Below are 104,285 nucleotides of genomic sequence, written 5' to 3'. Positions count from 1 at the left end.
CAATACTGAGGATTGAACCCAGGGGCACTTAACCACTGAACTACATTCCTAGCCTTTTTTAAAATTTTACTTTGAGACAGGGTTCTGCTGAGTGGCCCAGACAGCCTGCAACCCTTCTGCCTCAGCCTCCTGAGTCACTGGAAGTATAGGTGTGTGCCACTGTGCCCAGCTCTAAAATATGTTACTAAAACTAAGTTCACCTGTTTCTTTTAGTTTTTGTTTTTTTTTTCACATGGCTACTAGAAAATTTAGACCACATTTGGGGCTTTCATTATATTCTGTTTTACTGTACTTCTGTAATCTTTTCAACTCCAGAAATCAATGGTGTTTTGCTTGACTGTTTCTAGGAGTCATGGCACAGTGATTGGCAGAGGATTGACAATTAGTAAGAGTTAATGAAAAGTCTTACTTTTCATCACAGACTTAATGAAAATAAATGGTTTACAAGGAATTGCAAGGAATGTTAAAAACCAATCTTGTTTCTCTGTTTGCCTGGAGCCCTGGACAACTCACAGCTAAGTTTAATGCTCTGTTGAGTTCCTGGGACTTCCCCACTGTGGCCCAGAAAATCAGCTCTGGAAATGTGGAAGAGGCAAATCAAGAGAATTCAGAGTTGTCGCTGAATCTAGTGAAATGACACTATCACAGTCCTTCTTCCCCATACACACACCTTTTTCATAAACTGAAGTCTGAGTGGCCCAGTGAATGAGTAGAGGTAAACTCAGTGAGTGTAACTACTTGGCCTTGTTCAATTTTCCTGAACAATCTGGCCATGTGGCCACTCAATCCACACAGTGATGGGATATGAATTTAAATCCTTGCCTTCCAACCATTCAGAACACCTTTCAGACTGAACAGTACTTTGGAGAAATTCTAAATTTTTTAATTTAACGAAATTTTACCAAGCATCTGCTTAGTATGGCAGAGTGTTTAAGGTCACAGGCTGTTAAGCTAGACAACCTGAGCTTACGTCCCTGATCTGCTTACTAGCTATCTGACCTCAGGCAAGTTATCTCTGTATCAGTTTCCTCATCTGTAAAATGAAATGAAAATAATAATAAGTCCCCATTATGGCATAGTTGTGAGATCAAATGAATTATACAGGCAAAGTGCTTAGCACATGGGGCATAGAAAGTGTTCAGTTAGCTATGATTATTACTTGGAACAAGTGTCTGTGCCAGGTCCTGGGGTCACTGATGAATCTGACTGAGCTCTTGGCCTCCCAGAAACTCAAATCTGGAGTTGAGGATACAGATAAATAAATATGATAAGCATCTTGAGTGTCACGGTAGGGATAATTGGGCATTGAGGGAGCATCTAGGAGGGTAGGGGTAGGAAAAGATGTCACAATGCTCTAATCCTTGAGCTGAGGTTCACAAGAGATACATATGTACCAGACCACGGGACACATCAGTCAGAGTGAATGGGCTAAAGCCTTTGGAACAAAGAACACCTTGAATTATGAAAAAAATTTTCTTTTCTGATTCAAAATAACGAAATGTTTTCATTAAAGAAAGATTAAAAAAGAAGGCAAAAAAGGAAAATAAAAATGACCCTTCACTGGTTAATGAAAACTTTGGGAGCACAAGGTCTTTCCTTAGGATCAATATTCCCTGTAAGGAATAGATGTGCCCCTGTGATAACACATACTTGAGACACCATAATACACATGTGCACCGAAGGATGCTGGCGCCATGCTAGGAAAGTGGCGAGGAGAGACAGCTCAGTGGAGGTGGGGAAGTAGGGAAATTCGCAGTCATCTCAATCTGTTTCACATTCCAGTGCTGCTACTTACAAGCTTTGTGAGCTCAGGCAAGTCATTTAACTTCCACAAGCCTCAGGTTCTTCACCTGAAAAGCAGAGAAATTATCATCACTCTCACCGAATTTCTGTGATTGGATGAAATGATATCTGTAAAGTTCTTGATACAGTACCCAGCACACAGAAAGTATTTGTTAGATGGCGTAGATTATCATTACTGTTAAAGCAAACAAACACCCAGGCATTTAGGTTTACATTAATCTTCAACGATTTTGGTTAGGACGAGTCTCTTTCAGCAAAGCCAACGTGTGGCTCACATCTCTGCTCTTTGCAGACAACCAAAACACCACTGCCTTTCATTTTTAAGCACACAGACACTCACTATTTTACTACCACACAGCAGTTCCTCACTGAGTACATAGCCTATAGCTCAGATCCTTAAAAAAACTTGTGCTTACATTCTCCCTTTAAGAATTTGAAGGATTCAGTGTTCTTTTGTATCTTTCAAGTTATGTAGATGTATATTTTTGAGTGTGGGAGGTTCTGGGGATGGAACCCAGGGCCTACTACATGGTAAGCAAATGTTCTACCACTGAGTTGCATCTCCAACCCAAGTTATGTAGAACTTTAACATAGTTAGAACTTTTCACCACGAGTTAAATAAACTTGCAAAAACTATAGTTTCCAGCATTATCTTAATGTCAACACTTGAAAATAAAGCAGTTAGTCACTATTTTTAGATGTCCCTGATCCATAGGGAACATAAATACCACAGACATTTGATACAATTATCCACTTAAAAATAAGCAAATTAAGTTTTCCCTGAACAATTACACATGTTGCGTTGTTATATTTTCTCCTCTAACTTATATTTCCATCCCACATAACACTGAGAATATCTTTGTGCACCCTGGAAAATCCAGAATTCCCAGTGGAGTTGATCCATGACCTCTTCCCCAGCCACTCCTCTTGCCCTTGTTGTCTGAGCTAACTCAGGTTTAGTCTAACTGGGTAATTTTCCAGAAAGACCCAGCTGGGTATTTTCCCAGCCTAGTGACCCGATGAAATTTAGTTCCTTTCCATTCCCTTTATTTACTCATCAAGAAGTTTATGTACCAGGGTCCCAACATGTAGGGACAAAAAAACACTTTTAGAAGATTGCTATTTATATAAGTAACAATTTCACATATTAATAGATACAACTACTGAGAGTTTATAATGTACCAGGAACTGTGCTAAATGCTTTTTATACATTATGGCTCCATAATCCTTACAATGCAGTTAAACCTGTTATCATACTATTAATGCATTTTGCCAACAAAAGGATTCTGTCCTGAGATCAAAAACCTACTTCACTAAATCAAATTCCTAACATACAGGAATTTAAAGGGAAAGGTAACATCACTTTCTAAACATAATTGATAACTTTCCATGAGCCAGAAGCCGCACATGGAGAAGTTAAGAGATACTTAAGGCATCTTAATTGTATTGATACCTGTTGTGAAAGTGATGGATCAAGACTGTGATTGGGGCGGGGAGTCGGGGAGATGGTAAATAGAAACCAGGAAATGACCTAAATTCCTTCTATCAAGTGCTTTTTTATTTTCATGGTGACCCTTGGGGATTGAACCCGGGACCTTGGCACACGGTAGGCAAGTGTTTTATCACGAGCTATATCTCCGGCCCGCTATTGGATGCCTTTACATAACTAAAATGATAGTTGGTAAGTAGAATAAATGACTTGGGACCAAAAATTGTTACAGATAGCAAGTCCAGTACAGTTCCATGGATGAAAACAGGATGTCGCTGAAGAGCCGGAGGGAAGCTTGGAAGAGAAACCACTAGGGGGCGGCAGAGCACCGTGGAGGAGGGTCCACCGCCGGTGCCCTGGGCGTTCCAGAGCAGCCCTGAACCTTCTTCATTCAATAGCCTTATTGGGGTACCCTTCCGCCTACCTTGTCTGACGCAGACCCAGCTTCTCATGCAGTGGAAGGGAGGCAGGTCGCCTGGAGGCAGGTTATGGTCCAATGCTGTCCAGTATGTAACTTCATACATAAGACACATATGTAATTTCAAGTTTTGAGGTAACCACTGAGAGAAAGAGATGAAAAAGGAACAGGTGAGCGAAGCATGGTGGCACATTCCTGTAAATCCCAGTGCTTTGGAAAGCTGAGGCAGGAGGATTGCAAGTTCGAGGGGGCCTAGGCAAATTAATAAGACCTTGTCAGGAAGGAAGGAAGGGAGGGAGGGAAAGAGGAAGGGAAAGGTGTCTTTTCCCCCCCCAGTACTGGGATTGAACCAGTGGCTGAGCTACATTCCTGGCCCTTATCATTTTTTATTTCTAGACAGGGTCTCCCTAAATTGCTTGAATTTGAATCCGTCTTCCTCAGCCTCTGGAGTAGCTGGGATTACAGGTCTGGCTAATAATATTTTTTTCTTAATCACATAAATCCAAAATGTACTTCAACATGTAATTAACATAAAACTTATTCACATGTCTTACCTTTTTATAAAATGTTGTCTTTGAAATCCACTGTGTATTTTCTATTTACAGTCATTCTCAAACTGGTCACATTTCAAGGGCTCACTAGGCACTGGTGGATATAGATAGTTAATTTTATTCAGGTAGGTGCCTGCTGCAGGACAAGGGGTTGCTGGAGCATCCCCAGGAGACAGTGAGGCCAAGGACTCCTCCTTGTAGCCTTGTCATCAAGCCCCTGCCACCCAACACCTGCCACAGATATTTAGGACGAATTGACAGCTTTCTCCTCATCCCTCAGGCCACCTTCTTGATGCACCAGTGTTGCTTTCTAAAATGCAGTTTAGCCTATGATGCCCCAGATTAGGACGTTTCCATGACTCCTCCAGCTTTCTTCCTTCAGTCTGAGACCAGAGATGTTCAGGCAAGATTCAGGAGGTTCAAGAGTTTAGACAGCTTATCTTCAAAAAAGAACAATGCTTGGGAAGGTACTACTGACAGGAACTGGATTCTTGATCCAGTTTTACATGGAAAAGGCAGATCTGAGAAGAGGCAAGAGAAAACTGTGGACTCATTAAGCCCGGTGGGTATCCCTATTGTGTGACCCTGAGCAACTTGCCTAAAACTTTCTCTCCCTCGGTTTCTTCATCTGTATAATAGGGAAAATAGTACTTGTCTAATGAGGTGGTTGTGAGATACTTACATAGAGCCAAATACATGTTAACTTTTAAAAAGCAACATTTGCATAATTGTATTTCAGCACTTTGAAATAATTATTGTTTGGCTATATACACCAACTACTGAGAACTCTTGGTGGTTATGCTGCCAGGGAGATGGGCTGGGCTTGCTCTGATCCAAACCCCTCTGTGGTGCTGGGACTGGGCCCTTCTGTCTCCTTTAGCCAAATGGAGCCCATCATTACCACTCTCTGCCAACTAAAAAACTTTAATAGAATAAAGGAAAAGATTATCAATTAAAAAAAAAAACTCTTTAAAAAAATTTAGTTGTTTGCTAACAAGTGACTACCACTTTTTGAGTACTTGTCAAGTGTCAAATGTTTTTCTACTTTGCTTTTTTAAAAACACGCTTTGAACACTTCATTCCCATAACAGCTTTATAAATTACATTCTCTGTTTTACTGAAGGGGAGGCAGGTCTTCAGCTAAGAAGGGGAAGAGGGAAGACTGAAATCCAAACGGTGTGACTCGAGTCTGAGTTTCACTCTGTGCCACCTCTCCAGGGTTCAGATTCCCAAATAAGTGATCTTCCACGGAAGAGCCAAGCATCTGAGATGGCATGTGAGGGGTTCTTCACCACCTTCTTGAAGCATACCTTTCCATTCTTGGTCCCATACCGGTTTCCGCTCTGCACAAACCTATTCTCCTTTCCTGAGTTGGTTTTCTGGTTTCTGTCTTTGTGGATGTTGGTCCCTCTTCCTTAATGACCCTTTCCTACTTCTCATCAGCAAAATCTGTTCCTTCAACCCTTAAGTCTCACCTGCAAGGCTCTCACCTCTGCAAAACCCTTTCAGACCCATGCCCCCACCTGACCTATCCTGTGCTCTGGGCCTGTGTTCACAGGCACTGGTCACATGACATCACCGTGAGTTACACTGGAATCTAGTTCCTCATACCAGGTTGTCAGCTTCCTGCAGAGTAAAGAGGACCAGGGTCAGGCCAAAGCCAGAGCCTCATAAACCAAGGCTTGTTTTCTGGCTCTATCATCTACTCTGTGGGTGTCTTATTAGACAAAGGGCTTAATTCACTGTGCCTCAAATGTGTCAGGAGTGTTTTGATAATATGTGTACATTCCTGACACATAGTAAATGTTTCAAAAGTGGTGGTTTCTTATTATCAAAGATAATGACTATGTTCTATTTTCCTCTGAATTAAAACAAACAGGTAGTTTCTTTACAATCATTAATATAATATGACAATCAGTAAATTGATATGGAAAGAAATTTGGTAATAACCTTAAATATTTTAAATATGTCAACATTTTGACTCGGAAATTCCACTAGGAAATTATCATACAAATACATTCCCATATGTGAGAAATATATATGCACAAGAACATTCACTGTAGAAAAAGACCGGAGGCCACCAGAATTTCCAATGCTAGGGCACTGTTTAAACAAACTGTAGTATGTTTATTGAATGGAACACTGTGAAATCGTGAACAAGAATGAAGTGGCTCTGTGTAGATTGGGATAAACCACTTTTTAAGATTAAGTTTTTTTAAAGAGCAAAATACAGAATGGTGTTGACCGTGCCAGGTGCAGTGGTACATGCCTGTGACCCAGCAACATGGGAGGCTGAAATGGGAGGATCACAAGTTCAAGGCCAGGCTACACAGTTTAGGAGAGAGAGACCCTACCTCCAAGTGAAAATTTAAAAGGCTAGGGATGCAACTCAGGGGTAGAGTTCCCCAGGTTCACTATATATATATATATATATATATATATACACACACACACACACACATTTTATATATGTGTGTGTGTGTGTATGTGTGTGTGTGTGCACGTGTGTGCGTAAAAGTTGGAAAGGTGATACATTTAAGTTCTTGCACATGCATTGATATCTCTGGCTGGAACCCCTTGAAATGGCTGTCAGACACAGTCTCCGTATAGAGAGTTTGCAGGGACTGGGCTTCAGACCCATGGGAGAGACAAACTTTTCTTTTTTGTTTTGTTTTTTCCAGTACTGAGAGTTGAAACTAGGGCCTTGTGCATGCTAGGCAAGCTACATCCCCAGTCCTTCTTATTGTATTTTGAGATGGGGGTCGTCCAATTAAAATCTTAATTAGAAATTTAAGATCATTTTTATTATTATGCATTATACATAAACTTTTTTTTTTTTTTTTTTTTTTTTTTTTTTTTGGTACCAGGGATTGAACTCAGGGGCACTGGACACTGAGCCACATCCCAGCCCTATTTTGTATTTTATTTAGAGACAGGGTCTCACTGAGTTGCTTAGCACCTCACTTTGCGGAGGCTGACTTTGAACTCAAGATCCTCCTGCCTCAGTCTCCCTAGCTGCTGGGATTACAGGTGTGTTTCACCCAGCTAAACATAAAACTTTAATTAATTTAAAAATAAAAGAGGGCCAATCATAGTGCAGCACATACCTATAATTCCAGTAGCTCAGAAGACTGAAATAAAAGAATCTTGAGTTCAAAGCTAGCCTCAGCAGTTTAGTGATGTCCTAAATGAAAAATAAAAAGGACTAGGGATGTGGTTTAGTGGTAAAGTGCCCTTGGGTTCAATCCTCAGTACAAAAAATAATATTTTAAAAATAATAAAAATAGGGCAGTGGTAGAGCACTTGCCTAGCATGTGCAAGGCCCTGGGTTTGATCCCCAACACTGCAAAAAACTTTAAAAATGAAAATAAAAATGAACACCTGAAGCTATTCAGTATCCCCCGCAATAAAGGTAATGCAAATTAAATTATACTTTTCAACTATCAGATTGGCCAGAATTTTAAATCTGGTGTCACCAGGCATGGCAGCACAGATCTGTAATCCCAGCAATTTGGGAAGCTAGGGCAGAAAAATTACAAATTTAAGGCCAGCCTTTGCAACTTCTCAAGACCCTGTCTCAAAAAATATAAAAATTAAAAAAAGGACCGAGGATGTGACTTCAGTGATAGAACACCCTTAGATTCAATCCCCAGTACCACAGGGCTGGCTGGGGATGGGGGTGGAGTTGGGACTAAAGCCTGGTGCCAAGTACTGGTTCATTCCGGTTCTGTCATACCTCTTGGTGGTGGAGAGAAGTGGTCCAGCTAATTATAAACCACTAGGCAGTATCTAGTAGAATGTACTTGCTCCCTGTGACTGGGTAACCCCATTTTCCAGTGTCAGTTCAAAGCTGAAGGCAGAGCTGTGTCCCTGCCATGCTTAGCATCAGCCCTGCAGTGGCAGTTACCTCTGCGTGGGAGCAGTAACCAGGCTGCAGGTGCTGGAGGACTGGCTTGCGTGTGTCATTTCCAAGTTTGTTTTCTTTCTTTCTTTTCTCTTTTTTTAAACTGAGAGAATATATTCGTGCATTACTTCTGTAATTAAAGGTCTAGAAGTTTAGAAATATGAACCAGGTGTGTGGTTCATCCCTGTACCTCAAGAGGCTGAGGCAGGAGGATCTCTAGTTCAAGGTCAAGTTGGGCAGCTTACTGAGACCCTGTCTCAAAATAAAATAATAAGGGCTGGGGATATAGCTTAGTGGTAGAGCACTTGCTTAACATAGCACTGGGTTTAATCTCCAGTGCTAAAAAAATAAAAAATAAAAATGTGTGTGTGCATGTATGTGTATGCATGTACATACACACACATATATATTGACCTGAATAATTCTCTGATTTTCCCTTATCCTTCATTGTTAGTCTGTTGGTTGACTTTTGGTTCCATGTTTCTGGGTATATCTGTTGATATTTGAGTAAAAAAAAAATGTATATATATATATATGTGTGTGTGTGTGTGTATATATATATATATATATATTACATATTATCTATGTAAACATTTTGCAAACATGGTTCTCAGGAAATATGAGGGAAGAGAAAAAGATAAATGAGAGAGAAAAATAGTCCTATTGCCTAAGTTCACTACCTTGACATTTTAGTCATTTTTCCTCCCTTGTCATTTTCTTAAAATTTTTAAAAATTTCAGTTGCAGATGGACACAGTACCTTTATTTATTTGTTATGTGGTGCTGGGGCTGGAACTCAGTGCCTCAGGCATTCGAGGCAAGCGCTCTACCTCAGCTCCAGCTCCAGCCCCTCCATTGTCATTTTTAATGCATGGCTTACCCCTGTGCGGTGTTCAGAAAGTACATAAAGTTTTGTAAGCTCTTTTCCCCATCAACTTCCTAACTTGGCATTGACTAACATCTGTGACAAGTAGTGCAAGTCTCCCTGTCCACCTCTCAGTTGCTTGCGGGTGGGAAGCAGGTGGGGCAGTTGTGGGGAGATGATGCAGGAGAGCTCTGTGCTCTGGCTACACACCAGGGCAGAGTTACTCAGCCTTGGCACTGTTAACATTTTGATCAGGATCATTCTTATAGTTGCGGTTAGCTTTGGGCGAAAGTCCCAGAAATGGGATTGCTAGGTCAAGCAGTATGTGCACTTACACTTTTGTTTTACTTATTGTTTTTTCCTGTTTCTGACTAGCTTGCAAACTACATGGCAGCAGGAATTTTTAAACTTTTATGCATTGCTCTATACCCAGTTCTTCAAACAAGACTTGGCACAGAGTAGTTGCTCAGTAAATACATGTCGAATGAATGAATGAGCCTCTTCCTGGAAGCCTGGAGATGTGCTCCTAACAACCATTCCAAACTTGGTCTCCTTGCCAATCTCAGGGCTGCAGATCTTTAAAGGCAGCAGATAGTCACTGTCTGGTCTCATTGCCTCTTCCAGAAGTCTAGATTTATTTATTTATTTATTTATTTATTTATTTTGCAGATTCAGGGGTGTGGTTCTAAGTCCTGGTTATTCTCTTCCTCTGTTTCCTTTTTTTTTTTTTTTTTTTACCCTGGAAGGCATTGAAAAATACTTCTACTAAGCAGCATACATCATTTCCCCTCTAAATTCCCTTCCTTGACTATAGTTTCCTCTTACAGTCACCAAATACTTGAAGATTTATCAGGTGGCAGAGAAAGGGAGATCATTTTCAGATCAGAAATTCATTCATGAAGTGGTAATTTTGTGCCAGGCCCCCCGCTGACAATGAGATGAGAGACATGACGGAAACTTCCTGCACAGGAAGACAGCACCCATGAACGGTTTCCTTGAGGGCACGGTCTTCTCATCTTGGAGTCCCATATTCTTAGAGCAGTATGTGGCATATTCAAGAGATTCACCTGTCCTCTCGTTGCCTCGCCACCAAAAAGAAAAAGTTAGCTGGTTAATATTTAAGCCCCTTAGGCATGCGTAGTGTAATAAAAGGGTTGACCTGGATAATTACCCTTCATTGTTAGTTGGTTGGTTGACTTTTGGTTTCATGTTTCTGGGTGTATCTGTTGATATTTGTCTGAGTCAACTATTTAACTGCAGGAAACTTGGCCACTCTGATTACAGGCATTCCTCTCTCAGTCCCTCGGTGATACCCAATCACTCCAGATTCCTTGGGAGTGGAGAGGGAGAAAAAGGAACTCACATTTGGAACCAGTCTGATCTGGGTTCAACTAGCCCCACAACGTAGTAGCTTCGAAGTCAGCTCAGGCTAAAGTTCCCTTCTTGTATTCTAACCCTGCCTGCCCTCCCCTCTCACCCCCATTACCAGCCACCCCAATAAAGAGAAGGATGGGGTTAAAGTCCAAAGCCCATGACTTCAGGATTGAGCAGGAGGGAGAGCTTCCACGATGGCAGTCTGTGGGTCCAAGGTTAGGCCTCTACTTCTTCATCCATTGTGTTCTGTAACAAAACCTGTGATTCGTGGCCATAGATTATTTCCGAGGATCTTTTGTGGCTGTAGCTCTAAACACCTTCTAACTCCTAATCTAAACTTCCTGGACTTTCTGAGAGGTTCAGATATAAATTAGAGCACTGTTTGAGTGTCTTTAATCCTATCTGGCACTCAAGTATCCATAGCATGTGTAACCAGGAGAGCTCTTAATAAACTTAGACAAACAAAACAGTACAGAGGATTTATAGACCTTGGACTGCTGCCTCAGTGTTTATGTTGGAACAGGGGAACCCATATTTCTATATTGACTGGACCACCAAAGAAAGGACCTTTAAGACCAAATAAACAAGAGGTTCTTTTAATTCTAAAAACCTGAAAACACCTGTAATCCCAGCAATTCAGGAAGCTGAGGCAGGAGGATTATGAGTTCAAAGCCTGCCTCAGCAATTTAGTGAGGTCCTAAGCAACTCAGTGAGACCCTATCTCTAAATAAAATACAAAGAAGGGCTGGGGATGTGGCTCAGAGTTCAGCGCCCCTGGGTTCAATCCCTGGTTTAAAAAAAAAAAAGAAAGAAACTGAAGATTTGGCTGCCATAGTGGTACATGCATGTAATCCTGGCAATTCAGGAGGCTGAGGCAGGAGGATCTCAAGTTTGAGGCCAGTCTCAGCAACTTAGTGTAGACCCTGTGTCAAAATAAAATAAAAAGGACTGGGTATGTAGCTCAGTGGTAAAGTGGCCCTTGTTCAATCTTCAGTACCACAAAAGAAGAAAGAAAAAAGAGAGAGAGGGAAGGAGGGAGGAAAAGAGGGAAGGAAGGAAGGAAACTGAAGATTTAAGAAAGATTTAAGGAGCCTGAACTTGAGGACCTTTCAATGGTCATTTCAGGAGACTAGGGATTTAACCATCAAACAGGAAAAAAACAGTATCTCCAGATTTTGGATGACAACTGGACCAATAGAGAAGGAAATACAATTCCAAGTCCCTAAACTGGTACTGTCCAAATGGAGTGTTCCGTGCAGTTGGGGAGATATTGAGAGGCTTATAGCCAGGCGTGCTTATGCCTATGATTTCAGTGACTTGGGAGACTGAGGCAGGAGGATCAAAAGTTCAAAGACAGCCTCAAGAATTTAGTGAGGCCCTAAGCAACTTAGTGAGACCCTGTTTCAAAATTAAAAAAAAAAAAAAAAAAAAGGACTGGGGATGTGGCTCAGTGATTAAGAGCCCCTGGTTTAATCCCTAGTGTACCAAAAATAAATAAATAAAGAGACATGTTAATGCAATTCATAGACTTTGTTGAATCTGGATTTCAGCAAACCAACTGTTAAAAAAAAAAAAGAGGAAAACACATATGTGCACGTGCACACAACAAAGCATTTTGGGAATTTTGGAAACTGATTAGATATCTGAAATTGACCATATCTTGATAACTACTGAAACTGAGTGATGGGTACTAGGAGTTCATTTTTCTATTTTTTCTACTTCTGGATATGTTTAAGTTTTTCCATAATAAAGTAAAATAAAACCAGAAAATAAAAACATGAAATATTTCAAATACTCATATCAAATATTTCTCTTTCCTTACATGTCATCAATTACTTAAATCTCACCACATTTTCATATTTGAATCACAATTTTTGGTATAGTTTCATGCTTTTCCTGGAGTTTCTTAGCATCTTCCCCATTTTTGAGAAAAATATCTATTTTCTTTACTTTATGACTAACAGAGTCTATCTTCTTAATTGTACTATCTGTTAACTGAAACTTTTTATCTTAAAGACACTGTTAAGGGAGGCTTCTGTTTCTTTGTTCTAATTTAAATCCAATCATCTACGCAAACAGTTCTCACTGCAGAGTTTCTTTTCTTTTTGATATTATTTGTCTTTTAAAATTTCTTTTCAATGTACGTCGGATTAGTTTTGTTGTTGATTGGTAACTATGGGTTTTAGGTCAGACTCCCCAGAAGCAGAACCTGAGGTAGTGTGTTAGTCCATTTCCTGTTATAACAATATACCTGAGGTTGGATACTTTCTAAAGAAAAGAGGTTTATTTAACACACATTTCTGAAGGTTCAAGGGCATACTATTGGCATCAGCTTGGCTCTGGTTAGGACCACATGGCAGACGGCATCACAACGGTGAGATGTAGTTCAGGGTTAAGAACCCTGGGATCAATCCCCAGTACTCCCCACACACCCCCACACACCCAAAGGAAAGAAACTGAGGTACATACATACTAATCAGATTGTGGTACAAGCCAGAACAGCTCAAAGCAGAAAAGGATAAAACAGGAATTTTTGCTTTCGTTTTCTTGTCCCCTGCCACCTCCACTCTCCAGATGGGGGATTGAAACCAGAGGCATTCTACCACTGAGTTACATCCCCAGTCCTTTTCGTTTTGTATGTTGAGACAAGGTCTTGCTAAGTGTCTCAGGTTGGCCTCAAACTTTCTATTCTCCTGCCTCAGTTTCCCACGTAGCTGGGATTACAGGTGCCACTTGGCCTGCAAAACAGGTTATCTTTAGCGAAGAGGTGAAAGGCAAGGTAGCATGGGGTGAAGAGGACTTTAAATTTTTCCTTACATTCTATATTAATCATCAATAAAAGTATTATTTTTATAAAAACAACTAAAATGTATATCGATGACAGAAACATGCTGGTTCTTTTTTTAAAATTATTTTTTACAGACTGCATTTTGATTCATTATACACAAATGGGGTACATCATTTTGTTTCAATGGTTGTACACAATGTAGATTCATACCATTCGTGTAATCATACATGTACATAGGGTAGTGATGTCTGTTTCATTCCACGATTTTTCATACCCCCCTCATTTCCTTCTACAAAATCTAAAGATCCTCCATTCTTCTCTCACTCCTCATCCTCCACCCCCATTATATATCATCCTCCACTTATCAGGGAAAACATTTGACGTTTGGTTTTTTGGGATTGGCTTATTTCACTCAGCATATTCTCCAATTCCATTCATTTATTTGCAAATGCCATAATATTATTCTTCTTTATGGCTGAATAATATTCCATTGTATGTATGTGTATATATATATATATATATCACATATATATATATATATATATATCACAGTTTCTTTATCCATTCATCTGTTGAAGGGCATCTAGGTTGGCTCCACAATCTAGCTATTGTGAATTGAGCTGCTGTAAACATTGATGTGGCTGCATTACTGTAGTATGCTGATTTTAAGTCCTTTGGGTATAAACCAAGGAGTGGATTACTGTGTCAAAAGGCGGGTTCATTCCAAATTTTCTGAGGATTCTCCACACTGCTTTCCAGAGTAGCTGTATCAATTTGCAACTTCACCAGCAATGTAACAGTGTGTCTTTTTCCCTACATCCACACCAACATCTATTATTGTTCGTGTTCTTGATAATAGCCTTTCTAATTGGAGTACGATGAAATCTTAGGGTTGCTTTAATTTGCATTTCTCTAATTAGTAGAGAGGTTGAACACTTTTTCATATATTTATTAATCTCCTGTGTGTCTTCTTCTGTAAATTGTCCAGTTCCTTGGCCCATTTATTGATTGGGTTCTTTGTATTTTTGGTGTAAAGTTCAAGGATACAATCAATAATGTGAAAAGAGAGCCTATGGGGTGGGAGAAAATCTTTTCCACACGCACTTCAGATATAGCACTTATCTCCAAAATTTATAAAGAACTTACAAAACTTTACACATGCTGGTTCTTGATAGAATGTGCAGGGTGGGCGGGGATCAGAACCAGTTACTATAGATTGTGTGCAGGAAGGAGGGCCTTGGGTAGGGGGTTCCCAGAGGCCACACCCTTTCCTCTGTTTCAGCGTTCTCATTGATCCAAGCAGTTTGCCTAGCACTTGCCAAACTTCAGACCCTATTTTAGACTGAAGCTATAGAGGGAGCCACCTTTGCTCTTGACCTTTAAACCAATTGGTACAAAAATATTGCAAAAATATTGCAGTTCATCCACACTTCCCTTTCCAATGAAGAAGTTGGGGGTTCCCAAAAAACATGGTGACCAACCATCCAGGCTTGCTCAGGGTTGTTCAAATTTTAAAATTCAAGTTCCTACATTTCAGGAAACCCCTATGTGCTGGGCAAACCTGTGTAGTTGATCAGTTCACCCTTGCAATTGACACTTCTGAGAGGGCAATTCCCAGTCCAGTCTCTCATTGCTCATTCACCTTGCTTCTGCTAGCTTGTGGATGTCACCTCTCAAGTATGATCTGCTTTCTGGATTTGAGAGAGACTACAATATTGAGGGAGGGGTGCAGCTTAGGGAGCTGGTAATGTTGATTTCTGGGTGACTAAGAGGAAAGGAAGAGAGAACACCAAGAAAAGGAACTAGAGAGGTAGGATCCGGTGAGGTAGGGTAGGAAGGTTTCTCAGCCCCTGATGTTTGGCCCTGGGAGGGCCAGATTGTTATGCCCACTCCATTCCTTAAAATGCATTTATTCAATGAACATTTGTTGAGAACCTAGTATGTACTAGGCCCTGACTATTGTTACATTACACTCTTTTACAAGTTCAGCCCTCTTGTAGACTCTTGGAATACATCAGGGAACCAGGCAGATACAGAGCCTACAGACCAGAAGGGGATGTTGACAAATGATTAATTTAATTGCTATTCCATGAATCTATTTGTCTAGCTTTACATTTACTACCATTTTGTCTTCATGATTGTACCTTGATAATAAGTTTTGAAATCTTTCAATTTTATTCTTTTTTCTCTAAGATGGATTTGGTTATTTCTATACCAATTTTCTATATAAATGTCCACAAAAAAATTATATTGGATTTATAGATCCATATTGGGAAAATGACCGTTTACTATTAAGTTTCCCAAACTATGAATTTAGATTTTTTTTTTTAATTTTACTCAGCTGCATCCTCAGTTATTTTTTTCTTTTTTCATTTGAGACAGGGTCTTGTTAAGTTTGCACCATGTCTGGCACAAGGCACTCAGGATTACAATGTACATTCTTAATTTATTACAGTCTATGTAGAATAAAATATATGAGCCTGAAATAATATAATTCCATTTGTTCCCTGCTTTTGATGCTACTATTGTCAGACATTTGCCTTTACATGTATTAAAAACCCTACAATAAAATATTATTTTAAACTTAAAAGTGAAGGGGGAGCCAGGCATAGGGACACACACCTGTAATCTCAGCAACCTAGGAGACTGAGGCAGGAGGATTACAAGCTGGAGTCCATCCTCAACAACTTAGCAAGTAAAAAGTCTCAAAGTAAAAAGTAAAAAGAACTGTGAATGTAGCTCAGTTGTAAAGTACTCCCACTATGGGGTGACGGAGTTGAGGGGGAAAAGTCTTATATTTGTCTATATATTTGTTATTTCTGGTGCTCTTCATTCCCCTCTGAAGAGCAAACTTTCTACCTGATGTCATTTTCCTTTAGACTGAATAACTTCATTTAACATTTGTAATATGCCAGTCTGCTAGTGACAAATGCTTTCTGCTTTCATTTTCTGAAAATACCTTTATTTCAGAGGATCGATGAGTTTGTTTGGTTCTGCTTTTAGTACTTTAAATATGGTACTCCCTTGTCTTTGGGCCTCCATGGTTTCCAGGTTTTCTCCCTTCTTTCTCTTTTCTTTCCTTCCTTTCTTTCTCTTTCTCTCTTTCTTTCCTGGTACTACACAGTGAACCCCGGAATACTCTACCACTGAGCGACATCCCCAGCCCTTCTACTTTTTTTTTATTTTGAGACAGTATCTTGCTAAATTGCCTCGGCTGGTCACCAGCTTGGGATCCTAATTCCTCAGCCTCTCAAGTCATTGGGGTTACAGGCATGCACCCCCACCCAGCTCCTCCGTGATTTCTGATGAGAAATCAACCCTCATTTGTATTGTTTCTCTGTAGGCAATCTATTTGTAATGTACCCCCCTCCCGGCCCCTGTGTCAACTTTTAAGATTTTCTCTTTATCTTTGGTTTTTGGTAGTTTGATAATGATGTGTTTTGGTGTTGCTTTCTTTGTATTTATCCTGCTTGGATTTTGTTGAACCACTTAGGTTTATAAGGTGAGGTTTTTCATCAAATTTATGAAATTCCTAATCATTATTTATTCAAATATTTTTCTGTCCCATTGCCACTTTTTTTTCTAAAACTGAAATTACATGAGTTTTGTCCCACAACTCATTTTCTTCATTCTTTAAATTGAATAATTTAGATCTATCTTCAAGATCCCTCTTTCTTCTGCAGCCACCAATTTGATAGTAAGCCCAATCAGTGAATTTTTCATTTCATATATTGTATTCTGTATACTAAATTTTCTATTTTGTTCTTTTTTGAATTTTTTTCCCCAATTCTGTGTTGAAATTCATCTGTCTGTTCACTCATTATGAATGTATTTTCCTTTAAACCCTCAAACGTATTTATAGCTGTGGGTTTAAATTTCTTGTCTAACAATTTCAACATCTGGGTTATCTTGGAGTCCATTTCCATTGACTACTTTTTTGCATGATCTGTTTTTTTTATAGTAAATTTTATTTTCCTTTTTTTTTTCATAATAATGCTTACTGAGGTGGGGAAGGAGTGGAGAAAGGAAAGATAATAGGATGAGACAAACATCATTTCCCTATGTATGCGTATGAATACGCGAATGGTGTGACTACTTTGGGTACAACCAGAGAAACGATAGTTGTACTCCATTTGTGTACAATGAATAAAAATTAAAATAATAATAATAATGCTTATTTTGCATTTTCATTACAGATGATATGCTGTGGTGACTCTGGATTTTTGTCATTTTTGTAGAGTGTTGGCTTTTGTTACAATAGGCGGTTGAACTACTGGCTGGTTATCTTGAACTTTTGGAGTTTTGATTTTATCCTTTGTTAGGAAAGATATATTTCAATCTTAATTACATTTTTTATTACTAATAGTTCAGAAAAGTTTCAGCTTTAAAAATCTGCAATTGTTAGTATCATATAAGTTGTTAAGACTGTCAAATTTGGAATAAATCTTTAATAATTTTCTTTTATATATGAGCTGTAAGATTTCAGATGTATCTATTATATATGCTAACTAATCTTAAATACTCTTTTATTCTTAAACTGGTTCGTCATTGAGGACCTCACTGTAGTGTCCTGTTATGAGTTTTATATCATCTTCACGATGTTAGTATTTTATGTCAAATCAGGAAAACATTAAAAATCTTTTCAATGGGGACTGGAGTTCTTAGACAACAAACCTAAAATAGCCCGTGCCATGTTGGTCAGGCACACTGTCTCTGAACCTGCTTCCTCAGAATGTGACCCCTATCTTCCTTTCCAGTCCTTCCCTGACACCCTCTGTGCTCTGGCTGCAGGTCCATCTGAGTTCCTCCTAAGTGTCACGCTCTTTCTTTCCTTCCTGACTTTACAGCGGTTGTGCATTTTCTCCCTGGAATGCAGTTATTGTTCTTCTTCTGAACTGCTGGCACCACCTCTAACTGCTCTTGCCCTCTGCATCCACTGCAGCCCATGTCCAATTCATTCCTCGAGTAACAGTTAGAGTGATCCTCTCAAACACAGTCTGAACATGTCACCTCTCTGCTTAAATTCTTTAAAGTCTCTTCATTGGTATTTGGATGATGACCAAACTCTTTACATGACCCTCCAGGCTTAGCATGGTCTGATTCCTGCCTATTTCACTAGCTTTATTAGGAGACACTTAGGAGCTAGAAGTCTAGGATTGGATTAAAACGGATTGAGGTGGCAAGGGATGAGTCAAGGATGACAGATTTCTGGTGGGCCTGAGTTAGGGAAGGGCCTTGGTTTCTTAAGTTCTAACATCTCAAAGGAGGGCATCAGTCCGCTGCAAATCTTTTCATGAATGGCATGTTGAAAATTCATCATTGACTCATCTGCCCACTCACTTCAGTTTGACATTCACCTACCTGGCCAGCTAAGCAGAAGCTTTAGGTCTGAGCACTGGTTCTACCTATCATTTGCTATGTCCTTGACTTCGACACTTCCCCTGTTAGAGTTATATTTTCTCATCCATAAAGCAGGAAGCATACTTCCTTTCTCATTTTTTAAAATAAGAAATTAGTAGTAATAGTAGTTAGTGGTAGTAGTACCGGGGATTGAACCCAAAGGTGCTTAACCACTGAGCCACATCCTCAGCCCTTTTTGTTTTTTATTTTGAGATAGGGTCTCACTAGGTTGCTTATAGTCTCCTTAAGTTGCTGAGGCTGGTTTTGAACCTGTGATCCTCCTGCCTCAGTTTCCCAAGCTGCTGGGATTACAGGTGTATGTCATTGTACCTGGCTAATATAAGAAATTATTGCAATTGGTAAATTTCAGGTATGTGACGGCTGGGGCATAGCTGGAGATGACCATCTCCTCTGAGCCTCATTAGTAGAAGTCACTTGCCTTTTAGGAAAATCACTCTGGTGTTCAGACAGAGGATGCACTACAAGTCGTTTGGGATAGGAAGGACAGAACTCTCTAGTTCTCTCAACCATGACTTCCCTTGGAGAAATTCATGGAGGGCTGGCCTGCATGGAATGTGGAATAGACTCTGCCCCAAACCTCTGAGTCAGCTTGGATCCTCCACTATCCACAGCTAGTCCATCAACAGGTACTGGTGACTCTGCCCCCAAATACACCTGGGAACACTTTACTGGCTTTGTTTCTGCGGCAGCCACCCTGGTCCAAACCACCATTGTGGCTACTATACTAATGAGATGCCAGCCTCTGCTTTTCCCTAGTGCCAAGTCATCCTCATCCAACAAGGCCAGTGTGACCTTAAAAAAATGGTAAAGTGGATGCTATTGTTCATTTGCCTAAACCCTCTCCCTGAACTGACTGCCCCAAGGTCCTCACCCCTGACCTCAATCCCTGTATGATCTGACCCTTCCTGCCTCACCTGGGCCACTCCTCCTCCACATATCAAAACCAGACACACGGACCTGGTTCCTGCAATTCTGTGGTTGCTGATCTGTCTGCCTAGGCAACTGTCCTGGGGCATGCCCCTCACATTACTGTTTCTGGTCTGTAGGTCTCAGCCCAAAGGTCACCTCCTTGGAAGGCCTTTTCTGTGTACACGTGTCCCTATCACTCTCCTTCATTACTGAATTATTCCTTTCCAATAGGTATAACCCCTTGAAATTGAATTGTTGACACATAGTTCTCCTCATCCTTACTACTTCTGCATTTTTATTAATTTTGATTATAGAAAGAATGCATAAATATGTTTTCCACATATCCTGACAAGTAAAGCAAAGTTTCCTCTTAATGCCTTTTCCCCCATCCTAGATTCCTCCCTGGAACGAATGCTGTTTGCCCTGTTTTCCACTGACTTATAAATTTCTAGAACCATGAATTGCACATTCAATAAACAGCTATCGAATAAACAGTAAATTAAGGGTCAGAGTCTGGCTCTATTCTCTGCTAGCTTTCCTTTGGGGAGAGCTAGAGGAAGGGAGGTCAGAGGTCAAGGTCAAAAGGAAGCAATGAATGTAGGCAAACTACTTAGTGTCTGAGTATCAGTTTATTCATTTATAAAGAAAGGGAAAAGAGCATTAATCTCAAAGAACTGGGAGCATCGAGTTGCACCAGGCTCGCCACACCCCCTCATGAGGTTTCCAGGCTTGTGAGGATGTACTTGACATCCTGCATGTTGACTCCACAGTCTACCAGTCTGTTCAGTGTCCCTAAATGCTAGAACCACACTTTCCAAACTGGGCTGGAAAGAGCTATGTGGGTGTGGGGGCCAACCTGAAACCATCTGGTGCCTCTTTCTGGACTGTTTGTTTTACTTGGAAGTAATTAAAAACATTATTTGTTATAGTAAAATAAATACAAATATTTATTGAGTAGAATGAAGAATTTTCCTGAATTTTAAAATTCAGGTGCTGTGGACATCAGCGTGGAGTGTACCATGGGAGATTGTCGGGTTTGGTAGAACCCATTCAATAAGTGGGAAAGCTGTGATGTGGGGAATGGCAGGACCAGGCCCTGTCCATCCTGGTTAGGGGCCTTTTTAGCTCACAAAGTGAGTCTCCTGTCATCAAGGAGGACTTTAGTTTGCTCCTTTACTTGACCCCCTGTAGAACAGCAAGTGGCTTCCTCTCCTCCTCTGGGGGTGAGGGTGGAACCCAGAGGTTAAGAAGGTATAGAATCAGGTTCTGGGTCTTAATCCATTTTCTCCTGGATCCTAATATTGCCCAGACATAGACCACCCTGCCTGCCCATCAGCCTCCACTCCCCCACATCTGGACATAATTATAGTAATTACACTGGGATATCATTATGAACTCTAAACAGTATAAACAGTATATTCTACATAAACAGCATAGGTAACTGCTTTTGAGCATAATTACAGGAGATGTTTCCAGACCCACAATTGCATCTTAGGAAAAGATAGCTTCTCTTCTTTCCATTAATACTCCAATATTAGGAACCTATCAGGCAAATTAGTCAAATCCCAGCAGTGAGGGAGGAGAAAGACCTCCCACCCTCCCACTACCTGCACAGCAAGAAGGGACCTCTGCCAAAGCAGAGTTCCTCAAAGATCTCTGCTAGGAGTCAAAAGAAAATGGATTAAGGCCCAGAACCCCACCTGCTCCTTCTCTTCTAGACTCCATGCTCGCTCCCACTGGGGAAGGAAAGGAAGCTCTCTGCTGTTCCTGCAGGGGTCAGGGATCTTGAGAGGAGTCAAGATTTTCAGAGACACCATGAAACCTGCAGAGAGGGGTGGGCCAACCTCTGCTGGCAGCTGCTGTATGCCAGTACCCAGCTGAGACCCACAGACTAAAGCGAGTCCTTTTCACCTATCAACAAGTCGGCTGGTATCACTTTACAGGGTCGGAAATCGGTTCTGAGAGGGCTGGTATCCAGGATCCCGGTAGCAGCGGCAGGCCGTGGAGCTGGGCCTTGGCACTTCCCGTGATGCAACCCAGCCAAGTCACACTCACAGGCCCGCAGCAGGCCACCTCTTTGCCCCCTTGCTTATCATCTCCTCACAGCTTCCTCTTTCTGGCTGCCACCGACTGCCCCTGCTGGCCTCCGGTACCCCTCCACCCTCACCAATTCCCTAGCGTCAGCGCAGTCTGCTGCCCCTCCACCTCCTCTTCCTGTCCCTGTTGGGTGGTTAAGTGTTATCTCTCCAGAAGAGCGTGGGTGGAGATGGGGAGGGTGGAGCGTGGGGCGAAGGCCTTGCGAGGCATCCGGAGACTCCCACCGTCCCAGCGCAAGGGTGCCGCCCGGAGTTCGGGAGCTCGGCCTCGAGTCCCGGTCCTTCGGTTTCCACCCGCCGGTACACACAAAGGCTGCCCCGGCGTGCACGGGAGAGCGCGCTCGCATCCACGACTGTGCGCACACACGCACAACTGCACAAAGACGTGCACATCCTTCCATCCACACAAATACACTCCTAACAGGCCCGCGCGCACAGGCGTGCACCCGCACCTGCACACTAGCGTGCACATACGCGTATTCTCTCCCCGCTCTCTGACAGAGGGGCACGCACTCCGGTAGACCACCAAACAGCGAGCTCTTGGTCTAGAGGCTTCCCATCGGCTGCCCAGGCTCTGCCGGGAGGCGCGCGCACACGCAGACACGCACACAGAGACAGGCACACGCGCGCACACCCCGCACGGCTCCACGCCCCTGGCCGCTGCCCGGGAGCTGTGCAGCGCGGCGGGCGGCGGGCGGCGGGCGGCGGGCGGCGGGCGGCGGGCGGCGGGCGGGGACCCGGGGCGGGGGCGGCGGCGGCGGCCGGGAGAGAGAAGGAGGCGGAGCGGGGAGCCCGGAGCGGGCTGGCCCATGCTCCTCCTGCCGGCCGGGGATTTTCCAGACTGGGCGCTGACGCCGCGGACCTCCCTGCGGCCACCGCGGACCATGGGCGACAAAGGGACTCGGTGAGTGCGGGCGGCCGCCTGGCCGGGAGCGCGTGGGGGCGAGCTGGGCGAGAGCACAGGCGGAGGCTCCAGTCTGCCTTCGCAGTCAACGGCGGACTTGGTGCCCGGCTCTCTACCGCAGGTCTCCTATGTGGTTGCTGGCAGGAGCCGGGGCGGGGGTACGGAGAGGCCAAAGACAGGGCCACCCCATCTGGCATGTGGCTTTCAACTGAGACACACACACACATTCACTAACACCCAGCACTGGCTGGCAGACGCAGCCACTCTTGGGGCAGGCTGACACACAAAACACATGCTCATATGGACACACAGTCACACTCATGATAGCACACACACTGACAACCACTGCCACACGCTCTTCACATATGGTGACAGGATGGCACACACTTGCCTGCCGACACATTCCTACTGACAGCCCTGTTGGCATACATAGGTCACACTGCAACACACACCAACGCTAACACACCCTTATGATGGCACACATGTGTGGGTGCACACTGATGCACACACACACTGTCACTTGGACTCTGAGACATTCTGGCTGGCATGCACAAGTTGTCACCCTCACATGACACTGACATGACAGGAGGCTGGCATACGTCTCACCATCACAGTGGAAGGCCAGTGCTGACCCCACAGAGGCACATCCAATAATGTCTGCATGGACTGGCACCTAACAGAAAGGAGCTGCCAGACCTGGGGCTGCTGACACCCTCATACCAGTTTCCAGATGATAGACATGGAAACACACACATCACATGGGGTGGAGGCACCCCCCTGGATCCTGGGAAAGCAGGTTCCATCTGCTCTAGTTCCTTTCCCTGTGACCTCCTGAGGCTCCCCTGGGGGAGGGGATGCTGGTGAGGGGCTATTTCAAGAATGGAGAGAGGGGTCCCCGTGGTCTGAGCAGAAAGCTATAGACTGCCTCTGAAATGGGAAACTGGGACAAAAGAGGCAGCCCCTGGGGTCAGCCCTTGAAGGAAACAAGCCCTGGTCAGGCACTCGACTTGGCTGCCTTCCTATGCTGTCACCCTCCTCACCCCTGGAAGTCCTTCAGGCAGCTTCTCCTGGGCTCCTGTGCTCACCCCTTCTGCACCTGCTCTTTTTTGTTGCTTTCTTTCTTTACCCTATTTTATCCTTGTGTCCCACTTCTCCCATCTCTCTCCCTCCCGGATGTTGCTTCCTACATTTATTTATTGAGCTCCTGCTGTGTACTAGGCATAGTGTGGGGAATCAAAAGATGTGCAAGACTCGTGCCTCCCTGGAGGAGTCAACAGACCAAAGAGAAACCACCCCCTCTGGTCATCACATTTTGAGGCCCCTGACCAAGTGATTTCTCACCCACTGCCAATTGAGACTCAAAGGTCCTTCAGAGATTATTCCCATTTTCTAGACTAGGAAACTGAGGCTCACAGGTAGACTCTTAATGTTGAGACACTACTTCCCAACCATTCTTTTCCAGGAGATTAATTTTCTTCTTCCTGTTTTCCCGAAGAGGAACCAGAGGGTTAAAGAGGTCACCTGACTTGTTTAAGGTCAAGAGGGGTCGGAGGCAGGACAGAGACCAGAGCCCACTTGGTTCCTGTCTCTGTGGCTCTCCCCTGGATACTGTTAAGTCCTTCAAGGGCCCCAAGTGTGTGGGTGGGGCAAGGTGCCCGGCTCTGTGCTGGAGGCCCAGCTTTGGGGAGACTGCGGAAGATCATGAGGTGTCTGCATTCACCTTGACAGTCCCCACTGCAGCCACTGGCCAACACTGCCCATCCAGGTCTCTGTCCTTAGCAGGAGGGTGTGTGACTCCCTTCTGGAATACATCAGCCTCCCTCAAGCCAAGACCCCCGGACCAGTGAGGTCAGGTTTCTTCCCTGGGGGCACAGCAGGCAGCCTGAGACTGTTCTTCTCCTTTGTTCTCCTGTGCTGCTTCGCAATCAGGGTGACTCAGCCCCTCTTGGGCCTCTCTCTGCTGCTCTGTGACTTGGGGAGAAGTGTCATTGCTCCCCTGCTGGCATGAGTTGTCAGCAGGATGAGGACACCATGAGCTACCAGGCACCTGTTAGAGACCCTGTCTCAGGGGTCAGGGCTTTTTCCTTGACTCCTCCTGCTGTGCCTCAGACTCACTAGTGGACCTTGGGGGTGTCGGGCAATTGCCTTTCTTTTCTGACCTTAGTTTTTCCATCTGTAAATGGGAACTATCAATATTGACATTTTCCATGGTTCTTCCTGTGGTTACTGAATTCACTGGGCATGGGAGGAGGCGCTGCCTATAACCTAGAGACAAGGTCTGACTAAACTACCCCCATGGTGGCCCTGCATGCCCCCTTCTGCCTCCCCTGAAGCCCCATGAGTCTCCCTTTCCAGACAGGTTCTGTAGAATTGGGAAGAGAAAGGCAAAATCACTAACAGGCTGTGCCCTGTCTTGTTCTGAAGCCACGAGATTCTACTTTATTAATTGAAAGAGGAAATTGCAAATATCCAATACTCTAAGCATCGAGAGTCACGTAATCTATCTGTCCATCTGGGGGTTCAGAGATGAGAGTCCACTCTTTTCTATCCCTAAAGGATTTAGCGTAAAGCAGGTGATTATAATGCAGGGTGAAATGTTCTTTGAAAGGCCCAAGCAGAGCTCCTGGCCCAGTCCTGGGCAGGGGGCATGGCAAGGAAGATTTCCTGAGAAGGAGCTGGCATTGGAGTTCCTGAGTGTCATCTGGAAGGATAAGGAGGCCATGGTGGTAGGACTGGAGACATCTTGCCTGACGGAGGGTGCAGAATGTGCAGAGGCTTAGAGGCCTTGGGAGTGGGCTGAGGATGAAGGGTGACCAGTCATCGTCAGCCTGGGAACGGCAAGTTAAGGAGACAGAATTTTTCTCCTGAAGCCTGTGGTGACTCAGAGAAGAGAGTGAAGCAGGAGTTGGGGGCTGGGCTGGAGCTAATTTTCCTTTCAAAGAGGTGCCCCGGCAGTGGCCAGGAGTATAGATGGAAGGAGTAGACCTGGAGGCAGGGAGGCCCATAGAGGGTTCCCTGAGAACTAAGGCTTTGAACTCAGAACTACAGCTCTAGAGAGGATGGATCTGAGAAATAAGAATATGAATAAGGAAGTAGAGTCTGTTGGACTTGCTGGTTTGTTGGACCTTCTTACTGAGAGTCTGGTATGTGTTAAAATTATGTGAATCATCTCACTTGATTCTCCCCATTATCTAGAAATGTAGGGATTGTGGCTCCCATTATTAAGATAAGGAAACAGTCTAGGAGAGAATAAATAATGTGTCTGCTGCCATTTAACCAGCAAGCATCTGAACCAAGGCCTGCCCATAAAGCCCTTTTGGCTACTCTCTAGTTCCACTTATAGGGAGGGGACCTTGTTTGGCTCATAGTTGGCCTCCCCAGCAGTGCCTACCCTCAAGCACCCCTTCTGGGCCTTACTGTTCCTACTAATTTCTAAAGATAAGATGATGGATCAAATTTAGACAACAGGAGGGACTTCCTGAGATTCAATGGGGTGGAATAGAATTTCCTTTCCTGTTGATGTTTATGAACTCTTCTGTTTTCTAGGAGAGGAGGGTGGTTGTGATGGGAACATGTAATCACCAACTCTCCGTGAACCTTGGCTGTCATTTCTCTTGGTGGTTAAGCCCTGCGTGACCTATCTTGGCTGGGACATGGGGAAGTCCTGTGGCTTTGGCCAGAACTGCTCCTGGGGCTGCTGGGCATGGTAGTGGTGAACCCGGCCCAGTGTCTCTGAATCCAGGCTGACCTCTGGGTTTCCAATGTCTCCAGCAGCTCTCTTCCTTCCATGTCGGGGCCTCCTCACCTGAGGCTGAAGCTCCTCTTTGGCATGGGTACAGGGGTCCTGAGTCCTGGGCTGCCACCTCCAGGTCTTTTGGTACTTCAAGCTGTGGCAAAGGAAGAACACGGTACTGGGAGTCAGAACACCCCAAGTGGTTCTTGGCCCTTGCCAGGCCATCCTCTACAGCTGCCAGAGTGGCGGAGCTGGCGGTGGGGCTGAGACCTGCGGGGTGGTGCAGGTGCAGCAGTGTGGCAGAGGGGCAGGGCCACTGGCTACCGGCTGGAAGTGAGGAAGGTGTAGGGAGGCCTCTGCATAGAGGGTCTGGACCTCAGGCCAAGGACTCAGTGGGAAGCAGGGATTTGAAAGTCTTGAATGTAGAGACACGGTTGTTGCCTCGGGGCGTGTGGATAACTGTAGTGGGGAGTAGGGTATGGAGAGGATGCGTGGGGTCAGTGGGGCCATGGAGAGCACCGGCGCCCCCATGTGTCAGGAAACAGGACTGCTGGGTCCTGGAGCCAAAGAGACAGGGAAGGACCCATAGAGGTGGGGCTGCAGCAAGATCCCATGCTTAGTGAGAAGGCGTAGAAGGTGACCTGGGATTTTGATGTAGGGGTGAGGTACGGTTGGGCCACAGGGGCAGAGGGAAAAACGGTGGACCTGCTGTTCTACATGCCTCATGAGTTGGGTTGAGAGAGGAAGCAGTGAACGTGGGGGCCTGGGTGGCCCTGTCCACCAGGCTCCTCTGCCTGTGTCCAGAGGCAGAAGACCACTGCCCTGCACTGTCCTTTCAGGCCCAGGCTGAGGGGCGGAAGGAACTTTGGTGGAGTGCAAGCCGGCCTCTAGGGAGACATGTACTGTGCTGGCTCTTAAAGGAAGGGACTCTGATCAGGCTGGGGCCTTGGGAAGGATTCCTGGGGCAGGTGACCCTGAGATGGGCACTGGAGCATGAGGAAGGCTTGGGCAGGAGCAGGGTGTTCTGGACAGAAGAGCCTCTGCCAAGGTGCAGACACTGATCAGGTGTGAGTGAGGTGCCAGGCTGCAGACGAGGTGGCAGCGCTGGCCCGCAGGCCTTGGGTGCTGGAACAGACAGGGGTCATGGCACTTTCTTCTTCCTTCACGCCCCATGGGTCTTCATCTCCAGCCCCCCACCCCTTTTTTTAATCTAGATACAAATGAGTTGCTTAGGGCCTTGCTAGGTTGCCGAGGCTGGCTTTGAACTCTGATCCTCCTGCCTCAGCCTCCCCAGCCACTGGGATTTCAGGCCTGTGCCACCACACCCGGCAGTGTCTCCTTTTGGTTCAGGGCTGTCTACAAACTGGATAATAGACCAACAAACAGGGTCTGGTTGGCAGGAAATGTCTAGCAGAGGCTTGTTGAACTGGAACAAACTCTTTTTTTTTTTTTTTTTTGTGTGTGTGTATGGTGCTGGGGATTGAACCCAGGGCCTTAGTGTTTGCGAGGCAAGCATTCTGCCAACTGAGCTACATCCCCAGCCCTGGAACAAACTCTTTCATCCCTTCTTGCCAGGGGCTCTGTAAGTGCTGAAGTGACATCTTTCCCACTGGGGCATCCTCAGTGTGAAAGGGATGCCTCCCACATTAGACTGGGCGCTCCAGGGAGGTGGGTCGTGCTTCTTCCATCAGACTGGAGTTTCTGAAGGGAGGCTGTCTCCCCATCGGACAGAGGACTCCTGAGAGTGGGACCTAGTCTCCTGGGATTGGAATAGGTGTCAGCCTAAGTGGTTTCCAGGCACCCTCCCCCATGTGCAGGATGGATCCTGTCCCAGAGGTGGCTTGAGTTCTAGCAGGGGGTGGAGGATGGGGTGGGGGTAGCAGGACAGGGTGGCTGCTTTGAGAGGGGAACAAAGGACTCTCTTGTCCCAGCCCCCTCTCTCCCTCCCTCCCTCCCTGAGGGGCCCTTGCTGGGTCATCTCTCTGGAGACCAGCTCCTCCTTCCTGGGACTGGCCCCATCTTTAGTCCTACTTCTGAGGAACTGCTTGTTCCTGCCCAGGAGACCTGATGCCAGACAAGGCCCCCCAGTGGCCTTAGGGACTATACCTCATGGGTCCCTGGAACTCTGTGTGACTGAGGTCACCACAGTGATGGAACAGCTTTCCCTCTGCCTAGGGCTGGGCCATGCCTGGCTGAGACCACCATGGAGCTTGGGTCTCCTGCATGAGAAGGACTTGATCATTGAATTAAAGAGCCCTCAACAAGGGGGGTGCTGTGACTTGTGTCAGGCCAGCAGGAGGCAGGACTCTTTCACTGTCTGAACCATTCAGGGACTGGATGAGGCAAGACATCCCTTTCATGCTGGCCCTGGGCCTCAGGACCCACAGTCAGTCCTCTTGGTTCTTTTGCAGCTTTGCCCCTCCCCCTGGCTGTCAGTGGGCATGGAGTTTTGGCAAAGAGCCAAAGGAGAGGTGGGGAGTAGGTGGCTGGAGGGTCCCGATGTTTGCTGTACTGCTTACTCATTGCTGTGTGACTTTGGGCATGCTGCTCACTCACTCTGGGCCGTAGTGTCTCTACAGAAGTCAAATCGGACAGCATGTGTGAGGCCCTTCTCTTGTGTTCTGCCATTGGGTTAGGGGATGACCTGTCTTCCAGGGGCCAAAGATGGGGGATTGACAGTTGAGTCCTCTGCTGCAGACCAGTGGGACTGAAACTGGCAGGGAGCCAGGTCCTGGGTGGGGTTGGTGGTGGGTGCTGAGGGCCAGGAATGAGTCACCTTCTGCTTGAAAGGGTTGTGCTCTCTTTCATGGGATCACGTCCTGTTTCAGCTGCTGCCTCCACCTCTCAGGTCCTATCTCCTGCCTCCTCCAGGGACACCAAAGCATCTGTACTAACTGGCAAGTCCTCAAAAGCCGCTCCCTTCTTGTGGACCCTTCCCTTTTTTCCCTTCAAGGTTCTGCTGAGGTTCTCCCCCCGCCCCAACCTTCTGTGAGTCTCCAGGTTGCTCTGGGGCCCTCAGTGATCTGATTACCATAGATTAGACAGCTGATTAGCTTAGAGGTTAGGTTCTGTGAAGAACCAGATTTCCTGGTTTCAAATCTCAGCTCTGACAGTCACCAACTGGGTGACTTCAGCCAATTTTTTAACCCTTTCTCTGCTGTAACTCCCTCATCTATAAACCAGGGGAAGAGGTTGTCTTGAGGATTAAATGAGTTAATTGGGTATAGCTCAGAGAGTCCCTGGTGCAAGATTGGTGCTATGGGAGTATTGACTCTTGGACGGCCTCTGCCTGGGTCTGCTTGCCTCACCAGGCTGAGCTCCCCCAGGAAGGGGACCCTGGCTGGTTCCCATGGCACACCCCCATACTGGGGACTGACCCAGGAGTGCTTTGATACTGAGCTTCATCCCCAGGTCTTTTTATTTTTTATTTTGAGACAGGATTTCACTAAATTGCCCAGGCTAGTCTTGGACTTGGAATCCTCCTGCCTCAGCCTCCTGAGTAGCTGGGATTATAGGCGTGCCCCACCATGCCTAACTTGGCTAATTCATTTTTTGAGGTCCCCAGGGCCTCAAAGGATCCAGAAAACTCAGCATTGTCCTATATTATTGTTGGTCCTTGGTACCCAGTGGGTGACTATCACTGGAGAAGATCTCGCTCCAGAATAGGGTCTCGAGGAGTTCCCAGAGAGCTGGGTTGGGGGTGGGGACTCAGGACAAATGGGATCTTTGACATATGTGATGGAGAAGTATTTCAGCACATGTCAATAGAGGCACAGAAGCTTATTTAGGAAAACAAAGCATACACATTCATGGGAGAATGTGAGCCATCTCAAGAGTGAGAGCTGCATTTTTAGGGTTCCTGGCTTTTCTTCTAAAAGAAAGTTAAGGAGGGGGTGTGTATGGGAAGGTTTGTGGGGAGGACATCAGTCCGATTAGCTGAAGATGGTTTATGGTGGCCTGGTCATTCTCAGGATCCTTAGGCTGATCAATAAATAATGCTCGCAAGTCTCCTAAATTATAGGTATCTCTCTTAAAGTAATTATCATAAGTGGGTAAATTTATGATAACTTTAAGATTTACAGATTTACCAGAAATCTGGGAGTGACAAGCCTGGAAGAGAGATGGGCTTGGGGAATAACAGGCCTGGAAAGGTATGCAGAATCTCAGATTAAAATTATATTTCCTTGTCCTTCCTTTATGTCTCCTTTCTACCTATTTCTTCTATCTTACCTTGACTTGACCCCATATAACCCCCTTCCCAGGCTTCAAGCCTTTGAGCACATGTGCCACCTCCTCCAGGAAGCCCTTACTGGTCTCCAAGGGCTTTTTTGTGGCCCTTTTACATCTTCTCTCCTGCACACACTTGTCCCTAAGTCCCTCATTGGATCCTGATTATTTGCACACTTGTGATGTCCTTATATGAGGTCAAGAATTCTTGAAGGGCACCCAGCCCAGGTCTGCTTGTCCCTTGCTCCTGTGTAGGCCTGGCCTGGCCCTGAGCTCCATAAATATTTGTTCAGACAAGGAAGCAGGATATAAGTGTTTCACTGGGAGAAGATATACTTGCGGGGTGGGCAGTGTGGTTAGTGGGAATGATGGGACATTGTTATTGGTTTCAAAATATTGCAGAGAAGCCCAGAGACACAGGATTTAGATTAGTCTTTTTAGCTCAGAGGGCAGAGGTCATAGATGACTGACTTTCGCTTACTGGGAGAAAGTGTTTTCTGACAACCAGAGCTTCCTGGCAGGAGGATTTGTGGCTCCTTCCGGCCTCTGGGCTTTTGCTCCTCCTGTTCCCCCATATCCAATGCTTTCCTAGCATCTCCTTGCATGTTCAAATCCTCCTTCCCATTAGACCCTCAGAATGGAGACATGTTCTCCTGGTCCCCCAGGGTGGGCTCCATTCACAACCCATCCTAGGACATTTACTGAGCCTTTTCTGGCTCTGGGCAATAGCATGGGAGAGTTGGGAGTCCCCTCTTTAGGATGGAATCTGGGTCTGGCTATAGTATACCCAGTGTGGTTTGACCTGGCCTGAGCAAGGGACCATGGCTTCCGCCTACCTGCCTGTGATCAAGGAGCTCTTTATGCAGCTGGAGAGCCCTCCCTTGGCGGGCAGAGCCCAGTGCTCCCCATCGACTGCCCCCTGGGCAAGTGCTCAGAACCCACCTCATTACTGGGGACAGAATTCTGGGCACCGGATCCAGAACGCTGTGGTTATAATCAGCTAATTAAACCACCCAAGGATTGCTTCTTGGCCCAGAGGAGTGGAGGGAAGGGGGAGACTGGAAGAAGTGTGAGGGAGAGCTCGGAGCTGGCCTACCGGGCAGAGCTGGGCAATGGAAGGGAAGTGAGGAGAGGCTGGGAAACAGGAGGACCGATGTAGAGAGTGTGCCAGATGGGGAGAGGATCCAGGTGACATGGGAGCCAGGGACCCCACTTGTCACTAATACCAGGGCAAGCTGCTTCTCCTCTTTGGGCCTCAGTTTCTCTATATGTAAGCAGGAAGTAGAAGAAGCCTCAGCCTGGAAGGTCTCTAAGAGCTCTCCTCATTCAGTGAGGAGGGGAGAGGCCTAAACTGCAGGCTGTCCTGCAAAGATGCCAGGGCCTCTGGCGGCCCTGCCTCTGGGAGGGCAGAGGGTGGTGGCAGTTGTATGAGGGCGGGGCTTCTCCCACCTGAGCTCAGCTGCTGTAGGTTGATCCTAAGGAAAGACTTGCTGGGGGCCTGCAGCCTCCCCAGGCAGGTCCTGCCTTTAGGCCCTGGTCCTACCCATATCCCTGTCCTGTAGTAGGGACCGTCCTGTGGTTCCCAAACTAGTGTTCTGGGGAGGGACTGTTTAAAGCTTGGGCTCCCTCCCTAGGGCTCAGCAGTGTGTCTTCCATCTGCAGGAATTTCCCAAACAGCATCCCCAGTGTATGTAGGGGAGGAACTTCACTGCCAGAGACAGAGTCCCCAAGTTTGGAGTTTGGGCAGACTGGGCTTTGCTGTCCAGCTGTAGCTCCATGACCGTGGCCAAGGGTCTTAGACTCTCTGGGCCTCAGTTTTCTCACTTGGGAAATGGATATAATAATGCCGCCCACCTTACAGGATTGCTGTGGGCAGAGGGGTAAGGGCATGTAGAAAGTCCTTGTTATCTAAGACTGGGAGCAGGCCTCAGCTTTTGTCTTCTCTTCCCTCCCTTCCCCCCAGCCTGTCCAGGACAGCTCACAGCTGGGTGCACAGGAGAGGGGGCTGCGCCAGGCCAGAGGACAGGCTCACACGATGGCAGGAAAGGGAAGTGAGATTGCCCATGGCCAGCGCTGGCAGAGTGGTGTAGTGCTGGGGCCTCTCCTCTTGGCCCCTCACCCAGAGCAGGTTCCCTAGGAGGAAGCGGGGACAGACTGAGGATCAGAAAGCTGGAAGCGGTCATGGAGGGGGGCCTTTGGCATCCCAACCCCAGGGTCTGTCTCCCTGGGGGCTCTCCCTGGGTGCAGAGCCCAGAGGCTGGTTTTCTGCCAGGGAAGCCAGCAGGCCACTGTTTCACACACTCAAGAAACAACACCCCTTCCTGGTTCCCAGCCCCTAGCAGGAGGTGCCTGCTGCAGAGGACTGCGGAGTCTGGGGGAGAGGCGGCAGAGGAGGGGAAGGAGGCCACCCCCCTCCCCCAGCCTCTCCTGCCACTGAGCAAGCGCTGGGCTCTGACTTGCAGGGGCCTCCCGACTCCCAGGAAGCTGGTTACATAAGTCAGCATGGCTCCCTGCTCCCTTCCTCCATTGCTCCCCAGAGGGGCCACACAGGAGGCAGGCACTGTTGAGCTCAGAATCTCCAGGCCCAGTGGCTCACAGCGACTGTCTGGGTGCCAGTGGTGGTCCTGCTGCCCACCCTTTGAGGAGGGAGGGAGGGAGCCGAGTGTGCTGCCTCAGCGTAGGCCACTGGGGTTGGCTGCACTCTCCTCCCACACTCCCGGGAGTTGAGCTGCAAAGGGGAGAAGCCTCATTAGAGGAAACACAGTCCTGAGATAATTTGCCTACAAACTGCCCCCAGAGAGGAGCTGGCCTCTCGCAGCCTGAGGGACAAATAACCAGCATTTTTCAGTTTGTTCTATTGATTCTACAAACATTTCTCCAGTTCTGACTGGGTACGGGGCGGGCCCAGATTTCTGCAACAGACTTGTCCCTGAAGTGGGCCCACTATAGTGGCATATGTCTCCTGGCGGGAAAGCAACTTAAGGATCAGTCCTGCCTGTCTCCCACTGAGACTAGGCCCTTTTCCTGAGGGTCCTCTGAGTTTTCTCTAGGGTCCCAGCCTTCCGGGGGACCATCATGACCTGGAATATTCCTCCCTGGGGCCTCGGGGCCAAGAGTTCTCCAGGTTGGTTTATATTCTTTCAATTAGGCCACCTCTCCAAGGACATTCCTGTGAACAAAGGTTTCTCTGAGTATCTGCCATATCCCAGGCCCTGCGCTGGACACTTGAAATACTGAAATAGGAAGAGGACACAGATGAGTCTTGGCCCAAGTGCTCTGGTGTTCTGGAGGAGAGGAAGTAGAGGATCCCAACAGGCTGTCAGGAGAGGGGTAAGGGAGATGAGTTTGTACCCAGGACAAAGCAACCCAGAGTTAAGGACCAGAGGCAGCTCTTCGGTAGGGCAGGCTTTGGAAGGTGCATTTGATGGGTGCCAGAGGTGAGGCTTGTCTTGAAGGCATCTCTGTGATGCCTGACTTCCTCAGAGACTGGAGAGCCCATGTGCCAGGCACTGTGTCAGGCCCTGGCTTCCTTGCTGTTGGTAAGGAGTGTCTTGGAATGCAGACTGCTTGAAGACAAAAAAATATCAAGAGTGAAAAGTGAAAGTTCTCAGTGGCTTCACAGACTTCTATTTGTGTGTGTGCATGTGTGTATGGTGCGTGGAATTGAACCTGGGGGCCCTCTATCACTGAGCTCCACCCCGGCCTCTCCCTCCCTCCCTCCCTCCCTCCCTCCCTTCCTTCCTTCCTTCCTTCCTCTCTTTCTTTCTTCTTTGAGGCAAGATCTCACTCAGTTTCTCAAGCTGTCCTCAAACTTGAGATCCTCTTGCCTCAGTGTCCCAAGTCATGGGATTACAGGTGTGTGCCCTTCAGGTCCATCAGGAGTCACCCTGATAAAGCCCATCATTGGAAACCAGAACTGCTTGGGGTCCACCCTGTGGAGGGCAGGGAGAATAAGCTCCAGCTGAGCAAACTGAGCAGTGGGTCGATGGCTGTTCCCAGGGGAGCCAATGAACATGAAATGGTCGGAGAACCGAGTTTTAGGAGAAACAGTTCCAGTTTGGGGCCATGGGCTGATCTCTACAGCTTGGAGGGCTGGCTTTGGAGACATTGAGCACCATGGGGGGGAGGGGTGGGGTTCTCACCTCCCCTATTAGTTTTTCAACCTCTGGGGAGAATGTTTCCCCCCTTTCTCTTCAGTATATATATATTTTTTCAGTACAGGGGATTGAACCCAGAGACACTTATCCACTGAGCCATGTCCCCAGCCCTCTTTAGTATCTATGCTAACGAAAGTGCCCAGCACATTAGCAGGCTCATCAAATAGGTGGATGGGTTTTTCTAGCTCCAGTGAAGTGTAAGAAACCTGGAGACATTTAAAAACTCAGCAAAGAGATTTTTTTTTTTTCAAAACAGATTTTTAAAATATCCCAAAATGACAAAGAGGATGACATGTCATAATCAAGTGGTTAATGTGCACATTGTCATTCCTCACATGTCGAGTGCTGCTTTTTCCACGGCAGCCATTCAGTAGGCAAGCTTGATATAACCAGCCATCTCGGATGTTCACCATCTTGCAGAGTAAACGTTAGCGTAGACAGAACTTTCAGAAGACCACGATGAGGCTGCAGATTGAGTCCTGGCCAGGACACAGATAGGGCTTCTTCCAGCTTCAGCGTCCATTTGAGTATAGAACTGGGAGAGGGTGCTCTGGGCTCTATCCCTCCGAAGAGAAACCCACTCCCTCCAGCGGCCCTAGCTCTAAACTGAATGGTGATGGAAGCACATCTTCTCCCTGTTGCACTGCCCTTGGCTCAGGTCAGCCTCTGACCTGGATTGTCGCAGTGGTCTTCTCCCACCCCCTTGCCCAGTCTAAACTCTTATTCTGAAATTCACACCTGACCACGTCCTTCCTGCTTAAAGACCGATCAGTTACTCCCCATCCCCTACAGGAGAGTCCACATTTGTTAGGTGGCATCGGAGGCCCTGCAGCATCTGTTCCTAACTTCCTTCCCAATTCTCTTTATCACACAGCCAACGTTGTGGCTGCACCCACTTCTCTGCATATTTCTCAGCAGTCATTGTACTTTCCACACTTTTGTGCCTTTGTTCAAGTGAGTCTCTTTGCCTGGAATGTTCTTCCACCTCTGGTGAAATCTTCCTTACATTTTAAGTTTGAATTTAAAGACGTCTCAAGCAGTTCAGGAACCTGCGCTCTGGGCTCCAGGCAGGGGTCCTTCCCCCGACCCCATGTTCCCTCCAAGGTCAAATGCTTGGCCCTCTTCCATGCGCCCCCAGCACCTTGCAGGCTTCCCTGATGCCACTTTGTACTGTTGGTTGCTGACCTGTCACTTTCCTTCCATCCTGATGATAGGGTTTGGCACAGTGTGGGGGCCAGAATTAGGGGGCGGAGGGAGTGAATCTGGGAGGATTTTTCTAGAGGAAGCGAGCCCTGAACTACTGACCCAAAGGAGAAGCACTCTTTCCCTCTTCTCACTTCCTCCCTGGTCCTGCTGCTGAAAGAAAACAGAGAAAACTGACTTTAAAAAGGGAAATGTGTATATTTTAAATTGAGGGGGTGGGCTCCCCGAGCCTGGAGATGATTAAATAAGGCATAGCACCCCACTCCGTGTCCTCCTTCCTTCATGCACTTCCTGAACACCTAGGACACAAAGATGTGGGCTGCAAAAATGAATTGTGTAAAGCGTGTCTGAATGTGTTCATATCTCCTTAGTGTCCATGCTAGAACTGGCTCTTTCTTTTATCTGTCTTGCTGGATGTGAGTTCAGGTCCTGGCATGTCACTTGTAGCTCTGTGACTCCTGGCAGGTCATGTTACCTTTCTGAGCCTTAGTTTCATATGCATATCATAGAGGTGATGATACTCTAGGGATTGAACCCAGGGGCACTTTACCACTGAGCTACACCCAGTCTTTATTTTTTATATTGGGACAGGATCTCATTGAGTTTTTTGGGGGGTCTCGCTAAGTTGCTGAGGTTGGCCTCCAATCTTCCTACTTCAACCTCCTGAGTCACTAGGATTACAGGTGTGTCACCACACTAACTCTTAAAAGCTTCTTGAGGGCAGCGACCATGTCCAGTTCATCATTGTGTCCTCAGTTCTAGCCCCAGACTAGGCACACAGGACATTAGGATGATCAACCATTCGGGTCTACCTGGGACTGCCCCTGTCCTGCATTTTAGAAAGCCCCTCAGCTCAGTCCTGGACAAATTGGGACTGGGGGTCACCCTATGGTACATTTTGCATAAAGGTCTGTGGAATCGGTATATGGATGAATTAATCATTAGTGCAAGACAGAGGTGGACTTGAACAAACAAGAGCAAGTACTGGGTGCTGGCTTGTGGGGTGGAGGGAGACTTGTGATAGAGGAGATGGCAGAAATGTCTGGAAGACCCAGGAGGTGGACATTGGGAAATGGAAGTACTTGGCAGGGTGTGGGGAAGACCAAGGCCCTACTTGAGTCTGTAAGCCTGCTGCTGAAACAGGTTTAAGACTTCCAAGGCCCAATGCTCCATAGACATGCGGAGCAGGCAGTGGTTGATTTCCACTTTTCCAGGAACACCTGTAATGAGCCCCCAGCTGCTCCGCTACCTCAGTAGCTTAAGGCTTCAGCAGGTCTGTCCAGTGCCTCTTTTGAATTGTCCCCTTTGGGCTGAGAGAATCCTGGGTTGGAAAAGGAGAGCAGGAGTATAGGCCCAGGCTCAGAAACCAAGTAAGGCCTCAGTTCCCTACCTGTCCCACAGGGATACAGCCTTCCCCCTGGGATTCTGTGAGATGTCACATGTGGAAAGCCCCTTGGTCTGTTTAATAACAGCAAGTTATTTGTTCTCTCTCTCTCTCTCTCTCTCTCTCTTTCTCTCTCTGTCTCTCCGGGGGTACCAGGGATTGAACTCAGGGACACTAGACCACTGAGCCACATCCCCAGCCCTATTTGACAGGGTCTCACTGAGTTGCTTAGCACCTTACCATTGCTGAGGCTGGTTTTGAACTCTTGATCCTCCTGTCTCAGCCTCCCCAAGTCCCTGGGATTATAGATGTGCACCATTGCGCCTGGCTCGTTCTCTCCTTTTATAAAATGGGGACAATAAAACTTGCCCTGCTTACCTGCCAGGGCTGTGATGTGGGCCACCTGGGATGTGGGATGTGGGAACACTTGCTAAAATGTGTCACACCCTACAAATATTTGGGGATGGGGTTCTTAGCAGGACTGCTCCTGCCAGCCAGGGTTCCAGGCACGGGAACAATTGGCGGGGAGGGTGGCTGCTGACCCTGTCAGCCCAGGTGTGGAAGGATCGTCTTGGGGAGGTGCTCCAGGATCACAAAGAAATCCAGTGGTGCTGCCCATCTGAGAAGCAGACCCTGCGGGCAGGTCCTGTATTCATCTGAGCTCAGCTACTTCTGAAGCCTTGGCAAGAGACAGACTGAACCACTGCAGGGAGGGTGGAGTAGCAGCGGGACCCAGTGACAAGAAGAAGGAATGTCCTCTGTCCTGGAGCCTCATCTGTCTGTTGGGCTGGGGGCAGGGCCTTTGTGAAGGCGGGTTGTGCTCAGATCGCCTCTGGGCCCTTCCTCCAGCCCCGAGGCAGACTCGCCGAGGCCACTGCACCTTCAGCTTCAGGCCCTTCACGTTCTGGGGCCCTCCAGAGGCCTGGTCATGCATCCTCTCGCTCAGGGGTCTCGTGAAATATGCAAAAGGAAGACCTTTTCGAATTCTTTTAATTTTCGGAAGTGGGCTTTGAGCCCACCTGCGGGGCTCTGCCCCTGCTCCGGCAGGGACCAGGCAGTCCTCAGTGCCGGTGCCTCGTGTGCTCCATGTCCTCTGGGTGCTCTGACCCAACATGGGAGACCTGGTCCTGGGCGGGAGCCCTCCCTGCTGAGGCAAGACCTGAAAGGCACCAGGGAGCCAGTTCTGGGCCAGACCCAGCTCGCAGCACCTGCTTCTGTGCAAATGAGAGCTGGAAAGGGCTCGCTGGCCCCACTCTTCCTCATCTGCAAAATGGAAATAATCCTACCTGGGAAGGCTGAACCGATGAACCACAGGTGAAGCAGCCACATGCGGCCCCGGCTTATCTTGGGAGTTCAGTTGCTGGTGGAGCTGGATAGAGATGGCTCAGGATGCTGGGATGGGATCTCTCCTGCTGTCTGTAAACTTCACCTACTCTGTGCCATGCTGGTGGGGGGGACTGGGGCAGGGGAGTGGGTGGTGTCAGACGCACTAAGAGGGTGAAAGTATCTGTAAGCTGTGGGGTACAGCTGGCCTGGGAAGGGTCTGTTGGAACCGCAATGGGACCTTCTGTGGGGGTGGGTAGACATCTGGACAGGCCTTCCCTGCTCCTGGGTCTGGTTGAATGAAGAGTCTGATTGGTTTTGTGCCTGAGAGAAGCTTCCCAGGCAAGCTGAGCTGCTTTCCTCAGAAAGGGAACCAGGCCAGCGGGATGTGCTGCATCCTCTGCTATCATCAGGGAAGGGTACTTTGGTGGCAGGGTTGGTTTGCCTCTTATCCTTCCCCAAAGTGCCCTCTTGAGGGAGGGGAGGGAGGTGAAGACTGGGGTGGGGGGAGTGAGGAAGGAATATGGGCCTGGGTATCAGGTTAATTTTCAAATCCTACTTACACCGCTTGTCATATCTGTTATTTTGTTTTGTTCTGTTTTGTTTTGGTACTAGGGATTGAATCCAGGGTACTTAACCACTGAGCTACATCCCTAGCCCTTTTTTAAAAAAATTATTTAGTCATGGATGAAGACATACCTTTATTTTATTTATTTTTATGTGGCGCTGAGGGCCAAACCCAGTGCCTCACTCATGCTACCACTGAACCACAGTCACAGCCCCCCACCCCTTTTTATTTTTCATTTTGAGACAGGGTCTCACTAAGTTGTTGGGACCTCACTACGTTACTGAGGCTGGCCTTGAACTTGTGATCCTCCTGCTTCAGCCTTCTGAGTTGGTGGGATTACAGGTGAATCACCATATCTGGCTGCTTGTCATGTCTGTGACTGTAAGGCAGTTACATTATCTTTCTGAACCTCAGTTTTATCATCGTTAAAATGGGATCCTAATATCTTCTCCCCACCCCCATAGGGTTGTGGTACAACTTAAATGAGATAATGTAGAGCTTACACAGTGCCTGGCACACAGCAGATGCTCAATAAATGCTGATTGTGCCTCTCACATGCTTCATGACTTTGATCAACCTCTGTCTCGCAGTCTGCCCATCTGTCTGTGCCCTGCCTTGGCTGTGGGCTCTCTGGGGTAAGGGCTGGGTTTTGTTCATCCATCAGGACTTTCTCCAGCTGAGAACAGCGCCTCTGAGACAACTGGGATTGGTTGGCAAGAAGCCAAACTGATCCGGAGAAAGGAGCATTCAGTTTCAGCCAGAGGCTTGCTTACCACATACTTTCTGTGTGCTCCTGCCAGAGGACTACTGTGTGGACTTCCCTGCAGCGCTCCAGTGGCCACTGTGATGGCAACTTTGCTCTTCTCAGAGCCCTTAGCTGCCCCTGTAGTCAAATTATTGTTTGGTGAGCAACTGGCCTCTGCCTCTCTGCACTGGCATGCAAGTGCCTCGGGCGCTGTGTTGCCAGGTTCCAGCGCCTGGCTCCTGAGGCACGCAGACATGCGTGCAGAACACATGGCCATCTCTGGCTTTTCCTTCTCTGAAGTCAGGCCTGTTCTCCCTTCCAGCCCAGCCATTTTCTGCTGGGGCAAGTCCCCTGCCTCTTTCAGCTTCACTCCCCTTGTGTTTGGAACAGGGGAAAAAGCAGAACCAGATGAAATCAAATGTTCAGCTGGGCCTGGAACTAGTAACACTGTAATGTCAGCTGCTGTTTTTCCAAATGTATTCCAAGGGTCCCTCTGGTTTTGACCTTCCCTGATCTCTCTGCCTTAGGCTGGGAGGAGACGGGAGAACATTCCATTCCTAGCAGACCCTCTCTTCTGGCCTCACAATGGAGTCGGGGCTCTGTGCAAATTGTTTATGTTTCCCGGCAGAGTTTATTACCCAGCCTGGCCTTCTGCAATTAATTACTGAACCAAGCAAATAACTTGTCCCTGGGAGGCTGGGCTTGGCATAAACATTTACATACAGCTGGGGGCCAGCCCAGAGGCTGGGCTCTCCCAGTAGATTTTGGAACAGAGGGAGAGAGGATTAGGGTGGAGCAGGGCAGGACAGCTTTCCTTCCACTGGGACTCCTCCTCAGCCTCTCCAGGGGCTGTGCTTTATGCTTTCTCTTTCAATCTTTGCAGTTACACAAAAGAGAGTCCTTGTTTGCAGTTGAGGACTGGAGGCTCAGTGAGTTAATGCACCTTCTCCAGGGCTGCACAGCTGGCAGGGTGGCAGGATCTGAGGCTTCATGTGACAGCTCTCTAGGTGAGTGGCCTAGAAGAAAGAGACTAGGATTTGGGAAATGGAGAGAGATTCTTCTTTCTTTCTTTTATTCAACACTTATTTGTCAGGCTCCTGGCACATGGGAAGAGGATCTAAGGAGGCAGTGGTGACAAGTTGTGATCATTTGTCCCTACACAGAATGCCAGAAACTCACCCAAGATGGTCCCATCAGCAGTCAGAGGTGGCCCGTGAGGGTCTCCAGTGGTCATAGCCACTTCATCTTGTACAAGGGGATGACTTGCACCTTCAACAGAAGGGGCTCCGAAGTCAACGCATTCCTCCTTCTCAGGACCTAGAACTCTACACAGATCCAGTATCCAGAATGCTTGGGACCAATTTCAAAACGAAAAAGTGTTTCCAATTTCAGATTTTGGAATTTTGGCATATCCATAAACAGAAACCTTGTGGCTAGGACCCAAGTCAAACCAGGAAATGCACTTATATTTCCTATATGCCTCATATACATAGCCTGAAACCAGTTTTATACAATATTTTAAAAATTAAAAAAAATTTTTAGTCGTCAATGGATATTTATTTATTTATTTATTTATATGTGGAGGTGAGCATCGAACCCAGTGCCTCACACATGCTAGGCAAGTGCTCTACCACTGAGCCCCAGCCCAGCCCGTTTTATACAATATTTTTAGTGTACCTCCATTTTGACTATAACCCATCACATGAGGCCAGATGAAGAATTTTCCACTTGTGGCATCATGTTGATGCTCAAAAAGTTTTGGATATTGGAGCTGGATGTAGGGGCACATGCCTGTGATCCCAACAGCTTGAGAGGCTGAGGCAGGAGAACTGTAAGTTCAAGGCCAACCTCAGTAATTTATCAAGGCCCCAAACAACTTAGAGAGACCCTGTTTCAAAATTTTAAAATATTAAAAAGGGTTGGGGTTGTAGCTTAGTGGTAGAGCACTTGCCCAGCACATGCGAGGCCCTGGGCTCAATCCTCAGCACCACATTAAAAAAATAAATGATATAAAGGTATTGTACCCATCTACAACCAAAAGATATTTACAAGGGAGTGGGGCTGGGGATGTAGCTCAGTGGTTAAGCACCCCAGGTTCAATTCCCAGTACCAAAAAAAAAAAAAATTTTTTTGGATATTGGACCATTTTGAATTTTAGATTTTTAGATTAGGGGTGCTTAGCCTATGTCTGTAAGCTCTGCTTTTGGGAAGAGATGGCTCAGAGGCTTGGTTCAAGTTTTCACAGCAGGAAGGGATAGTGGGAACTCCTGCAAAATGCTTTTTCTGGTGCACTTATGATTAAGAGGCAAAGTCACTGATAGGCACTAACCGCTCATTAGCCAAACCACTCCCATGTCCCTCCTCCTTCAGAACCCTGAGTTCTGTTTTCTGACATCTTCCAGCCCAGCCATTCCTGCTCAACAGTCTTGCCCTGCCAGTCTCTGGAGCCCTCTGTTGGAGGGCCATCTTCCCTCTTTGCAGAGAGGAAAACTTGAGACCCACCAAGAAAAGGAGCTGGGCACTGTTGCCTGTACCCACCGTTGACAGGGTGGGCCTGGATCCTGGAACCTTTGGCTGGGCAGGAGCACCTCCCAGAGGATGGGACCACAGCCCTGCACCTCTTTGGCTTCAGGCTTTGGCGGAGCCTGGGGTTCAGCTTGAGACATCACACCATGCTGTCAGTGCCCTGTCCAGAGCCTGGCATGTGACAACTGAGGCCCAGAAAAGATGCGACACACGGGATGAGATAATGCTGGTAGGAGGCCACATAGGAAAGGATACTGTAGTTTGGGAGGCAGGAGCTTTTGGTCCAAGTTACCACCTAAACCACAAATGAACCCAGGATTGTCTTCTGGAGACGGAACAGAACAACAGTTCTCACAGGTTTGGGGTGAGGAGGGATAGGGAGCATTTGGTTATTCACTAGTAGCCAAAATGTGGGAACAAGTGACCTAAATGTCCATTACAGATCTACAGATGAACAAATTTGTGGTATATCAGTGCCACAAAATATTATTCAGCAGTTAAAAAAAAAAAAAAAAAAAAAAAAAGAAAAGAAATGAACTGCTGACTCAGCTATAAAGTGGAGGGACCACAAAAACACGAGGCTAAGCAAGAAGCCAGACACAAAAGGCCACACATTTGGGGCTGGGGCTGGGGCTCAGTGGTAGAGAGCTTGCCTAGCATGTGTGAGACACTGGGTTCGATTCTCAGCACCACATATAAATAAGTAAATAAAATAAAGGTCTGTCAACAATTAATAAAAATTATTTTTAAAAAAGGTCACACATTATATGGAACAACTTATCTCAGCAACTCATGCTGAGGCAGGAGGATTGCAAGTTCAAGGCCAACCTCAGTAACTTAGCAAGGTCCTAAGAAACTTAGTGAGACCCTGTCTCAAAAATAAAAATAAAAATAAAAAGGGTTGGAGATGTGACTCAGTGATTAAGTCCCTCTGGGTTCAGTCCCTGGTGCCAATAAAAGATATATGAAACATTTGTGTGAAATATCTAGAATAGATAAATCCATAAAGTCTGAAAGCAGACATTGGTGGTCACTAGGGGTAAGGGTCAGGGGAGAATGGGGAGAAATGGGTAGGGAATATTCCTTCAGAGGGATATTTGGAAATGTGTTGGAACTAGATAGAGGAAGTAATTCACCAACATTGTGAAGGTATTAAATGTTGCTGAAATTTTTTTTACTTTAAATGGTTAATTAATTATATGTTATGTGAACTTCAATAAATCTTCTCCTTTTGTGTGTACATGTGTGTTCTTGTTGTGTTGTGGATTGAACCCAGGGCCTCAGGAATGCTAGGCAAGCACTCTTCCACTGAGCTGCATCCCTAGCCTCAACAAATTACTTTCTAAAATTAGTAACAATAATAATAATAATGGCAGCATCTGTCAGAAGGTACAGTTGAGATGGGACATGAGTGTCACTGTTGGAGAAAGGCTGATGTGGGCATGGAGAGACTGTAGCAGGCTAAAGGTGGTAGTTTGGCAGAGAGGTTAAGACCTAGATTCTTGTATTAGTCTGTTTTCTGTTACTGTCACATAATACCTGAGGCTAGATACTTTATGAAGAAAAAAAAGGTTTATTTAGTTCACAGTTCTGGAGGTTTAAAGGGATGACACTAGCATGGTCTAGGCTCTGGTGATGGTGTTGTGGTAGAAATGTGTGAGTGAGATCACATGGTAAGACAGGAAGCCAGAAAGCAATTCAGGGGTCAGGCTTGCATTATTTGTTTGTTTATTTCAGTGCTAGGCATTGAACCAGGATCATGGCTACTGGGCAAGTGCTTTACCTCTGAGTTACATTCCCAGCCCATTTTATTTTCTTTTAAGACAAAGTCTCGCTACATCATTGAGGCTGGCCTTAAACTTGTAATCCTCTTGCCTCAGCCTCCTGAGTTGCTGTGATCACAGGCATAGGCCACTGTGTCTGGCCAGGCTTGCTTTTTCATGACAATTTACTCTTTCAAGAACAGTTAAGATCCTATGAGAACTACCTTAATCCTTCCTGTCCGAGGGCATAACCTCCTCCTCCTCCTCCTCTTCCTCCTCCTCCCCATTCTTTTCTTCTTTTTCTTTTTTCTTTTTGCTGGGAAATGCCTCAAGACTGCCTCGTGCGCCTTGTACCTGTGAGCATGGGCTCTCACTGAGCTACAGCGCCAGCCAACCCTGCCTCCTAAACGTCCCATTGCTTCTCACCAGCACCACACTGGGGACCAGATTTCCAGTACATGAAACTGCGGGGGTCACACTCAAACCATAGCCACGCCATAGCAGTTCTAGCAAAAGATGCAAGGGTTCAAAGCTAGATGGCCGTGGGCAACTTCTTTATCCTCTCTTTGTTTTAGTTTCCCCATCTATAAAATGGGAATAATGAGAGTTTTTATTATGGGATTTTTACCATGGGAATGGTAAGACTTTCACAAGGATTAAACAAGTTAATATTTGTAAAGTGTTTGGCACAAAGTGGGAACTGCACATTATCTACTTTATTATCAGTCATTCACATTTTGGTTTATTTGTTCATTTACTGAGCCAGGCCCTGGCGGGCTTCTGGGGACACAGCTGCAGGCGTGACTCAGTGCCGCTCGCAGGAGCTCCTACATCCTGGTAGAGGAGTCAGCCCGGCCACACTCGCCCCCTCACCACACCTGTGACTTCAGCTGTTAATGAAAATGACCGTCATTCCCGCCTTCCAGAGCTGTGGGGCCGGCCTCCCCAGGTGCACAGGCTCCTTTATGGCCTTTGATGTACTGGGCTTGGGCTGGTTCCCTAGGCTTGAGGAGACCTGAGACAGAGTCCTGGGCCCTGTTTTCTCTTCCTGTCACAGGGGAGGACAGGCTGGCTGGGCTCGGAGTTCCTTCTCAGTGTTTGCTGACCCCAGGCCTTGGAGTGGCGCGGGCCTGCCTTGGGCCTTTGCTGTGGGTGTGTGGGTAGACGGGATCAGAACACGGAGCCCTGGCGCTTGAGGTCCAGAAGGGCTCTTGGAGGTCCCAGAGGCAGAGAGGTGCCCAAGGGTGCTCTGGGAGATAACAGCAAGACTGGTGGGGAATGCGCTTTGGTGGCCTTAGTCCATAGCTGTCCTCAGCATGGGCTGTGGGGTTCACTAACCTATTTGGGGGCTGGGTCTGTGCTTTCATGCTGGTTGAGATTTAATTCGTGAGACGTGTTCTGCCCTTTGGGGCCTGGCATTCCAGGCAGCCAGGAGAGGAATTATGGTGTGTGTATTGGGGGGGAGCGGTCCTGCCTGAGCCTTTGAGGACTGAGCTTCTACCTTCATTGGGAGAGGCCATCCCTTGTTGTCCCCACCCCACAAACTCCCCTCCTGCAGTCATTTTGTCTCAGAGTGTGACCTCAGCTGTCCTGGAAAAAAAAAAAAATCTGTGTCTGGCTGCTGCCCCTCCCCCTCTGCCAACATGTTTATGGTTGTGTGTTTGCCCCTGGCCCACAGCGGTCCTCAGCATCACCCCAGCACCATCGTGACCCCCCAAAGTGACACCCATCACACACAGTCACCTCTGGCCACGAGTTCCCTCCTGTTCACTTCCAGCAAAGGCTTCCTCCGATCTTGTGCTAACACCCCCCACCCAGCACTGCCAAGTCTCTCCTCCGCATCTCCCCTTCCTCCCTCGCCCACCTCACTCTCCAAGCACCTGCTGCCTCGTGTCCCCCTACTGGTCCCAGAGACTGTCCTTGGCAGGGGGATTCAGAAGAGTCATCCTAGGGGGGAGCTTGCTCTCTCTGCTCCTAAAAACAGCTACATCATGAGAGAGAACACAGCAATTGAAACCTTCCAGAGCTCCTCCTCTGTGGTCTCAGGAGGGGACAAAATGGGCAAAGGTGCTGCAGAAAGGGAAGGGTCCCGAGGAGGCAGGTGGCCAGAGTCGCACTGGGTGAAAACCTCTGGCTTCTCAGGTCCTCTCTTCTCCCCATCCTCTGCCTTCCCTTCCCTCACCCAGACCCCAGGCCTCGAGGGCTCAGTCCCACAGTCAGGGAGGGCTTCTGTGGGTCGGATGTTCATTTATTCATCCCTTTGTTCACTCTTGGGCCTGGCTCCTTGGTACCAGGTCCTGTTCTGAGCTCGGGACACACAGTGAGACCAGACCTCCTTTCCATCTGGGGGCTGATAAGGAAAGCTGCTGTGGATTTAGGACACAAGACAGTCAAAGGACCATTCATTCAGTCCCTCAGCAAATGCTCGCTGAGCGCCTGCTGCGTGCTGGACCCTGATCAGGCATTGGGGCTCCAGGCCAGCAGTGAGCAAAGCAGCGGGCCCTCCTCCTGGAGCTAGTGTCTGGTCTCCTGTGGGTGGACACAGCCCCAGTGCTGAAGGCGTGTGGCGAAGAACTCACATGGATCTTCCAGTAGTTACTTAACCACAGCAGCAACAGAAACCTTTCCCAGTTGGACAGAGGAGAGGGTAGCAATCATCCATAATCTCATCATTTAGAAAGAACATTTAAAACAATTTGTAGTGTTTGTTCTTGCTGTGTGTGTGTTTGTGTGTATGCACCTGAGTTTCAAGCACAATTGTGTGCGTGTGTGTTTTGCAGTGCTGAGGAATGAAGCCAGGGGCGCTCTACCATTAGTTACATCCCCCGCCCTTTCTATTTTTTATTTTGAGACAGGGTCTTGCTAAGTTGCTGGATGCTGGTCTCAAACTTGCAATCCTCCTGCCTCCGTCCCACAAGTCCCTGGGATTGTAAGAAGCAAACCACAGCACCCAGCTCCAGCCCTGTTTGCCCTGCTCAAACTCAGTAGTGATTAAACTCTTTATAAGATTTTTTAATATATATATTTTTAGTTGTTGATAGACCTTTATTTATTTATTTACTTATATGCGGTGCTGAGGATCCAACCCTGTGCCTCACACATGCTAGGCAAGCGCTCTACCACTGAGCCCCAGCCTCAGCCCCCTCTTTATAAGATTTCGAATGCTGCTTTTCTTCTTCAGCATTTCCCATACCATTGACTCATAGCATCTATGCACACCACCCACCCTCACACGTATGTATGTGTGTGTGTATATATATTTTTAATCTTTATTTTTTGCAGTACTGGGGATTGAACCCAGGGTCTCATGCATTCTAGGCAAGTACTCTGCCACTGAGCTGCAACCCCAGCCCAGCAACCATATTCATTAATGCCTGCCTGTGGATGCTCCAGTGTCTTTTATCCTCCCCTTATTTAGCTTACATTATTTCCAGGTTCTTGTTACTGTACCTGATGCTGAAGTGATTCATCTTGCAGCTATTCAATTACTTCCTTAAGGTAGGACCCTGGAAGCAACAGGGGCCCTGGGCATGGCTTTTGCTCCCTGTTCAGCCCCCACTGCCCATCTTTCTGCTTCTTTCCTGCTCAGCAGCTTCCCCTTCTTACCTCTGGGAGGAGAGGAAGTGTCCTCTAAGTAAATCTCAGTGTAAATTGTTCTTTATCTTTTGCTATATAACCAATCACCCCAAAACTTAGTAGCTCAAAATGACAGCTTTCATTTCATTATTTATCACAGTTTCTGAGGGTCAGGAATTTGAAAAGAGCTCAGATGGGCCGTTCTGGCTCAGATCTCTCCTGTGGTTTCATATGGCACAGATATTAGAGCAACTAGGTGCTTGGAACACCTGTTGATGATATTTCTGGAATCAACCCCCACCCCACCCACACCATTGCTACCTCCCTAATCTGGACCATCTTTATCTATCACCTAGATGAATAATATTGGCTTAAACATACATCACTCCCTGTTGGCTTGATATTGTTCCAATTTCTTTACATACATGAAGGTGTCATCTAATCCTCATAATAATCCAAGGAGGTAGCTTCTGTTGTGATATTAATTTTACAGAAGAGAAAACTGAAGTCCTGAGAGGTTCCATAGCTAATAAGTGGCAGATCAGGATCTGAACCCAGAACAACCTTATTGAACCTGTTCCCTTTCCTACCTGGTTCTCCCATTTCCACTCGTCTCTCAGCCCTTCCATTCTCCATCCCGTGGCCAGAGTAAGCATGTTAAGGCAGGACCACATTGTGTCAATTTCAGGGTGAATCCTTGCCCATGTTGTATCAGGGTGACAAGTAAAATCCAGATGTCTGGCCAGGCCTCCTGGTGACGAGGCCTGTCCCTGCGGCCTGTTGGCCTCGCCTCATTTCTCTCACACCTTCAGGGAGTCCCACCTTTCCCCCCAGAGTCTCCCACCACAGGTTCTGTTCTGGTTTCCATGAAGCATACCCAGCCCTCGTCCCTTTCAGAGTTATTACTGCTTCTTCAACTCCTGGTTCAAATGTCCCTCCCTTGAGAAAGCTTTTCCTTCATCCTCAGCCACCATGCTGGGCTCTGGGATTCCTTTGCTTACTTCCCTAGGAGTCACTGTGTGCTTCTGTTTGCTGGATGTCAGTCTCACAGGGCTGCTGTTGTGCACACTTACAGGAGATGCACTGTGGCCTGTTTCCATTGTGGTCTGCACAGTGGCACCCCCTGGAGTTGTGCAATGCAGAGTCCTGCTGTCTTCCCAGCAGAAGGGACGCTTCACCTAGGCAGGTCCATCGCAGGAATCTGCCCTGGCCAGCATAGGTCTGGCAGCCAACAGTGTCTGATGCATGGATAAGTATTTGTTGGATATTATTGATAATGGAAGAGCTAACATGCATTACTAGGTGACAGACACTACAGTCAACCCTGAGAGCTGCCATCCCCATTTGACACTTGAGGACTCAGGCTGAGTGACAGGAAGGAGGTCCATTGATGGACGCCCTCTAGTGAGTGGAGATTTGAACCAGGGCAGACTGGTTCCCTAAGATAAGAAAGTGAAAGAAAGACTGCTAAATTCCAGCAGCTCTGAGCAACCGGGGTGAGGATTGTGAAGAACTGGACAGATGAAAGTCATCCCAATGTCTCACTTCTGCCACTGGGAGGCCTGTCATTTACCTTGTGCCTCCCCTGCCAGGAATGGAGGTAGGAAATCCCCCAGGCTACTAGCAAGGGAACCTGGAGAATCAGACAGGTCAAGGACCTCTGGGAACAGACTGAGGTCCCAGGAAGCCTCTCAGGCCCCAGTGCTGAGTGTACCCATGCGCACACACACACGAGCGTCCAGATGGTGGTGGGGATGGGGGCAAAGATGATGCCGCCCGCCTTTTGCTAAGTCCCACATCTCCTCCTGTCTTCTTGGCCCCATCGGCTGTCCTACCAGGGAAAGGCCTTCATGCCCATTTTGTGATGGACCCAGGGTGCAAGCCAGTTCTTGCTTGTCTGGGAGTCCACAGTGCCTCTGTGCCAGCGCTCCCTCCTTTGGGCTTCTTGGATTCCCAGAAGACTCTGAACTTTCCAAAGTTTAGGCCTCAACTCCCCCATCAGACCAGTTTTGCTCCACAATATTTTTTGAGTTTGTGCTAATCCTTGTGTTGGAGCCCAGTCCAGAGGACAGGTAGGGGGTTTAGGAAGTGTTGGGGGCCTGAGTGGGGCTTGAAGAGGAGTAGGAGTTACCAGGTGGAGCCCTCCTCCTTTCCTAGGGAGCCTTCAGCCCCTGGGGTACAGAGCTGGACAGCCTCCCAAACCTTCCCATCTCTGGCAGGGCTACCTAGCTCTGAAGCTTCCAGAGGCTCCAGCCCCAGGGCCACCATCCAGCCCCTGCCCCTGGGGCCCTGACTTCTTTCCCTCCTTCCTTCCTCACAGGTCTCAGTCTGCTGGGGATTCTGTTTTGGTTGGAAGGAGGTGGCGGAGGAGTTTGCGTGTCTGGCTCTTTCCTCCTCTCCTGTTCCTCCTCCCCTCCTCCCACTTGCCGCTCAAGATGTTTCCTCTGCCAGCCTGGCCCTACTCCAGCCCCGGCCCGCCTTGGGCAGGCAGCAGCTATCCTCTCTCTCGCCTGGGGCTTCTGTGGGCTGTGGCTTTCCAGAGCCGCCCTGGATGCCTTTGGCCCCAGTGGAGGGGTCTGTGGGGCAGATCCTCAGGGTGAGGGTGGATCGTCTCCTTTCTCTCTCCCCTGTGTAAAACCACATCTCCTCGGAGAGGAGCCTGCACGCCCACTCAGGGCTGCCTCCTGCTCTGGGTGGACTCCGGTTCATCCTTTCCCCCTTGGGGCCTCTCTTTCCTGGGGAGTGCTCAGCCCAGGGCACATAGCAGGCCTTGTGTTCATTTGGTAGTTTGGGGCTGCTGTGCCAAGCATCTTCACTTTGGCTCAGGTCAATGGGAGGCCTTTCCCCAGCCTCAGTGGTGGCCTGCAATGTAGAATTTGAGTACAAATCCCCAACTGAGGTCCCATCACCCCTGAGGACACTCACAGCCCCCTCTCTGAGTGCCCCTCCTGGCCGAGGTTCGCAGGATGAAGCAGACCTACACCCTGGCTGACAGAGCCCAGGCCCAGCCTCGTATCCTCAGAAGTTTGCACTGTGCCCAGCGCCAGAACAGACGCACCGTAAATATTGGTGGTCTGAAGGGCTGGAGGAGCAGCCAGGGAAGCAGAGTGGCCTGATGGAGAAGTGAGGGTAGAGAAGGCCGGAGGGAGCCCTTGCCAGAGGAGGTAGAGCTGAACGGGGTGTTGAGGGATGAGCAAGAGTTGGACAGTCTGAGTGTGGAGGGCATTCCATGTAGGCAGAGCAGCCTGTGCAAACTGAAGCAGCATGATGTGACCAGTGCTGAGGGTTTGTGTGAGGAAGTGGCCAAAGGGGAGCCTGGCAAGAAGGGCCTAGGTATGGGAGGAAACTCCAGGCTGGGGTGGGCACCAGTCTATTGGAGCGATGCCACTGATTAGCCCCCTGGCTGGTCCTAGGTCTCTGGGCTGAGTCCTGGACTTGGAGGGCAGGCAGGCAGTAGTGATCCTGGAGCTTGCTGGGGCCAGGGGTGTGCAGAGACTTCCTGAGGCTTTGGTTCTACTCTCCTGGGTGAACAGGTTTGGAATTAGGACCTGTTAGGGCCAGCTGTGGTTGAAACAGGCTTGTGCCAACATGTAAGGTAGAACCAGGTTCAATTCTGGTCTCCGTACTCATCTGGCTGTGACTGAGCAGATTATTGATTTCTTTGTGCCATCGTTGCCTCTGCAACAAGGGCAATAGAACTTCCCGGGCCAGAGTATTGGAAAAACTAAACAAGATAACCTGTGTAAAGCTTTCCTTTTTCCTCTCCCCTTCTCTCTACTCTTCTCCGTCTCTCTACTCTCCTTTCTCCTCAACACTCCTGGCTCTTTGGACTGAGGCCTAGGTACAATTTGAAGGACTCTGGGCATTCTCAGGCCTTACGGCCCAGCTCTCAGTGTCTCTGGGCCACACCATCAATGTCTCCTTTAGAAATTCAGCATCAAAAAGTGCAAATTCCCAGGCCCTTGCACAACTCCTAAGTAGGAGCTCTGTGATGGGGCCCAGCAAGCTGGGCTTTAACAGTCTTCCAGGTGATTCCCACCCCTGCCCATGTGTGAGACCCACTGCCTTAGGAGAACTATGCCCTTGAGCATCTCAGTGGGAGGAGCCTGGCATTGGCGGGGAGTCAGACACGAGGGCTCCCAGGGAGGGGGCTGGCCTCGTGGGAGGGAGCAAGACCTGTGCGTTTGCACAGGGTCCACACTTAGCAGGCCCCTTGGTTGGTTTAATGTTCTGCTGTGTCTGTCTTGACATCTGCATAAGGAGCCCTGCATTTTCATTTTGCACTGAACCCATAAGTTGGGTAACTGGTCCTGGGTGCTGGTCCCAGCTGGGTTCCCCATTAGTTGGGGTAAACTCAGGGAAGTCACTTTCCCTCTCTGAGTCTTCCTGTCTTTCTCTGTACAGGGGTGCCATAATCCCCACTCCTGGTGTAATTATGAGGATGAAGTGTGATGCCTGGTGTAGATCTCAGCCACATATCCAGACCTTGTGAAATTTTTTACTTTGAGATAAAGTCTCACTAAGTTGATGACACCGGACTTAAGCTGGCTGTCCTTCTACCTCAGTCTCTGAATCACTGAGATTATAGGCCATACTGACTTTTGGCTTTTTCTTAAGTGAAATGGAATTAATTGCCCCCTGTTTTTGGGCGATTGTGAGGTTCAAGCGAGATATTGCATGAAACTCAGTACAGCATCCCTGCCCAAAGGAGGTGCTCAGTGAATAGTCCATTTCTCTTGCCCCTGTTTCAGTTTGATGTGAGGAGTCCCATTTTGGATTAGGAGTTTCTCTACCACAGGCTTGCCCTCTCAGACCAGTGCTGAACCCCTCCCTTGTTTAATTGTTAGGAAGATGGTTGATAGTACCTCTCCTAGAGACGGCCACATCAGAGCAAGAACTTGGGGGCCCAAAAGCCTCCTCTCTGGGAGACCCCTGCCGGGGAGGGGGTCCAGCCTGGGAGCAAATTAAAGCCACTGGGTTATATCATCGAGCTGGGGTGTTGTCAGGAGTGGTGGTACACACATGTAATCCTGGCTACTCGGGAGGCTGAAGCAGGAGGATTGCAATTTCAAGGCCAGCCTGGGCAATTTAGAAAGACCGTCTCAGAATACAAATAAAGGGGCTGGGAGTATAACTCAGTGGTAGAATGCTCCTGGGTTCAAGCCCCACTACCAGAAAAAGAAAAGAAAAAGAGAGGCGGGTGTTATATTTTTCTCTGACTGGATTTTGAGTCTCTCTTTGGAGATTAACTATGAACTCTAGCCCTGTCCTGCAGGGCTTCAGAGGAGGTAGACGTGGTTACAATGTGCTTGTCATGCATGCAATACTTTTTTTTTAAGTACCAGGAATTGAACCCAGGAACACTTAATCACTGAGCTACATCCCCAACACCCCCTTTTTTTTTTAGTCATAGATGGACACAATACCTTTATTTTACTTATTTATTTTTATGTGGTGCTAAGGATCGAACCCAGTGCCTCACATATGCCAGGCAAGCACTCCACCACTGAGCCACATCCCCAGTACTTTTTTATATTTATTTGGAGACAGGGTCTCTCTAAGTTGCTTAGGGCCCGGCTAAATTGCTGAGGCTGGCTTTAAACTTGCGATCCTCCTGCCTCAACCTCCCGAGTCACTAGAATTTCAAGTGTGTGCCGCCACGCCCTGCTGCGACACTTTTCTTTTCTTTGATATGGGTTCTTGCTAAGTTGCCTAGGCTAGTTTTGAACTTGCTATGTTCCTGCCTCAGCCTCCCAAGAAGCCAGGATCACAGGGGAGTTCCACCAAGCCTGGCTGGGATTCCTCTTTATCCTGGCATGTGACTTAGTGCCTAAGCATCTGACTCATGATGAGGTGTCCATCTCACAGCAAGCTTGTTTAGCCTGGCAGGCACTCTTACGGCTCTTGCTGGACCTGTGTCCAGTTGAGCCCTGGCAGGGAGGCGCTTTCGCTTTAGGTATGTCGGTCAGGTGAGACACAGAGGAGGCGGTGCAAGGAACACGTGAAGCAAGAGAGCATTCTATTACTCACAGATCCCAGAGAGACGGCTGCAGGGCCAAGAGGGAGCCAGCTGGGATGTGCTCACTCCACCAGCAGGTGGGGAGTAAGAGACTGAACAAGGGATGAAAACCTATATTGGGGTCCAGGGTGTTGCCCAACAGGTGTCCTGAGGGGAAGGTTGCTTTTTTTTTTTTTTTTTTTTAAGTTGGGGGAGTATCCCAGGGATTGAACCCAGGGACACTTAACCACTGAGCCACATCCCCAGTCTTTTTTATTTTTTATTTTAAGAGTGGGTCTTGCAAAATTGTTTAGGGCCTCTAAGTTGCTGAGGCTGGCCTCAGACTTGCTGTCCTCCAGCTTCAGCCTCCTGGGCTGCTGGGATCACAGATGTACACTACTGTGCCAGGCTCCTGAGGGGAGCCCCAGGCGGTGAGTTTAGAGCAAGCAAGCACACGTTCCGCAGGCACCTGCTTTGGCCAAGAGTCACTGCAGCATATCTGCATAGTCCACACAGGGCCTGGGGTCCAGGGTTGAGGCAAGTAGGTTGTACCCAGCTGGCCCATGGGGAGTGGGCACCAGGAGGTGGTTTCGTAAGGCAGATACCAGGATTGTCATATTGAAGACTGGGACGGGGCAGAGAACTGCAGATATGTCGAGGGACTTCCCTGCTGGGAGTGAGCCCCCCAACCCAGCAGTGGGTGCTGGTGGAAATGGCATTAACTGGGAGGCAGGTGTGATTCTAGGCCCGGCTCTGTCAGTGACGAGTGGCTTTGTTTTATCATGGGCTTTGCTGCGCATCAGGCTCTGACTGTGCATTAAAGCAAAAAGGTGTGTTACGTTTCCCATTTAGAAATGAAGAACAGAGAGACTTGATCCTTGCCCGAAGTTGCCCAGTTAGTGAGCTGCAGACTCAAAGCCTTTTACCACCCCCTGAACTGACTTCCACAGTGACACACTGTGGGGCCAAGGGCAAGTCTTACCCTTCTGGAGGCTTCTGTGTTGCCATGCACAGCCTGGGGTGGGGGTCAGGGGGCTCCTCAGCTCCAGTATCCTAGGATCTGTGTTTCTGAAAGGGCCTGTCCTCTGAGACCTGGGTCCCCACACCTGCCCCACCTGCTGTTGACTTTACTGTGTAGGAAATAACCATCTTACTTGGACTCTCTTACCCTAGCATCCCAGGCTTCCTGCTGGGATTTAGGGCTGATCCCTAGCCCCTAAACCCATCCTTTCCATGGGAAGCAGGGGTGGCCAGGACCTGTGGTTTTTATACTCCGGGACTGAAGACCTGTGGGAGACCCCACAGTGGGAAAGAGTTTGGTGGCACCCTGTAGCTCCCTAAGTCAATGGGCCAGAGGGTATATGGAAGCGAGGATCATGTTGGGAAGGGAGGTCTGAGGAGTGGGCAGAGACCAGAAGATGAAGAGCTTGTGGGAAGTGGCTAAAAGCTCTTATTCAGAGGAGGAACTTGATCAGGTTTGCATTTAGAATGATTGAGAAAATACCTGTGACAGTAAAGGCAGCCTTAGCATTCAGTAGCCCTTAGTCCAGATTCTGAGGCCTGTTAACCAGGAGAACTTAGGCCAATCACAAGCTCCTGGGACTCATTTTCCTTACCAGTAATGCAACAGGAAAAGGAATTTCCCTTCCACTTTATCAAGATCAAAGAGAGGTGCTGAGAGATTTCATCTCATCTCAGTTAACCTTGTAAACGTGCAGTTATCCATGTCCATCTGCTTAGCCAGGACCCTCCTCTGTGTGATGGTCAGGACATGGGAGCGCTCAGGGCTCTGTCATAACAACCACCCCTTCATTGGCACAAAGATTTACTTCCTCAGTTCCCTGCCGTACTTCAACCTTGGCCCTGAGTAGCACATCCCACCTCCTCCTCAGACTCTTCCATGCCATCAAAACCCTAGCTGGGGCCTTGCAGCCTTAGAGGGTCCCAGTAAATTAGTATAGTGTGGAGGGGAGTGTACCTGAGGAAATCATGTCCCTACTCTGAGCTTCAGTTTTTGCATCTGCGAAAAGGGAACGAAATGCCTACTATGTTAGTTTCCTAATGTTCCTGTGACTAAGTGCCATCAATTTAGTAGCTGGAAACAACACAATTATATTCTCTTGTGTTCTGGAGGTCAGAAGTCCTAGAATGGGCCAGGAGGCCTGTGCTTCTTCTGGATTCTTACCAGGGAGAATCCCTTCCCTTGCCTTTGCTGACTTCAGGATGCCACCTGTACTCAGTGACTCCTGGCTCCATCTTCCAACTTCAAAGCCAGAGCATTACATCTTCCAATCTCTCTGAGTGCATCTGTCATCATGTCTTTTCTCTCTTGGACCCTCCTGTTTCCCTCTAATCAGGACCCTTGTGATTCCCTCAGGCCCACCCAGCTCATGCAGAATTCTCCCTGGGTGCCTCAAGATCTTTAACTCAGCCACTTCTGCAGAGTCCCCTCTACCATGTGAGGTAACAGAGTTGTGGTCTTAGCCTGGATAGGTTGTGGGCATCTCAGGCCCGTTATTCAGCCTTTCAAGTCTGCTGTGAGGAAATAGACTTGTCAAAGCTTTGCATGGTGCTGGGGACCGGCGGTCAGTCCCCGGTGTGCCTGCCTGCCTTCCTCTGTGTGGCCTGTCTCCCCACCTGTAAGATGATGCTTGCCCACTGCAGTAGTCAGAACCCACCTTTTTCAGAGGTGCAGTACAGAGAGGTGGGCTGTGCTCCCGGCATGCTGGGGCTCAGAGGAAGCACAGGACTGAGCCAGCCCCAGGACACCCACTCTCCTCCTCCCTGGGGCAGGTCTCCTCTCAGTTCCTGGCCCAAGCATTTCCCATCATTCCAGGGATGGCTGATGGGAAAGACTGAGCTCACTGCTCCCAGGGGAGGGCCAGGGTGGAGGAAGGAGAGTCTGGCGCAGCTGCAGCTTGGAGAGAAGGGGAGAGGAGACTCAGAGCAGGAAGGTCCAGGTTGTCAGCGCTCGGAGGAGCGGGAAGGGTGTGCTCTTCTTCGGCTCCTCGGCCTCCACAGTGCTCTTCTGCTCCGCTGCTGGCTTCTCTGTCACTGCTGGTCCGGACAGGTCCTGTTTCTATGTTGGAAATAATGTTCTGTGTCAGGGTCCAGCAGGGGCCAGAATGAGGAACTGTGGGGACAGGACTTCCCCTGCATGCTGTGAGCATCTGTATGTTGCTTTAGTGCTCTGTGACATTTGGTGAACTCTGCCATCCTTCAAATCCCAACTCAGGTTCTGCCGACTTTCTGTAACTTTCTCAGCTGCCGCTTGTCCATCCCCAGAAGATTGGAGTGGTTCCCTTCCCGAAGCCACTGTGACCCTCTTGACAGCCCTCTCCCTGGTGCCTTTGGTAGGCTAGTTACTGGTTTGCACATGTGTGTTCATAACGGACCCCTCTGCTTCCCAAGGCCACTGTGGTTGAGGCATAACAGGCAGCATGGTACGATGACCCCAGCTGGTCTACAAGGTCACCACATGGCAGTTCAGTCCTGAGCCTCCAGCAGTCCTCCATGACTAATTCACAAGAGACCGAGCTGAGCAAGAGACCAAATCATTTAGGCCCTTCACTTGCGGTGATGCAAATGTTCATGCTCACTGCCCAGGACCTCCTACAGATAATCAGGACACCAAGAGGGCCTGTTAGTCATGAGGTTTCCTGATGAGGGTGAAATCTGAGCCATGGAGAGTTGAAGGAGAGTCTGTCTAGGCCTTGAGAAGCTCATCTGCCATACTCCAAGCTCGCAGGAAGACAACGGGGCCCACAGAGACCATGGGGTGAGTGCTGGGAGGCAGTGTGGCATGGGGTATAGGCTCCTCCACTTCCTGGTCGAGCGTACTTACCCACCCGCCCTGGGCGATTACTTACCCACACCTTCAACCCTGCCGCCTCCAAAGGCCCTTGCAGCCTTGCTCGCATTGGTACTTCTGGTGGTTCTTTGTGCACTAAGCCTCCCACATATTGAACTTGGATTATGTGCCAGGGATATACACAGGTCAGCTCATTGACTACCCTCGACACCCTGGAGGCAGGCCGTGTCGTTCCACAGTCCAGGTGAGGACAGGTGAGGCGAGGTGCCATGTGAAACAGACAGAACCATTAAGTGCCGTGCTAGAGATCTTGACCCCGTTCCCAGTTGCTCTTCTCCACATCCTTTTCCATGTGTGCATCCTTTTCCCTGGGGTTTGGGATCAGATGACCTGAGTCTTCACGCCGGGGCAGCAGAGCTGGTTCTGGGGTTGTCATTCCAGACAGGTTGGCTGTTAAGAAGGGGTCGCCTGTTCCAATTGGCAGACTTCTCACAACCTCTGCTGGGGCAATAGAAGGAGCAGGTGCCAGGATTGTAGGTGGGCATGGGAGTGTCTGTTACCAAGTCCAGGGTGTGGCTTGGAGATGCCCCAGAACGCTCCTTCCCTGAACTCCCACTTCATGGGGCACAGCTGCTCTTGGCCGGCTTCTCTGCACCCCCATCATCTGCAGACCTGTGTAAATTTTTGGAAGTTTTGAAAATGCATTTCTTAAAAAAAAAATTCCATAATTCAGCCTTGTCCTACTAACAGGACTTTCTCTCTGTCCAGTACTCCTGGAGCAGATGGGCCAGCATCACCTCCTAGGAGTAGTATTACCTTCTAACCTAGACCACAGTGTGTCCAATCACAAGTGTGTTTTGTTTGGAACACACTTAGGATAAATTTCAAAGTATCTAATAGGGATCCAACCCAGGCCCTTGAGTATGCTAGGCAAGCGTTCTACCACTGAGCTGTATCCTAGTCATTTTTCTTCTTAATGTATCAAGCAGTTGGTTTGAACTACTGACATCTTTTATTTCCTGCCCTGTGACCTTGGGCAAATTATTTAACCTATCTGTGTCCATTTCCAGTTGGGGATAATAAGAGTATATTGAGTGGGCATATGTTGAATGGACTTAGTAAGATTACTTTATAGGATTCTTGTGAGTATTAAGTGGGTTAATATAATGTTTAGAATGGTGTCTGGCTTGTATTAAACACTTAAATATCTCTACTAGTAATAATAACAATAATAATTTCTTCATCTTTTTTTTCTTTTTATTTTTTTTACCCTTCCCAGTACTAGGGATTGAACTGGGGTGCTGTACCTCTGAGCCACATGCTCAGCTCTTTTTAAATTTTTATTTTGAGTCTCACTCAGTTGTTGAGGCTGGCCTTGAACTTATGATCCTCCTGCCTCAGCCTCCCAAGTCGTGAGGATTATAGGTGTGTACCACAGGGCTGAGCTAATAATAATTTCTGAATAAAAATATGCAATCAGATTTTTACTGAAGTTAATCAAGTTGGAATTCAGTACATGTGCATTCAGCTTCTGAGCTTGTTTGGACCTTGATCTTGGGATCTGATTTCATTTCTCTCTTTTTTTTTTTTTCCTCTCCCTTGCACTGGGAATTGAACCCAGGACCTTACACATGCTAGGTAAGTGCTCTACGCCTGAACTTCATCCACAGTCCTTGGAACCAGACCTCAAATGCTAGCTCAGCAACTTTCTGGCTCAACCCAGTGGCCCGGGCTCCTCCGTCTTGGTTTCTGCTTCTTGCTCCCAGTCCCCTGGGGCTGGGTGAGGCCGAGCTCATAAAAAGTGTCAGCAAAGCACTTTGTGGATCGATGCTAACTAATAGCAGCTCCCAGGAGCTGGTATGAGTAGGGAGGATGTTTGTGGAGATGCCTGGACCAATCTCAGAACAGCACCCAGGGAAGGCTAGTGTTGTCCTCAAAGCAGGATCTAGGAAGGGCCCTATTCTACCCTCTCCCTGATGTTTCGTGCTACTATGTAACCAGGAGTGTTTGCCAACATGGTTTGGAAATGAGAAGGCTGGTATTACTGGACAAAGGGGAAGGGTTTTCCCCATAGGGACCAATCCAGGCACAAACAGAGATCCATCCAAGTCACACGTCTGGTTGCATTGAGGCCAGACTGAATGCATGGTGTGACCTGGACATCCTCTTGTCAGGGTCCCCCAGCTGTCCCATAGCCATCTCTCCAGAAGTCATTGACTCTGATCAACATAGATGGTCTCTGACCTCTACCCAGACACGAGGCTGTCTTAAGTATGGCTTGGAAGCTTTAGTTCATCGAGGGCATGGATGGGAAGCTGGCATGGGATCCTACGCAGGGAAAGATGGGGGAAAGACCCCTCCAGCTCTGCCCTAGAGGGCAGCCCACCCGTCTGCCTTAGACTGAGCTGAAGTCTGGTCTGGGAATGCTGAGGGGGCAGCAGATGGTGACAATGCTGTTAATGAGCTCCTTTCTGATGGAGGAGACATGGCCCTGTCCTCCAGGAGAGAGAGGGTCCTGTGTGATGGGGGAGCCTGACTCCTGTTCTCTGGGACCCCCTGTCACGTAGAGGGGACATGGGCACCTCATCCTCTGGCGGTTGCCTGAGGAGTGAGGCATGACCTTTTTCCTGCGGGAGTCTCTAATCTGACGGAGGAGTCATGGCTACCTCCTTCAGAGATCCCTCTTTGAGACCTGACCTGTGTCCTCGGAAGGTCCCCTGTCTGATGGGGAAGGCTCCTTTTTGTTCTCTCACTCAAGAAACCTCATTTGATGACCTCTGCCTTTGGGACCCCTCCCCTGCCTTACTCCTGGAAAGCCCAGGTCCCACAGGCAATAGGCACAGAATGAGCTGGGCAGCTAGGGAGTTGACTTCTCTGGGGCAGCAAGTGAGGGTGACATGGGGGGCTTCCTGGGGAGGTGCCTTAATGGCACATTCATGGACAGGAGGTACCTACTCAAGATAAAAGGCAGAGGCTTCCTGGGGCTGGGAAAGAGGCTTGAGGGGTCATTGCAGTGAGCTCAGGCCTCCACGCAGAGCACACGGCTGGGGTGGGAAGGGGTCCAAGAGACCCTCACCGTAGCCTGTGTGTGCACAGGCCAAGTGCTGCCAGCCCAGAGACGTCCGCCCTCCGTGGCTCGAGAAGCCCAGAGGAGGAGAGGAAACAGGACGCGTATCAGGAACGCCTTTTCCTTTTCTTTGTAACTGACCCCTCACTCAGGGCTGGGGAGAGCGATCTGCAGGGCTGGCCCTGTCCTGGCTGCTGCCGCGTGCAGTCCCCAGCTCTGGGTCTCACGGGCCACCCTGCACCTTACGGTTCACTGCCTCTGCTCTGCTCCAGGGCTGGTCCTGGAACACCCCGGAACCTCAGGGCTCTTAGCTGCAAAATGGGGTAAGACTTCCTATCTGCCTCACCAGGAAGTTGATGTTGTTTTTCTCGCTATGGAATTTGCATCATTATTTCTTGATTCCTGAGATGTGCGTTGAGACTTCCTTTGTGCTACCTCTGGGATGGGCAGGGACAGGGAGCACAGGGGAGCCCCGTGGGGAGGAAGTTGGTTGGAATTTGCCTGAGGACTTGGGGGACTTCCAAGTAGTGATATCCCATCACTTGTGGGCGTGAGGTCAGACAGGGTCTGACTGGAGATGGAGATTTGGGCTTACCCGTATCTGGTGGCAGTAGAAGTGTCTCGTGGCTGGAATGCCCAGGGTACTGCTTGCATGGGCTCGGGAAGGTGCAGAGGCCAGATTTGGCTCTGGAGCTACTGAGAGCCGGACAGGGAGCGGGGCTGGGGAAGCACTTGATCAGTGGTTACAGAAGTACTGAAATAGGGTCACCTGACTTGGTGCTTTTCAGAGGAATGTTGAGAACGTCATCTTAGCAGAAGGTGTGGGGAAGGGTAGACCACAGAGGATGGGGAGGGGTACTAGTGTTCAGACACCGAAGAATGCAGTCGGTGGGATTGACATTCCTTTCTATTTCTCTTATTGTTCAAGTTATTCTTCCACTAGGTGGAGGGCTACCGGGGGAGTGTATGTGTGTTTGTGTGGTGTGTGTATCATGCAAGTGTGATGTGTTTGTACGTGTGTGGGGAATATTTAGTATTTGTGGGTGTACTGTGTGGGGTTGTATACGTGGTGTGTTTGTGTGTGTGTGTGTGTGTGTGGTGTGACTGTGTGATGTATGAAGCATCGAAGGTATGCGTGTAGCAACTGTCTACGATGCCTTTGTGGTGTGGCGAGTGTGGTGTGTTGGTTTTTTTGTTTTTGTTTTTGATACAGGGGATTGAACCTAGAGGTGCTTAACCACTGAGCCACATCCCCAGTCCATGTGGTATGTTTGTATGCATATGTGGATGTGGACCACTATCTGGTTTGCGTGGCTTGTGTGTCTGTGTGGTGGGTGTGGTGTCTGTCAGTGTGTGGTATGGGGTGTGTGTGTGTGTGTGTGTGTGTGTGTGTGTGTGTGTGCTGGAGTCTGTGCACAGGGCCACATTCAGATCCTTGTTTCAGACTCCACAGAGCAAGCCAGTACTGAGCTGGAACTTGGGAAGGATTCCCCAGGCTTGTGAACTTCCTTCTCTCCATAGGGCGACACTCAATGGTGTGCTGGTAGCAATTGACCTTTTGGGGGGAAAAAAAAGGAAGTGAATGGATAGTAGCATTTGCCAGTTTCTGTGGTGTAAATACTCCTGCCTCAGACGCCTGCTCAATGCGATGTTATTGAAGATGGAGTTGAGGAAAGATGCACAGTAGACCCCATTACACAGAATCCACCCTCTCCACAGCCCTCATAGACATAGGTAACCTCAAAGAACAAATAGGAAAATTCCATAAGGTCATTAGGAAGTGATAAGCTTTGAGCATGTATTCCCTTTGTTTTTAAGTACTTTACTTAATTATGCTTATTGGGATTTCTCAGCATCAACACTGTTAACACTTGGACTAGAGATCCTTTGTTGGGGCCTGGGGACTAGTGCCCTTTGCTTTATGCAGGCAGCATCCTGGCCTGTACCTGCTAGAAACTGGGAGACTGCTCTCCCAAGTCGAGACCTCTACATTGTCTCCAGAAATTGCCAAATATCCCCTTGGGTGCAAACTCAAACTCCACGCCACCACCACCCCCCGCAAAGAGAACCACTGATAATGACTTTGTATAATAACTAACTCAAAAATTCCTAAAAATCTGGTGACAGTCATCTCTTTAATCTTCACAAGTCAGCTCCGAGCCACCATGGCCACCATATCTGGCATACCTCCCCCGAGTTCTTTCTCAGGAAAAGAGCCATCACTCAGGTCTTAGGCCGCAGCCCATGCAAAGGCCCTGGCCACAGAGGCTCTTGGCCTCCTGACCGACCTACAGAGCAGCTGATATGAGATGGGTCCCCAGACTGGATCCACAGTGGGAAAGAAGTATTGGTTTTGAATTAGTATTGTTTTAATATACTATAATATGTTACTCTATACTCCTAAAAGTTTGTACATTTAAATGGGCAAAAGTTAACCCCCCTCAAGCCACACACCCTGCTGCCCTGTGCTTTTTACATTTTTGGTACCAGGGATTGAACCAAGAGTGCTTAACCACTAAACCACATCCCCAGCCCTTTTGATTTATTTATTTTTAAAATTTTGATACACGGTCTCACTAAGTTGCTTAAGGCCGTAGTCAGTTGCTGAGGCTGGCTTTGAACTCGTGATCCTCCTGCCTCAGCCTCTGAGCAGCTGGGATTACAGGTGTGCACCACTGTGCCCAGAAGCCCTTTTCATTTTTTATTTTGAGACAGGGCCTCCCTAAATTGCTGAGGCTGGCTTTGAGCTTGCAGTCCTCCTGCCTCAGCTTCCCAAGCCCCTGGGATTACAGGTGTGCACCACCATACCTGGCCCAGACCCCTTTAGATAAAATCTTCCTGCTGGGAAGGTGACGGGGACTGTCAGGTGTCTGGAGCACTCTGTCTCTGCAGGTTCCTACTGAGGCTGTGCATCCGCCACAGCTCATCCTGGTGGTCAGGCTGCTGCCTCTAATTTATTGTTTGGTCTCAGTCCTATTTTTCCCCAGCTTTGAGCTCAGGGTTTGTTTCTAGTTGGTTCATTTATTCATTCATTCAAAATATTTATTAAGCACCTACTATGTACCAAGGAAAAGGTCTGACTAAAGGAGGATGCAGTTCCTGCTCTCTGAAGTTTGTTATTCTCCTTGTTCCATGGTGTCCCCTAAGGCGTAGCAAGAGGCAGGCACCCTGTGGATGCTGAGGGGAAAGGGGCTGATGTGGCTGGAGCCCAGCTGGGCACATCACACTCTGCTCCTGGGGGAGAATTCTCTTTGTGGAATGTCTGTCCCCCGACTCCACATCCATCCTGAGTGTAGGTGCCCTGGCTACACACACAGTCCACAGGGGTCTGACTCTCCTGCAGGGAAGAACAATGCCCAGAGTTGTGGAAAATAAAAGGAAGGAGAGAAAGGAGGGAAATAAGGATGAATGGAAGGGAGGGAGAAGCCAAGCCTCGAGGGGGCAGAGGAATCAGGGCAGGAGCACTGACGCTGTTGGGGGCTTCTTGGTGACAGTTGGGAAGCTGATGAGCATAGCATACGGGGAGTGTGGATGGAAGGATGGGCTGGGCAAGATGACGGAAGAGCGGGGCATGTCTCTGGGGATTTCTGGAAGGTGGGAGTCTAAACTGGGAAGAGAACATCACCAACTGTGCCTTCCATGTGAGACTGGGAAGGAGAACAGCAGCTAAAAAGACCTCCCTGTCTCCAGAGGGGTCACATAGCTATGCCTCTGTCCCAGGGCCTCCTAAGGGACATTAAGGCAAGCGCTCTCCCCGACAGCATGGGGGAGGGCGGGACACTGACAGGGTAATGATGGTAATGATAGTAATGATATCAACAATGTCAGCTCCCCTTTTTTGGTTTCCTGATAGCTACCAGGTTTTAATATTATTTCCAACCACTGGGGGGTGAGCTCAGAGGATGGGAGACTAGCCCAAGGTCATGCAGGACTCAGGCAAGGTCTGCCTACCACAGCTTCTGGCTCTTTCCTCTGCAGCCTTCCCATCCTTGACCCTCAGGAAGGCTGGACAGCATTCAGGGCAGTCTGTGGGTTCTTTGGTATCCAGCTGCCAGCCTGGTTGGTGACATTTTTATTAGCCTTTGATTTTCACATCTCCATTTTCATAGGTTACCAGAAAATGGACCAAGCTCCTTTAAGAAACCCTCCCCTCTGTCCGTGGCCACCTGGTGGCTTCCCTCTTTCCTTCATGTGTACCCTCTGAAAACTTCCCAAATATGGATCATGGCCAGAAAAGTGACTGCGAACGCTCTGCCTGGAAGACTGTGGGGAGCCCAGAGCCCAGGTGCCAGACTTGACCAGACCCGGCCCACCTCGACCCCTCTGGCCTCTCGGCATCACCCTGTGCCCCCTGAGCCATGTGCAGACCTGAGGGGGCCAGGGAGGGCGAGTGGCAGGAGCCAGGGGCAGCAGAACCTTGGGGTGCTCCTCACAGCCCAGCTCGGCACAGGCCAGGCCGCCCCAGTGCGAGAGTCCTCTGGCCCGTGGGCTTTGATTTCTCCATCTGGGGAATGAAGCAGGTTGTTCTGTGGCCCCTATGGCTCCCCAGAGCCCAGAGATCTGTGAAACAGGGTGACATTTCCTGTCTGCCCTCCTGGGCTGTTTAGAGGCAGGTGCACTGATGGCAGGTGAGCAGGCAGGCAGGGCTGTGGCGGGAGGGCTGTGATACTCTGGCAGAGCGGACAAGTCTGTACACAAATAACCCTGCCTCCGGGAGAGTGTCACAAGGCCTCTCAGAGCCTCTTTGCCTCCGCTGCCACCTGCTCCTCACACCTCCCTGCTCCCTGATGGCTGCTCTCACACCCTGGAAAGTGGGTCAGAATGTAGGGCGTCTGCCTCTGAGACTGAATGCCCCCCTTGCCTGGTGCCCACTCTGCCCAACAGAGCCATGGCTGCTCTCAGGAGCAGGACTGGGGAAGCCATCTCTGTATCCAAAATATAGTTCTAGCCATTCACTCTCCCGCCCCTCAGTCGTGCACGGCTCCCCACTGCCTTCCGGATGAGGGCCAAGTTCATGAGCCTGGTATTTAAGGTCCTTCACAGTTCCCCTACCCTCCTAGCCCAGGATTGGTACACAGAGGTGCTCCAATACTATCTGGGGAGGGAGTGCTCCCTCCTTTAGCCCACTCTCCGCTCCTGAGGCTCCTCCTAGGCACTCAGGACACACTGCAGCCACACCCAGCTGCTCACCGTCTCCCAAGCCAGTGGACGCAGCCATTCTCTTTGGGCCTCCACCTGCAGAGCTGTTACCTCCTCTGCACCTCTCTGTGTCCATTAAGATCCCCTCCAGCCCTGAAGTCCTTCTTGACTTCCCAGACGCAACCATACTGTTCCATCTCCCAGGCAGCACTGGGAGTGTTTAAAAGCATGGTCTCTGGAGCCAGATCGCCTGAGCTCCAGTATCTAGCTCTGCTCCTTTGCTGTATGACCTTGGGCAAATTACTTAATCTCGCCGTGCCTCAGTTTTTTCATCTACGAAATAGGATGATGGTAGTACACCTTATAGGGTAGTTGAAAGAATAAGAGTTAATATTTGTGACACTCTTAGAGTAGGATCTGGTACCTGATTTCCCTCCTGGATGAGTTTTCTGGTGTTGACTGAAGATTGAGGGAAAAGCTGAAGTTCTTCCCGTGTTCACTGCTTTCACAGGATTTTTTCTGACTCTCACACAGGAAGGAATTGTTCTGAGTGCTCTCCTAGTTCCCTGGTAGTGGCTCTGTGTTCATAGCTCGTCTTTCCAGGATGAGTTTTCTGGTGTTAAGTTAGACATGTTTTGTTCCGTGATTTTCCATCAATGGTTCTATGAGTTTTCTGATACTGGCCTTGTGACTTTGGACAACCAATTTGGAGTCTCTGAACCTGGTGTTTTTGCTCTGGAGAATGGGAGTAGTTAGATGGACCGACACACTAACGTGTGCGAGTGCTTAGCACAGTGCCTGGCTGGTGGGAAAGCTGAGTGGCTGGTGGCTGGCTTGGCTGGCCAGTTTCTCTAACTTGGCCTTGTGTTACGTTAATTTCCTCAGAGGGTGGTCCTGGTAGGGCCTAAGTGAATGATAGATCCGTGGCCTCGATCAAGGCAGGGGCCTGCCCTGCCCCTGAGAAGCCTTTTCTAAGTCCAGTGCCTGTTCTTGAGAGTGAGATGGAAGTGAGACAGAAACCCAGGGAGAGCACTCAGCCGGAGTGAGGGTCACCACCACTGTCCTTTAATCTTCCACCATCTCTCACTGGACTCCTCTCTTAAGGTCCCTCATTCAGCAACTTCCAACCTTATTTACTGAGCACCTACTGTGTCCCAGGCACCATGCTGTGCCCCAGAGACCCACTGGCAATAATGCAGAGAAGGTCGCTACTCTCGTTGCTGTATAGAAGCACAGCTGAGGGGGGTTTAATGGACCATTACATTGCTGTGAATGGAGACATGCTGGGTGTGCAGTTGGGGCCTCCTAACCGAGCCTGGGGAAGTCAGGGAAGGCTTCCTATAGGAAGAGGTAGCTGAGCAGAAGACAGATGGCAGTCGTGACAGTGGCGCTGCAGGCCGGGGGCTCTGAGGAGTCGGAGCTGAGAGGGCTGGGCTGTGCATTCCAGACCAGGGACACTGACCCCCAGCTTTCAGAGGTTGGGATCCAAGTTTTTCTTTTAACTTCCCTAGTTTTTTGCAGACTCTCCTTTTTTTAATGTTTGGGGTATACCTTGTTAGGGAGCACCAGCATCCTTATGAAGCAACTTATGATCACTGGATAACAGAAGTTAAGAGAGAAAAAAGCAGGCAGGCGACTGAGTCTTCTTCAGACTCTGTTGATTTTGAGGTGCACTTCCTTTCCTTTCTTTCTTTCTCTCCTTCCTTCCACATTGAGGCAGAATACCATGACATTGGTGCAGTTTGGTGGGTTTCAGTATATTCATAAAGTCAGGTAACCATCTCTTCTGTCCAATTCCAAATATTTTCATCAACCTCTCTCAAAGAAACCCTGAACCTGTTACACTCCCTCCCCTTCCTCCCTCACCCTCCCATCTCCTGGCCATCACTAATCCACTTCCTGTCTCTATGCATTTGCCTCTTCTAGACATTTCATGGAGGTGGAATCAACTCTATGTGGCCTTTTATTTCTGGCTTCATTCACCCAGCATAACGTTTTCAAGGTTCATCTATGTTGTAGTGTGAGTCAGTATTCAGTCCCATTTTATGGCTGAATGATAGTCATATTTTATGTATATGCCACATTAAAAATACATTCATTAGTTAATGGACATTGGCAATTTTCCCCATTCTTTATGGCTATTTTAGATGCTACTGCTAAGGACATTCATGTACAAGTTTTTGTGTGGACACGATTTCTATTTTCTTTTCAGTGGAATTGATTTCTTCCAAGTCCTGGGAGTGGCCTTGCTGGATCGTATATGAACTCTGTTTTAATATCAGAGGAGCCCCCATGCTGCTTCTCAAAGTGGCTTCACACTTTGCATTCCCACCTGCACTATGTGAGGCTCAGTATCTCCATGTTCTTGTCAAGGTGTATTATCGTCCTTTTCTATCATAACCATCTTAGTGGGTGTGAATTAAGCCTTATGGTTTTGAATTGCATTTCCATGAACACAAATGCTGGGGAACATCTTTGCATGTGTTTATTGGCCACTTCTTTGGAGATTGGTCTATGCAAATAAATCCATTGCCCATTTTTATTGGGTTATTTGCCTATTTGTTGTTGAGTTTGTAATAGTCCTGTATATATCCTGGATATAAGACCTTTTCAAACCATGATTTGAAAATATTTTCTCTGTTCTACAAGTTGTCTTTTCTCTTTCTTGATAATGACCTTTGTAGCACCAATGTTTTAATATTATCTGTCTTTTCTTTAGTTGCATAAGCTTTTGGTGTCATATCTAACAAATCATTGCCTAACCCAAGATAATGAAGATTAACCCTGTGGCTTCATCCAAGAGTTTTATAGTTGTGATTCTCACACTTAGGTCTTTGATCCATTTTGAGCTAATCTCTGTATATGGTGTGAGGTAAGGGTCTAACTTTATTCTTTTGCATATGAATATCCAGTTGTCCCATTATCATTCATTGAAAAGGCTGTTCTTTCCCTATTGATTTGTCTTGGCTTCCCTGTTAAAAATCAATTGATCAGCCAGGCACAGTGGCACATGCCTATAATTCCAGCTACTCAGGAGGCTGAAGCAGGAGGATTGCGAGTTCAAGTCAGCCATGACAACTTAGGAGACCCTGTCCCAAAATAAAAAATAAAAAAAGGCTAAGAATGTAGTCCCAGAGGTAAAATGCCTCTGGGTTCAATCCCAAGTGGGAGTGTGCGCGTGCATACACACACGACACACAATTGATCATAAATATTTGTATTTTTCTGAACTCTTAATTCTCTTTTATTGATCTATATGTTCATATGCAAGTACCATGCAGTTTTGATTACTGTGCCTTTGCATTAAGTTTTGAAATCAGGACATGTGGATCTATTTTTTTTTCCAAGATTGTTTTGGCTGTTCTTGGTCCCTTGTATTTCCATATGAATTTTAGGATTAGTTTACAAATTTCTGCAAAAGTTTCAGCTGGGGTTTTGATAAAAATCACATTGAATTTATAGATCAATTTTGGTCTTCAAAGATCAATTTGAGTATTGTCATCTTAACGACATTAAGTTTTCTCATTCTTTCTCTTGGGTATTTATTGAATATAAAGTTGGTTTTAATGCTAAATGTAATGTTTTGATTCCAGACTTATTCTGCGTAACATTCTATTTTAGTCATTTCCCTGAATTATGAAAGATGAGAGCATAATTTCAGTGCAGTATAATATTCCACTTCTTAGTTGTGCCACACAGAATTTTAAGTTCTATTTGTTGGGTAATCTGTCTTAGAGGGTACTTTGCCTGGGTCCATAGTGGTGTAGCTCTCTCCCTGGTAGGTACAAAGGGACACTGGAAGGATTAATGACTTGAGAAGAGCGATAGAACGTTAATGCCGGTGAGGATGGGGTTCCCTGGAGAAGTCAACCTGGTTACTGGAGGGTAATGGAATCAGAAAACATCAGCCAACAGGCTTCACAGACACTCATAAACATATTTGGTTTAGGCATGTTTTTTTAGAAGAGTGAATTTTAAACATTTTAAAATTTGCTGCCTGGAATTCGTTTTACATTGTAACTTATTACCCTCACCTGAAACTCAAGTTTCAGTGAATACTGTGGCTGTTTGTATCAGCTAGGAAAACTGGTCTGCAGTGGTAACAAAACACTCCTGAGTCTCAGCGGCTCAAGTGCTTTCTTTCTCCCTTCTGCTCACCTTTATGCAGCAGGACAGCCCTTCCCATCCAGACCATTGCTGGTTTCAGTGGCAGAAGAAAGAGTGTGGTAGGCTAAGAATGCTCAACTCAGAATGATCGAGAGAACCCTCATGTGTTAGAGCAGTGATGCCTGCAGGGGAATTGAGGTTGCTAATCTGCTGGCCTACAAAAGGGAGATTATTCTAGATTATTCACATGGGCTCAGTGCAATCCCAAAAATGTTTAAAAGGGGAAGAGGGGGTCAAAGAGGAGGACCGAGTGTTTCAGGGTGAACACTGGCCCTGAACCTGCTGACTTTCAAGGTGGAGGAGGGAGACCATGAGGCAGGGAATGTGAGTGTCCTCCAGAAGCCGCGGAGGGCAAGGGAAGGTCGACAGAAAGAAACCTGCCAACACCTAGTGAGACCCATTTGGAACTTTTGAACTACAGAACTGAGAGATTATAAATTTGTACTCTCCTAAGCCCCTAAATTTGTGATTATCTTTTGTCGCAGCCATAGAACATGAATACAAGGGGCATGGAGATTCATGTACTGGGACTTATATGCATCTGTCTGGAAGTGACATGTGACACTTCTCCTGTGTCATTGGCCAGAACAAGCCACATAGGCCTGTCTAACTTCATAGGGCTGTAGGAGATTGATACTCCCATCCGCCCAGCCTTAGAAGGGATCTGAATATTGTTCAATATGGCCACATCTATTATACCTTTGCTGCCTGTATTCTACTCTATTCTGATCCATTAAAAAAAAAAAAAAAAGGGCTGGGGAGATAGCTCAGCTGGTAGAGTGCTTGCCTTACAAGCACAAGGCCCTGAGTTCGATCCCCAGCACCGCCAAAAAAAAAAAAAAAAAAAAAATCTTTTAAGTTGACTTCATTACCCGGGTGACCCCTGGTTTGGAAAACACTACCCACCTTCTGCGCATACCTCATGGACCACGTGATACATCCGGGGCAGAGCTGATTGGCCCAGGGGTGGAATACCTGACCAAAGCGAACCAATTGCTAACCAATTTGGAATTGGCCATTCAGCCAGTTAGGAGCAGGAAGCTGAACGAGAGACAGAGTAGGAACAGGGTTGGGGTGTGAGTCACATGCAGCCCAAGGAATGGAGAAACAGAAAAGCCCTGAGTAAGCAGAGATTGGTCCACAGAGACAATGGAGCAGCTGCACCGACGGCTGTGCAGCTGGGAGAACATGCAGCCTAGGGAGGAGAGGTGGAGAGACGGAGCGACCGCCTGAGAGCCCATGGCTTCCCGGTTCCCGGGTCCAGCCCCCGTGCGACCTGCCTGCGCATCCTTCCCGTGAGGTTCTTTGTCCCCTTGTAGTACCCCTCCTCCTTGCCTGGAGCTACCCACAGTTGGTTTCTGTTCCCTGCCTGCATTCTGGTCATCCAGAATGCTGCTGATGTTTCTCTTTGGGAACCCAGCTGTTGCTCCGAGGATTAGGCAGAGCAGCAGAGGAAACTTGGGGGGAAACTGAGCCCAGTCTCCCACAACCTGGGGTTGTTTTTCCTTTTTTGTCAAAAACTGAACTGAAGGGCACTACCACTGAGTCACATCCCCAGCCCTTTTTATTCTTTATTCTGAGGCAGGGTCTCGCTAGGTTGCTTATAGCCTCACTAGGTTGCTGAGGCTGGCTTCAAACCTACAATCCTCCTGCCTCAGCCTCCCAAGCCTCTGGGATCACAGGCGTGCACTGGCCTGGGGTTTGGCTTTGACCCCAGCTTGTGCTCTTCGAAGCAGGCAGGAGAGTGGTCTTGTGGTGTTGCACGTGTGGGGCCCTGGGAGACTGGGATCACCCCATGGTGGCCTCTTTGCTGACAGTGTTGGGGGTGGGAAGCTGGAAGAGTTTAGGGGAGGGCTTGGTGGTGTGAAGGAGTGGGCTCTAGAGACAGACAGTGAGTCGCCTCTCTGAGCCTCAATTTCCGCGTCTCTGAAATGGGAGGGTTGTAAAGATCAGCAGTGTTCTGGGAAACATCCTTGGAGACACGTCCAGGGCATAACAAACATGCTTTCAGGGATGCGGCAGCAGCTGCTGTTGTTTTAGGAAGCCATGAGTCCCGCTTCCTGAGGGAGGTGGCCCCATGCTGACTGAGAGCCAGGACAGTCCCCACTGCTGGCTGTGCTTCCTGCCCCTAGCCTCCCCACTCTGTCCCTCGCCCCCACTCACCCTTTCATTTCTTTCTCTTCCCTTCCCGTCCTCATTTCCGCTTTCTTCTGTTATTCCTGATGTTGATAAAAACACCTGCTTTAGGGAACAGCGGGGCTGGATATAGAGCACCCAGCCTCTGGAGGCAGACAGATAGAATTAGATCTGGATCCTGATCAAGTCCTTTGTTTGCTGTGTGTTCCTGGGCAAATTACTGCATTTCTCTGAGCCTCAAATTAATTATTTATAAAATAAGGATTATCATATCCATTTCACAGTGTTGTTATGAAAAATAATCAGGCACTCAAGAAATGCTAGTTCCTTCTTCTCGTCCTCCCTGCCTTCTTGAGTACCGCTTCTCCCAGCCTGGCTCGGTACCACTGGGTACGCCTTATCCTTCCCATCAGTCACTGGACTGGCTTTCCTTGACTCAGTTATTTGCGCCCTCGGGTGTGTGTGGCTTCTCCTTTCCCTCAGACCTGCGCTTCCGAGGGGTAGAGAGAGACAGAGGCCTGGAAGCAGCTGAGTTCCCAGTGGACTGGGCCACTTTTCTGGTCTCTTCTGCAGGCCCAGTCCTGGCTTGGGAGCTGCTGGTTCCAACCGTGTGATCTGTATTTTTTCTCACTTGAGCAATTATCACACCCCAGCCAACTGTGGCATCTCCACACTCCCAAGGCTGGTAAATATTGATGACAGGGGAAGAGCCTGGGGCTCCCAGGGGAGGCGGGGGAGGGCGTGCTGAGCTCGCTTTTGCAGGCAATGCTCTGACCCATCTGTGGTCCCTGGGGCCCCAGAAGTGAGCAGAGGAGGAACAGGGGCCGGGACTCCGGAGGCCACAGAGCCATCACTCCACTTGCCTCCTCCTTGGAGCCGCCATCTTGGTATGAGGTGGCCTTCACTGGGCCTTCTGCTCCTGGAGAGGATTAGGGGCTGGCATCTCTCTTCAGCCCCCTGTGGACCTGCTCTCTGCTGGTGACTGTTCTCTCTCTCTCTCTCTTTATAAATCTCTTGTTCCATCCTTGACTTTCATGCCCGCGTCCCTGTCCTCTCTCTTCCTATGTCCCTCTTTGCTCCAACACCTTCTCTCATCTCTGGGTCTCTTTCACTTTCCTTTTTTCCATCCCAATAATTACCCTGAGAAGTTCTGGGCTAGATGATGGTGAGTAGGTCCAGGGGACTTGGTGGCCCAGACACAGCAGGGCGAGGTGGCAGCAGGAGCTGTGGACACAGGCAGTGCTTCTCCGGAGTTGGGGGTCCATCCTGCCTGGCAACTAGTGCTCTGGCTGTGACCCCGGATGTATTATTCCTTCACTAACTCCTTCATTCACGTGTTCAGCTGGTGTTTAAGGCTCGCCACCTGCTATTCGTGAATAGTTTTATTGACCAGCCATTGCGTTGTGGACAGAAGAGACAAAGACCCCTGACCTTGGGAAGCGGGCCTGCCGGGAGAGCAGACAGGCCAGCACGGAGTGAACAAGGAAATTGTGGAGCAGGTTACAGAGATGATGTGGGAAGAGGAAGAGTAGAGCGCAGGAAGGTGTCAGGGGAGGCGCAGGCTGAAGTGTCGGGAAGGCCGTGGGGTTGGGCAGGCAGATGTGTGGGAGAGCATCCCACGGGCAGAGAAAGTGCTAGAGCAAAGGCCCTGAGGCAGGAATCACCTGGTGGGTCTGAAGACCAGCACGGAGCAGGGAGGTAGGAGAGGACTGAGGGAGAGATGCGGAGGGGATGCCTGGAGGACGAGGTGAGGCCACATTTCAGCCTTGTGGGCCCTTGAGGCTTTGCCTCTGCGAGAGCTGGGACATCTTCCACCCTGAGAGTCCCTGCCGTGTGAAGAATGGCTGTCGTGTATCCCAGGAGGACTGTAATGGCCACGATGGTGGCTTAGATGGAGGTCGGGTACACATGGCAAGAGCTGGTAGTGCTGGACACTGGCCTCTCCAAGTGCCTGCGAGTCATTCCAGGGCACACCCACTGTTGGGCCTCAGGGTGGCCTGCAGGCGCCTGCCTGGGAAGGATGTGCTAACCCTGGCTTCACCTCTCTTTCTCTCCACAGAGTGTTCAAGAAGGCGAGCCCCAATGGAAAGGTGAGTCGGGCAGGCTGCACCCAGCTCCTGCCAGAGCCCACACTCTGGGGTCCTTTCCTGGGCAGAGGAGCAGCGGTGTCTCTATGGAAACACATAACTCCTGGGGACAGAGCAGGCATGGCTTCCTGTCAGGGTGACACAGCTCTGTCCCCAGGAGCCCTCAATTCAAACAGGGAGGGGCCTTTCAAGAGAGTTTCTGCCTGGATCTGAGGGAGCCCCAGCTCTGCTTGGGGAGGGATGGCCTCCCAGCCTTCCATAGCGAGGCTTCAGTGAGAGTGTGATAAACAGAGCATAAGGCAGTGAGTGCGGGCTGCTGGCCATGGGGGTGTCTTTCTCCTGGTGTCACCTTGTTATCCCAGGGCGGCTTCCAGGGCCTGTCCCCTTTTCTTTCTTTCCTCCACAGACCCCAGGCTCCATCCTGCATTCCTCTCGGCTGAGCGGATATATATTACTGACATCATTTCATGCCAGGTCTGGGCTGAGCCCTGTGGGGATCGGGTAGGGTGTGCTGAGATGAATCAGGCGCGGTGCTCACAGCCAGACGGTGGGGCAGACATGGAAATTGATCATTTCCGCATAAAGTGCCAAGTGAGATACAGGGATGCCCAGGGGCTGCAAGAACAAGCCTGGGTGTTCAGGGACAGCTTCCTCTAGAAGGGACGCATTTCCAGGCAAGGCAAAGTGAAAAGGAGGCAGGAACATAAAATTGGAGGGTGTAGGGGCATCCCTGGCAGCTGAGTCCCAGGATGCCAAGATGGAGCAGAAGGAGCGGGATGGAGGCTGGGGCAGCTGCGGGGCAGGGTTGTGGGAGTCCCGTGGCTGGTCTTAGGAGCTTGAGCCCTGGCCTGGGTTGGCAAATAGCCGACTTCCACATCCCCCTTCAGTCCAACAGCAGCCATCGCCCGTCACCTTTCACCCCTTCCCTCTGTGCCAGGATTTATTTTGCATTCCTTTTCAATCCAGGGCCCCAGGCAGTCTCAACCAATTGATCAGAGTTGGCACTTGGAATGAAACCCATTTGTCATCCTTATCTCTGGGCACCGAGGGTTCTCCGTTTTCAGACATGAGTGGCATGGTTAGATTTGCATTTTACACCAACCCGTTTGGCGAAGGAGGGGAGAACAGCCCAGACAGTAGAGCATGGAGGGGCTGTGTATCAAGTCCTCTAGGCAAGAGTGGCTTGGGGATGGAGACGGAGGGATTTGAGAAAGACAACAGAGGTAGAATGATCAGGACTGAGGGACTATTGAGGCACAGGAACTTCTAGGATGATGCTCTGGATTCATCTTTGAGCCACTGGAGTTCCAGCCTGGAGCTCCTTCCCTGAAGGCTGGCTACTGAGTGGAAACTAGCTTTGGTCATCTAAGGGGCTCTCTGCTAGGCTGCACCAGGAGGAGCAGGTGAAGAGCACAGGACCAGTGTCAGCTCCCCTGGGGCCCCGCGCAGGCCTCCCCACCTCCCTCATGCCCCAGCACTGCCCTTGGCTGCCTGCTTGGCCTCAGCTCCTCCTCTCTCAATGGTGCTTGGCATGAAGACCTCTCCAGGCCTCAGTGACTTTATCTGCAAAATGGGAACAAATAACTTCTTCATAGGGTTTTGGGAGATGAGGTGCTTTTAAATTTTTGCAGGGATTTGCTATTCTTAGCCTTAAGGTTAGGGTGGGACTGCATGTCCCATTGTGATTTCTTTTCTTTTGAGGTGCTGGAAATTAAACACAGAGCCTTGTGCTTTCTAAGCAAGGGCTGTACCCCTAAGTTAAACCTTTTCAAAATTTTTTTTTTATTTTGAGACAGGGTCTCACTAAATTGCCCAGGCTGGCCTTAAACTTGAGATTCTTTTTTTTTTTTTTTTTTTTTTTTTTTTTTGAGACAGGGTCTTGCTAAGTTGTTGAACTTGTGATCCTCCTGCCTCAGACTCCAGGGTTGCTGGGGTTTCAGGCATGAGCCACCACACCCAGCTGAACTTGTGATTCTCCTGCCTAAGCCTCCCTAGTAGCTGGGATACAGGTGATTACAGGCATGTGCCACCCAGGCCCGACTCACTGTGATTTGAGTAAGGGCTAGGGAGGTGTGTATGAGTCTCAGGGTCAGCTCCCAAGGTTTCCTCCAGGCCTGTGCCCTCCTGCCCTCACCTGCTAAAGCCCCTGTGCCTCTCCTCCCCAGCTCACCGTCTACCTGGGAAAGCGGGACTTTGTGGACCACATCGACCTTGTGGACCCTGTGGGTGAGTCCCGGGGGGCAGGGAGGAAGAAGGGTTGGTGGGACTGGCCCCGAGCTCCCCTGAGAGCCCTCAGGACTCCAGAGGGGGCACACTGCTCCCTGCTTCAGGCTGGTGCTTCTTCTGAGCAGCTATTTTCTACTTCAAGTGAGGCCACTCAGGAAATTGTGGGAGGGCAGGCGTGAGAAACTGGGAAGGTATCCTGATGGTTGGGTGGGGTGGTGGAGGATGAGGGTGATGACGTGCAAGGCTTACTATGCAGCCGACAGTGGGGGCAGTTATCTTTGTTTTTCAGAAGAGGAGAAAGAGGCACAGACAGGCTCCCTGACTTGCCCCAGGTCACAGAGCTAGTAGACAGGGAGGCCCCAACTAGGGCTCCGCAGAAACCCTTTATTCTGGTTGCCTCCTGAGGGCAAAGGGTGGGAGATGGAGAGAGAAATTTTTTGAAGCCTGTGTACCTGCGGGTCCTACATGGGTGGCTGAAGTCACCTTCCAAGGTCTTGTTCAAGTTCACGCTTTCCCACACTCAGCCCTCCTGACATCTTGGTTTGGATAATTCTTTGTTGGTGGAATTTGTCCTGTGTGTTGCAGGGTGATTGGCAGCATCCCTGACCTCTGCCCACTGGGTGCCAGGAGTACCCCATGCCCCAGTTATAATGATCAAAAACATCTTTAGATTTGCCAAATGACCCCTTGGTGGGCAAATCACTCCCAGTTAAGAATCACTGCTGGGCTGGGCTTGTGGCTCAGTAGTAGAGTGGTCACCTAGGAGGTCTGAGGCATTGGGTTCCTTCCTCAGCAATACATAAAAATAAAATAAAGGTATTATGTCCATCGACAACTAAAAAAAAAAAAAAAAATATATATATATATATATATAAAGAAACACAGCTCTTGTTGGAAGACCCTTGGGTTCATTGCTTCTTCCCACAACTGATATAGGGAGGGAGGCCCAGGATCACCCCCATTTTATAAATAAGCAAAGTGAGGCCAGATAGATAGTTTTTTGTTTGTTTTGTTTTAAGATGGACATGAAGCTGGGTGTGGTGGAGCACACTTGTAATCCCAGCAGCACAGGAGGTTGAGGAAGGAGGATTTTGAGTTCCAAGCCAGCCTCAGCAACTTAGTGAGGCACTTAGCAACTCAGCGAGACCCAGTCTCTAAATAAAATATGAAAAAGGGCTGGGGATGTGGCTCAGTGGGATGTACTGATCAGATCAAGGTTCTCCCAACCCAATCATTTCCCCTCTAAACTTTCTTGCTGGCTAGTAGATGAACTTTTGGGGACTATCTCATCTCTTTCTTTTCTTTTTCTTTCTTTCTTTTCTTTTCCTTTTTTTTGATACCAGGGATTGAACCCCATAATGCTTAACCACTGAGCCACATCCCTAGCCCCTTTCTTTCTTTCTTTTTTTCTTTTTTAAAGACAGGGTATAAAAATTTTTGGAGACAGGGTCTCACTAAGTTGCTGAGGCTTGCCTTGGAATTGTGATCCTCCTTCCTCAGTCTCCTGAGTCACTGAAATTACAGGCACGCACCACTGCGCCTGGCTGGGGGACACCTCATATCTAAACCATAACACTTCTTTGCTCATGTCTGCAGGGGCTGTCCTGGGGCCAGAGGTCAGGAGGGGCAGTTTCCAGCTCACCAGGGGGAATACCTTGCCAACACTGGGGTCCCTGGGCCAGGGGAGCATGCGCAAGGCCAGGAAGCTTCAGGGAGGCCAGCTCCATCCAGGCTCAGCACCCTTTATGACCTGAGGCAGGATGACTCCACTCTTCCTCCCCAGCTATGTCTGGGGACAGCATTTGGTGTCTTCTGAGGCTCAGTGTTCTCTCCTGCCATTTGCTTCTTCCCCCGTACTGGCTCCTTAGAGGCTGTAATCTGCTTCGGGCCATTATTTGCAGAGAACTCTCTGAGGCCAGAGCTGAGCACAGCCCTATTGAGGACAGCAGCAGAGGCTGGAGGAGGGCAAGATAGGAGGGGACCAACTCCCCAGCAAAAGCAGGCACCTGAGAGCTGCCCAGCAGGTGTTCACAGAGCACCCACAGTGTGCTCTGGGAACCCAGAGGGCTCTGGGGCTCTGCCCAGGGTTGCTCATGTGATATGGAGTAAGAAACACTTTGCCTGTCATGACATTGTCCTCTGGCTTGAGCGGATAATGTCCTCATGCTTAACTACTCTCCATCAAGCCTGGGTACCAGTCCAAACCTGGCCTGGCTTATGGGACCTTTTTTTTTTTTTGCAGGGGTGCGTTCTGGGGATTGAATCCAGGAACACTTTACCTGGGTTACATCCCCAGTACTCTTTTGTGTTTATTTTGAGACAAGTTCTCCACAAGTTGCTGAGGGTCTTGCTAAGTTTCTGAGGCTGGCCTTGAACTTGGAATCCTCTTGCCTTAGCCTCCTAAATTGCTGGGATTATAGGCATATGCCACTGCACCTGGCCCAATGGGACATTTTTTATCTTCCCCTGCCTCCAGTATCTGTGCTTCTAGGCCTCAGAAATGTGTGGGTCCCTCTGCCTGCTTTGTCCCAACCCTGAGTCATCTAGTAGACAACCCTTGCTTGTCCTGTGAGACCTGGATCCAGCCTCTCTCCCCAGGGAGCCTTTCATGACACCCCTGGTGGGGGTGAGTTGCTCTCACTGGGGCTCCCTATGTATTGATTATCCACTGAGCCCCGGTGCCTAGTGTAGGACATAGCACAAAGGACATGCCACCACAAATGGAAGGAAGATGGCTGGTTTGGCCATGGGGATGGGCTGGACATACGCTGACCAGCTGTCTCTAGGACCTGCCTAGGATGGCTGGACTGGAGCCTTCCAGGCACTTACCTCCTGTCAAGTCATCTGAGATTCCCCGAAGGGTTGACCGTGGGGCTGACATGGGCTTGCGTGGGCAGTGTGTCAAGAGTGTGGGTGGCAAGCGAGAGAATGGTTTGACCAGAGATGAGCTGGGGATGCCAGGCAAGGAGATGACCCCTGAACCAAGGCTCCTGGCCTCCTGGGGTGCTGGGCCAAGAAACTGTTCTCTGGGTCCAGCTGGACACTCCACTTTAAGGAACAGGCTGGAGAGGGGCACCAGGATACCTCCCACCCACTCCATCACGGTCACAAGTGCTGGGCTCTGCCTAAGCACCACACATACGACACGTGTGCACACTGAGACCACCCACCTGTCCTCACAGGGACCACACCCTAACCCACAGATCCTAAATCCAGAATGCCCTGAAAACCTAACTCTGTTTCCAACTAACTTCAATACAGAGTTCCTCTATCAGCAAACCTGAGGCTGACGTGAGGCCATTTATGCCTCAGTTAACCTCATGTGTCACTTAATGATGGGGACACATTCTGAGAAGTGCATCAGTATGTGGTTTTGTCATTGTGGAATGTCACAGTGTGCATACACACAAGCTAAGACAAACACTGTGTCACTGGGTGGTATCATCTCATGGGACCGCCTCCTAAGTGGGGCCCTTTGAAACGTTATGTGGCATGTGACTGTATTTGTGTTTCCCTGCAAAGGTATTCATGGCTTTACTAGCAGGTGTACATCCTGCAGAGTGAAGTACCCCAAATAGGTATCTTATTGCCTCTCTACAATTCAAAACTTCTGAATCCAAAGTAAGCCTGGCTTAGAGGTTTCAGATCCTCAATATTTTTATTAACAGATGAAGAAACACAAGTGAAATAGCCTGTCCAAAGTCAACGGCTGGCTGATGGGCATTCTGGGGTAGGCAGAGGGTGGGCACAGTGGGGACGAGGCTGGGCAGTAGACAGCCTCCCCTGGGTGCTGCTGGCCTTCCTATTTGTTATGCCTTTGGATGGACAGATGGCTGGGTTTGGGTGGGTGTTGGGGCTTCAGGGTAGGGAGGCCAAGTTGGGAGGGTCTGCTCACTCTTTGTCTCCCCCAGATGGTGTGGTCCTGGTGGATCCTGAGTATCTCAAGGAGAGGAGAGGTAGGCTGTGGCCCCACCCCTGCCTGCCAGGTCTTCTTCCCACCAACCTCAGCCCAGGGCCTTCCTGGCTCCCAGGCAGAACATTGGCTACTTTTGTTACCCATCCCTGTCCATCCCACTGGTCTCCCTCCTGAAAGCCCCAGCAAGCACCCACATAGGCAGCCCTGCCCCATGCCCAGGCTAGGAGACACTATTAGTGCCCGAGCAGTTTCTCATCACCGCGTCATGACCATGGCAGGCCTGGAGTGCCAACAGGGCAGGAGTCGGGGTCTTCTTTCACAGAGGAGAAAGCTGAAGGGATTATGCCCAGCCAGCAGGGAGGCAGAGTGGGGGCTGGGCTGGGCTGAGACCCCATGCCTCCTGGACACTGCCCTGCACTTGCTTCCTGTCCTCTGCCAGCCCACTCCAGCCCCCGACCCCACCAGACAGAGCATTTCCTGTGGCCCTCACACATGCTGAACTGGAGTGGGACTGGGGAGGGGAGAAGGGGCTGAGCAGGCAGCCCTACTTCCTCCCAGGGCCCAGCCGTGGGCTGCCCTTCCTGGTCCTGAGTAATAGCCCCTCCGAGGGAGAGAGCTCACCCTCTCCACAGGAGCTTGGGACAAACTTGTAGTCTCCAATTGGCACTCTGGGGGGGGTGTGTGCAACCCTCCCAGGCCACTCCTCAGTGTTCCCTGCCCCCAACAGTCTATGTGACACTGACCTGCGCCTTCCGCTATGGCCGGGAGGACCTGGATGTCCTGGGCCTGACCTTTCGCAAAGACCTGTTTGTGGCCAACGTGCAGTCCTTCCCGCCGGCCCCCGAGGACAAGAAGCCCCTGACGCGGCTGCAGGAGCGTCTGATCAAGAAGCTGGGCGAGCATGCCTACCCCTTCACCTTTGAGGTCAGGGACTGCCAGCCCCCGCCCGGGCCCCGGTCCAGAGGGGCCGCCTCCAGGAAGCGCTCAGGGTGGGCACATGGGGGCAGCGGGGGCAGCCGCTCTGTGTCATCCAGTTCCCCAGTGTACATTGGGACCTGGGGCACTGTCACTTATACTACCTGGTAAGTGTCTCTTCTCCGGCCACTGCTGGGGGCGCCACCCTTACCTCCGGGCTAGTCCTTGGACCTTCCTGTGCCTGGGTCACTGGTGGGAGAAAGGGGGACCCAGGGGTGGCTGAAGAGAGGAGCCCTGGTTCGTGACAGGTGTCTCCCCTCAGAGTGGTTGCCAGTGTACCCAGCGTCAACCCCGCTCATGGGGGTGAGGGGGTTGGGAGGGGTGGTGCACCTTCCTGCCCTGCCACCTTTCAGTGCTGAGATTCCAGGGTTGGGATTTCACAATTTCATGTTTCTTAGACTGTCAATTCTGCGCCTCCTTCCCCTTCCCGTGAGCATTAGCGAATGGAGGGGAGGCACCGAAGCATCTTTGTCACATAGATGCATTAGTTTCCTTTGGTTGCTGTCACAAATTACCACAACACTGGTGGCCAACCAGTTAAAATGACACACATTCATGATCTTACCTCTCCTTCTGGAGGTCAGAAGTCCAAAATGGTTCCTGTGGAGCTAAAACCAAGGTGTGGGCAGGGCCACGTCCCTTCTGGAAGCTCGGGGAGCACCGATGCCCTCGGCTTTTTCAGCTTCACGTTCCTGGGAGGCTGCGCACACTCCTTTGCTCATGGTCCCCTTCCTCCATCCTCAGAGCCAGCAATGGTGCTAGAGTCTCACGTCCTTCACTCTCGCACAGACTCTTCGGCTTCCTGCTTCCTCTTTTGATGACTCATGATTACGTTGGGCCCACCTGGACAATCCAGATGCCCTTCCCCATCTCAGTGTCCTTAATGTGATCACATCTGCAAAGTCCCTCTTGTTGAACAGTGTAACCTTGGTCACATGGTTTGGGGATTGGGGTGTGGGCATCTTGGGGCAGCCACAGTAGACATCATGGAAAGACCTTTCTCAACCACTCTGTGAGGACTGGGTTGGGCCAGACCCTTTAGCTGAGGAATGCTTCAACCCTCCTCTTCACTGGAGGAGCTTCTAGCCCTTCATGGCGCCTGGCATGGCGTGTTCTGATGGGGGGACACAGCCTATTCCAGGGACCCCTAGTCTGATGGGGGGACATGGCCTGTCCTCAGGTCCTGGTCTGATGGGTGTGTGGGAAAGTGTCAAGGGTGTGAGACATGGGGAGGGACAGTGGTGGATGTGACAGGGGGCTGATTCTGTCTTCTAAACAGATCCCTCCAAACCTCCCATGCTCCGTGACGTTGCAACCAGGGCCTGAAGACACGGGGAAGGTAGGTCCCCTCGAGGGGATCATCTCTCCAGGTCCAGGACCATCATGCCCCCAGGTCCCTGGCTCTCTCCCTGGGAGGTGCTGGACATATGGAACCACCCTCCCTGTGGAAGATTCCTACGCTCTGGGCCTATTTGATCCCCCTGGGAAACCTCTCTTCAGACAAGGCTGTGGGTGTGGTTAGCCTCACCCCGACATTCTGTGATGTGTCCCTGTTGCTGGTCCTATTATTGGCTGCAACCAGACCAAAATGTTTTAAGGACCTACACTTGGCCTCACGCAGCCCCCAGCAGCCCTGTGGAGTAACCATCACCACTGCTTCACGCAGGAGAAACTGAGGCTCAGAGAGACGTGCCCCAGGCCCCAGACCTCCAAAGCAGTTTCTTTATCTGCCAGGCAGAGATAATGGGATGTGCCCTCTCATGTTGTCAGAGGTTGGGGGAGACTGAACAGGCACCCAGTGCAGGTTCTGCATAGAGTAGGTGTCCCCGCGCAGTGCTGCCTATTGCCATTTCTGGGCAGCTGCTATGATGAGGACAGCCATGAGGCTGAGGCTGGAGTCCAGCTGCGCTCGTCTGGGATCCTTGGTAGTGGGGGAGTTAGGAATAGCTCAGTGGGAATGTCATTGGAGTTGGCAGCTGCAGCAGGGGGCAGTGTCATCCTGGGGCAGAGCATAGGGCTTTGGAGTCACACCTGGGAGCCGTGAGCTGCAGGAGCTTGGCGTCCCTTCCAGTGTCCTGGTTTGTAAAATGAGAGTGCAGGCTGGCTGTGCACTGGGGACCCTGCTTCTCCAAGTCCCCATCGTCAGCTCTGCCTCCTCCACAGGCCTGTGGTGTGGACTATGAAGTCAAAGCCTTCTGTGCTGAGAACCTGGAGGAGAAGATCCATAAGAGGTGCGTGAGGCGCCGACTGTGGAGAGGGAGGGGACAAAGAGGAGGGGCAAGACTGAAGATAGCTAAGTCCCAGCACCTGGAAATGCATGCAGAGGGCCGCATACTCCAGCCTTGGAGCTCTGAGGGCACTCTGGAAGACTGGCAGGTCATGCAAGGCTTCCCAGGGGACATGGCCTCAGTCGCCCTGGCTGAGGGCTCAGTTTCTCCTTTGCACCACCGTGCCAGCTTCCTCCCTCATCTTCCTTCCTCTAGTCTCATTCCCTCCCGACTGCTGGTCCTTTTATTTTGGGGGGGGGAAAAAATTCAGATTGTGTTCAATGCTGAGCAGGATGTCTGCAGGCTATCCTCATTTCCCAGTTTTCTTCCTGGGAGGGGATCAGCAGGAGGTGGAGCAAATGTGTCAGTGGAGGCCTCTAAGCAAGAGAAAGAAGTGGGGAAAGCGAACCCACCCAGGGGAGGATTGAGGGGATCAGCCCACGTCTCAGAGAGGGGTGCACTCTCCTGAAGTTCCCTACAGACAGAACCCATGTTGGCAGCCGAGAAAAGCTGACCCTGACTTAATGGCTGCCCTTCCTGGGGTCAGGCTCTGTCCTGCTTCCTTGCATGACTGACCTCAGCCAGCAATTCAGATGCCGCTGCTTCCAAGGCCTGTTCTGAGAGGAGTCTGGCACGGGTTTGCATCCTCTTTAGGGAGTGGTTCAAGTTCGCCACCTGGTGGCTAGAGGGTATACTGCAGGTGTTTCCATTAGCAGCAGGGAGCCGCTGATGAGCTGAGACTAGACCCTTCTCTCTCACTTCAGTGTCCCCTTCTCCCCCCAAGGCCTGAGACTACGGTGTAGAAAGGGTGCTGTGGGTATGGGAAAGAACATGACCAGAAGAAGGGAGAGGAAGCAACATTGAGAGGCATCACCCTCCTCCCACCACCAATGGAACATTTAAGTCCACACGAAATGAAGAAATACTTCATGAAATGAAGAAATACACGTGGAAGACTTACTAGTAATAATGAGATAGTAGCTGTCATTTCTCAAGGGCTTACTAGGTGCCTGACATGCTCAGAGTGCTGGACAGGTGTGGACCACTTAACCCTCACAGCAGGCCTTGTGGGTAGGTCCAGCTATTGTGAACATTTCACAGTTGAGGTGGCTCAGCTTCAGTTCAGGCCACACAGTTAGTGAGAGGAGAAGTGGGAGTGTGACCCTGGCTCTCTGGCTCCAGCAGGTGGAGGTGGCTTGTCAGCAATGCCAGCACTCCCTGCATGCTATGGAGATGTCCTCACTGAGTCCTCGTCCCTTCCTCAGCTCTCACATCCTCACTTCCTCTCTGAGCTCTGTCACCTTTACTGAGCCCCTCCATCTGTGGGCCCGCTCACTGAGTGTCCGTCTTCCTTGTCCTGTTTCCCTCTGACTGCATGCCCACACCTCCTGAGCCCGTTTCTTCCTGGGGCCCATCCCCTATGCATATTTTTACTTAAAGTGTGTTCGCTCTGTGGCAGGCACTGCCATAGATGCTAAAAATACAGCAGTGAACAATTTAGACAAAGTTTCTGTCCATAAGGAACTTACACTGTTAGGTGACATAAGGAGGCAGGAGGTGAGAGCAGTTCCTTTCTTACCATCCTCTTGGGTACCAAGACACAGACCCAAACGAAGTGCTGCCATGGGGTGGCTCCGGGACAGAAAGGGAGAGGATGGAGTGGGCCAGATGGTGACAGCCTGGGTCAGCCTCTCTACTTAGCTGGCAGGGGGTGCTGTGGCAGCCTCTTGAACAGGAGAGGGATGTCGGGGTTGCAAAGAAAGGGGACAAAGGCAGGTGACGCTGGGCATCTTTCACTCCACCTATCTCCATCAGGAATTCTGTGCGTCTGGTCATCCGGAAGGTTCAATATGCCCCAGAGAGGCCTGGCCCCCAGCCCACAGCCGAGACCACCAGGCAGTTCCTCATGTCGGACAAGCCCCTGCACCTGGAAGCCTCCCTGGACAAGGAGGTAGGAAGCTGGGCTTGGAGGGGTGGGGCTGCTCCACGAGGACCCTTACACCCAGCAGCTCCCTTCAAGCCCATGGTGAAGATGAGATAGAGGGGTGCAGAGGGGCCTGTAGACTCCCTGCCTCAACCTCACCTAGCCCTAAGCTATGAGGCAGTGGCTGAAGAAGGCAGGGCCTCTAATCCAGCTGACTGATACCTGCCCTGAGCTTGGGGCTGCTTCTTGAGGTGTGGGTACCCCCTCCCCTCCTGGAGGGCAGCTGCAGGCAAGTGCCTGGGAGGAGATGTGACTGAGGCCCTGCAGTGAGAATTCAGAACTGGTTTCCTCAGGGAACCAGTCAGCCCTTCCTCTCCTTCCCGCTCCTTCCAGAGCCTCATGTGTCTGAACTGTTGAGCTGGCAGGGACCTGAGACATTGCCTAGTCCAACCCCTGTTGTATACAGAGGGCTGGGCATCAGCCTTCCTTGCTACTCAGGTTAGACGGTGTGGAAGAGGCAACCTGTCCAAGGTCACATGGCTATTATTATTGTCATTCTTTCCTGGTGGCCAGGACAGGACTGGTGCTGGGAATATACCTTCTAATTCAAATACCTCTCAGTGGTCCCCCAAGGGAACTGAAAGCTAATATACTTGGTGGCTTCAATGCCATCTTTGCATCAGCGGCAAGTAGCTGAAGCACTTGGGGCAATTGTCAGAATAACTTAGATTTGAGGAGCTCGGGAGGGCTGTTTCTCCTTCCCCTTTACCTGGAACACTGGTATCTTCTCAACCAACGCTCTCCGTTCTTCTGCCTCCCAGATCTATTACCATGGAGAACCCATCAGCGTCAATGTCCATGTCACCAACAACACCAACAAGACTGTAAAGAAGATCAAGATCTCGGGTACCCCGGGGAGAGGGTCAGCTTGGGGTGGGCAAGAGGGGACCCTCCAAGGTTTGGGGAGGGGTGGGTGGAGGCTCGCCCCTTGTGAGCTTTGAGATAACTACTACCAAAGACTTCTAAAGCCCAGGGCCTGTCCTGAGCCAAGAGGGTCTTCTGAGGCTGGTGCCCCAGGCTGCTCATGGCCAGTTCAGGCCATCCCTTATCTCAGGTTTCCTGGGCCCCTGGATGTAGCTGTCCCTGCAGGGAAGACTTTTGGCGATGGAAGGGAATGGGTGTTTCAGAGGCTCCCTTTTGGGAGACAATGGCCATTACCTGGGGCTGAGCATCCCACCTCCAGCAGCCTGGGGTACCTCCTGGGAGCTGCACCCCTGGCTCACGTGCCTACTTTCCGTCCTTCCCTAGTGCGCCAGTATGCAGACATCTGCCTTTTCAACACAGCACAGTACAAGTGTCCCGTTGCCATGGAGGAGGCTGAGTAAGTGAGCACAAGTCCCCAGGGTGTGTGGGGTTGGGTGGCAGAAAGAAACGTTCTGGGTCCAGGCCCGGGCCCAGGTGGCTCTTCTCCACCTGGCAGAGGGATGGGCCTCAGCCTTCCTTGCGACTCTGAAGAGATGATAGGAAAAGACTTTCAGAAACCATTCACCTGATTTAGTGCAAAGAAAATGCACACTATAGTCAAAGAAAAGACTCCCTAAAACTAGAACAACAAAACAAGAGCTAAGGAATGAAAGGGAATGGGGTGCAGAGTGAGAATAATGACACCATACCAGAAACCTGGGTGGAAAGGAGAAACTTTTGCTCTGAGCTCCCTGAGAGCTGAGGCAAAGGCCCTGGGTGCACAGCTTTCTTACCTGATAAAGCAGTAATCCCTCTCGTTGGGTAAAAAGAGTTGTATGTGGGAGGGTGGAGAATAATTGTACAGAAAACAAAAAATGTCTAGGTTTGAGGAGAGTTGCTAGGGTAGAGCATGCAACTTTGTCCCAAGTTTATTGGCAGATAAGGTGAGAGGTGAGGTCTCAAGAGAAATGTCTTTACTTACTCCCAAGAGAAGACACACCTTTTTTTATTTTGGCTCCTTGCCTTTAAAGGGGGTGGGGTGGCAATTGCATTTTATGTAGTTTTATATGTATGTGTATATTCACTCATGTATAATTGCAGTCAGTATTTTTTGCAACTTAAAGACATTTTAATAGTTAGTATGGCCTATACGGTGGCGCACACCTGTAATCCCAGTAGCTTGGGAGGCTGAGGCAGAAGGATTGAGAGTTCAAAACCAGCCTCAGCAATTTAGCGAGGCCCTAAGCAACTCAGTGAGACCCTGTCTCTAAATAAAATACAAAATAGGGCTGGGGATGTGGCTCAGTGGTTAAGCACCTCTGGGTTCAATCCCCAGTACCAAAAAAGAAAAAAGAAAAAAAGCCATGAACGTCATTATGTGATCTTGGAGATAGTTTTTAATGTGATATGAGTAGATCAAACATTCCCCCTTGTTGGATATTTCTTCTATCCACTACTGATAGAAAAAATAAAAAACAAAGCCATGAGGCATAGATTTCTAGTGAAGGATGCAGTGAGGTGACCCATAGCTAGAGCAGCCTGCATCCCCAGAGGGGACACAGCTCCGCAGATGTGCTTGCATGTGCACAAGAGCACAGCACAGCCAGCAGATGGCCTGCATGGTCTCTGTACTTCCTGCGGAGGCCCGTGAGGTTGGGGCTGCTGCTGTCCCAGAGTGAAGATGAGGAAATGGGTTCAGAGAGCTGTGACTTACTCAGCTCACACAGCTGGCTAGAGGCAGAGCCGAGGCTGCCTCCAGGGCTGGCCTGCCATCTGCTGCACTCCTGATGTCTCCTTGAAAAGGGGGTGGAGGGTAGAGCAAGATCCAGCAAAAACCGAACAACCCAAATACCCTGCGCGATGCTAGACATGCCATAAAGCAAGCAGAGTTCATTGTGCAGCCTCGGTGGTGGGTTCATGTGTCCTTTGCTTCGTTCATGGTTGTAAGTAGCTGTAATTTTAAAGATAAATGTACTACTTAGTGCTATGCTGTTTCTCCAGCCCAGGGTCAGTCCTGGGTGTGATTTAGATGTGCCTCTTTTGGGTGGCAGTGGTCTCCCTGCCAGAGCAGGGCCTAGCCCAAGTGGTCTCTGCAATTGGGGGAATAGAGCTTGGCAGAGGGGAACTTGGGACTTGCTAGATGTCCTGACTAGATTGGGGCACAGGGCTGGGGTTGGCTGTGGGCAGGGCCACCTCTACACCTGCTTCCCTTCTTCCAGTGATACTGTGGCACCCAGTTCAACATTCTGCAAAGTTTACACGCTGACTCCCTTCCTGGCCAATAACCGAGAGAAGCGGGGCCTTGCACTGGATGGGAAACTCAAGCATGAAGACACGAACTTGGCCTCCAGCACCCTGTGAGGACCTGCCCTCCTGGCCTCAGGCTCCTGCTGCTGTCCCTATCCTAACTGTCAAGGAAATGGTTCAGGCTGCCCTCTTCCCTCAGCCTCATCTGTGGCTTATCCACAGACACTTGAGTGGTCAGGAAGGCTCCCTATGCCCACCCTCCTGGGGGGACCCAGAGGATAACACAGGCCACTAGACCTGGCTTGTTCAGTCTGTGCCAGCCCTGGTGGTTGGTCTGGAGGAGCAGCCTGGAAAGGCTTCCTGCCGGAGGCAGTAGGTCCTGACCTGGTATCCTCAGTCAGATGGGGTGCAGCCCTGAGGCTGGCAAAGCCAGAGGGAAGGAGGAGCACCTGGAAGGGTCCCAGCAGGAGGGGAGACTGGAGAGCGTGGGACAGTGAGCCGGGTACACCAGACACGGGGCACCCTTCAAGTCAGGGACCCCTGGGCTGTCTGGTCACTCCTGCCCCATGGGCATCACTGAGTCCTCCAGTCACCCTGCTGTAGCAGAACCTGGGGTATGGGGTGCCTGTAGCACCCTCCCTGCTGAGCTCTGGCCCTCTGGCTGGACTTTGACCTGCCTCTACAGCCCCTGTGCCCCTGCTGCCAACCCAGGCTGCACTTGGGCCATCCTCTGTTCGTCATGCCCTGTCCAGGCTGCCCGCTGACCTCCAAGATGTTCCCCAGCCCCTCTACCCTGGCTCAAACCCTACCTGTCCTCAAGACTTTGTCAAGGCACCAGCCTCCTCCTGGAGATGTCCTTCCCTAACCCTTGCCTGCAACTGCCCCCAGCCTCTCCAAACTCCCAGGTCAGCCCTTTCGACTGACAAGTTACTGAGCACAAAATCGTGGGTGAGAGAAGCCAAATTCAGCAGCGAGTAATTACAGTCCTGTCGCCCACAGTACTGCCAGACACTGGCCAGGCCAGGTGCAGGGCACTTACCAAGCACACAGCGAGGGACCCTCAGCACCCAATTTGGAACGCAGGGCTCCAAGTTCCAGCTCCCTAAGGGCACAGGTCACCTTTCTTACCTCCATTGGGCCCAGGGTGGGGTACACACTGGGCTCCATTGGACATGGTGGCTGAGTGGCCAGGAGAGGGATGGATGGTGCTGTCCCCCACCACACCCTACCACCTGCAGTGTCTTGCTCACCAGGGAACCCTGTGAATTAGTTTCCCTGTGTCGCCTTGCAGGTTGAGGGAAGGCGCCAACCGTGAGATCCTGGGGATCATTGTTTCCTACAAAGTGAAGGTGAAGCTGGTGGTGTCTCGGGGCGGGTGAGTGTTCTGTCCCAGTCCAAGCGCCCAAGTGTGGAGGGGCCCACAACCCCCTGCCCCATTCCTCCTGTTTGACTTTTAGCTGTATCTTTTGTGGAGGAGCAATGGGGTCGGAGGACCTCCTGTTCCTCTCTTCCTCCTTTCTGTTCCTCTTCCCTCAGCTCCTCCAGTGGCCCAGGCCCCTCCTTCCCCTCCCATCTTTCTCCCTGTCTCTTCGTCCTCTTTGTGGCAGGTCAGGGCCTTGCCCTGAGGACTGCACCTGGCCCAGGAGGGAGGGCATTCTCAGAGTCTATGCTGCGGATCCTAGAGGGCGCCATGGCGCTCACCACACCTCCAGACATAGCACCCACCCCCCACTCTTGCCCGGGCTGATCTGCTGGGGAAGAGGCATAAGGGGCTCAGAATCCCTGAGCTGGATTGGGGCATTTGCGAGCTCAGCGGACTCCCATTTTATTGGTGGGGAAACCATAAGCCTCAATGGTTCCCTAATTCCTCCCTGAACTCTCCTCCCTGAGCCTTGGGTCATGGCCTGGGTGCTGGGGTCCCAGCAGTGGACTAGACATATTCCTGCCCTGTAGCATATAGTTTGGTGGAAGCTTAGAAACAGCTCCCACTGCTCCATATATTGGGCTACATGTTATAAATCAAGAATTAAGACTCCTAATTTGTTAAAGGGATTTTCCCCCTTAATTTAGTTTATAAATGTCTATGGAAAGATTGAAAATCTAAATAACATTAGACATTGAATCTCTTTATTACTAGAATAATGACTCTGCGGGTGGCAGTGTGTAATACTAACTGTACATTATAGGACATCTCTAAATCCCAAGTCCTACGTCATGTGACCTTACAGGACCCACAGTTTTCCTTATGCTTCTGGGGACCCCCAAATTCTTCCTTCGACCATTAGCTATTCCTGGCAAGGGGTAGTATTCTTACACCTCCTTTACAGAGGAGGAATCTGGGGCAAGTGGATGCCACATCAGTCTCCCTGGATGAGCAGTCAGAGCTGAGCAGGGTCGGGAGTGCGTCCCTCGGGTCTGCTCTGCGGGGCAGCAGAGGAGGTGAATAATGTGTTTTTTCTTCCTCTCTGCACTCTCTCCTGACCACTTCTCCTGCCTCCTCTGGCCCACCCAGCCTGTTGGGAGATCTTGCATCCAGGTAAAGTCCCTTCTTCCTCCTGCTTGAGCCACCTCCCTGGAGGGCCCAGAGACCATTGGCCTAACTGGCCAGGAACACAGGGCACTGGGTTGAAAGGAATCTAGTGGTTATTTCAGGTTGCTGGCTCAGGTCTGTGCTGGGCTAGAACTTTCCCTAGAGGGATGAGGGAGACATGGCCTATCCATAAAAACCTTGCCCTGCTTTTCCATCCTATTCCAGTGACAGGACTTTTATAGACAGCAGTGATCTGGGGAGTGGCCACCAGCAAGCAGGGCCAACTGAATTCCTGATCACCTGAGTTATAGGATGTTTAGGAGAAATGTGGCTTTGAAACTCCTACACTACTGAGAATGAACTGCTGGCTGCACGTTGCTCAGGAGAGGTCCTCGGGAGATCCAATTTGGTAGATGAGAGTCCCTTGTAATTTGGTTGGTGGATTTAACATTTCAAAAATGCCCCAGACACAACCTTTTAGCCTTCTGTCACAAGATGGCAGTGCTGCTCATCCTAAGAAATCTCGGTCCAGTTTGAGAGATGACATTAATTCAATTTAGTTCTGTATAATTCAGCAAGGGCTTTCTGAATCTAGACTTGTGTCCATCTTCAAGCTGCTCTACAAAGTCCCAAAGAGGAATCAGAAGTGTCCGTTTCCTTATCCCATATGTCCTGGCAAAGGTTAAGGTCCAGAATCTTTCAGCCATGTCCTATGTGGCCTCAGTGAAGGCTGGCCAACTCAGTCTTTCACCCATAGTGAACCCCCTATGGAAGCAAAGATAAATAAATAAATAAATAAATAGCAGAAAAAAAAAAAAAAGAAAAAACCTTATAAGACCCTCATGTTGCCAAGCATAGTGGTGCATGCCTGTATTCCCAGTAACTCCAGAGGCTGAGGTGGGAGGATTGCAAGTTCCAGGCCAGCCTCAGCAACAGTGAGACCTTATCTTGAAATAAAAAATAAAAATGGCTAAAGATGTAGCTCAGTGGTAGAGTGCCCCTGGGTTCAATGCCCAGTACCCACCCCCCAAAAAACAAAAAACAAAAAAAAAACACAAAAAACAAACGAACATAAAAAAAAAAAAAAAAAAAGCCCCCCATGTTCTCACTGAGCCCTGATTCTGACGGGCTCACACTTCACGGTTTAACCAGATCTTTTACCTACAACATCGGCTGAAGTTCCAGTGCTTCTAGAAGGTAGGCCTTGTTCTCCCCATGTTTCCAGATGAGCTCAGTGGGACTCAAAGCTGGAAAGTGCACCACCAATGAGAGGGAGGTTGGCAGAACCCTCCTTTCTGGCTGCACAACTTGTGTCCCTGACCGCTCCATTCCCTGTCCCTTCACCCTTCCCAGCTGCCTTGAGCAACAAGACCAAAAAATGTGGCTGTGCCTGGAGGCTCTTGGGGTTTGGGGGTGTCCTAGAGTGATGGCACCCAAGCTGAGAGGAGTCTTCGGGGCTGCTTTTTGTCAGAATCAATTCTGCTATTGACACGGTAGTTAAGGGAGTGAATTATGGAGCTGGAATTTTCCATCTCTTACTATTAATAGCTGTGTAGCCTTATGTCAGAGACTTTAATCTCCTTGTGCCTCAGTTTCCCAATCCATACGTTGCAGGTAAATAATAGGGTTGTTGTGAGGATTAAATGAGTTCCTCTAAGGAAGGGGCCAGAACAGTCCTTGGCACAGGCAGCACCATGCAAATGTCTACTTTTATTATTCTGTCAGGGGTAAGGGAGAGAAGGCCTGGTCAGAGGCCCTGGCTGGTGGTCAGTTCTCCCCCACCAACCCTCCTCCCCATCCTTCACAAGGCTGCCAGACTCTGTGCATAGTGTGGACAGCCCTAGCCCCGGGTTCCCTTCTGAACCTGGACCTTCATAGTGCCACATCCAGATTTCAGAGTGCTGGGAGCTTCTTGAGGCATGGAGAGACGGGATGGAGCAAGGATAGTAGGGGTCCTATCCAGGAGTTGGGAAGCGCAGTGTGAGGGAAGGCTGGGGTGGCTATAGTGACTTGAGGTGGGCAGGGTCCCAAAGCTTCTCTGGAGCCACTCCATGACCACAGTGCACACTGCCCTGGATAATTCTTTCCCACTCCTATACCTGCTGCCAGCCCATTGACTCCAGGGATCCTTCTCAGGACAAGAGAGGTTTCCATTTCCTTCTGGAGGCAGGAGAACAGTTCTGCTAGTTCAACTCCTAGAGAGACGGATGCTCAGAGTACCAGAAGAGTGGTGGATCTTGCTCTAACACAGCTCTCCCAGTTCTCAGACTGACAGGATACTGGGTCTCACAGCCTGAGGCTCTGCTCAGGGCTCACTGGGTTTGGGTCTGTGTTTCAGTGATGTGGCTGTGGAACTGCCCTTCACCTTAATGCACCCCAAGCCCAAAGAGGAACCTCCACATCGGGAAGGTAAGCAGGCCCTATGGGTCATCAGGGTGGATGGTTTCCAGAGGAGCCAGCCCCCTCCTCCACCATGTCGCCCCATCACCCCACCACCCCCTGTGTTAGCCTTCAGCCCAGTGTCACCCTCTCCCCAGCTTCCCAGGACTTTGTGGGACCCACCACTCATATTTGCTCTGACCTGCTAGAAGTCAGTGAGCCCTGGCTCCTATTCTCTGTGGGAGAGGGAACTCATTGCCAGGTGTCCAGGGATGGGCTGGGGCCTGTCCAGAAGTGAGGAGGAATCACACAGATAAGACGACCTATGCACACAGCATTTCATTATTTTTTCCAACTGATAATGGAGCGTTCATGCTTCACTGAATCTAAGGCTGTTCAGTTGAGGGGGACTACGTTATAGCACACACAAAGGCAAACAGAGCTCCCACGAGTTAACTGTGAAATGTGAAATGTCATCAATCGTAAAACACTCCAAATTCAGAGAGATTAAAATGTGAAAAAATAAATAAATAAAAGCAACAAAACCCCAACCCTCTTAGAGAAATTCTGCATGCCGGAAATTAACTGTCATGTTGGAGACCTGTCCTGGGAGTAAGGGTTCAGAGGTTCTACTCTAAGGGGATTGCAGTGGGTGTCCGGGGCCCTCCCTGTGCCCTCCTGCCTTTAAGATGATTTGGGGTGTTTCAAGACCTGAGATGAGCTCGGCTCTGCCCTTCCCCTTCTTCCTTTGCCCTCCCCCTCAGCCTGCCTGTCCCAGCATGGGGGCCTGTGCCCACCTGTCCCGACTCCACACTAACCCTTGGGCACCCGGCCCACATTGTGTTCAGTTCCAGAGAACGAGGCGCCAGTAGACACCAATCTCATAGAACTTGACACGAAGTAAGCCAAACCCTGCCTGCAGATGGCTGGGGGGCGGGCCTGGGGGCGGGGTGGAGGATCATTTGCATATATGCTTATTAACCCCTGAGGAGCAGCTGGTCTAACCCCGTCTGCTGAGAGCCGCCTCTGCTCGCCTCTTCAGCAACCCGCTTGTCTGCATGTGACTTGAAGGACCCTCCGTGCCTGTTCCTCTTCCTCCTGCCTTGGTGGGGTCTGTCTTCCTCCCTCGTCCTTGCACGTCCGTCCGTCCGTCAGTCCATCCACAGCGCCTGCTCGGCTCCCACAGGGCTGGTTGGGGCCCTGGACTCGGCTCTCCTCCTGACCCTTTGCCAACCTGTGGGAGGCAGGCTGTGGGGTGGGGAAGGGTCTGGGTCCTATTGCATCTGACTCCTGAGGACCAACTGATGCAGCTTTCCCTGCGGTGAAAGGCTGTCATGGCACCGGACAGTGGCTGGAGGGGGAGGACCTGGGCCTGCTGCACCAACCACCTCCAAGGCCAAGCAGCTTTCTTGCTCCAGCTGCAAAAGCCACCCCCTCTTGTCCCCCAGGAGAAATATGGGATATGGGGTCTCGAGTCATCCCATGAGGAGGACCCATGTGGCTGGCTGAACACCATGGGGCAGGGGACATTTTGTGGGCCCCTACCTGGTCCTAAGTGGCTGTCTTTTATGGTAGAAAGGAAGCAGCCCTTAGTCCTACACCCTGCTCAGGTACCCCGTCCCCCACCACCCTTCCTCTGCCCCTGTGTAGATTTGCCAGCCCCCGATCCCAGCCCCTCTCCTACCCAGGATCCCTGAGGGCAGCATGTGAGTGATACTTCCCTGGAGAAGGGGCCTTTGTAGCTTTCTCTCCATTAAGCTAGCCCCACTCCTTTCTGTTCAGAAAGAGGACGGCTTCCTAGGGGTAGTTTTTTGGGTGGGAGGGTGGGCTTCCTTGGGCTTGCTCTTCCCAGTACACTGTGAAACCAGTGGTGGCCTGGCCTATCATGGTGGGAGTGATTTCTTCCTCTGCCACAGAACCACACTACTCCCTGTCTTTGACATGCCAACACCCTCTCCAGAACTGGGGTGCTTTTCTAGGCCTTAGGCACAAGAGTCAAGTTTATGACCCCCCAGCACTTCACAACTTCCCCAAGTCCAGTTGTGAGTGTCCCCAGAGCCAACAGTGGGCATGTAAATGCCAGCCTGGCAGGCCTTTCTGCCCCAGTTAACTCCAGAGACCAGAGACCTTGGAGAGTGTGGTTCTGTCCTGGGTCCCTTCTGTCACATCTGGTCAGGCCTCTGGACATGACCTCTCTCCCTGCCCTTGCGAACAGGCCACATTTCCTTGTTTCTCCCCGCAGTGATGACGACATTGTGTTTGAGGACTTTGCTCGCCAGAGACTGAAAGGCCTGAAGGATGACAAGGAGGAAGAGGAGGATGGCACCGGCTCTCCACACCTCAACAACAGATAGACTGAGGCGGCCCACGCCCCCAGCTCCAGGGCCACTCTCTCACACTAGGATGCTTACTTGTCTTCTTCCTGTTCTGGTTTCCCTCCCCTTTGTTCTTCCAGTTTAACTAGGGGACCCCAAGTGGTCTTCCAGGTCACGGTGATGAACCTCTGGCCTCAGGATTGGCCCCACATCACCATGCCAACAATGCGCCACTTTCACCTCTTTCCTCAGTCCACCATTCCACCCCACCCCCTTTTCATGCTCATTCCCAGAAAGGCCACCACAGCCCTGGCCTTGGGATTCGACCCGAGATGGGGAGTGGGAAGGGGAGGGTGGGGCTGGAGGGGCTCTGTGGTGGTGGGTTTGAGGGCTTGGAGGAGTGGGTATGAAGGCCCAAGACACATGAGAAGATGTCCCCAGTCCCACCTGGTAACAGTTCTGGCAGCTAAAAGATGACTGTATTGAAGGTCACCCCCTCCTGACTGCAGGGGCAGAACCGTGGATAGATTCTCAATGCCTTTTTGCAGTTTGGACCCACCAAAGACCTCTCCCCCTCCCACTTCATGCTTTGGCCTGTGTCCCTGTGTCTGAGAGTGACATTGGTGAAGCTCATAGGCTCATAGACCCAGAAGTGGAGAAAAGCCACAGACTGACTTCCTTACCAGCAGACACCTAGATGGAGGCGAGCCTGTGAACTAGCCAGGTTTCTTTGGGGGTTGTCAGGATGCGCACCTTAACTGCCTTGTATTGTGTGTGTGTGTTAGGGGTGGGGGACACTGAGTGCGCACATGTGCAGAAGGTGGGGCCCTTTAAGTGCCAGCCCCTGCAGAGGGAATTTCTGAAGAGGTTTCCTGAGGGGGCTCTCAGAGGTGGGCAGGGGCGGGCAGTGGAGCCTCCCTTCTCTCTTCCTTCACAGACTTATGATTTTCTTATCACCAGGGAGAAAGTCCAGAGCAGCCGGTGCCACCAGCATCCCTGCTTCCTCCCTGTAGTCTTCCGAGACTGGGTTGGCCCTACAGGTGGGGAGAGTGGCCACTGTCAAAGACAGTCCTTCCTCAGAACATAGCAGGCTCCATGGAGATGCCTTCCTGCAAAGGGAGGGAAGCTGCTCTTCCTTCCTTGGGGAATTGATGACCCCAGTAGTCCCCAGTGTCAAGGGTACCTAGTACCCATTGGCTGGTGTTGGTGTGATTGGGAACTGGGGTCTTTCCCAGGGCAACAGAGCAGATATGGATGATAAATAGCAAGTGTCAAAAGGTATCCTTGTCGGGTCTTTGATGCTAACTTGCTGTGTGATCTTGAGCAAGTTTCTTCCCCTCTCTGGACCTTAGTTCCCCACTGGAAAACCCAGGCATTTCTGGCTTTGAAAATTTGTGAACATTTGAGCTTCTGGTCTGCTGCGTGGAGCCGGGCTGCTTCCTGTTCCATCTGCCTCTAGAGGGGATTCACTAGACCTCAGAAGCAGCGGGGCCCAGCAGATCTCCTGGTCCACCCTCCAGGTCTAGAAGAGGCCCTTTTTGGGGTCTGGGGGTGTGTCGCCTGATATCATAGCCTGTATGAACTACTCTATCCTATAGCCTGGATTTGCTGAGACTTGGATGGGAGACTTGTGATAGGGCCTGCAGGACTTCACAGCCCCCAGAGGATGTGGGTGCCATGAGGTTTACCCAGGCAGATATACTAGTTAGCAGGGTGAGGGGGATTTCTCCTCAATTTCTGCTTACTTCTGTCTTGGTCCCATATTTGCCTGAAAAGGGAGACAATATGATCTTTTATACAAGTTGGATCCTAACCCTTTCCACCTCTGGGGATGACCACCCCATGGTGAAATGACTCTCACCAGCCTGGCCCCATGCCTGCTAAATCTCATGAATACTCAACCCAAGGGACCTCTTTCCCAGGTCAGAACCAAGGCAACTTGGGACAGTTACATCATCCGGGACAGTCAATTATCCAGGCCAGTCCTGTGGTCCTTGCAGCAGGTGCCCCAGGCATCCAACCCCTCCTGGAGCTGGGTAGCTGTAGAGCTGGATGCACAGAACATGCATCCTTCAGTGTCGTCCTCTGAAGCCTTTGGGGCTGGTACAAGACCCTTAGCATTTGGGGTAACCACCCCCTGCAAACCTCTTTGCCCCATCCCTAACACATTCACACAAAAGATTTGCCAGGCTGGTTTCTTTAGCTTCCTTCTCTTCAAAATCGCACCTTTGGGGGTTTTCCCAGTGTCGCTGAAGTTTCTCCAGCTGCAGGGAAGTACCAGAGCTCTCTTTGCTTTGTGAGCCAGGACTGCACAGGGATAATGGTGAAGTTTAGTTGAATTCCACTTCACCTGTCTTTGCCGACAGTTTCTGTGTATGCCCAGTCCTGGAGGCACAGAGATGGGTGTAAACCAGCCTCGTTTCTTACGAAGCTCATGGGAATGTCATGTTTCTTAGGAAGCCCAGGGGAATGTCATAAGGGCCACTGCAACACAGGTCCCATGGCTGCAGGCTCATACTGTGCCTTGATGTGAACTGGAACACAGTGCCACAGGATTCAGACCACATCAGAATGCACCAGAATGCAGATGTGAGTGTACCATCTGCCTCTAGGTCAGGTGGCCCCCTACACAGCTGTGTGCTTCAGCACCGTGAGACACAGGCCAATGCATTACTGTGGCCCCTTCCTGAAAAGGAGGACCCAGATCATCTTTTCAGGTTTCCGGTCAGCTCCAGGCACCACCCCTGACCTCAGCAGCTAGACATGACCCAGTGTTTCTCTGCAGGGCCCCTCTCCACCCTGGTGTCAGCCTGGCCAGGTGACACCTTAGAGTGAAAGTAGTCTGGGGAGCCTCACTAGGTCCCAGGACCAGCCCACAGTACTGGCTCTTGCTGTGCCAAGCGTTTGGGGCCTATTCCTGTCAAGCAGCCCACTTCCCAGTGGGTCATGGAGCTGGTATGTTGATGCCAATCTGGGTGGGAAGGAAGAGCCTGGCTTGGGTGAAATGGCACAAAGCAGAGGGCCAGCTGGGTTTCCTCAGCACCCCAGTCCAGAGAGGAGTTCAGTCTTGGGAAGACAAGGACTGAGTCCTTTGGCTGAACCCCATGGCCTCCTCGGCCTCAAATCCCAGACAATCCAGAGTGGGCTTGCCCGGGTTCTGGTCCAGCTGGGAGAGTTGCTGATGAGCTGGTTCCCACATGGTGCAGTGAAAGCAATGCCAAGGCCGAACAGTGTCCAAGGCTGCTTTTCAGCCCTGGCTGTCACCAGCCAGTTGGTTGTCCTTGAACAAACCACACAACTTCAGGCTCAGTTTCTCTAACTAAAATGGTACAGTACTTCCTTCCCTGCCCAACTCAGGAAGTGGTTGCGAGGCCCAGATGAGATGAAAGTCAGTGGCCTGCACTCTGTACGTTGCAACTGCAGAAGCACCACCCAAGGCCACACAGGAAGTTAACTGTAGGCTGACCCACCTCCCGCTGGTCTTCATCTCATCCTGCTTCTCACCTAGGTAACTGTCAGCCAGCATGAGATGCAGCCAATTTGGCCTTGGTGACCCAGCTGAGAGGGAAATGCCATGCCCGCCGACACGCAACCAAGACAGAGAAGAGATGTGGATGTTTTCAGTGACTGGGGAACAGGGCATCCTGGACCCTCCCAGGCCTGAAGTCATCCACATCTCCCCCCCCTCAGACCCCACAGAGGTCAAGAAGGCTTGGTACTGAACCCACCATTGCTAGATCAAAGAAATTCAAGGGTGAGGGGAAATAGGAACTGCCTACTCCTTGCCCTCAAAGTAAAAGTCCCTATTGAGGATCAGCGGAGCTCCTAGAGCTTCCTGGTGTCACTCAGGAGGGCCTTGGACCCAGGGAGAGCCCAGGCTTCTTGTCCTGAGACCTGAGCCCTGGCTGATCCTTTCCCCAGTGGTTTCAGCAGCCCAGAGAGGCAGCTAGTCTCCTGCCAGTGCCGAGGCCTGGACCTGCCCCACCCATCCGATCTTGAACTTCTACAGGGTCTCACGGATGCAGGCCTAGGCCTGTCCTGACGTTTTTCTTTTTAAACTCAATTGGGACCAAAAAAGGCCCCCACCCCAACTCCTCCCTCATACAGCCTGCCTTGGCGCAAGCAGCGCCATTACCTTTGCCCTCCCTCCTGGACTAAGGGAGCCCCGCCGTGGGGCAGACCCCCACCTGGGCCACTCCTCGCAGGCTCATGGCACAGTAGCTTCAGAGGGAGGCCATGTGGAAGGGGGAGCACCCTCCCCCACAGTCTCTCCCAACTCATCACCCCAAAAGGGAAATCAAAGCACAGGTCCCTGGGACCCACGATCCGTAGACACTGACAATGGTCTTCCAGCCACGTACTGTGGAGCTCCTGCTATCCCACGGGGCCTCGTCAGTGGCTCTAGGGGAGGAAGAGTGGGGGGCCAAGGTTGAGTCTCTGGCCCTCCCCACTTCCCACTTCCACCAGAGCAATTCTGCTTTTATCTCTCTTGCCTGTTGCGGTTTCACTTTTTAAATTTTGTTTTGAAGAAAAACTTCAAACCACCATTCTGAGGTTTGATCTTAAACCAGCAAGCACAGGCTTGATTCTCACTTTTCATGTTGGCACGGCTCCAGCTTTCCAATACGAAGTGTCTGTGTTGGCGCTTGGGTCACAGACCAAGGCCCAAGCCCATGCTTATGCACACAGGTGCACACACACACACATTTCGTGTTCTTTTTTTTTTTTTTAAACAAACCCAGCTCTGGCCTGACTTGGGCAGGGACTGGTGATCAGAGAGGTCGGGGCTTGACCCATGCCTCATGGGAGACCATGAAGCAAGGAAACAGGCCTAATCCCCACCCAGAACTCTGTCTCCACCCCTGTGTGACACCCCACTTCCCAGCCCAGGCCCTTGGGATGTCAGGAGGAACTGGGCGACAGGAGAAGGAGAAGCTAGAGCCAGGTTTGACTACATATAGCGACAGGGATGGACACCCAGGTTCACATAACGATACACTGAAAGAGGACTTTATGACAAGTCTCTCTCCTGAGGTCAGGTTCCCCCAGAGATCTTTCAAGCACCAAGTTTCCTTGAATAATTCTAAGAGGATTCTATTACCACATTTGTGGCCAACCAAGCATGTGGACAACAGATTTTGTGCCCCCAAAAGAGGCTGACCCCAACCTGAGGTTGCCTGAATTCTTTACCTGCCTGCCTGCCCCTCTGCCCAGGCCCCTCCTGGGCACTCACTAGCAGGTGGATACTTTTGGACCAGCCCTTGGCACAAAATCCCACCTTCCAGGACATTCTAGATAAGAATGTGCAGCTCAGGGCACTGCAAGCCACATGGCATGGGAGGAAGAGTACCATCGGGTACTTTGTGTTCAATCTGTGCCCTTGGAGACCCTGCTGACCTTGGTTTCTCCACGTGTAAAATGGGGCCAGTACCAGGCTCTGCTCATCTTCACAGGGATTGTTGCAAGGGCCACAGGGAGGCGTGCAGGAGAGGAGGTAGTATGAAGTGGCAGCATATGAGAGACAGGTGCCTTACAAACTTGGGGTGAGGTCCTGTCATGGTGGCCAATCTGCAGAGCCCTCAGGGAACAGGTGCAGGACGCACAGTCTTCCTGGGCAGCTGTGCTCAGCAGTAAGGTCTGGTCACAGATGCTGTGGGATGGCCCCTTCCTATGAGCAAGCATGCGAATCCTAGGCCGGGGAGGGAGGGGTGGCTGGGACGGGTCTCCAGGTCTGTGACCCTTCTGTGAAGTGACTGTTGATTATTCTGTGGCCCTCTCCTTCCTGGACCACCTCCAGGTTAATCTGCTGCACCTGTGGCATCCTTTAGTATGTCTGATAAGTTATTCCAGTTTATTCAACTCCGACAGAACAAATGAACAAGAGAACCACGAGGAGGAGGCCAATAAAGGTCTTTTGGGACTGAAGATGCTGCTGTCCTCCTTTTATTTCCGTCTCCTAAGTCCCAGGCAGGACATAGCCCAGGCAGTGCTATACTGCTGCCCTGGACAAGGTTTGGTGTTTTCTTCCCTCGTCTGAGGTCCCCAATTCCTGTCTGGTTCTTGTATCTGCTCCTGCCAAGAATTTCCTTCCCACTAGTCCTGCTATTGTCCGGCATAGGGGAAGCTGCAAGCCTCTGATTCCTCTCAGAACCCGCTGGATGTCATGACCCTTAGGGAGAGCTCCATCTTCTATCTTTAGCATCACTACCGTCATTTGGAGTCGTCAGCCCAGCCCTAGCTCTGGCTCTTGTTCTGTCCCCACCTCTTGTTTTGGGACTTCTTCCTGAAGTCACTTCAGTTTTGTAAGTCTTTCCTGCCACCTGGGCTAACAGAACACATGGAGAAATAGGGATCTAGGTGAGGAAGAGTCAACATTCTCCATCCCCTCCCGTACAAGGGATTAAACCCAAAGGTGCTTAACCACTGAGCCACCTCCCCAACCTTTGTTATTTTTTATTTTGAGAAAGGGACAGGGCCTCACTAAGTTGCTGAGGCTGTTCTCAAACCCGCGATCCTCCTGCCTCAGCCTCCTGAGTTGCTGGGATCACATGCATGCACCAGTGCACCCAGCAGGTTGATTGCCTCTTGACAACAATAATAACAAAAATCGACATTCTATAGAGCATTATAACAGGATCCAGAGTCTACACAGTATCACCTTCGCAATGTCCAGAACACGACCTGAACTTACTCAATATACAATGAACCAGAAAACTAGCCTCCATCAACAGATGTTAACTCTGACAGGACTTAGATGTTTGGAATTATCATGAAAGACTTTGAAGGGGCGATTATAACTTGAAATGGATGGGACAATTGTTGTTTACGGCAGAGAGATGGAAACGAAAAAAAAAAATTGGAACTGAAAATGTAATATCTGAAATCAAATAGTCCCTGGATGGATTTGTAGCAAAATGGAAGTGAGAGAGAAAAAAGAGTTGATAAGCTTGAGCTAGATCAACAGATATTATATCTGCAAAACATAGGAAAAAGTTTTTTAAAAAAATGAAAGAGCCCCAGGGGCCTGCAGAATACCACCATGGGGTGTAAGATTCATGTCATTTGACTCCCAGATGAGAGGAGAGAGTCTGTTGAGGAAATAATGGCACTATTTGGGAAAGACACAAATTCACATATTCAAGAAGCTAACCAAGCCCCAAACAAGTTACACTCAAAGAAAACCACACATAGGTACATATAATGAAATTGCTAAAAATCAAAGATAAATAAAAAGTTGCTAGAGAAAATGAAACATTCTTGTATGTCTTCCCATTCCAAGAATTACTATTGGAATTCTCAATTAAGAACATGGAAGCTAGGCTGGGGATGTAGCTCAGTTGCCAGAGTGCTTGCCTCACATGCACGAGGCTCTGGGTTCAAACCCCAGCACTGAAAAAAAAAAAAAAAAAAAAAAAAAAAGAGGAAGCCATAACGATGTAAAATAGGTTTAAAGTGGTAGGAGAAAAGAATTGCCAACTCATAAATATCCTTAAAGGTGAAGGCAAAACAAAAAGGTTCTTTTTCTTCTCCCTACTCCCTTGCCTCCCAGTGCCAGGATTGAACCCAGGGCCTTGTACATGCTAGGTGAATGCTCTACCACTGAGCTATACCTCCTGCCCCTACAGCTAAGAATTGTCACCAGCAGATCAGCTCTAAAAAAAAAAAAAAATTCTAAACAAAATTATTTTGTTTGAGCCAGTCATGGTGGCACACGCCTATAGTCCCAGCTACTGCGGAGGTTGAGGCAGGAGGATTCCCTGCCTCAGCAATTAGTGAGTTCCTGACAATAAATAAAAAGGGCTGGGGATGTGGCTCAAAGGTAGAGCAGTTGCCTTGCTTGTGTAGAACCTGGATTCAATGCCCAGTACTGAAAAGAAAAATTAGATTGAAGGAAACTGATGCCAGAGATAAAATCAGATCTTCGGGAATTAAGAACACAGAGATGGTAACTATTTGAGTAAATATAAAAGGTTGCCTTCATTGTCTTAAGTCTTTGAAATATGTATGACTATTGAAAGGAAAAACTGTAACACTCCTGATGGAGGCTTAGCAATGTTCATAAATAGTTGAATGTGAAATACATATATAGCAACTAGAATATAAAGGTTAGCAGGGAAAGGTAAAGAGATTTATTTGTTCATAAGTTTTCTATATTATGGTTGAAATTGTATAGTACTAACCCTAAGTAGACTGTGAAAGGTTACATATGTATGTTGTGATCCCTAGAGCAACGAAGGGAACAAATAGGACCAAAAAATACAAATTAAAGTAGAAAAAAATAACATACTGAAACTTATTCAAATATTTCCTAAAAAAAAGGCAGGAAAGCCAAGACAACAACACAAATAAACAGATGGAAAAAACAGAAAAATTAAGGTGGTATGCTGTTCTGGTTTGGATGTGAGGTGTCCT

At 49.4% G+C, this 104,285-nt stretch overlaps 1 protein-coding gene across 5 annotated transcripts; it reads left to right on the top strand.

The window, feature by feature from the left end:
• The first annotated feature begins 22,361 nt into the window (after window positions 1–22,361).
• Window positions 22,362–97,702, top strand: Arrb1 (arrestin beta 1). 5 transcript variants are annotated; one of them, XM_047516467.1, is made up of 17 exons: window positions 22,362–22,521; window positions 74,104–74,134; window positions 76,297–76,357; window positions 80,269–80,313; window positions 81,001–81,197; window positions 82,528–82,587; window positions 83,412–83,479; window positions 85,331–85,466; window positions 86,261–86,345; window positions 86,748–86,820; window positions 88,622–88,759; window positions 89,941–90,024; window positions 91,162–91,185; window positions 93,518–93,588; window positions 94,407–94,458; window positions 94,601–94,669; window positions 95,801–95,905. In XM_047516467.1, exons 1-16 carry the CDS (start codon window positions 22,427–22,429, stop codon window positions 94,620–94,622), a joined length of 1,242 nt encoding a protein of 413 aa, XP_047372423.1. In that variant the 5' UTR covers window positions 22,362–22,426; the 3' UTR covers window positions 94,623–94,669; window positions 95,801–95,905. The 5 variants fall into 5 exon arrangements, with proteins under 5 accessions (XP_047372423.1, XP_047372419.1, XP_047372420.1 ...); XM_047516463.1 differs by lacking the exon at window positions 94,601–94,669 and having other exon boundaries at window positions 95,801–97,702; XM_047516466.1 differs by lacking the exons at window positions 22,362–22,521; window positions 94,601–94,669 and adding an exon at window positions 60,874–60,925 and having other exon boundaries at window positions 95,801–97,702.
• Window positions 97,703–104,285: the final 6,583 nt, after the last annotated feature.

Source organism: Sciurus carolinensis, chromosome 11 (genome assembly GCF_902686445.1).
Source record: "Sciurus carolinensis chromosome 11, mSciCar1.2, whole genome shotgun sequence".
Lineage (NCBI taxonomy): Eukaryota > Metazoa > Chordata > Mammalia > Rodentia > Sciuridae > Sciurus > Sciurus carolinensis.
This window is presented reverse-complemented; position numbering and strand designations above follow the sequence as displayed.

What these genes read in the sequence shown, in the direction of transcription:
- Arrb1 (XM_047516463.1), top strand. Translation starts at nt 22,427, where the DNA reads ATGCTCCTCCTGCCGGCCGGGGATTTTCCAGACTGGGCGCTGACGCCG. An exon ending in GTATCTCAAGGAGAGGAGAG is followed by an intron (nt 80,314 to 81,000) that starts GTAGGCTGTGGC and finishes TGCCCCCAACAG; the next exon opens with TCTATGTGACACTGACCTGC. An exon ending in GAGGAGAAGATCCATAAGAG is followed by an intron (nt 83,480 to 85,330) that starts GTGCGTGAGGCG and finishes TATCTCCATCAG; the next exon opens with GAATTCTGTGCGTCTGGTCA.